Genomic DNA, 121,896 nt, shown 5'->3' with positions numbered 1-121,896 from the left:
CGGTCGGTAACGAGACGATAACGTAACACGTTGAGGAGCCCCGTCACTTCACAAGACACGGAAAACCTCTGTTGGTCTGGAGGAGCTGCAGCATTTATTTCTGCACAAACGTCCACTCTACATTCACTAGATATTCTCAGAGCTAAACTAACTCTTCTGCAGTGTGGAGTGAGCGCGCGTTCACGTCTAGAGGTGGAGCGAGACAGCGAGGACGCGCGCGCCGTCTGAGTGAAGGAGAGCAGGCAGCGTAGACGAGGCTCCGGCCACACTCGAGCGCGCATATGCGAACGCGCATGTGTGCCGACCCGCTACATTTATACGCTTAAAAAGTTACAAACAGTCCCTTTAATCCCTAATCTTTTTTTATGATTAAGTTCAGTCACACTTGTCGGTGCCCACTGCTCCTAATGCAGGATGGGTTAAATACAGAGGCTAAATTTCACAACATTGTGCTGTGCTGTGCACGACTATTCATCCAAGCGTATCCGCTTTCACCATCACTAAACATAAGCATGTATATTTAGCATGACAAATTTGAACATTAATGAAAGTATGAATTGTATGAATTATACTTGAAGAAGAGAATGATGAATGCCGCTGCAGTGATTTTGCGCTTGTCAGTGAGTTCAAGTGATTATCTCTGTGAATAAGTTACCACTTGTATCATCTTGTGATCACAATGTACTTCTGTTTTGTACAAGCTTATGCAAGCATGAAATCATGGTGTGCTTGCCCACTTATCTGATTGTTTCTAGGGGGGTTGTCCCATGCAGCCAGGAGGACAGTATAAAGCTGAGCCAGTGTTGGAGAAACAGCAGTGCGCAGGCCTCTGACACTCCTACATACTCAAGAAGACAAAGCTACAGCCATGGACACCATCACATATCAACAGAACAATACCCCAGGTATTTGATTCTAACAGTTATGCACAATATCACTTCATATGAATTATTTTCTTGATTCGTAATCTCTTGTTTTATATGTAGAAAATGTGACAATGTTTTTTTTTTTTTTTTTGCTGACTTTTGTTTTCCATAGCACTGAAAAATTCCAAGTCCAGGATGAACATCAACCACTTCACAGACGTGCACGGTCTGCCCTGCATTGAGAAGATTGTGAGCTCAGTGGAGGAGACCCCCGAGCCCATCAGCACCAACATCACTGGGAAAATCCCAGAATGGATCAACGGAAGCTTCTTGAGAAACGGGCCCGGGAAGTTCGAGATCGGAAACCATAGGTGAGTATAACAACACATAAAGTGTTGATACATCATTGGAAGCAACTCCATCACAAAGCTGACTCCTTTTGCCCTGCGTCTTCCCCATTATCATCAGGTTCAACCACTGGTTTGATGGCATGGCTCTCCTGCACCAGTTCAAAATATCCAACGGACAGGTGACGTACAAAAGCCGCTTCCTGTCCAGTGACAACTACAAAGCCATCAAGGAGCAAAACCGCATCGCAGTGTCAGAGTTTGGCACTATCACCATGCCAGACCCCTGTAAAAACTTCTTCCAGCGCTTCCTGTCAAGATTTGAATTACCAAGTGAGTATTTTATCAAACTGCATGAACAGGAACAAGACTATAATGCAGAAAAATGTAATTTTAATGCAAAGTGCCTTACACAGTTTCATTCACTTCCATATACCGAGAAGTGAAAAGAGAATAGTGAATTATTGTTGTGGTTGTACCTGTGTTGTGTTGTTAACTTTGGCATTTTCCTTTTCCCCTCTAGAGCCCACAGATAATGCCAATGTGAGCTTTGTGACCTACAAAGGTGATTACTATGTCAGCACAGAAACCAACCTCATGCACAAGGTGGACCCCGAGACACTAGAGACGACTAAAAAGGTAACATGATGTTGAATGTAGTTCTAAGTGCAGTTGTAGCTGATGATTCTGTAGAGACATATTTGTGCACAGCAGTTTCGTTTTATTGACCGACTGCGTTACACATGATAGCTAAGGCAAGTCATAAACAAGTACAATATTATTGTGAATATTAAGCAGGCTTGCAGGCTACTGTTGGATAAAAACATAAAATAGGAATAAAGTCTTAACCCCCTGAGTGTCGCGGGCGATCCCGACTGACTTTACTGTCTTTCAGAGGCTCTAGTAGGTTCAGTTTTAGGGCTAGAGTGAAGCTACAGATATCATATGAAACTAAAAAAACATAAGGAATCCATTGCTACCATGTTGGGAAGGAGGTTAAATAACGCTCCAATGTTGGGCTAAATTTTAGCGAGGAAAAACTGGCATGGCCATTTTCAAAGGGGTCCCATGACCTCTGACCTCAAGATATGTGAATGAAAATGTGTTCTATGGGTACTCACGAGTCTCCCCTTTACAGACATGCCCACATTATGATAATCACATGCAGTTTAGGTTAAAATACATGCAGTTTTATGAATGCAATAGAAATTTGTTTTTTTTGCCTATTCTAAAATTATGTATTTTTAATATTTCTGCATACTGGGGTCTCTAAACAGTCTTGGAATTACATAAATTAGGTATCACGGTAAAGTGGAGACTTGTGGATCCAATGAGCCTAAAGCCTGGAGCACACTGCCCGCTTCATGCTCGCGTGACGGCAGCGTTGCGTGTTGTTTTTTATTTCGGCGTCCATGTTAACAGGTTAGAGTGGACACACTGCCCGCATGAGACGCACGTCTGACGCACGTCAGACGCGCGTCTATTTTATAGAATAGAAGGCTCGCCTATTTTACACGCGAGCATCTCGCGTCTCAGCTGCGTGTCCCAGCAGCAACAGACAGTGAAGGTGATCTATTGACAGTATATGAACATCATACCAGCAAGATTACTACAGTTTCCATGTCTAGACATCTGTAGAATATGTCACAGACAGTGAAAGTGATCTAGTGACTGTATATTAACTTCATACCAGCAAGACTTTACTACAGTTTCGAGGTTTATCTGTAGAATATGTTATGGAGATGAAAAAAAAGTAAAGTTAAGTAAACTTGTTTTTAAATCAACACTTCCTGCTTTCATTTCAAAATAAAAGCCCTCAGGCGTTTTTTCTATAGACAGAATCCCTTCATTTGTTAACACGAGGCTTTTATTCTGAAATATGAGCAGTCAGTGCTGTGGAAACACGCAGTCACTTTGGGGGCTCCAAAAATGTATAAAGTTTGGGGTTTAAATCAACACTTCCTGCTTTCATTTCGAAATAAAAGCCCTAAAGCGGGTTTTCTTTAAACATAATTCCTTCATTTGTTAACACGAGGCTTTTATTCTGAAATATGTGCCGGACAGTGATGTGGAACAAGCAGAGAGTTGGAAAGCATCATAAATGAATACAGTACGGAGTTTTAATTGTGGATTATTACTATTATTTACTAATTACCACACGTTTCTGAACCTTTCTCTGTCTAAAATAAATATAAATTATATTTATCATGAAGTTAAATGGCCATTAAAAGGCAAACTCTATGTAGAAAGAAAGGGCTGACAGCAGCATCAGAAACACGGCTGACAGGTAGCTGACACGCTCCCGAGAGGCAGCTAACTCGCGTCTAGTGTGAACACCCTAGGTGGGCATCACGCGGCCACGATGTGACGCTGCCGTCAGGCGAGCCTGAAGCGGGCAGTGTGCCCCAGGCTTAACTGTATTCATGTGTGATGATGTTAGTTCCCAAAGTAGCCATTTCATTGTAGTGAGACCATTTTTTTTTCTTAAACTTGACCTCACTGTATAAAATGACCTGTGGTGACCTCTAGGATAATCACAGCCTCATGAAACTTTACAGCCACAGAATAAAGACCTAGAGCATTCAGAGGTTGGATGGCTTTCCTAGCTAGATCGACAATAAGGGGGGTTCTGAGCAGTTTTTACAAATGCGCTCGCCATCCAATTGTCGAAAAATGCAATTTTCAAAATCACAGCATGGCTTTTTCTATGGTGTTCCTCAAGGTCTTGGTGTCTTAATGTGGTATTTTGGAGGGTTTATTGATCTTTTTTTATCAATTCTCGAATGGAAAAAAGGTTTAAATTTAGCACCAAATCTGTTTAACAAATGGTATCAACCGAAAAATTGCTGCAACAACTTATGAGACATAATAGAGCATGGGGATGGACATTATATACTTTGATCATAATGCTCTAAATCCTTATTCACTTTTACAATTAATTTTAAATAATTAATTCATTCATGTTTATTTCTGATTTATGACTAGAACAACTTGACACACAGTGCTGTGCTGTATCTCAAATTAATCTTCAGTTTCCCAATTTTCAGATGATGTACACCACTTCTATGTGACATCTACTGCTGACCTGCTATCTCCCCCTAAAGATTGTGGGTCTCAGAGGGTTAAAGTCTTTGCACTCATGTATGTTTACCTATTAGGTGGACTGGAGCAAATTCATCGCTGTGAACGGAGCGACCGCACACCCTCACACTGACCCTGATGGAACAACTTACAACATGGGGAACTCATACACCCCTAAAGGTACTTTAGGAAACACCAAATCAGTTTCTTCACACTGGAGTCATCATAGGAGCCTGTATATTGTATCAACACTGCTCGCCACGTGTTTGATGACCTTTAGTGAGAAACTAATTGTATCTATGCTGACAGGAGCGACCTACAACATCATCCGAGTGCCACCGACCAAGAAAACAGCTGGGGACACCCTGGAGGGAGCCACGGTGCTGTGCTCTATTCCCTCAGTGGACAAGAGCAAACCATCGTACTACCACAGCTTTGGTGAGAAAAAGTTCTCAAATCAACTTACTCATTGCTTTCACCTGTGAGCCTCGACTATAGAGCCATTTAAAGGAGTTACATTCAATCTCGATGTGTATTCTACCAAGATTTCCTGTAAGGATGCACTGATCCAATATGACGGATCGGTACTGACCTTTATATAACTAACTTAAATAAAAATGATCCAGAGTTGCAACTAATTATTTCATTATAAATTAATCTGACAATTATTTATTGAATTAAACCTGCAGTAGGCAGAATATTTTTGGCATCATTGGGCAAAAATTCCATAATAACCTTTCAGCATATTGTAATTCAAGTGTACTGAGAGAAAACTAGACTTCTGCACCTCCTCATGGCTCTGTTTTCAGGCTTTAAAAAAATCTAGGCCATGACGGGAGACTTTGACCAATCACAGATCATTTCAGAGAGAGCGAGACGGTTTCTATTGAGTGTTCCCATTGGCTGTGCTCCAGCCGGTGGGCGGTGCTTGGTATTTTTTCAACTGTTCTCAATATGGCTGCCGGGTCACAAACTTTCTCATTTTACAGTTAAACAAGATGTTTCTGAAAACATTTGAGGAGAGAAATAGGCATTACAGTAACAGAATATTGATTCATATTTGATCAGCGCTGCCTAGTTTGACCGTTTGAACGGAGCTCGCGAGTGATTGACAGCTGGCTCTCATAGACGGCAGCTGGATGGCAGACTCCAGATCAGCTCTGACTGGTTGTTTTCCTCCGGTCTGTGAAATCTTGCAGATTAAAAATAGTTACAAAAATATAGTAAAAAACAAAAATCCTGTCACAATCCCCAGAACCGCAGGTGGCATCTTCATATTCTTCTTTTGTCTGACCAAAAGTCCAAAACAAAAGTATTCAGTTTACTATAAAATATAAGAGAAACAGCAAATCCTCCTATTTGAGAAGCTGCAATTATCAGAATAGTTGTTGATTTAGATTTTTCTGTCATTGTCTAATCCATTAATCAACTAATCATTTCAGCTCTAGAATGATCCCAATGAGTTCCACACAGAGAGGTTCACAGATTTTAATTTTGGGAATAAGAGAGCACTGTTATCTGATCAGGACTAGGTATTGGTTCCAATTCTGATACCTCAACTCTTTGTCAACTACAACTGAATCCTCCTTTGAGAAGTTTGAATAGAAACTAATATAATCTTTTCATTCCATCGTAGCGATGTCTGAGAACTACGTGGTGTTCATTGAGCAGCCCATCAAGATGGACCTGTTGAAGATTGTGACGGGCAAGCTGAGAGGGAAAAGCATCAGTGACGCCTTTTTCTGGGACCCGAAACTCAACACCATCTTCCACCTGATTCACAAGCAGACAGGAGAGGTAGGGCTCTAACACGGACCCCTGCAGTCTACAATCACTACGCTTGTGCTGTATATTAAACAAATTATGGGCTGCTTTCATTCTTCTGTTCAATCCTGTGTTTCAGCTAAGCTCCATCAAGTACCTCGCCAAGCCGCTGTCAACTTTCCACCAGATAAACGCATACGAGGAGGACGGCTTCTTGATCATAGATATGTGTGCTTCAGATGATGGCCAGGCGATCACTAACTACAACGTCCAGAACCTGCGCAAGTCTGGAGAAGACCTTGATGAGGTAAAGCAGGTTAAAGGTCCCATATTATGCTCATTTTCAGGTTCATACTTGTATTTTGTGTTTCTACTAGAACATGTCTACTCGCTGTAATGTTAAAAAAAACTTTATTTTCCTCATACTGTTGGCCTGAATATGCCTGTATTTACCCTCTGTCTGAAATGCTCCGTTTTGAGGCATTTTGACGGAATTGCAACAGAATTGCGTTGCTAGGCAACAGCTTGGGTCCATGTGTACTTCCTGTCAGCTGATGACATTCACATACACTGCAACCAGGAATAAACTGGGACACATTTAGAATGTTTACGTTTAAAATTGTGTCAAGGGTCTAAATATTGTATATTCGTGACATCACAAATGGGCAGAAATCCTGACAGATTGTTTCAAATGCAGAGTTTCTGAATACGGGCTGCGTGTATTTCCCTGTGGATTGAGTGTTTCGATTTATATATGACTTAACCTTGCTTTATAATAAAAAAAACATGAAAATCTCACTTTTCTATATTATGGGACCTTTAAGTAAAGGTCTATACCCGACAAGTTGTACGTTCCTTTGCTTCCACATTTGTCCAAACAGGTTTTATTTAAGTGGATGCGCTTTGGTTGCTTTTGGTTCAATGAACAATAGTTGGTTTGTTGAGGCTCAAAAGATCTTCCTATTTTCCCACCAGGTGTACAACACTTTGTGTCGAGTCTTCCCGCGGCGCTTTGTTCTACCTCTCAATGTTGACCATGATACACCCTACGGCCAGAACTTGAACCCGCCCAACAGCACAGCCACCTCTATAAGATTGGCCAAGAACAAGGTAAGCAGCCGATGATCTACATGTATCAACACGTAGGAGATTGTGAACATTTTTTGGGTTAAGCCTGTCTTTGACAAGTGTAACAAACCTTGGCGTTGTTCAGACATGTTTGATACCCACAAACAAGAAACCAATTTCTTCTCTCTTCTATTTCTTTCTTCTTTTTTGATCTTATTTTAAAGACTTTTTTTTAGGGTGGATACCTTTAATTTAATTTTACCACAGTTCATTTTGTGAAATGAACTGTAGTATTGTAACTGCCAATGCTCCCTGAGTCTCATTAACCACGTTGCTTTTTTTTCTTTTTTCCAGGTGTTCTGTACACATGAGGACCTTCACGGAGAAGATCTTCATCAATATGGAGGTCTGGAGTTCCCTCAGATCAACTATGGCGAGTACAACACCCGCCCCTACCGCTACTTCTACGGCTGTGGCTTCAGGCATCTTGTAGGTGACACACTGATCAAGATGGACCTCCAGGGGAAACACATGAAGGTGAGTTGAGTTAGATTCTCTGTTTCCAGCTGTAGCAGCATGGCAATAATTACTTATTTTAGTGTTGTGCAGTTTCAATAACATTCCTTAAAATCTGAAGAATGTAAAAAAAGAGTAAAATATCATACTGCAGAAAACTTGAACTGTAACTCCTCTAATTTCCTTCACAGGTGTGGGAACAACCTGGTCTGTATCCCTCTGAACCAGTTTTCGTACCCTCCCCTAATGCCACAGAGGAGGACGATGGTGTTGTCATGTCTGTGGTCATCACACCCAATAAGGTCAGTCAGGTTTAGTCAAAGCTTTTGGAAAAGGGACTGTACCTATACCCTTAGAGATACACTTGATGATACACTTGATGATTTTGTTTGAGGGTCCAAATACCCAAATTTCCTCCCAGCTCACTGTTGGTTCGACACAATCACACAAACACATGTGGATTCTCAAAACAACAGCAGTGAGGTGGGAGGAAATTGTGGGATTTTTGGAGGCACTATACCAAAACCAAGGAGTGTATATTTAAAGAGAATCTGTTAATGCTCATTTCAGGTGCATGCTAGTATTTTGGGTGTCTACTAGAACATGTTTACATGCTTTAATGTTCAAAAAAACACTTCTGAAAAAAACACGGCTGTGCTGCAGCACTTCTTTTCACCCTCTGTCTGAAACGCTCTATTTGAGCGATGGATGTATTAAGAGAACTAAATACAGTGTTGGAGGCGGGGCCCCGTTCATTGCTTTGATCGCATGATGCCTAAATGGCATCCCAGAAGTACCTAGATCTTCCGGCGATCTTCCGCATCCATTGGACCCATGGAGCAGGCGCAGTAGTGTCCGCTTGGTCACATGGCTCGGTAACTCCGTCGCCTCCGCCTCCCAGCCCTCGCTCCAGCCTCAGTCTGGGTCTCATTCACATGAACGGAGGAAGAGAAATAACTCTGGATTCGGCTATTAGTGCATTTTACAACTTTTAGGACCTAATGATTTAAATAAGGGCTATTCAAGTGTTCATACTGGGAAGTTGAATTAACTCAAAATAAATTATCCGCTGAGTTACAGTTGTCTCTTTCCCAATGTAAGTCTATAGAAAAAAGTATTTTTGGGCCCAATGGCATCACGTGACAAACACGGAAGTTGTAGTACCGCCGTTTGGCCACTACGGAAATTGGCATCAACAACCGGCGCTCTCCCTGGGAGCTTGGTTTGAGCTCCTCCCGAAAAGCCCACTCTGTTTTGATTGATCAACCAAACCAAACTCTTAGGACTCCGCTCCAGCTCCGCTCTAACTTTGTTTCAGGACATGCCAAACTAGCCGCTAGGCAGGTATTATGCTAAATGTGTTACTTAGTGACATCACCACTTTTACGGAAGAAAAGGCAGGACTTCAAGCAAGGCGCTTCAGGCAGTTCAGGAGAGTAACTCCCTTTGGCGAGGACTTTGTGCTTTGTAATTTAGCAGACCTTTCATAAGCACAAAAAACACCCTATATAACACAAAAACACAAATGCATAATAGGTCCTCTTTAAGTATGCCAAAGCACATTTTGGTGCTTAAAAATATCAAGTGTTATGTAAAATTTCAATTGAAACGCACATGTTCAGTAAACGTCTGATTCCTGTTACTCTGAAAAGCTTTAACAATAACTTCCCCCCTCCCCCATGTCTTAATTCTTTCCAGGACAAGAGCACATTCCTCCTGGTTTTAGACGCCAGAACGTTTGAGGAGCTGGGCAGAGCTGCGGTGCCGGTCAACATCCCCTACGGCTTCCACGGGACATTCAATTCCACGGCATAGAGTCGTAAATAAACGATGAACGTACCTCTGACCTCTCATGGATGGATAGAGGTCACGGCAGAAGTTATAAACTATGTAAATATTGCCTGTGATGTTTGTCTCGAAGCTGTTGTTTGTCTCATCATACACGTGAATTTAGAGGTCGCTACACTGATATGAATGTATAGTTTGCTTTGACAAAAAATGAAAAAGTCCTACTCATGTTTATTCATATTGTAGCTGTACTATTTAAGTTGTGCTGTGTTATAAATCTTTTGAAAAGATGTCTTCTTGTAAGTACGTTGTTCTTTCTATACTTTGAACCATTGTTTTAGAATAATTTAATCCAAATACATATTCAGATAAGGGCTGCAGGTGGCTGAAATATACGGGGCAAAATGAGGAACATTGCAGGACTGCAATAAAATATTTTTACAACTACAGAATATGTTCAGGTTCAGTTCAAGTTCAGCAAAGTTTTATGGCATCCTCTTTTGTAACCAGGAACTGATAAGTAAATGTATGCTTTGGCATCGTGCCCAAATGTTAAAGAAAGATATGTTCATTCAATAAATGATTAGTATGACTTACATACATGATGAATAAAGAAACATGTACTTAAACATCCAGTCTGTGTGCATTCATTCATTCCTCCTTGTAGTTATAATTGTTAAAAAAAAACCCAATTTGCTTGCTTACTTCCCAACTGAAGGTCAACTTTATATTACATAATAACATCTGTAATTGGAATACTATGTGTAGTAACTTCATTCTATGGGAACCATACATTTCAATCACTGATATATTAAAATATTTACTGAACACTACCCCAATATTATGAGTTATACATATTTCTAAGTAATTATTACAGTTTTTCTCATTAGCTTTGGCTCAATTCTCAAATGAGAATTATTTTTTTCAAAACAATCTCAGCTCAAATCTCTGAACAATTAGCGTGTTGTTCACAACAGAATATAATTTCTCATTCATTCAAGCAAATTGCAGGTGTTTTGGCACATGTTGTGTGTGCAAAGAGGAAGTACAATAACCACTTGCTGATCAAAACTGATGAGTTGATTCTCAGTGAAATTATCGTCCTCTTCACAACTTCTAAACATTCTTTCATCGTTTGAGCCGTCACATGCAAAATGATCCATTCAGTTATCAAAATCTGTCAGACATACATGTATATTCCATAAATATCTGTTTTAATATTGGTGGCATTGGTCAACTTACTGACACAATAAATAGGTTTTGGAGCATGAATGAAGTGTTGTGGGTGAGTTACTACCTTTGCAAACATGCAATATTGTACTCACAGTTTAGATAATGTTAAGATTGTTTAAAAAAAAAATAGCCAAAGCGAATGAGAAAAACTGTAATGTCAATTTTTAAAGCTGTAACTGAGTGTAGCACACTTGCACCCTCTGCTGGCCGGCCATTTGCCTAAATACTGCTTATGGAACCATTTTTTGTATGTGTGTGTAAATTGGGGGAGAGGACACTTCCCTAAATTCCTCTTATTCGCTTTCAACAATGACAATATACAAAGATCTTACTTGATTGCCACTTTATTTTTATTACATACATTTCTGCATGCTGAACTTTCTTTTAGTATTCTTTCAAAAATAATGACAGTCAGTTTACATTTAGGCTATATCACAAAATCTACACCTAGTATGAAGTGTCAAAAAATGAAATTGTGATACGTGTTCAGGAAAAATATCCTACTCAAAATGAGTTTTTACTAAAACTCATAACTCAATAAACTCACAACAGTTAACATATATTAGTTTATGTTATAATCAAAGTAATGCCAGTGTTAGTTAATATGACTACACATTTACTACTACAATACATAACCAAAGCTATTGATAAAAGAGAAACTTTCTTCAGTAAAGTAAACAGCTTCATTATGTAGGTGACAGTCCGAGCAGCAGAATCAACCCTGCAGTTTATCAGAAATTAGAGCCAATGTTTGCCTCAGATGCCTTTTCTTCTCTTTAAGGTAGGACTCGAGGTTCTGAGCTTCTGTCAAAATGCCCTCCAGCTCCTTCATCTGGGAGGTATCTGCTGCAGCTCTCTCACTGCGACAAACCATAAATACTGACATTAAAGAAGTGTCACTGTTCCGATATGAGTTAAGAAGCAAGTGTGTGTGTCAAAGTTCAATTGATGACTATTAAGGCTGGGACGATTCACCTGTCTCCCGATTCGATGCTATCACAATACTTGGGTGCCGATTTGATATGTATTGTGATTTTTAAGTATTGTTATCATTTATTGCGATTTTTGTTCACTTTTTAAACACTAGTTCACTGGTTTGTTGGTAAGGCAATGCAAGGCAAGGCAGCTTTATTTGTATAGCACATTTCAACAGGGCAATTCAAAGTGCTTTACATAAACATTCAAGAACATTGCGACAAAGTGCAAAAGAACATTAAGACATAATTAAAACAGTTATAAAAACATCAAAACATTAAAACATTAAAGATTAGAAAATAAAAACAAGCTAAAAATAAAAACTAGGATAGAAGTTAAAATAGAATAAAACACAAAAGAGTAAAAGCTCTAGTGCAGTATCAGATCATTATCTGGTATAATTAAGGGCAGCAGCAAACAGGAAAGTTTTAAGCTTTGTTTTATGTTTGTTTTTCTGTCTGTCTGTCTGTCTGTCTGTTAGCAGGATTACTCCAGTAAGTTCGCGATGTATTTGAATGAAATTTTGGATTTTTAGAAGGGTGGAGTGTGGCACAATGAACAATCCATTCGATTTTGGTGCCAATCCAAGTCATGATCTGGATTCAGGAATTTTTTTAAGAATTCCAATCAGCCTGAGCATTAAGACACAGGGTATATCTTTTTACATCTTTTTCTTCTTCAGGATAAAAACTGATATACTGAACTTAAAATAAAATGAGTGCATTGGAGTTATGAGTGTGTGGCTTTTACCTTCTATCTTTGATGTCTACCTTTGGTATACGCACAATTTGTATGTTTTTTATATTTACGATTAATCAATTGATTGTTACCTATGATCGATTAAGGAAAGTGCTTACAATTTGCATCCCTAATCACACCTTTGTAAATCTAATCTAGTTGTTGAAATATGACCTACCTTAACACTTCAGCAAATGTTGAAAACAGCATGCTGACCTCTCTACTTGCGCCTGTAACAGAGAGCAAAACAACAGGAGGGATGCTGCAAATTTCACACAATGGCCGAACATTTCTTAACTTGACAATCAAACTGAATATGAATTATTTTTCCATTATTCTATTTATGGGAATGGTGTTGAAGCATCCACTGGGCTGGAAACCAGGCCAAATCACACAGGCAAACAGAGATCAGTTCCACTTCACAGAATGTGAATTATCCTGTTTCTTTTTCACACCTCTCATAAGCAACTTAGTAGATGGGTCACTTCATTGTAACTTGCTGTGAGCTCATGTTGCTAGCAGTGTGAAAGCACAGTTTGGTGCTGTTTTCATTTGTTTTGAAATAAAAAAACAAACAAACAGTAACAGTCATCAGAAGAAATGACGCATGAACACAGCCTTATAGGCCTTTATTTGTAGGCTGAAATGTAATTTTCCAAAACAACAATATTGTGTGTGACTGACAGTATAGTACGACATTGCACATACCTGCAGTTGTAGCCTCAAATTGATTTGCTGATTCCAAAGTGGATGGTGTAGAGGGAGGTTTTTTCTTTTTTGGTGGAGATTTGTCTTGATTTGCAGGTGTACGTTCCGTCTATTGCAATGGGGAAAAAATGCACGAAAACATTATTTCTAGAATCTATCTATCTACCTACCTCCAGCAGTATAAATGCTGAAGCATTTTCAGCACAAACATTACTTCAATTATTAGTATTTTTTATTAATTAGAGGGACTCTGGCACACATTTAGCAGGTCATTTGCTCTTTGACCCCATTTTAGACTCAAATTCAAATTCAAATTCAAATTCAAATAAGCTTTATTGGCATGAATGTTCAGGTTACATTATTGCCAAAGCAAAACTACAAATTAATGAATAATTACATTTCACAAGAAATAATCACAAAATAATCACAATCACAATATACCAAATACATTTTAAATATACATTCTTTTACAGACTCAGTATCTATTAGAATACTTTATTTTCTGAGCTGTGTCATTGACTCAAGATGACCTTTATTTACCACTTAGATACGAATGTGAATTGTCTTTAAATCAATGCTCTTTTCCTCAGGAAAACCTCCTTCTTACCTCTTTGGGTGTTGTCTGTTTTGGTCCTTTATTGCTGTTCACTGCCCTCTTGTTTAATGTTGGTGGGATCAGTTTTCCTGCTGTTGGTGTTGCTTCTTTCATTGTGACGCTGCAAATGTGGAATTGAATTAGACATTTGAAATACTGGTAGTTTGTTAATCAAAGAGGTCTGATAGTCTCTTAATACCATCACAGAGTTCAACAGTAAGGTATAGTGTGTGCTAAGATAAGCCTATATAAATCATGTAGGTCTTTGAATTATGGTTTCTTGTATTCTTCATCTTATTCTTCACAGCTAAAATACTTTTAAACCCTGGTTTGGTAACAAACGGACCAACATTACACTGCTCAAGTTGCTGGATAGCAGGGTGCATGATAATATTTATGTCTGGTTAGTTTAGTGGAGCGGATAGTGGAAAAATCATGCAAATAGTGATACAAGCACCAAATTTGGCATGATGATGATTCCAGAGGGGACACTGAGCAAATATAAACGATTGGCCACTTGAAAATCCAAGATGGCAGCCATTTTTCACGATGGCCGCCAAAGTGACCTAATGGTTTCTCTCATAGAAATTCATCCAGTTGGTCGATTTTAATGATTTTGGTGTCAAATTATGTGTTTTCTAGTATGCTGGATCTAATTTTGATTGTTTTAACATTTTTTAACGGCAATATGGCGGCCATTTTGTGTCTGTTTAGTGTCTGCTTCTTCATGAGAGCATGGGGGTCACAGCATCCATGGACTTCCTATTGTTGCTGATGGCTTTGTCTCCTTGTGTTGCAATGACTGTGCAAGATATTTCAGCTTCACACACACTTTCTCGGCGGGAAAATTAAACAGCTGGGTCTTGATGCTTGATTCCCTGGACGCCATATTGCAGTTAAAAATTATCAAATCTATGAAATTTAATCCAGCATGCTAGAAAACATATAATTTGACACCAAGATCACTCAAATCGACCAACTGGATGAATTTCTGTGAGAGAAATCATTATCAGCAGGTCAATTTGGTGGCCATCTTGAAAAATGGCTGCCATATTGGATTTTCAAGTGGCCAATCGTTTATATTTGCTCAGTGTCCCCTCTGGAATCATCATCATGCCAAATTTGGAGCTTATATCACTATTTGCATGATTTTTCCACTATCCGCTCCACTAAACTAACCAGACATAAATATTATCATGCACCCTGCTATCCAGCAACTTGAGCAGTGTAATGTTGGTCCGTTTCTTACCAAACCAGGGTTTAAAAGTATTTTGGCTGTGAAGAATAAGATGAAAAATACAAGAAACCATAATTCAAAGACCTACATGATTTATAAAGGCTTGTCTTAAAGGGACTATTTGTAACTTTCAGAAATGCTTGTTAACAGCGACACCTGTGGCCTTGAAATCAACGAAAGTCAGCGTCGGGCTGTGCTTGCTCGCTCTAAATATACCTGCACAAGCATCGCTCAAAACAGTGAGGCGACACACGTCAGCTAAAACCACAATATCACTCTATATTTCAGCTTCTTGGCAGTAATGTTAGCTGACCAGACGAAGGTCTCTCCATGAACATGATTTAGATCTGATCCTAGTGTTGGCTTTTCCTGCCTAAGTGCAGGCTGAGGCAGCGGGGCTCTCCAGCGTGTCTCCTCTGCTCTCTCCGCCCGCAGCCGGAGAGAGCAGAGGAGACACCGGCACCCGGTCGGTAACGAGAAGACAACTCTGTAGAGCTCTGTCACTTCACAAGACACGGAAAACCTCTGTTGGTCTGGAGGAGCTGCAGCAGTTATTTCTGCACAAACGTCCCCTGTACATTCACTAGATATTCTCAGAGCTAAACTAACTCTTCTGCAGTGTGTAGTGAGCGCGCGTTCACGTCTAGAGGTGGAGCGAGCTGAGCTGTCTGAGTGAAGGCGAGCAGGCAGAGGAGGAGGGTACAGCGGCTACACGCGAACGCGCATATGCGAGCGCGTATGTGTGACGACCCGCTACATTTAACACACACTATATGTTACTGTAGAACTCTGTGATGGTGATTTGCACGATTTGACTGAAACATGTGATGTTATCCGCTCCACTAGTTAGTTACGATAGCTTGACATCTGTTTTAACGTTAGATGTGTCTTCTGGTGCAGTTCAGGTTAGCATGCTAATGACTTAGCTCGCTGTTAGCTGTGCCAGGTCACAGGTGTTGCATAGCTAAGTAGCTATAGCTGTGTCATTTTATCAAACTGTTTTACCTCGTTCAGTTAGTTAACTTGACATTGGGCTAACTAGCTAACATAAAGTTAAATGTTAAGTTAGCCGATAAGCTAGCTAGCTAACCTACTTGCTAATCTATTAGCTAATATAGCTAACAGCTAGCTAGTTAGCTAACGTTAGCTAGCTGCTTAGCAACAGTTTCTATGGATACCGCTTGGCTGTTAATGACAGGATGCTTAAAGCAACAATAGCTCTCCTCTATATACTTACAAGGCATACAAGGTCTGAGTGGAAGAGTTGAAATGATGTTTAATATAATAATTGAACAGATTAACAGTTAGCTGTCATTGCTAGTTATGTATATCGATTATAACCGTCAGGTCAATATAACGGTCCGTGGGAAATGCTGCGTTCAAGGTCCCTCGTTTATTCAGGCGGCAAGATAATTCTGTTGACAAATAAAACAGTATTGAAGATTAACTGTATTTTCTCTGAAGGATTTAGGATTACAAAACACATTAATGTAACTTTTATAAGAATACTCATTTCATTCATTCATTCTCACTGTGCAATATCATTTTCCACTTGTGCAATTTTGTTAATAGTTTGTTTATTGTCAGTACTGTATATACTGCTCCTATTTTTATACTTCCTTCTATTTAAATGGTTCATATTTTTTACTGTGTTAGCTGATGCATCTTGTTTTTTAAACTATCCCCTTTGCTGCTGTACACTGCAAATTTCCCCACTGTGGGACTAATAAAGGAATATCTTATCTTATCTTATAGACTAAGCCAGACAATTTCCATTGGGGTGGCTGCAGGCTGTGGCCAGTGCTCACTTTGGGGTGGCACAGAAATTAGTACAGTATAGAGGTTAGATTATGATGTTTGCTTATGGGCAAAATGCATGTATCTAAACAGCTCCTGATAGATGAAGCAATGAGAGAGTAAACGGTGCCATTTTATTTATTTGCTATTAGTATTAATATTGTTTTAATTGATAATATTATTAGCAGCTTTCAGTACTTTTAGTAGACCCATCCAGAGGAAACTAATTGGGCCATGCTTTTTTTCTTTCCAATTAAAGATAGGCTATTCATTCATTCACTCAACGTTATTTTAAAGCTATACCATTAAAGCGCTCTTTTCAAAGCTATCAACCCATTATTTCCCTCCTGAGCAGCTCTGAAAGTGACAGATCCATTCCCACATGTGGATTAAGATGTTTTTTTGCGCATGAAAAATGTCTCTTTTAATAAGAATAACACAAACTGTCTGTCATGGACCTGCGGTGTCTTCAAATCCCTTCATGTAGCCTGGGTGGATTACATCAATGGGATTATATAAAGGAAGATTAGACTGTGAGTAAAGTGGATATCGGATGAAGCTGCTAAGGTGGTGGGTTTAACTGCAGATCAATGCTGCTGGCCGATGGTAGCAAAGTGGATTATTTCAGGGTGTCAAATAAAACCATAAAGCAGGAACATAAGCAGAAGAAAGTGAATTTACAAGTGATCAAGCGTATGTAATCCAAGTGTTTGGAAAAATAATAAAATAGACAGAAAGCCATGGTATCTTCACAGACACAATTCAAATTAAAGTTTCAGAAAATGATCATGTCGTTCATCGTGGAAGTTTAGAAATACAAACAACTTAATATCACGTGTTGTACGCCACATTAAATAAACCACAACAGAAAATTTGAAAGCGGTGTCTTAAAATAAATAGATCTTGAACAGTAGGCCTATATACAAGTGTCACACTGTTAAGTTGTTTCAGTATCTATTGAACATATTTAAAGGTGCTCTATACGATACCCAGAGCAGTAATATAGCATCAAACAACTATTTGCTGTGTAAAGATATAGTGGAGTAATGTCTACCTGAGCAGAGAATGAAGTCACTCTCCCTCTGTGTGTGTTATAAACTGAGCTTCTCTTTGCTTTGTTGACATCGCCGGGCCGGTCGTGTGTGCTTTTAGTGTTTATGTTTGTGCCTGTGAGCGTGCCCCACCGGCTAGCTCACAGCTCTGCACTGCACTCATGTGGCGGTTACAGCTGATATAACGCTATCCCGAACATAGCACCCAGCCTCTGGTTCACCCTTAGGTTAACACTGTCAGCACCGTTAGCTACAAGCCGTCGGCTCAGCTGTCGCCATGTTGACAGCTTGCGAGATGGCGCAATGTTGTTTTTACACTGGACATACTGTATGACCTGCTATCCGGATAGCATTAGCAGATGCTAAAGTTTGTTGTGTTTCCAGCTGTTGGATAGCATATAGGTCAAGTAAAAAGCTGGCCACCTGCTCTCATTAGCAGGAGTCAAGCTGTTGCCATACATTCTTACACTCATAGGTCAGCTGTCATGTTAGCTTGGTAACAGAAGCGAAGAGAAAAGATTGAGAGCATTTCCAGGTTATCTTAATCAGTCAGGCTGTATGTCATCATTAAAAAGTATAATTTGCACAGTATGTGCAATATTGCTCCTATAGACAACTGAACCTATTTGGATTACAGTTTTTCTCAATTGTTTACACACAAATACTGGTACTTGACAGACAATGACCACAACATGTAACTCATGCACCAACCCCCTGAACCAATTCTGCTAAACTACAAGCACAATTCCTGCTTTACACTCAAATTGCAGTTCTAAAACACACTTTTTTCAAAACACTACACACAATTCTCTGCATTTGGCACAATTTTCATGAAGAAAATCTCGTTTTCACAAGGAACACACTGTCATTCAAAATTCTAAAGTCAATTGCCCTACTATGCACACTGACTCATCACATGGGCAAACACCTGTCACACAGTGTTACAATTAGCAATCAGTTGATGCTTTTCATGGCTGGATTTGACATGCTAAGCGATATTTCCCCCGCTGCTTGGCCAGGGCAAACATTGCTTGTGATGTGGATGAGGTGCTGTGGCCAAACCGAAACAGAAGAGAGGATGCAGCATAGTTTTTTTTACTGTAACTGTATACAGTAAATTCTTCTGTTGTTTTGTATGTAGACCACTGTATGTGCAACTCTGTGTTGGTTGGGATGTTCACTGTGTACATTGTTTTTGTGGGGAAAATAAAATATATTTGTTACCGTGTATTTGTGTGTTCTGAGTATAAAAACAATATTCTAAAATATTTTACAACACACTTATGTATGTACTGTCTGTAGTAAGTGTAACACTGAACAAAAAAAAGGCCTAAGTCATCATGATGAATGGAGAAGAAGTGTTTCCATTCATCATAGTGTTTTACATTGAGCACATCAGTGTTCAACTGGTTCTTATAAATGTCTATTCATATGATGGTTTGTGTGTGTCATTTGAAAACAAAATACCATTTTGAGAAGAAATAACATTGTTTTGAATGTAAAGTTTCATTTTGCAGGAGAATTGAGGGGTTTTGCCCATTGTGTGTGTGTTTTTGGATTTGTGTGTAGAGTTCTGAGAGTATGAGGCATGCTTTCAGAAAATGTGTGTAAACAATCGAGAAAAACTGTAATACCACCGAAACTCAGTGTACATCAACAAAATCTCAGAGGAAAGCTGTGGTATTTCACAAAATCCAAACGAAATACTACTTTTTTTATATATTAATGAAGTTTAGCAGCTAGTTAGTTTCAAATATATTTCTATATGTTAGTATATAAAACATATAATGATATAGACACTTCAAGGTGCACACATTTCCCCCCATGAACATGGTTCTCCACTTTGAGCCTGTCTTGTCCTGAATCTTATGAACACTGGCAAACAGGAATATCTACACCATACAGACTGTACTGTATACTGTCCAGCAGATAAACTAAATATACAGAGTGCATATACAGTATACAATATATTCAATGGTCAGATAGGAAATAATATGGACTTAAGAGAAATGGAGAGTAATTTTGTGTAATGCAATGACTTTAATAATGATGTGACGATCATCTTGATTCACTAGAAACAAATGTTAAATGGATTTGCACTTATATAGTGGTTTTTCTAGTCTTCCAACCTTTATACTACATGTCAGCATTCACCTATTCATTCATACACTGATGGCAGAGCAAGGGGCCAACCTACCCATCAGGATCTAATCTAAAAACCCATTCACCCACTGATGGCTCAGCCTTCTGCAGCAATTTGGGGTTAAGTATCTTGCTCAAGGACACTTCGACACAGGCGACCAGAGGAGCCGGGGATCAAACCACCGACCTCCAGATTGGTGGACGACCTGCTCTACCTCTGAGCCATAGCCGCCCCAAACAAACCACAAAGATAATCCATACTAGTCTTGAATGAGGTCACTCCAGTTTCTAAACTGCATAGTTCAGAGCTAAACCAAATTTATTCAATTCAATTCAATTCAAACAACTTTATTAATCCCTCTAGGGGCAATTGGTTTTGAGCAGCTTGTACATAAAAAACGTAGATAAAACATAATGACACACAAGAACAACAACAACAATATATGTAAGCTAAATAAATATATAAAACAGGACCCAAAACGATTACTGATGTAAATTAGACTAACTAATAAATAAACAGACTGAACAAGAGCAACAGAAGGATCAGTGTAATAAAGGATAAAATGATCTGTGATGGTAAAGGATAAAAGTCCATAAGAAATATAAAATCTAAGGAGCATTCAATAATCTGATTTAGGAGCCAATATGAATTTGTCAACGGTAAGAGATTTTACCATACTGTTTATATACCAATAATAATAATCATAACAACAATACAGTAATAATAATAATAAGTGAATTAAATGTGCATGCCTGCACTTCAAATGCTCTGTTGTAGTTAGATCCTTGTAATAAAAAAGATGTGTTATCATAACTGAGGAACTTTGTGTAAGATACACGAATTTAATTAATTTGCTTATAGTAATCATCCTGAGAGGTGGCTATAATTTCCCAGTTTTTCATATACCAATGTCAATAATTCGTATTAAAATAAGTATTTAGTATTCCTTTTCATATTCTGTTTTATTTTTTATTCGTGTTTATTTTCGTGGTCATTTTTATTTTATTTATTTATTTATTTTGCACAATTTAAGACTATACAACATAACAAAAAAATAAATGAATAATATAAAGTGCAGGAAGAGGCGAAAAACCCACTGGTCTTAGCTGAAGCCTCAACCTAGAGACAAGATTAATATAAAGAAATAATATGACTACATAATGACACAAGAGAATCACACATGACTGTGTGATTCTCTTGTTCTTTTGTCTCAATAAAAAAAAAAAGCCATAGTGTGGAGGAGCATTGGGGGACTTGTTAACTGCCTTTGTGTGTTAGTAGAAGCAGTCTCGACATTCCCACGGCTTGTGAATGCAGCACCAGAGGACATCATCACCGCCAGTAGAAGGAGCTCTTCTCTTCAGTCTCTACCGAACAGCTAACACACCAACCAGCCAAACATACACAAACATGGCGATAGCACCAGCAGGCAAGATGCAGTCCTCTCGTCGGTGCTCGCTATATCTTATATTAGTCCTCTGGCTTGCTGGAACTAATGCGTCGAGCCTGCCTCGTCTGCACACGGAGCAGCAGCAGCGCTACATGCTGCCGCAAAACAGAGGCTTTTTCACAATAAACAAGGATTTAGCAGCCGGAGACGGAGATGGAGGAGGAGGTGGAGGAGGAGCAGGGGGCTCCAGCGCCGCCGCGGCTCCAGCGCTGCCTCTGGCCGCTCGCAGTGCCTCTGAAGGCGGGTCGGACTCCGGCGCCTATCCGCAACACCGGAGCCGCCGGAGCCCCGGTGAATCCGCCATGCCGAAGGTGTACGGCCAGGTAAATGTTGTGCATCTCTCTTAAATCTGCAGTACATGTGCATCACATCACCTCAGACTGCCCTTATAGCTGGCAAGGATGTCTTTAAGATATTACGCAAGCCCCCAGTCACTGTTGTTTTTCTAAGTCACATCATCTTCTTGCACCTTATGCAGTAAGTCCCGGTTGTGTTGCATGTGTTATATGGAGAGAAAAGGTGCCCTGTTTAACCTCAGAGCGATATAATAATCTACCTAGTGAACACAACAAGACAGTGGTGTTTGTCGAGTAGCTACATACCGTTACAGCTCACTAAACATGCACAGAGATGAATGTCAACTCATGGCAACCTGTCTGTGGCAGCTCCTGAAGTAGATATAGGGCCTACGTGAATGACAGGAAAAGTATAAGCATTGTAGGTATTACCCAGATTACATGTATGCCGAAGTTACAAGGAAAGCCTTGATATTCTGAAAACCTACTTGTGTTGGTGCTACCAGGCGTGTCTGTAAACCGAATTATATTTTTGTATTTATTGTCCTTTATTTAACCAGGTTAGTCCCATTGAGATCAAAGATCTCCTTTACAAGGGAGACCTGGCCAAGATAGCAGCAAGACAGTTATAGTGAAACATAAATGAACAACATTAAAACTTGCTCATACAAAACACTTGCACCCAGACAACCTGGACTGCAGCCATTTCACCAGAGCTTTAAACTCATTCAAGGTAACTAAGTTTTGAAGTTGAAGATCAGATTGTAAATTATTCCAAGCATTAGGTGCTGAAAACCTAAAAGCTCTGTTTCCCAATTCAGTTCGTACTTTGGGAACAACAAATTGCAAAATGTCCATAGAACGAAGATTATGACTTCCAGTTTTCCTTTTTAAAAGAGAAGACAAGTAGGAAGGAACTAAACCCAGAATGCTTTTGTAGATAAACACATACCAATGACTGAGGCGACGAGCACATAAGGATGACCAATTCATAGTTGTTCTCAATATAAAGGAGTGGTGCTGATGTTAGGTGAGGAACTATAATGGTTCAAGCGGATGTTGTTGTCCTTTAACTGGTGTCTCAACAGGATGTTGATGCTGAAATTACATTGAAAAGTTGATGTTAAGATAGCAGTTTCTCAGACGAGGAGCACAGAGTTCAACCAAACTTCATTTAAAAATTAGGCAATTTAGTTGTTTCTTGTCAGATAATGTTACACACCTGGTGGAAAATGACTAGAGACATTAGCAGTGTTAATTTAGCCGTATGTAATAGCCTAGAGCTTTATGTATTAGAGGGACAACTATAGTTGTCAAATCAACAATTTAGATTTATTAAGTGGAAGTTGAATTTAGCAAAAGATATTTCATTTTTAGAAAAGTATATATTAAGTATCAAACGTTTCGATAATGCAAGGCCACATTTCTTTTTAAAGGTCCCATATTATGCTCATTTTCAGGATCATACTTGCATTTTGTGTTTCTACTAGAACATGTTCACATGCTGTAATGTTCAAAAAAACCTTTATTTTCCTCATACTGTCGGCCCGAACATGCCTGCATTTACCCTCTGACTGAAACGCTCCGCTTTAGCACATTTCGACGGAATTGCGACGAAACTGCAACAGAATTGCGTTGCTGGGCAACAGCTTGGGTCCATGTGTACTTCCTGTCAGCTGATGACATTCACATTCACTGCAACCAGGAATAAACTTGGACACATTTAGAATGTTTACGTTTAAATCTGTGTAAAAGGTCTAAATATTGTATATTTGTGACATCACAGATGGACAGAAATCCTGACAGCTTGTTTCAAATACAGAGTTTCTGAATACGGGCTGTGTGTATTTCCCTGTGGATTGAGCGTTTTGATACTTTGACAGTATTTATATATGACTTAACGCTGCTTTATAATAAGAAAACATGAAAATCTCACTTTTTTATAATAAGGGACCTTTAAATAAGGTTAGGTGTAGAGGTTATAACCTATTAGTGCTAGCTCCAGGTCACTAACCCCATTCTAAGCAAACATTTTTCTCCTGATTTGTACCAGTCTAGCAGCCGCTGCCATTGTTTATCACCCTAAACTGGCTGTATTTGAACATATTCAACTCTCAGGAAAAAAGCCCTTTGTTGAATTTAATTGCATTTCTTTTTTTTTTGGGAAATCCATGCTTGGTAGCACAGTTCTCCTCATCCCCCTTGTCCTTGTTCAGTATGACGCAGTACTGTTTTGCTGAGGAACAGTCAAGAGTCCAGTGTTGGTTGAGCACTGGTGTATGATTATCGGCTGTGGTGCAGACATTACTGCTGGTAGAGCGTTGTCATTCATTACAAAGACAGCTCATCCAGTAGTCTTGACATCTCGCGCTGGACTGTTGTGCTCTCCTTGCCTTCCGGCATTATGAAGCTGTTGAACACTCTCAAGACAACACCATGCTAGAAGAAGTGTAATGAAGCGTCTCTGAACAAACTGCAGCAGTCTCAATGAAACCTGATTGCCTGGGAAAATATGTTACCACCTCCAAGTGGAGAAAAGAAAGTCAGAGTTAGGGCAGCGTCATTGTGAAACTTTCAGAGGGCTGAACTGGTCTGGCAACCTGTACACCACACAACACAGATTGGCCAGAATTGTAAAGGGGAAATGGATCTGTGCCTCAAAAGTTAGAGCTTTTCTGCAATGGATAGAAGGAGGGCTGAAACGATTAGCTGATTCTCAGACAATTTTTGAAATTACTTATCATTAATTGATTGTTTTAAAGCTTTGGTAGGCAAAATGTTTTTGGCATCATTGGGCAAAAATTCCATAATAACCTTTCAGCATATTGCAATTCAATTGTTCTGAGAGAAAACTAGACTTCTGGCTTTTCAGGCTTTAGAAAATCTAGCCTGTGACGGGAGACTATGGGTGTTAATAATTAACCGTTAACCGACATTAAGCATTTTAACCGATTAACTATCGGTTAAAAGAAATGTTAATAATTAATTAAAAAGCTGAGAAAAACCCGTCACTTTAAGGAGAAAAGCTGGTCCACCTTAAGAGCCCACCTTAAGACAGTCTGAGCCGGAGAGATACAAGAAGTTGGCTCCCGTCTATCGCTCGCTTGAGCGGAGCAAGTTGTAGCCTCGTAGCATTTATTCACCGACAAATAACACACACTGTCTGCTGCAGTACACTACAAGATGTTTCTGAAAACAATTGAGGCGGGAAATAGTCATTAACGTAACATCATATTGATTCATATTTGATCAGCGCTGCCTAGTCTGACCGTTTGATCGGAGTTGGTGAGTGATTGACAGCTGCTCAGCGACGGCAGGGCTCCAGCTCAGCTCTGATTGGTTGTTTTCCTCCGGTCTGTGGAATCTTGCAGATGCCATTAGGAGCATCGGAGGACACAGAGGTACATGAATTTTTTAAGATTACCTGTCTCATGCACTACTGTCAGGATATAGAGACCTTTTTATGTCACATTTGCTCCAATTCCAAGTATTTTTCTAAGCAAAAAATTCCCCAAATTCACTGCTTCCAGCTTCTCAAATGTGGACATCTGTAGTAGTATAACAAGGTAGTAAACTGAATATCTTAAAGGTTTGGTAAAACAAGCTATACTCTATGAATATGAAAAAAATAAAATAAAAACAGTGTGGGTGCTTGTTGTTATGTGTGTGGATGTCTGTGGTTGACAAACTCAGAATGAGCTTCGTATAGAGGACAAGAAGTGAAATGAGGAAGTGTTTCTCACCGTCATTGGTCTGCTGCCTCACGCTGACTGCTGCTTCCTTGTCTGGTGACACCCACAGTCCAAACACAGCTAACAGGGCAAAGAGCCTCCAGAGACTCAGATCAGGATCAGGTTTCGTTGCTTGTGAAAGATGCGACCGGCAGAGGTTGTTATTAATCGTTTGCTCGTCCCGTGTTTGTTCCCCGGCTTGTTCTCCCTGTTGGCTTGAGTAGTTATGACTGGACTTGTTAAGAAGCTTGAGCAGGCGTCATAATTAAAGATAATGGCTTGTTGTGAGTGTGGTACAGTTTGCATACTTAATCATGCATCCATTGACCTAATTTGTGGGTAACTGGCCTGGAATGAGGTTTGATAGTGGCTCTTATAAGACTGGAATAGTCAGGACTAGGATGTTTAAAAGACAGGTAGGGACTGTGGTGGTAGATGTACTTTGGGAGGCTTTTTTTGTAGTTTTTGGTTGAATCTATGCAAGGCTTGTTCCTGATTTGATCCCTATACCACCTTCTCTTTCACTGTCAAGTGTCAGTCTATGTTGTATTTGCAGCTTCGAAACGCCCTTACCCAGGTGGTGGCATAAATGTACAGTGGACACAGTAGCAGCCATCACCAAGGCAACCAATGCATGTCCTTTTCACACATACACACACAGCTTTAAACAATTGGCTGTTTACCGTCTTACATGAACAGTGGACATTTTTGAGATACTTGATGATTGTTGCTTCAGAACAAAAATTACCAAAAGTTTAGAGCAACAGTTTTAACTTGAAAGTTATCATTGAGATACATGTCAATAATAACATACTCCATATCATTTATTTTTTTTGGCATTTGGACTGCAGCTAACAATAATTCTTTCATTATCAACTAATCTGTTGATTAGAGTGCCATAAAATGGTGAGGAAACACCCATCAGAGTTCCCCAGGGCCTGTGTTTGGCATTTTTTGCTTGATAATTTACCTAAAGGGGCGCTCCAGCTATTTAGAATTTCCCTTTTATTAAGTTGGAAGACTCGCCTAGACAGTAGAGGGGTCAAAATTGATGCAGCAGAAGATAAGATATCCTGATTTTTAGTGCCCAGTATGGTTCAAGCTCCAAAAACAGATAATCCTACAATTCCCATAATGCAACTCCATATTTCGTTACACCATCTGTGCCTGGTAAATGCCCACATCTTTCAAACTCCTTAACAGGTGCTAACTGGCTAAATTTTGGTAGCAGTTGTTGAACTAGCTTGCTTAACAGCCTAATTTTTTTTTTTTTATTATTGTTACAGTCGATTTGACAGGGAGTACGTGATTAGTTTGAAAGGGTGGTGAGTGACAACACCAATGCCATCAAATGTGACGGTATGAAATAAAATGTGTCATTCTGAAAAGTGGCAAATTGTTGGTTCATTTATATATTTTACACAATTTAGACAAATGATTATTTTAGGGCTGTCAATCTAATTAAAATATTGAATCGCATGATTGTCCATAGTTGATCGAGATTAATCACAAATGAATTGCACATTATTTATCTGTTAAAAATGTACCTTTTAAGGGAGATTTGGGAGTGGGAACATGGGAGTGGACAAATATGCTTGCGTTATGCATGTATGTATGTATTTATTATTGGAAGTCAATTAACAACACAAAACAATGACAAATATTGTCCAGAAACCCTCACAGGTACTACATTTAGCATAAAAAATATGCTCAAATCATAACATGGCAAACTCAAAACAGTTTTTCCTCACCAAAATTTAAAGTTAATAAAAGTTCTGAGTGTTATTTAGCCTCCTTTACGACATGCTATTATGACATGGTTGGTACCAATGGATTCCTTACACCTCTGACTGAGTCAGCAAAAACTGAGGGAAACTTTGTGAAGATGGAACCTATTGTAGGGTTGTTGTGTCATGTGGAACACTGTGTGTAGTTGATGTAAAACCTTTGTCTTCCTGACCTAAGGTATAACACGCTTGGTTGTGTTGAATTAATCGGCCTTTTAGTTCCTAAGCTGTATTTCTGTCTCTCTGTGTTAACATCTCACAGAGCCGTTTAGAAAATAAGACTGGTTCGGGGGTTCAGCTTGCTGAGCTCACTACAGGAGAGGAGCATCCTAATGACAAGTCAAACCGCTTTAAATCCTCATATCTGCTGTTCTCTCACCAGCTGTTGTTGTTGTTGTTGTTCAGAGACAGTGTCACTGCTATTTCTGGCCTCCTGTTGTTACAATTACCCCTCTTAATCATCATGTGCTCACTCTACTGTGGAGTGTAAATAAACAGTAAGAAGCCACTACATGAGTATGCACAAATTTGTGCTGTATGTTGTGGTATGTCAAGAGATATTTCTATTTTTATCACCATCTCCAGGAACATTTCATTCCAAAAACGCAATTTCACTCGAAATCCCCAAAGCTTACATTAAAATGAATCTTCTTATTACCCATTAAATCTGAATTTGTATTTGATATCACGGAGAGTGATTCAACCTGTGGCCCCTTCATTAAAGCATCCATGCAGCTTTTAAAGACATGGAGTCTGATAGTTCTTTGCTTGCAAAAAGTGGGAGGAACTGGGTCAGGCAACAACAAGGAAGTTCATATCAGACTGCAGCAGCACAATTTCTGTCCAGTGTCCAAACGTTAGCTTCTAATTCCCGGAAGTATGGAATGCATAAAAGCATATTGATGACAAACATTCGAGAGAGCTGAACACATTCTGAGCGATGCTCTGCAAGTCAACATTTGAGAGCACACAGGCACGGGTACTCGGCGCGGAGCAGAATTAGATTTGAGCGTGCGATCTCGATAATGCGTATATGCTCGTATATCTGATTCTGTTCTCTCAAGTTTCTCCAGCTGTTTTGGCAGCTTCTGTGCACTTGAGATCACATGAGGTCACTAACCGAGTTAAAGTCCGCACAAGAAAAAAAAGGAGAGTGTAGCCACAGCCCAATAATCTGTGCCTTTGTGCTCTCGAAGGTTGCAGAGTTGCAGACTGTGTGGCGATCAAATTTTTTCAAATCTTCTGACGTCGATATTAGGGATGGTAAACTGACAATAAGAAATTTGACCGATCAGTTAAACTGTTGAAAAACAGTATTTAAAAAAGAACCTTAAAGGTCACATGAGCCGAAGTTGATGCTAACTTCGGGGCTAACCCCCTTCACTTTAATCAGCAGATGGAAAGCAAGACACAGGAACTTGTCTTGAGCATAGACTGTATATAAGAAGTGAGCGTAGTCACTGTGACGTCACCCAATGGTTTGTGGACTGCAGTTTTGAAGCCTTGAGTTCGCCATCATTGTATTTGGCCGTCGCCATGTTAGTTTTTTGCATCCAGAAGTGACACGAGAGGGTGGAGCTAAGTACAATCTAACGCTGAATAAGACATTTTAAGACAACTAATTTCTTTCCCAAACTGAAAACACACTGTGAAAGGGTTAAAGTTGTAAGACGAGAACACAGACAACTCTCAAACCGAACACCGCTGTGGTAGTGACCTGTCAATCACAAGGTAACCACGCCCTAAAGCATCCCCTACTTTATGGTCTATTTGACTCTAAATGGGACCATAATTTACAGCATGAACATCATGCTGTATTGAAGAAGACTTGAAACTAGCAATTGAGACCATAAACTCATGTTTTGAGTGGTTGGAGGACTAGAAAGGCGTTATATAAATGCACAAGTCCATTTACCTTTTAAATACAAAGAAACTCAAACAACCTGCACTCATGGTGCCTGGTATCTCCTTGGCAGCTGTAGCCTGTGTAGTTACATAGCAACAGCAGCTACGCACAGAAGCTATGCTGTAACCCCTTTACAGGGAGCTTTAGTTCACCAGCTCATCACCAAATAGTCTGCCTGCAGTTTGGTGCTGCGCAGGTAGCATACTGTTCTGTTGTCTGACGACAGTTTAAGAGCGTTTTCTGCTGAAAACAGCTGCCTGCTGCGGCTGTAAACGGCACTGTCAGAGCAGTGAGGCTGAACCAAAACAAATCAACATCAGTTTAAGTGTACGCTATATTTAGAATATTTCTGTCGCTTTAGTATGTCGTCAGACAGCCCTTTCTGATGGGGAATTGAACTGAAAGTGAAACTTATCTATGTTCTCTTCAAAGTCACAAGACTCCGTACACAGTATAGATAGATATTGAAATATAGAGTACACTTATACTGATATTGTTATTTTTAGGTGAGACTTTCTTTTAGGTGGCTAAAATACGTTTTGATGCTTCCCCCATCCACAGCAGTATCTCCCTTGCTTGCACAACCGCCATCTACTGTAGGTAATACACTGACTATTAGGGGTGGACAAATCGATTCACCTATGCATTGTGATTTTGAAATAGTTTTTTTAATGCCAGAATCGATATATTTGCGTCATTTGAGTCTATGCAGAGGTAGAAGGAAGTTACCACTTTTATTGCTGTAGTCTGAGTAACGTGATGTCATATCCGTTCCGTATCCGTCACCAAAACAAACCACAGCGAGCCGAAACAACAAAGCAGAAAACGGCGGAGGGTCTGCGTGGATACGACCTCACATATTAAATCCAAAGTGGTAAACACTACCCATCCAGTAAAGTATGGAAACACTTTGGGTTTCACACATTGTCAAGAAAAGCAGAGCTAGACATCATGGCTAAATCTGCATGCTAACTCTGTCACGGACAGGAAACGTTATCGTATCGGGGTAACGTGCAGTCAAGCCGGCCGTCACTCTCATCTCCGTGGTCAAATGGGCCGACGCTACAACTGTAGAGCACCCATATACTGATATTTATGTTAAATGCATTCAAACGGCCCCGATGGAGCTGACCATGGATGTATAAAGAGAACGGAGCTGACGGGAGAGCTAGAGATGACCTTGGCGAAGTTAGCGGAAGTATACATGTCTGACTACTTCTGGTTTTCAAAATAACAAAGGGAACTGTATATACAAAATACATATGGAAATAAGATTGATTATATTCACCAGAAGTATAAAACATTACATGTCCCTTGTAAATTAAGAATTAAAAAGTAAATACCACTAATTTGTGGGGAAAATGTCTTTATTCTTTGATTTTTGGGTTACTGGAAAAAGTGTAATAAATAATGCCTGATATATTTGACTTCAGGACATCTCTGACTACATACATACTAAAAATCAAACATCTTTACTGTATCAATTTAGATATTTTCCAAAGTAAAAGTCCCTAGAAGTGTTTGATTCTACTTTTTCCCATGGCCGCAATAAATCGTAATATCGGATTGCAATGCTTTAAAATTAAAATCGCGATACGTAAAAATTGCGATACACATCGAATCCGCACCCAAGTATTGTGATAGCATCGAATCGGGGGATAGGTGTATCATCCCTGCCCTACTGTCTTATGGATAAATACCTCATACGACCCCACCTCTAAACACCTGAACTATCCCTTTTAATGCTTGCGTGCCGTTTCTGATTCTCAAAGCCTTCTTAAAATTCATCACTGACTCTCACCCTAAAATCCCTGAGCTCGGGCTGGAGGCACAACAGCCGACTGACTGTGTGTGTGTGTGTGTGTGTGGGCCGTAACGCAGCACTTAGCTCAAGTATGAAAACATCTTCATCAGTTTTTGTCTGGTTGAGTTTGTGCAGCTGCTGTCAAGCCGTTTCCAGCAGAGCTTTCTTGGTGTGGAACAACCTTAGCCCACTTCTCATTCAGCCTTCAAGAAGAGAACTTGAATAATAATACTCATCATTTCTTATTGAGGGCCTCCATTCCGCGCTATAACATGCCTCGCATTAGAGTTTTGTAAACATTCAGTTTACACCTTGCTTTCCGTCAGTAAAAAAAACTTGAAAAGCACCCAAATGGGGATGTCCGCTGTCACGTTGTGGCTCAGTTGTGCTTCCTGCCTGTAGCCACAAAAATACACTGGTCACTAACAGCACAGCCCAACTTACACACGCAAACTGGAGAGTGCTCAGTGCCTGGTGAGCGAGCCTTCATTGCCTGCCAGTCCTGCAGAGATGATGTCATTGTTTGAGACTGGCTCTGCCGCCGATGCTCTCCTCTGGCCACGATGACCCCCCCTAACCCCCCCCCCCGTCTCCCCACATCCACAGTTGAATAATGGAGAGCTCAGAGCCGAGGAGAGGGGAGGATGGAGGGAGGGGGGGAGAGTGTAGGCTAAATCCCCAAGCGTATTGTTGCTCTGTTCCGCTCCTTGGTAGTACCAGACACAGAGCCCAACTCCTTCACGCTACCAATAGGATATCAAAGTGCCAGAAGGGTGGGAAGGAAGGAAAGGAGAGGAATGCAGCAGATAGCAATAAAATGGTTTCTGTGTCTGCTGTAAAGCATGTGCTACAAAAAGATACTTTCAATTCAAACCAAAAAGTGTCATTTCCCTGACGCTAATGCAGAAAGATTCTTGTTTTCAGACAATTCTGAAAGGACAAGAGAACCTGCCTGACAACAGGTTAACCCTCTGAGACCCACAATAGATGCATTTTTGTCTTTTTTAGGGGGGTACAGGGGGGCTTTAGGGGGAGATAGCAGGTCAACAGTAGATGTCACACAGAAGTGGTGTACATCATCTGAAAGATGAGAACCTGAAAAATAAAATAAAATATGTAAAATGATTTGTAAAAGTGTATAAGGGTTTAGAACATTATGATCGAAGTATATGACTTCCAGCCCCATGCTCTATTGTGTCTCATAAGTTGTTGCAGCAATGTTTGGGTTGATACCATTTGTTACACAGATTTGGTGCTAAATGTAACCATTTTTTTCCACTCGAGAATTGATCAAAATGACCAATAATCCCTCCAAAATACCACATTAAGACACCAAGACATTGAGGGACACCATAGAAAAAGCCATGCTGTGATTTGGTATCAAAAACCTTAGACATTTTTTAGATATCTGCAAGAATTTAATTTTTTGGCGATTGGATGACGAGCACTTCTGTTTCGTAAACTGCTCAGAAACCCCCTTATTGTCAATCTACCTAGGAAAGCCATCCATCCTCTGAATGCTCTAGGTCTCTAGTTTGTGGTTGTAAAGTTTCAAGAGGCTGTGATTATCCTAGAGGTCACCATAGGTCATATTATACAGTGAGGTCAAATTTCAAAAAATGGTCTCACTACAATGAAATGGCTACTATGGGAACTAACATCATCACACATGAAAACAACACTCACGCAACGTATTCCTTAGGTTTCCTAGTTTCATATGATATGTGTCTTCACTCTAGCCCCCTACTGAACCTACTAGAGCCTCTGAAAGACAGTAAAGTCAGTCTCAGGGGGTTAATGATCTCAACTTTGCTGGCAGATTTGTTTTGGTTGATGAAGAATACGATTTTAAGGCTGAATAAAAATGTACGGAACGACTCCAACACAGTGAGCTACTCTTCCAGGGAGATGATGGGAAATAACACAGACTGTAGTGTACATGTACTACACTTACCTTGGGAAGGGCTTTCGATCTCATTGTAATCTATTGGGCGAACAGCATTGTCTAGAGTCTGTTTAACTGTGTTGGTGGGGTTCAAGTTTCACTTGCGTTGCTAATCCTCTGAGGAGATAGGTCTGGTCTGCACTTGTCTGGTCTGGATCACTAACGCTGCGAGAGGGTGGTTTGCCGTATCACGTCTAGCCGTGATCGTGCTGTTCATGAACATTTGCCCGTGGCGATTAATATGCTTTGTGCATACTAAAACGCTGCAATTGAACATGTCTAAATGCCAAATCCCAAAATATTCAATATGCATTGATGAGGCTTTGCATAACCAGCAAAGATGCTTTTTAACTGTTGTCAGACAGCCAATTGAAGCCCTGCAGCTAGACTAGACCAGAGGCTTTTTATTTGGATCCAAGCTCAAATAAGGAATGCAGCCAGTTTCTCAGTTGCATGTAATGGCTTGTTAGTGAAAGGAAAAGCCTCGCTCTCCTGCTTGGGATGTGACACAGATAAAGCATGTAATAGGGTATGCACAATTATGGCCAAAATGATAATCACTCAATTATTTTGATCAATATTGAGATCACCATTATTTATCACGATTATCATAGATTTTTAGGGAAAAAATATTTTTTATTACATCTCATTCACACATCAATGGCACAGCCTTAGGGAGCAATTTGGGGTTAAGTGTGTTGCTCAAGGACATTTTGTAGGGTTGTAGTAGGGCTGTGTCGATACAGTAACTTTTCTTTTTGCCAAAAATTCAATCGGTGTGATTGCGAAATAAATAGCTGGATACTGGACAGAGCAGGTCAGGACTCCTCAAAGTTTTTCTTGTAAGGTAATCAGGGATAAATGAATTATGGATATTTAACAAGTAAACAGTAATGGCAAATACATACACCTTTTATTTGAAAATAATAAAAAGTGCAACCTCAGGACCTGGTGATTCAGTTCTCAAGATACAAGGCAGTGCACAAATAAAATAAACCAACTTCTATTCAAGTTAAATGAACAGTGGTTTAACCTATATACGCCCCCCGTGAAGGACTGAAGATTTTTATTAATGTACCAATTTAAGTAACTTTTTGTATTGTATTTAGGATGAGCCAGTGCAGATGTAAATCTCGCTCCCCTCATACCACAGAGGAGGGAACTATTAAGCTGGTGATAAACTCACTGTTCCAGTCTGCCGGCGCTCAAGGTCTGACTGAGGAGCAACCCATCATAAAAATAGAGAAATCATTCCCCTCTGCTGCACTCTCTGACTCGTTTGCTGCCGGGTTTACTGAATCCTGTCTGTTCTGTCGGGTATGACGGGTTTGCACGAGATAGCTTTTGGGAGAGACTGCCTGCATTCTGCGTGTGAGCATGAGAGAGACTGACAGAAACCATGGCGGTACAGTAGCCTTGTTGGCTGCCTGCGATGCGCTTGACTTCCACCTCCTCCCTCTAACCCCCCCCCAAATCCCCAAGTGACCACAAAGCTGTCGCAGAGATTGATGGATGGGAGCAGATGAGGAACACCTCTCTGCCACTTATAGAGCCACCTCTGGACTACCCGCCATGTTGTCGTGTGTGAGGGGGGGAAAAAAGGAAAGGAAACAAACAGCACAGGCAATATGCTGAATAAGAAGTATACCATGACCAATACTGAATTCTTATAAGCTGTGCATTATTGTCGAACAAATGCACAGCTCTGACATCATCAGTGTCCTAAATTGATATACATAGATGGGAGGTGTTTCTTTTCAGCTGTTAAGGCTACACCTTCTTAAAATAGTGATGCAATGTTGGACACAGGTTGACAAAGATAGCGTGTAGAGCATGCTGGTCAATGCATGATTAAACAGTACAGTACTTTGTAGCAGTGAGATAATCAACCCTGACTCGCAAAAAAGATTTTCTGATGTTCATCCTTTAACCCCCTGAGACCCGTGGGATCATGGGCGATCCCAATCGACTTTACTGTCTTTCAGAGGCTGTAGCAGGTTCAGTTTTAGAGCTAGAGTGAAGGTCCAGATATCATATTAAACTAAGAAACCTTAGGAATCCATTGGTATTGTCACGCTAGCTTGTCGGGAAGGAGGCTAAGTAGCGCTCCAACGTTAGGCCAAATCTTGGGGCTAGGAAAAACCGGGATGGCCATTTTCAAAGGGGTCCCTTGACCTCCGACTTCAAGATATGTGAATGAAAATGGGTTCTATGGGTACCCACGAGTCTCTCCTTTACAGACATATGATAATCCCATGCAGTTTTGGGCAAAAAAACATGCATTTTTTTTGCATGAATTACAAATCAGTACAAATGTGTTATTTTCACCTATTCTAAAATATTATTAATAATATGTTTAAATATTTCTGCATACTGGGGTCCCTAAACAGTCTTGTAATTACATAAATTAGGTATCACTGTAAAGCTGAGACTCTTGTGGATCCAATGAGCCCAACTGTATTCATGTGTGACGATGTTAGTCCCCATAGTAGCCATTTCAAACTGGAGACCTAGAGCATTCAGAGGATGGATGGCTGTCCTAGGTAGACTGAACTGAACTGAACAGAACAGAACAGTTCGTCAAGGTCTTGGTGTCTTAATGTGGTATTTTGTAGGGATTATTGATCATTTTTATCAGTGGTGCGATTTTGAACAGAACTTTGGGAGTTGCAGTGTAAAACACGCCATTGCCATCAGTCAAGACAGGTGTCATCAAATCTGCCAGGAATGAGGATTAGAACTTTATAAAACCCGTCTGGATGTGCACCTTGGAGTGCAGACTGCCACAATGGTGCATCGTGTGCAGTCATACATTGGAGAAATTCTTTCCCAAATGAGCAGTCATCCAGAGAATTCAGCACTGTTTTGCAGCCCATTTTACTGAGTTAAGTAATTCAGAGTATTTAAGTATTCAATGTTGGATCTCCTGTTCCAGAGTCAGACCCACAGATGAATTCTCAACCGACAGTAAACACTGCAGCTGTAAATGTGTGCGGTGTCAGTAATGATGTACTTGCATACACAGTGCGTTGTGCATTTGAAATCTTAAATGGACCACAAAAATGTTGTAAAGTGGAGCTCCCTGTCTTGGTCTAAATCTAAGGAAAATGACTGCTGTTGGTCTAATGTGCAACTGTAATGCCTTGGTGTGGCCTTGTGTGCTCCTGTGAGGAAGGTCAGTTTAGTGAGAAAGAGAGCTGTGAGACTATAGTTGTGAGCCAAACCACAGAGTCTGTTCTCTGCAGGCTCAGAGTAGCAGTTTATGGAGCTTATCACAAAGATGCTGTGTTGCATAAGAGGATAACAGGGAGCTTTTTATGGTATACAAATGTACCTCATTATGTTGGAGATAGCCCGTGTTTAGTGGTGCCGTCTCGAGCCGCTACTGCACCTGTGAACAGGACAGTGATCATCTATGGATGAGCCCTTGCAGCGTTGACTCTCATCATGCTACAATTTGCTACAACCAGGCAAATTGTTTCCATCTTCACAGTCATCATCATTCTCTAGATTCAGCTGTGTCAGTCCGCGGAGCCGCTGGCACCCTTTTGGCCCGCGCGCACCGCGGCCATCGAGGCCTAAAATGCGGAGATTTACTGCTGCAACACCTCGGCCTGAGAGACAGCCCTAGCTTTTACTGAGGCGGCCCTGAGGGAGGGAGGCAGACTGAGGGAGATGGAGGGGGACAGGAGGAGGAGGAGGAGGAGAAGGAGCGGGAGGCTGATGACTAAAGCAAGAGCTGGAAAAGAAAGTTGTGTATCAGTGAAGCTGGCTTCACGACAGCGTCTGATAATCGTTCCTTTGTTAGAAGCTACATGAGGAAAAAGGTTAAATTTCTGGCAACATATGGTCTAGTCCTGCATGGTGTCGGCTTTGCTGTTGACTGACTACGACTTCAACATCATGCTAAAAGGAAACATCCACACTTAAAGCTTCAGTAGGCAGTATGTTTTTTGTCATCATCGGGCAAAAATTTCATAATAACCTTTCAGCATATTGTAATTGAAGTGTTCTGAGAGAAAACTAGACTTCTGCACCTCCTCATGGCTCTGTTTTCAGGCTTTAGAAAATTTTGCCAATCACAGGTCATTTCAGAGAGAGAGCGTTCCTATTGAGTGATCCTATTGGCTGTGCTCCGGCTGGTGGGCAGTGCTTGGTATTTCTTCAACAGATCTCAACATGGGTGCCGGGTCACAAAGTTTCTCATTTTACAGCTAAACAGTACACTACAAGATGTTTCTGAAAACATTTGAGGAGAGAAATAGGCATTACAGTAACAGAATATTGATTCATATTTGATCAGCGCTGCCTAGTTTGACCGTTTGGTTTGCGAGTGATTGACAGCCGGCTCTCATAGACGGCAGATGGACAGCAGACTTCAGATCAGCTCTGACTGGTTGTTTTCCTCCTGTCTGTGAAATCTTGAAGATGCCATTAGGAGCACCAGAGGACACCGGAGGACACAGAGGCACATGATTTTCAGATTAACTTTCTCATCCACTATTGTCAGGATATAGCGACCGTTTTATAAAAAGAACATTTTTTAATCACATTTGCTCCATTTCTACCCACTGCAGCTTTAAGTCGTCTTCGTCTTTCACTTATATATCATCAATCTCTGATGTTTGATGCTTTCCAGGAGCTTTTTTCGAGATCAAGTGTTGTTATTTTCCAGAATCCCCACTAACACGCCCGTTGTTAACAACCAAAACACAATATGTGTTGGTGCTGCTGTATTGCTTTATAGATTTTGGAGGCCTCTGTGGGTGGTGATATTAGTGTCTCCGCCTTTTTCTTCGATGCACTTCTTGCCTTGTAAGATTATTGTCTAATGTTGGTGCAGGATGGTTAATCCAAACCCTGATGTTAACAACATTACAGGCTGCACTGCCAGCAGCTGTTTGAAACGTTTCAGGCTGAATATTTGATCACTCCTGTTCCTCATGCCATCGCACTGCCCAACGTTTCAGCACTGTCATCCGCAGCATTGTTGTGATAGCAGAAAATACAAACCAGAACTGGGTCGAGGGTTGCGTCGGATCACAGCTGACAGGGGGGTGGGGAGGGGGGGAGTAAACTTGATGTTTACTCCACAGTGTGAGTCGGTAGGAAAGTGCAGAAAAAGCCTTTGAAGCAAAAAAAAAAAAAAGAGCTCTTTCAGAAGAAGCCTGCCCCCTCGCAGAATCATCAATAAAAGATAAGGAAGGGAAAGCAGCAGGGAGATGAGATGGGGATGCAGTGACAATGAAAAAGATGAAATGGCCTATTCATTTTCATTGATCTATGTGCCTGACAGGAGGCGCACTGAGTGGGGAATTACAGTAGTATGTGTCAAGTCATTGTTTTACCCACCCTTTACATGAAAATAAGACAAGCTGTACCTACACATATACTGTTAGAGCTGGATTAGCCAGGTGTTTATGTGGTTAAAGGAAAAGTCAGTCCATGTTATTATATTTATATTGTAATTATATTTTTCTTATTGTCAGCTAATCTTATTAAAAGACCAAAACCAACAATGAATTGAACCATAATGAATACATATTGACGTGTGCTGTCTCAGCTGTTGCTATGGAGAGCCGCCGCTCCCTCTGCAGCAGCGGCGGCTCTCCGCTCTGATCTGAACTCATCAGCCGCTTCTGAGTCACTTCCAACATCCCCCCCCATCCCCTCCGTGTTCTACCAGCCCCCCCGCCTACCACCACCACCTCTTTCTGAAATAGTGGCAGAAGTAGGTATTACAGTAACAGAATATTGATTCATATTTGAGCAGTGCTGCCTAGTTTGACCGTTTTATTGGAGTTCGCGAGTGATTGACAGCTAGCTCAGAGACGGCAAGGCCCCGGCTCGGCTCTGATTGTTTGTTTTCCTCCGGTCTGTGAAATCTTGCAGATGCCATTCGGAACACCAGAGGACACAGAGGCACATGATTTTTTTTTCAGATTACCTGTCTCATGCACTACTGTCAGGATATAGTGACCTTTTTATATCACATTTGCTCTAATTCCAAGTACTTTTCTAAGCAAAAATGCCCAAAATTCACAGCTTCCAGCTTCTCAAATGTGGACATCTGTAAGTTGTCTTAGTAAATATATAATAAGGTTGTAAACTGACTATCTTTGAGGTTGGGTAAAACAAGCTATTTGTTTTTAACTGCTCTGACACATACAAGCTCTACAGCGTGACGTTATCTCAGGTCACAGCCTTGTGTGTTTGCATACCGTAACCATCAAGCCTTGAGGTCGGGTTCAGGTGCTGTTGATCTTTATCTTTTTACAACGGCTGGGTCGTTGAAGGAAGAACGTTAGGGCGTCTTTATTTTCAGAAATGAGAATAAGTGAAATGTGCTTGACTTGGTGCCTGGGTCTAAATCAGTACAGATTGCCAAGCTTTATTGCTGAGGTTTTACTGTGAAGACACAAGTCACTGCTGTCTGCCGTAGCCTCAGATTCAAGCCATATGTTTAGCTGATGAGATGTCTACATCAATTCTTGTGACTGTCAGCAGATCAGGTTGATTTGTAATACTCATCCTTCTTCCCGAGTGTGAAACATTTTCACAGCACAGTTAGCATTAGTCTGCAGAGAGTTCCTGAGTCTGCTTGCCTTTTTCCCTGAGGTGCATCTTCAGTTCAACCTGTTTTGTCCTGCAGGCCAACCTGAACGACTCTCACAACCAGATGGTGGTCCACTGGGCGGGAGAGAAGAGCAATGTCATCGTGGCCTTGGCTCGAGACAGCGCAGGAGCCACTGGGCCCAAAACCAGCTCTGTAAGTACACCTGAACACATCCATGCATAATATATATATATAGGAAAACTAAAACTAGCACATAGCCATGGCCTTTTTATATGCTGTTATAACCTCACATGGTGTTGATGGTATCCCATCAGTATTACCCCCCCTTTTCTGTTTAATCTTAGTCACTCATTTGCTTCAATAAAGCAGCAGTGCAGCAGAAGGTGTGTGTGTTCACACTTGTCTAACATGTTTCTCATGTTTCTGGTGTTGCTATGATTGTTGAGCCACAGATTAAGTCCACCATCTGCTACATTAACACACACACATATACACACACACACACTTCAAAAAAGCTGAAACATAGCATGTCTCTTTGCCTGTGTCTGTTTCGACCCACACGGGCTGCTGTGCAACTCATCAGCTTTCAGAGCTTGCCTGAAAAACAGGAAAATAAGAGACATAAACTCAGGTTCCATAAACAAAAAATACAAAAAATACAAGATTTGATCAAAAATAGTTGGGCTTTCAATATTTAATCGTGGTTAATGGCATGATTATCCATAGTTAATTGCACATTTTTTATCTGTTCAAAATGTACCTTGAAGGGAGATTTGTCAAGTATTTAATACTCTTATCAACATGGGAGTGGACAAATATGCTGATTTATGCAAATATATGTATAAATGTATTATTGGAAATCAATTAACAACACAAAAAAATTACAAATATTGTCCAGAAACCCTCACAGGTACATCCCCAAAAGGAGATGTGGTCATGCGAGCCTACTCTGGATGACGTATTGCCGGTCTGATGTGTAGAATTTAGCACCTTTAATTACAGTAGCAACAGCTGAGAAAATTATACATGTGACATTAGAGCAGGTGAAATCAGCGGTTGCCCACTTAAATTTTCATTTGCTAAGCTTGTTAGGACGCAGTTAATTATGTAATTAAAACGGAGGTGCTTGTGATTTGAAAAATGCACTCTTCAAATCACAATTTTGACATAAAAACGAATAATCGTTCAGCCCCAATCTACATGCCATAATCCAGAGCCATGTTTTTTTGTACAGTTATCACAGACCACGAGGTGCAGTCGTCGATTACTCCCTATTCTCCTCTTTGTCTCCAGGTCTACGTATCCTACGACTACGGGACCACTTTCACACTCGTCTCAGAGAAGTTCCAGCTCTCAGGGGTTAAGGCCAAGGAAGGCAGCAAGCAGGTCATCTCCCAGTTCTACCACAGCCCTGCAGACAACAGGAGGGTAAGTAACTGCTCCCGGGCAATGAGTAACTACACCGCTGAAGGTGAAGTTATGAAAATGAGGTGAAACGCACAGCAGAGGAGTCTCTGTAGACAAGACGGGAATCATGTCAACTGCATGGTACATCACTGCTAAACTTAAAGGTCCCATATGCTCATGTTCAGGTTCAGACTTGTATTTTGTGTTTCTAATAGAACATGTTTACCTGGTTTAATGTTAAAAAAATACATATTTTTCCTCATACTGTCTGCCTGAATATACCTGTATTTACCCTCTGTCTGAAACACTCCATTTTAGTGCATTTCAATGGAATTGCAACGGAATTGCGTTGCTAGGCAACAGTTTGGGTCCATGTTTACTTTCTGTCAGCTGATGTTATTTACATCCACTGCAACAGGAAATAAACTGGGAAACACATTTAGAATGTTTATGTTTAAAAACGTGTAATGGTCTAAATAGTGTATATTTGTGACATCACAAATGGACAGAAATCTTAACGGCTTGTTTCAAACGTACAATTTCTGAATACAGGCTGTGTGTATTTCTCCGTATATCGAGCGTTTTGATGGTTTAATAGTATTTATAAAGCACTTAAACCTGCTTTATAATATAAAAGATATATAATATATAATATTATATATACATAATATGAGACCTTTAAAGAAAAGGTGGCCCGATGCCTTCCAGTGAACCTCATGGGCAATTAATGGGCTGTGTTTCATTATTTTGCTGCATCATCATTACCTACTAGGGGTGTAAGAAAACATTGAATATCGTGATATTACGTTTTGTGATACTATATCGATTCTCAACAAGCCCCATTACCTGCAGGATTTCATATTTCACCAATTGGTTGCTGTGTGCCAGAACAGCAGAGAAAACAGCAGTGAACATAAAAAGCTAAGTCCCTGTCTGTGGAGAATGCACATGGTTTCACAGGGCTGACAATGTGTCAGGGGTCATTTGTCTGGCTCAGGTGGGTTCAGCATGAGATGGAGCGCAGCAAAGGAGGGTGAGGGAGCGGATAAGAGGAAGTAAACAGAGACGAAGTGGATGGTGCTGTGCAAATATAGGTTAGGTCAATATAGGTTAGGCAGACAGAACAAAGAGTGGGATCTTTTCCGTGTTTCTGCATAATATCAGAAAGCACCAGGAGTCCCATAATCAAGTGAACGGAGCTTCACTATGTCTGCTGGTAGACACAAAACTCTGAGTAAAGAGTCAGAGGTTATTGACACCTTTGCAATCCAGACTTTTAGAAGAATGTAACAAGCTGTATCATCTTTTAATCACTTCTAAATCAAACTTACTTTAATTAAAAGTGTATTTCTTCCCCCCTTATTTTCATCTTGTGCTGCATCTTATCTTATCTTCTAAAGTGTTTTTTTTTTTTTTTTCTGTGATGTGTCCCAATGCGTATGAAACTAGATGTACACAGATACCTGTACTTGTTTGGAGGCCAGTGCCGGTCTAACATACACGTTCTTTGTATCAGTTTAAGTGAGTCAGAGTCAAGAGATATGGCCTGAAATGCGTCTAGTCACACAATAGTTTCAAAACTAATCAGATATAACTCTGGTTCTCTTTGTATTGAACATTTTCCTCATCCATAATGTAACTTTGTCAGCATATGTCAAGATGAGGATGTAACGTTAATAGGGCTGTCAATCAATTCAAATATTAATCACGATTAATCACACATTTTTTATCCTTTCAAAATGTACCTTAAAGGGAAGATTTGTCAAGTATTAAATACTCTTATCAACATGGGAGTGGGCAACTATGCTTGCTGTATGCAAATGTATGTATATATTTATTATTATAAATCAATTAACAACACAAAACAATGACAAATATTGTCCAGAAACCCTCACAGGTACTGCATTTAGCATAAAAAAACATGCTCAAATCATAACATGGCAAACTGCAGCCCAACAGGCAACAACAGCTGTCAGTGTGTCAGTGTGCTGACTTGACTATGACTTGCCCCAAACTGCATGTGATTATCATAAAGTGGGCATGTCTGTAAAGGTGAGTCTCGTGGGTACCCATAGAACCCATTTTCATTCAAATATCTTAAGGTCAGAGATCAAGGGACCCCTTTAAAAATGACCAAGCCAGTTTTCCCTCGCCAAAATTTAGCCTACAATAGGAGCGTTATTTAGCCTTCTTCCCGACAGACTACCATGACATGGTTGCTACCAATTCCTTAAATGTTCTAGTTTCACATGATATCTGTACCTTCATTCTAGCTTGAACCTGCTATACAGCCTCTGAAAGACAGTAAAGTCAGTGCGGGTTTCAGAGGGGTTAAAGAATGCTAAACGTATTCAGTGGAGAGTTTTACTTTAATGTCAGTAATCATTTGTGGATAACGGGCTACAAAATCCTCCAAGTGGGTGTAATAATTTTTAAGGCAGTGTCTTTATTTCTTCTCTTAGTGTATCATGTGTCATTAGTGCAGCAATACTGCTCCCTGCTCACACAGAATTGAGTGGTTATTGGGAATACAGTGACACAGCACATGAAAGCGAGCTGAGAATAGTGGGATTAGCACAGTACCATTACATAATCAAACTTTGTAAGTGGGCTGGGGAAAAGCATGTGTTGACGGAGCACTTAATATGTAAGACTCTTTGCATTTCTGAATTAGAATTTGTCTAAATTAGCTTAGATGTCATATTTCTGTCTCAAATAACGTCTAGCTTTTGTGCTGAAATGTCTATTTTCTTCTTCTTCTTCAGTACCTTTTTGTGGACTCCACCAACAACTACCTGTGGAACACCTATGACTTCTGTAAGAGCGTCGAGGGCTTCTCCCTGCCCTTCAAACCGACAGACCTGCTGCTCCACAGCAGAAGATCCAACCTGGTGCTCGGCTACGACAACTCTCACCCAAACAAACAGGTAAAGACTCCACCTGCAGCGCCAGTTTTATCTTCACGGGATGCAGTGACAATCACTGTTGTCTAATCATTATCGTCGTTTTATGATCCAGTCTCAAGAAAGACAAAGGCATAAAAAACGATTTGAAGAGTGACTGCGTGAAAGCTGCGCTGCCTTTTTGCTTTTTAGTCACTTCTTGTAGATAGAGAGGCTCCGTACATAAAATCATGGTGTTAGTATGGTGGAATATGTTAGTTCCAGTTCATATTCAGGTTTCCATTGACTTAATTTCCTTTTGATCAGTAGAAAAAGACTTCAGTTAAAGATTTGTTGCTCCTATCAAATGATCAGCACTTGTGTTATATAGTACTTCATCTACAGTATGTGGTAAGAGAAGAAACTATTGGTTGATTGTGATTTTCCATGGAAGCTTTTTTTTAGGTTTCCTTGTCTTTAGTTCAAGCACAATAGCGGCAAATGCCTCTCCAGTGTTCTCCTTGTGACATGTGTATGAGCCAAAACGAAGGAATGAGCCTGACCTACATTTTTACAGTACACCATCCCCCTCTTCTTCTTCTTCTCCTCCTCCTCCTCCTCCTCCTCCTCCTCCTCCTCCTCTCTCCCCTCCTGTAGCTGTGGAAATCAGACGACTTTGGGGAGACATGGGTGTTGATCCAAGAGCATGTGAAGACCTACTTTTGGTAAGACAACCGTTGTCTCAGCTCACGACAAGCATATACTGTATGTGGAAAAATGTACCTATACTCTGTGCTGCCTTCAGTGATCCAGTATATGGAGGAAAGAGTAAATACAACCTTCCAGAAAATACCAGTTTACTCAGTATCACTAAAGAAATATGATTCTAGTGAGCTTTTAATTACTATCAAAATACTGTTTCATATAAGCTTCAGTGTGGTAAATTCTGTGATGCTTTATTAATTTATGGCTGCATGGTCATTACATTAGGATCATAGATGACACTGAGCTGGTTGCTAAATATCTGGAGCACAGGGAGTTTCACTTTTACAACAATTCAGCAGGTCAGAGATGCTTACCTCCCTGTTAATATCCACGTTAAGAATAATTCCTGGTCCAAAAAGTATATATATATATATATATATATATCGGTATATATATATATATATACACACACCGATCAGCCATAACATTAAGACCACTGACAGGTGAAGTGAATGTATACTGTATATGTCTGTGACTATATATATATATAAAATGTAAAATACAACCTTGAAAATACATACCAGGGCATAATTATTTGCTTTATTTTTGTTGGTGGCGTATAGATTAAAGTGGCAGTAGGCAGTATATTTTTGTCATTATTGGGCAAAAATTCCATAATAACCTTTCATCATATTGTAATTCAAGTGTTCTGAGAAAAATGGCTCTGTATTCAGCCTTAAAAAAATCTAGACTAGACTTTGACCAATCGCAGGTCATTTCAGAGAGAGAGAGCGTTCCTATTGCTGTGGTCCGGAACTTGGCGTTCCTTCAACAGATTTCACAATGGCTGCCGCGTCACAAACTCTCATTTTATAGCTAAACATTACACTACAGGAGAACATTTGAGGAGAGAAATAGGCATTACAGTAACAGAATATTGATTCATATTCGATCAGCGCTGCCTAGTTTGACCGTTTGTTGGAGTTCACGAGTGTTTGACAGCCGGCTCTCATAGACAGCAGACCTCCAATCAGCTCTGACTGCTTGTTTTCCTGGGGTCTGTGAAATCTTGCAGAGGCCATTAGGAGCACCGGAGGACACCGGAGGACTCAGAGTTACATGATCTTTTTCAGATTACCTGTCTCATTTTCTGCTGTCACGATATAGCAACTGTTATATAAAAATAACTTTTTTAAATCACATCTTCAGCTCCAATCTCGCCTACTGCTGCTTTAATGTACTGGCAGCAGTGTGGTGATCATCTTTACAGTGCTGATAGACTGTGTTTATCTTTTGGGAAGGGCAAGTGAATTGGAACAGGACCAGACTTGAGGGCTGAAGTGGTTCATGTTTACTTTCACTTTGTCAGGTTCTTTCTAGCCCCTTTCACACATCCTGTTCAAAGCAGGACTGTTACGCCATTATTCCACCTCGCCTTTATTTACAGTATAAAAGGTACGGAGATGAACACAGAATCTCTGTGTAAAAGGGCTCCAGTGTGTGTATGTGGGGGTGTATGAGCTGTTAACAGTGGCCCTACTACTACTTCTCATGGCACCGAAAACTGAAGTATCAACAAATGATCATGTATTTGAATTATCTGAATGTCTGCGTGTCTCAACACAAAGGACAGTAACTTAGCAACAGGAGGATGAGTTGGACAAGTTCAGTTAAGTCAGGGTTTATTTCACAACAATGACCCGCTAGCTGTACATTATCCCACTTATTACACGGCTACCTACATAAGAAATCAATAATTTGACACAAAAACGGTCCGCCAGAGTCCGACATCAGAACTGCGCCCATAGTAACGGTCTGCTATAAAGAAATAACAGACCATAGAACGCTGTGATTGACAAATCAGAATCGAGTATTCAACAAAGCCGTGTAAAAAACAAAACAGTAGAGTTCAGTAAAGAAAGGATGTTATTTGCTTTATTTTAGCCTAGGGGTGGGCGATATGGCCAAGATCTTCTATCACATCATCATTATCATATGTAATTTTATATCACGGTAACGTTATGTATCACAATGCAGTGATTGTTCTGTAAATTCAATGAAGAAATGGTTCAAATGGTGAACTGGTAAAAGTCACGCAAATTTGTATTTAAGATTATACCAAAAGAACTTTTGACTTTTCCTGCTAGATTCGCTCGTCTATCATTTAAAAAAGCTGACAAAACCAAACAAAACAAACCACAGTGTGCAGAAGTCTGGTAAACATGTAACCAGAGTTGTTCTTCCTCATCATGTAACCAGAGTTGTTCTTCCTCATCTTGGGTAAGGATGCCTCCTCCTGCTCTGTATTTACAACTTTATTGTCAATCTACCTTGGAAAGACATCCATCCTCTGAATGCTGTAGGTCTCTAGTTTGTGGCTGTAAAGCTTCATGAGGCCGTGATTATCCTAGAGGTCACCACAGGTCATTTTATACAGTGAGTCTTACAGTCTCAATACAATGAAATGGCTAGTATGGGGACTAACATCATCACACATGAATACAATTGGGCTCATTGGATCCACAAGAGTCTCAGCTTTACAGTGATACTAATTCATGTAATTCCAAGACTATTTAGGGACCCCAGTATGCAGAAATATTCAAACACACCATTTTAGAATAGGCGAAAATAACACATTTATACTGCCAAAATATACTAAATAAATACTATAATAAATAAATATACCAAAAATTGCATGGTTTTTGCCCAAAACTGCATGGGATTAGCATACAAATGTCTGTAAAGGGGAGACTTATGGGTACCAATAGACCCCCTTTTCATTCAAATAACTTGAGGTCAAAGGTCAAGGGACCCATTTGGAAATGGCCATGCCAGTTTGGAGCGTTATTTGACCTCCTTGCTTACAAGCTAGCATGACATGGTTGTTACCAATGGATTAGGTTTTCTAGTTTCATATATCTGTAGCTTCACTCTTCACTAGCTCTAAAACTGAACCTGCTACAGCCTCTGAAAGACGGTAAAGTCGGTCGGGATCGTCTGTGATCCAGCGGGTCTCAGGGGGTTAAAGTCTTTTCGACTGCACTGTTGCCACCAGCCAGACAATGAATTTAGTGATTGCATATCCCTTTTCCGTGCCAAGTGCTGTTACTTTAAATTTAAATGAAAGCAGTTGGCAGTGCTTAGGACTCTAGAAAACAAGGGCTGAGGGAAAATGAGGAAGCGGCACTGAGCAACACCATCAGACAACCACTCCGGTGTCTGCTAGCTGCTAAATGAGTATTCAGATGAATAAATGTCTCCAACCACCTCCTTTTCTATGCATCTCCTGCTGTCTGAGTGGGCGCTAGATGGAGACACCTTTAGACAGATCACATGTAGCTGGGTTGGTTGCCCTCACCGCTGCTCCTTGGTGAGGCTAAATTACTCTTTCGTCTGTGAACGGGATTCTGTCACTGATGAAAAGATAACACACGCACATTGTGCCTGCACACACCCACCGTCAAACTTCACCTAGATCATGTTCACTTTATTTGCAGAGCTGAAAGGCACTTGAATACTAATACAGTGGAAATACAGGAAGCATTTTTTTTTTAAATATGATAACATCGACAACAACAACACTTCCTCATTCTTTGAAAACAAAGCTTATCAAAATGTATCCAGGGCAAACGTTTTGGACTGAAATTCATATTCAGATGTTTATATGTGTGTTGGTAATGAAAAACAGATCAGGTAAATGGACTAAAACGTCCTAAATGAGAGTTTCAGATACATTTTAATCACTTAAAGCAGCAATAGGCGAGATTGTAGCAAGTACGATTAAAAAAAAAAAAAAGTTATTTTTATAAAACGGTCACTATATTCTGAGAGTAGCACATGAGACAGGTAATCTGAAAAAAATCACTCGTCACAGAATTTTTAGTTTTGTCATCCTACGTTCATAGATTTCCTAACTATTTAACCATTGATGGCATTAAGCAGTCAGACAATAAGATCTGATAAAGTCTGTTAAACCTACACCACTGCAGTGGTACACCAGCCAAGAGTAACTGCAAATTATCTGAGGACAAAGGCAGCACAAGTAAAGATTGATCCTAAACTCCCCCCCCCTGTGGCTCCATCCAATTTGGGTCTAATCCTGTTTGTTCTGGCTTTAACAAAGGGGGTTTGGTTGTGCTGCAGATCAGTCTTAAGGCATTGAAAGCCAAAAAGACTAGAGTTTGACTCTAAGCCTGCTGCTGGATGCGTTTAAAACCAACCCAATCTGATGGGTCGGTCACCCAACCAACTCCTAATCCTCTGATCTCACTGCTAGGAGACAGACTGAGTAAAATCCTCTGTGCATACACTGAGAAGTACAATCTCTATATCCATAAGGATTACAGACACTGCTACAAATCCTGCAGACAGAGAGATTTTAAATGCATTGAGAGAAACAAAGGGAACATGGGGGAAAAAAGATGAGGCAGAGGGGGAAGGTTATCAAGAAAACATGAACTGCTCAGGAAAGGGGAAAAAGCAAATATCCCTGTCTTGTGAAGGCTTTTTTGTTTTGTAAAACAGACCAATTGACATGTTGACTATAAGGGCTGCTGCTTTTGATTAAAAACCCTCAAACTACCATACAAATGTGTGTGTGTGTGTGGGGGGGGGAAATCTGTCTGTAATGATATGATCATATTCAATCAAATAAATCTGCAGTTTATTGGCTGAATCTTGTCACTGTGATCTATTGGGTGCCCTGTTGCCCTATAAGTAAACTAGCCTTAAAGGTAAGGCTATTTGCTGACTTTGTAAAATGAAACCTTACTTACTAAGTTACCGTGTGACGTTACCTTGTGACGTTACCGTGTGACGTTACCGTGTGACGTTACCGTGTGACGTTACCGTGTGACGTTACCGTGTGACGTTACCTTGTGACTTGGGCTGTTACCTTGTGGCGTTACCTTGTGGCGTTACCTTGTGACGTTACCTTGTGACGTTACCTTGTGACGTTACCTTGTGACGTTACCTTGTGACGTTACCTTGTGACGTTACCTTGTGACTTGGGCTGTTACCTTGTGGCGTTACCTTGTGGCGTTACCTTGTGGCGTTACCTTGTGACGTTACCTTGTGACGTTACCTTGTGACTTGGGCTGTTACCTTGTGGCGTTACCTTGTGGCGTTACCTTGTGGCGTTACCTTCTGGCGTTACCTTGTGACGTTACCTTGTGACTTGGGCTGTTACCTCGTGACTTGGGCTGTTACCTTGTGGCGTTACCTTGTGACGTTACCTTGTGGCGTTAGCTTGTGACGTTACCTTGTGACGTTAGCTTGTGACGTTACCTTGTGACGTTACCTTGTGACTTGGGCTGTTACCTTGTGGCGTTAGCTTGTGGCGTTACCCTGTGGCGTTACATTGTCATGTTACCTTTTCACTTCAGTGGGGCAACATGGGCTCTGTGAAGGAACCAAACAACATTAATTTTACAATGTAGTTTAGGAATACACTGTGTGGGTTGCGTTTAAAATAATTAGTATTATGTATTTGTTAAATCAAATTTGAACAGTAACAGCCTTATTGACTAACTACTATATGAATATTTAATAGGGCCTGAAGTGTTCACCTCAACTATTATGCCTCGTTTCATTATACATTTCTGTGTCATTGCATTTGAGTAGCAATGAAAGTTTGGCCCGAAAATAGTCACATTTATTAAAACCGTCGCTGTTGACAGTTCAATCTAAAAAGAGTGGTATTTTCCTTCAAAAACATTTCTGGGAAACTCCAGTCGAATGACAAACAGAACTGGCAGAAAATGAGAAACTGCCAAAACAAGGGAGGAAGGGTGTTTAGGAAGGGTTTAGAAGGGGCAGAGATCCATTCAAAGGAAGGGACAGAGACAGACCGCGAATAGCCCTCCATGCACTCTCAGCCCAGACAGTGTCCATCAGTTGAACAGGGACCTTTGAAAGAATGCCACAGAGGCAGAGCCGAGCCGAGACACTGCTCTCTCTGTTTAGCTCTCGAGACCCCGGAGGAAAACACACTGATTTGGAAGGCAGACGATAAGACCCAGTGAACCTCCTTCATTCATTCTGGCTGACTCTTCGTGCCACGGTTTCGGAACACCCTTGGTGTTCACAAATAGTTTGACCGTGCTGATATTTTCCGTTTGAACATGCTGACAGTCTGTATTTAGTGCTGACATTTATTATCTTGAAATGTTGCCATTGTTTATAGCAAAAAAAAAAAAGGATTATTTGTGCGAAAAGCCTCAGAAACAGCTCAGTCAATGCCAGAATAAGTCAGTCATTTTAGGTGATGAACTTGAGATGTTTTTCAGAGATGGTGAGTAAAGTTCTCCACGCTGGATTGATAATCGTAAATGAGACATCTAAAGGAAATCACCCTGGATAGCAGGATATGCTGGATACCATTGCATGGCAAACCTAGATAAAGATATTTTCCTCTGTGTGCAGTTTAAGTTCACATTCCCTTCATGTCTGGGAACTGTGAGGGGAAAAAAAACACTCTTGAGGAAAACTTACCACAGGGGGTACGTGCAAACTTCTCACAGAAGGAACAGGAGTGCGATTCAACCCCTGAGCCGTCTTGCTGTGAAGTGACGGTGCTAACCACTGAACCACTTTGTGGCCCTTTGGGAAATATCAATAACAGTGTTGGAAATAAACTTCTTTTACCCATTAGCCAAAGTGACTTTGGCAAAGTCGGTGGCAGTGTGCACCTTTTAAAGTTGGTTTGCAAATGTGATCTGCCAATAAACACAAAGAAGAAGAAGAAGAACCTTCCTCTGATTGGTCGAGAAGATACAGGAGGAGACATAGCTAACTTTTAGCTAACTTTTAGCTGACAGCATCCGCATCAAGCCCCCAGGAAGAGCGCCGGGTTTTGAAGCAAGTTTTACATAGTGGCCAAACGGTGGCACTACAACTTCCGTGTCCGTCACGCAATGCCATTGGGCCCAAAAAGACTTTTTCCCATAGACTTACATTTGGAAAAAGAGCTGTCTGTAAATCAGTAACTTTGACAGCCCAAGTATAAATACATCTTTTGAATAAACTGTGTGAACATATTGTCTTTCAAAGCAGTATTGAATTATCGTCCAGCCGTAACCTCAATAAAAAGACAAAATAAACAGCAATATTTATCATTAATTGGCAGCTACAGAGAAACCCTTTTGTGATGAGACATATAAAATGTTCATAAAATGCAGGCCCACAAAGACGGAACAGGAATCCCCCATTTTGACGTTGAGAAGTAGGTTTCAGTAGATGGGATGCGTGGAGGAGGGGGGTGCTGAAATTTGGATGTAGGCCTACTGCACTGACTTAAGTGTGTATAATATATATAAGTTATGTTTTGCCATCCATAAAGACTATATACAGTATGTTATTTCAGGAAGAACTGGATAACAAAATGCTTCTCCCATTTTCATCCTTCCTCCCTCACATGCCCACCCCTCTGGACTTCCTTCCCTCCAATCTACCCCTCCAATCCACCCTCTGTCCCCCTCCTGGTTCCTTTCCTCCCGCTCTTTTCTACCCCATCACAGGGGCGTGGAGCCTTACGACCCCCCCACCACAGTGCTGGTCCAGAGACACGAGCCCCAGGGTGTCTCCACTATACTCAGCAGCACAGACTTCTTCCAGAGCGAACAGAACCGCACGGTGATCCTGGAGCAGGTCGATAGCTTCCAGCTCCGAGACAAGTACCTGTTCGCCACCACCACACGGGTAAGAGAGCTGGGGGAGGGGCAGCTGACTCAACGGTTTGAACATGTCTGGTTAATGAACTCATTTTGGTTAATCTTGGCAGGGTGAGGTGTCTGGCCATTGTGTTACCTTTGAGCTCAAAACATGGAACTTTTTTCTAGCACATAAAAGTTGTATTGCCTAAAGGTGGTAAATGTGAGCTCAAACAATTAGCTGATTTATTGATTACTCAACAGACAGATTATTACTTTTAAATACTCATGTTTTTTCCAGTTTTGTATCATTGTAAATGGAGTAAATTTGGCTTTATGGACTGTTTGGAGCTGCATTTTGAGATTCGGGAGTATGTATATTACTCATTTTGGCGGGCAAGCCAAATATATATACTGTATATATACGTACATATTCCATATTCCATATTACTCTTCTAATCTGGACTGCAGCATCAACATTCAGGAAAGTTTCTCAGAGGCTGCCGCTGCAGTGTGAGCAGGCAGCAGCTTGACAGCTCTTCAAAAGTCGAAGCCAAAACGTCTGGATCGCCCCCTGGTGGCTTGCTGTTTAGGAAGTGCCTGATTTGATATGCAGCAGAGTTTTCTATGAGCGTATATTAACCTCTTCCACTCTTTGATGACGCCAGCGTCCTCGGCCGGCTTTACTGTCTTAATGGTATCTCATGAAACTAGAAAAACCTAACAAACCGGTACCAACCACGTCATGCTAGCATGTTGGGAAGGAGGCAAAATATCGCACCGCAGAGGAGGAAAAACTGGCATGGCGATTTTCAAAGGGGTCCTTTGACCTCTGACCTCAAGATAGCTGAATGAAAATGGATTCTCTGTGTCCCCCTGAGTCTCCCCTTTACAGACATGCCCACTTTATAATAATCACATGCGATTTGGGGCTAAAACAATGCAGTTGTTTGCATGCAGTATAAATGTGTTACTTTTGCCTATTCTAAAAATGGTTTCTTCATACTGGGGTCCTTAAACAGTCTTGGATTTACATAAATTAGGTATCACTGTAAAGATGAGACTCTTACTCTTAATCGTATTCACTGTTACTGATGGAACGAGGTTGGTCCAGTGGGGTGTTTGTCAGAGAAGAGAAGAACTACATTCCTCATGTTGTCTGTAGTTTCCCCATGGTTAAATAAATATCACTCCCCACTAAACGTCTTTATTTAAACTGTGCCAGACATCAATAGACAGAAATATAATATAACAGATGCCAATAGCCATTTCCTACTGTGCACCTGCACACATTTTTAAAAGCCTACATTGTATTATAGTTAAAAGCACTGTAGTGAGCAGCCAGTTTCCCACCTCAGCATAATGTGCTGAGTATAACAGACGTTAGATAGATCAATATTTGGCTGGCGGCAATGTGAAGCGCTGTACGCTTGTCATTGTAAGTCTCCAGTGTTTGTGTAGAAGAAGCCTCAGTTAGGCAGCAGACAAACAGACAGCAGAGCAGATGGTGAATATGATTTGGATCTCATGTCCTCCCTTGTTTCACAGGCTGCCACGGACACATTTTGCTTTCCACCGCATCACGTGTCGGCGTGGGCCGACGGCAGCCTCTCGCTGCAGTGTTTTAGAAACAGTTCATTGTAAAGAGAGGTCGGCTGTGAAGGATCCGTCTGATATGATAATTGATATCACACGGTTCATCATACGAAGTTAATGCATCTAGCTGTGCTTCAAATCTCGATGCTGTGACTACTCATCTCCGCTTCAGCTGAAGATTGATATTTCTCCACATAATAATTTTCAGTGCAATCCGATGCTAAATATGCAATGATCTGAATGACTGAATCTGCTATGACTGTGTCGCTATCTCAGGGCCCAATCGGGCAAGTGATAAAACAGAATTAAACTGGGGCTGTCAAAGTTGGCGCAATAATAACGCGTTAACGCAAATTTGTTTTAACGCCACTAATTTCTTTAACGCTTTAACGCAACTTGCGATTTTTAGGTTGTAGCGGCCTCAGTTTTAAAGCTATACTGCCATACTAAAGCTTGTCAGGAAGGAGGTTAAATTGCGCTCCAAACTTACGCTAAATTTTGGCGAGGGAAAACTGGCTTGGCCATTTTCAAAGGGGTCTTTTGACCTCTGACCTCAAGATAAGTGAATGAAAGTGGGTTCTATGGGTACCCACGAGTCTCCCCTTTACAGACATGCTCACTTTATGATAATCACATGCAGTTTTGGGGCAAGTCATAGTCAAGTCAGCACACTGACACACTGACAGCTGTTGTTGCCTGTTGGGCTGCAGTTTGTCATGTTATGATTTGAGCATATTGAGCCTATGCTAATCTTTGTAAATCTACACATATATAACTACAGTATAATATGTTGTCATAGAAGGGTTAATGTCGAATCATTCGGACAGTGATAGTGATCTGGCCTCTAGAAAGTGCAGGAACAGTCAGCACGACTTTAGACTTTGATACTGAGATATCTCGTTTCTATTTGTATTAGACCAGAACAGGCCAGATCGGGGAATTACGGGAAAAACCTGTCAGAAGGGGATTAATCATTACCTCAATTAAGGGTGTGTGTTATGCTGTTTTGATACACTGATGCACTCGAAAATATGAATCAGTTCTTGTGTTAACTGCAGAGACCCAAGGCTCAGATCGTTAATGTACATAAAGGGTCTTTTGCATCTCCACCAACTTCTTTCTCCTCTGAATCTGATTTTTCACCTACAGCAGTACCTGTGAGGGTTTCTGGACAATATTTGTCATTGTTTTGTGTTGTTATTTTATTTCCAATAATAAATATATAAATACATTTTCATAAAGCAGCATATTTGCACAGATGTAGCTGCTGAAAAGTAAAAAATAGTGCTGTAGTGGGTTTTTAACTGACTGTCCAATGCAGGAAGTTGAAAAGTTGTGCATCAGCTTAAGTAACAACTTTTCACAACAGAATATTGTTGCACACTAAATAAACATGTTAATACAGCTTCTTCTTTTGGCACTGGTTTCATTTAATGATGCAGTCAAAGTTCACCACTGTTGTTTGAAGTGATTAGGACATCATCAAAACTGTGCACATTGTCTGAGAAAGACATTCAGATTATAGATCCGATTGGAAGCTATGAAAAAGGTAGCGTTGACCTTGAGTTCAGATTATTTGGTGAAACTATCTACAAGGTTAAGAATGAACCTTTTACACTCAATACAGATCTTAATTTGCACTCAATGTAGCAATATCTCCCCAGAACCTCTGTGCTAAATCCCAAAATGTCTGTAGATTGGAGAACAAAACCTTCTCAAATTAGTCTGTGACCTCGTACTGATCCATCTGGGGCTTGCTGACATGGAAAAGACAGAGAGGCTTTGAGCACAAGAGGGCAAAATAACACTGCCGACACTTGGCCTGTTTGTTTGGGTTTTCTTTCTGCAGTGTTTCCTCAGAGACGGCCGTTTCATCAGTGGTGCATGTGATGAAGGAAGTCAGCGGGGAACACTTACCATTACTTATATTCAGATAAGCTCTGACAGTTTAATGTTGCAGTTCAAGATGAGAGATGGTTATTGATAAGTGCCTGCGTGCTGTCTGTTAAAGCTGCGGTAGGTAGAAATGGAGCAATTAGGATGAACAAAAGTTATTTTTAGAAAACGGTTACTATATGCTCCTAATGGCATCTGCAAGAATTCACAGACCGGAGGTAAACAACCAGTTGGAGCTGATCTAGAGTCTGCCATCCAGTCGCCGTCTGTGAGCAGCTGTCGATCACTCGCGAACTCCGACCAAACGGTCAAACTAGGCAGCGCTGATCAAATATTAATCAATATTCTGTTACTGTAATGCCTATTTCTCACCTCAAATGTTTTCAGAATCATCTTGTAGTGTACTGTTTAGCTGTAAAATAACAAAGTTTGTGACCCGGCAGCCATGTTGAAAACAGTTGAAGAAATACCAAGCACCGCCCACTAGCCGGAGCACAGCCAATAGGAACGCTCTCTCTCTGGAACGACCTTTGATTGTCCAAAGTCTTTCGTCATTGGCTAGATTTTTTAAGCCTGAAAACAGAGCCATGAGGAGGTGCCGAAGTCTATTATGAGTCCATTCCACATACACCGTCCTGCTGCTGTAAATACTCAGTTAAGAACCAAGTGTGTGTTAATCCACAGTTGAAAATAGCCTCCAACAAATGCATAATCCCCCCAAAAAAACATGGCCTTATACAGATCAATTATGAGATTGCTTCTTGAACAGATTTCACGATCAGCAGATGGATTTATTAGCGGTTTAGCTTTCAAAATCATGCTAAAATCACATATCTGCTATTATAAAATCCTGTGGATGATTAATTTGCTTTCACACCACAAACGAACTGCAGCAGCGTCCGCTTGATAGTGGACTGAGACCACGGTCTCGGTTTGGTTGTTTTGGTCCGCACCAGGGTTCAATTGACAGCTTTCACACCAGCCCAAACGAACCATACTAACCAGGCAAACGGACCTGAGTTTGTTTTAGCCGAACCAAACAGGTAAGGTGTGAAAGCACCCTGACGTAGTCTGCTTCCAGACCTCTGACTCACCACCTTTAATCTATGATTTTTGTTCAGCACTTTAAATAGGTCTGGTGGTTGTACCCATTTCAGCTAGTTGGAAAAACAGTTGACCAATCAGAACTTTGTTGGCAGGATTAAGAGTAGTCTTCTTTTTCCTATTGGCTGTGCTGCGGCTGGTGGGCGGTGCTCGGTATTTCCTCGACAGATCTCAACATGGCTGCCGCGTCACAAACTTTCACATTTTACAGCTAAACAGTACACTACAAGATGTTTCTGAAAACAATTGAGGAGAGAAATAGGCATTACAGTAACAGAATATTGATTCATATTTGATCAGCGCGGCCTAGTTTGACCATTTGATGGAGTTAGCGAGTGATTGACAGCCGGCTCTCATAGACGGCAGATGGACGGCAGACTCCAGATCAGCTCTGACTGGTTGTTTTCCTCCGGTCTGTGAAATCTTGCAGATGTCATTAGGAGCATCGGAGGACACAGAGGAACATGATTTTTTTCAGATTACCTGTCTCATGTTTTATAAATATATTGTTTTCTAATCATATTTGCTCCAATCTCACCTACTGCTGCTTTAATGGGATTTCATGGAACAGTAATCTATATTGCCTGCCTTGTCCTTTTAAAACGCATATAGAGAGCTTCCCAGTGTTAAACAACAGGGTTTGCTTACAGTGGTTGTCTCTGACCTCCCTACTCCCTGAATATTACCTCCAGAGCTGAACAGAGCTGAACAGAGCTGATGAGACCAGTCAGACAGACCAGTACAGCCCTCAGCACAGCCACTGCCTGTGGGGCTTGTTATGGAAATGGTTTGTGTGCGGAGAGGAATGGAACAGATACAGACTGACGTGTCACAAAGCATCGGCTTTATTAGCCACTCAACGCTCGCAAGTAACTACTGCTAGCAGAGCTATCTGTATTTTCTACGATGCTCATTAGCTATTAAAAGAATGAATCTTCTGTCTAGTGTCAGTTACTTTCTCTCCTCTTCTGTCTTTTGGCTTGCACTAATAGGATTAGATTAATGGAATATCACAAGTGCTTTTGGCAGTGCCAAGCTGCTTAAGCTAATTAAATAGCCAGAAATGGAGAGTTTTTATCTAACAACAGGGATCCTGAGGAATAGAGTGCTAATCAGACCATAAAGAGCCCAGCCTTTGGTCCCATCGAGGAGACCCGGGGAAGATAACAGGCTTAGTAGATGTAATGGGGAAGTCGATAAGGCCCATTCCTTCGCTTCAGTCCTTCTCATTTAGATCACAGATTCTCTCCAAAGAACGTCTGGGACAGATGGAGAAGAAAACAGGAAGTGGAGATTGGAGAAGGAAAGATTCCTCTCATCAAAGTGCAGCATACTTTCTAGTGGTTTCTGAAGCTCTTACTTACTTTCAGTTCCTTAAACAATTCAGTTTAGTAAATACCTCAGACTGCTGGAAATTCCCGGCTGCACTGTCCTCTACTGTGTTTTGGTATTTTACAGGACATTCCAAGAATAGGTACGCTGTTGTTTAGCGTTACATATTTCCACATTGACAGTTGCTGTTGTTGCTATTCTATTGTTTCTCAATAGAGAAAGTAGTGGTATTATTTATTCCCTCATTCTAAACCAGTCAGAAGGGTAGTATTGTTTACTTTATGCAAATGAATCACACATGTTTTATCTGTTCAAAAAGTACCTTTTAAAGGGAGATTTGTCAGGTATTTAATACTCTTAACAACATGGGAGTGGGCAAATATGTTTGCTTTATGCAAATATATATAATTCGAAATTAATTAACAACACAAAACAATGACAAATATTGTCCAGAAACCCTCACAGATACTGCATTTAGCATATAGAAATATGCTCAAATCATAACATGGCAAACTGCAGCCCAACAGGCAACAACAGCTGTCAGTGTGTCAGTGGGATGACTTGCAGTTTGGGGGCAAGTCATAGTCATGTGATTATCATAAAGTGAGCATGTCTGTAAAGGGGAGACTCGTGGGTACCCATAGAACCCATTTTTATTCACATATCTTGAGGTCAGAGGTCAAGGGACCCCTTTGAAAATGGCCATGCCAATTCTTCCTCCCCAAAATGTACCATAACTTTGGAGCGTTATTTAGCCTCCTTCCCGACAAGCTAGTATGCCATACAAAAGAAAATGTGATTAATTTTCAACTAATTTGCATAATTCACACAACCTGTTGTCCTGCTGGAAGTTTTTTAAATCTGCCAACTTCAAGGGCAAGGACAACGAGCTGAAAGATGATATGCTCCGTAGAGCTGTGGGAAACTGCAGAGTTGGCTGATAAATCGTTGTGGGTGTGATCACATTATACAAAATTTCATTCATCGTATTACAAGCCCCAAATATTATTTAGAGCAGCTTTAAGTATCAAGTTACTGTCACTGAAACTGAATGTGTTTGTAAGTAGGATTAGTGCATTAATAACAGCTGTATACAATTATCATGATTAACACGCTAACCAATTTCATTATAATGGTGTTACTTGCCACTTTGATATAAATATATATATGCAGGAAAAAGTAGTCACATGATTTTGCCTGTTTTATTGGTCAAAGAAGTCCTGACTCACTCGTGCCCCCCAATTTCTGATACCAAACCTTCAGCATTAGGTGGAACAGTAATATCATTGAGTGTGCTGGTTGTCACATGCACATTTCTAGACATCTTAAGTATTAGGTGATATTAGACTGACTTCATTTTGACGTTTTATTTTCAAACTGTGGTAGACTCCTGAAAACTCATCATGTCCCTGAATAAGACTTCTTGAATCTAAATGTAGTTCAGCCCCAAATTTGGGATTAAGCCTGAGAGCAGAGCCACAAATCAGATTTATACACAGCGTTAGTTAGACAGGGTAGAGGGGAAAAGTAAGTGGTATAGTAAAAAATGCACAATATCTTTCAACCATTCTCTCTTAAATTTACCACCATGCTAGACTCCAGGAGGGAAGGAAACATCTTAAAGCTGCAGTGGGTAGAAATGGAGCAAATATGATTTAAAATTGGTTATTTTTTTATAAATCGGTCACTATATCCTGACAGTAGTGCAGGAGACAGGTAATCTGAAAAAAATCATGTGCCTCGGTGTTCTCCGGTGTTCCTAATGGCATCTGCTCAACGACACCAGAAGCACACGCCCCCTCACCGCAGTTATGTTTACGGTGCTCGCCAACGGGTGAAAGCCAACTCCAGATTCACTCGTTTTTGGAACAAGCTTTATCCGCTTGGTATTTCTCTCTCTCTCTCTCTCTCTCTCTCTCGCTCTGTCCCTCTCTTTCTCTCTCTCTCTCTCTCTCTTTTTCTCTCTCTCTCGTATATTCCTCTTGGATGCCTGTTTACGATCTGGCACCTGGTCACTATGTTTTTATAGACGCCCAGAAACGTCCTGAACACGGCAAATGAAGGCAGAGGGCAGGACGTCCTCAGATACAGACACTGCCCCCCACTTCTAGTGATGATTGAGAGGGATTATTTTTGTCTATACATTTTTTTTTCAGGAAAATCCTACCAATTCTGCCTTTTAAAGAACGACAATAGACGGAAACACTTAACATAAACCATTTACATAAGCACCCGAGAGCCTCTTGACCAGAGAAATTGCAGATATGAGAGAAAAGACGTGTCGGCTTTACGCTGTATTACAAGCCCATCTGAATAACAGCATTCACACATGATGATCTGATAGGATTCAACTGGACAGCAGTTGGGTGAAACACGCAGAAGGCGCTTTTCTCTCAGAGGGTCTGGCTCGTGACATTCACAGCTTGTTTCGGCGTCAATGCCGGTACCTTTCGTTATAATAAAATGTCAACCTTAAAAAAAGCACATGCGCTCTTCCTCTGGGCCAGTCATTAACAACTGTCCCCTTGTGGCTGTTTACTGTGTGGGAGGCTTTGTGGGTAACAGGAACATATTAAGCATGTACTTGTGTGTTAGTGGAGGGAGGTTTATAGAAATTCTTAAAAGCATATGTTTGTGAATAGCTTAAATGCCAAATACTACAGCGTGGGAGAGAAACTGGCCTTATTTATGTGTGAAGAACTGGCTGTGACCGAGTGTAGGATTTGACCATGCGTAGACTGCTATGACATGCAAGGCGAGGGGTCACGTGATGGATGAAAACAGCCGAAGGTGTCAGTTGGCTACTTTATGGTAGCGTTGCTATAGCAGAAGAAGAAGAAGAAGAAATACTTTATTGATCACATTAAACACACAGGCCAGACACACAGGATCTATACACATGCATTAATGGAGAGATGTCAGAGCCAAGTCCCTAAGGACTGAGCTACCGCCGCCACTAGCTTGTCCACTTCTACCGTAAGAAGATGCTGTGATGAGAAAAATGCTGCTCTACAGCAGAGGGCAAAACACAGCGAAGCCTGTAATCAACCTGAGGCCTGTATTACTGTACGAAGCGAGTTCAACATACCCAGGTTATCTTCTCATTATCTGGCTTTAAAAAAAATCTAGCCCGTGACTGAAGATTTGACCAATCACAGGTCAATTCAGAGAGAGAAAGCGTTCCCATTGGCTGTGCTCCAGCTGGTGGGCGGTGCTTGGTATTTCTTCAACTGATCTCAACATGGCTGTCGGGTCACAAGCTTTCTCATATTACAGCTTAACAGGACACTACAAGATTATTCTGAAAACATTTGAGGCGAGAAATAGACATTACAGTAACAGAATATTGATTCATATTTGATCAGCGCTGCCTAGTTTGACGAGTGATTAACAGTGCTTCTGGCTCAGCTGAATGAGAATGTGTTGCTGTAGTATGCTAGACCATTAAATTAGCAAAATCAAAGAACAAAAATCGTCTAAAAAATTGTCCCAAAAAAACCCAACCGCCCAACACTATCAAATACCAATCCTCACACGTGTTTTGCGATAAAGTTAAGATGTCCCTGATGGTTTTCTCAACTTTCAGCATTTTTTTTTATGAATGCTGTGGAAAACTTTGTATTAGAAAAAACAGTTTTTCAAGAAATCTCAGAGATGAGAGGTTCATCCCATTTTTGTCCTTTTAAAAAGATTAAATTCTGAAGCATGAAGGTCTAACATCAGTTGCAAACATTTCATATAGTTTTACTCTGACTTTATATTTCATAGTTCATTCTCAGGGTACGGTATTGCATACAGAAGAATACTGTATTACATTCAGTACTATTGTGATTGTGTCTGTTTGCCACCCGGGCTGAGTTGATCTGAGGCCCAAGAACCACAACTCATTTCAGGGATTTGAGAGTTTAGAGAGGATCAGTTTGAGAGAACATGAGCACAGTGTGGAATGTGTGGCTCACTCACAGTTACCATTGCAATGCAGTCTGTGGTTTCAGTGGAAAAAATATATAATCGCTACGCCACTTACATGTGAAAATACATAGTTGACATTCTCCTGTCCAATTTTCCATACTTGACTCACAAAGTAAACTGACCTGAAAACCTTGATTAAAGTATAACGGGGTGAAGGAACAAAACTCAAAACCCACAATTAACACAAAATCTGATTTCTGAGTCACAGTGGAATAGTTTCTTATAATTGACCACTGTGTTATTTTTTGAAATTCTTCTTCAGTCTAATAGACAATTTTCTCTACATATCAAAAGCAAAAAAGGTACATCTGCTTGTATTTTACATTATTTGATACAATATCGACCTTTTACGTCTATTTGTCCCTCTCTCCGTCCCCTCCATTAGTCTCAGAGTAGTTGCTGCTTTGCTTTCACATCACATCACACAGTCGATGTGGGCACTACGCTAGATAAATCAATAGACTGAATGGAAAAGGCTGAAATGCTCTGCTGGAGACTGGGGGTGCTAAGGCAGGATGGACACAAATCCTTCCAAGGGACACACACACACACACACACACACACACACACACACACACACACACACACACACACACAAACACACACATACCAGCACTACTTAGAATGGAGGTTGCTGACATTGTGAATTTTAGCTTCTACCAAAAACTCCAGAAACTCCAGATCAGCTCTGATTGGTTGTTTTCCTCCGGTCTGTGAAGTCTTGCAGATGCCATTAGAAGCACCGGAGGACACATATTTAAGCATAATTGTCTTTTAATTATACATTTAACTTGCTGGTTGTGAACAATTAGGATCTGCAATCGGTTTGTAAAACACATACACATCTTTTCTGTCTAAAGAAATTCTCATATGATTTTTTCAACTAATCGATTCGTTGATTTAATGGACAAATCTGTGAAACTGAGTTTCTCCCTAAAGAATCACACAAAAGCACCACTTTAAATGTTTTGTACCAGAGATGTGCTCATAAGTTTCTTGGGTATAAATCATTCAGCATGAAAAAAGCATAAAAAAAAATGACTAATCAACGAAAGAAATCTTAGTCGACTAAGACCAATATGACTGATTGGTTGACTAATTGACTAAGAGTGGGCAGCCCTAGTAGAATGCTCCCTTTCAAAAACAGAGTTGCTCTGTACCTAATGAAGAGCTAACCTGGACTCGAAACATTGAACTCTTGCTAAATGATTTAAACTCTTTTTGAAAGGGAGCATTCTACAGTGTAGTGAGTCTTTGTGAAACAGATAACATTCATCAGGATATCACCAAAACCTGTAGTGCTCCTGCTTTCTCAGACAACAAAGGATGATTACAGATCCATTCATCCATCCATCCATTTTCTTCTGCTTATCCGGGGCCGGGTCGTGGGGGCAGCAGGCTAAGCAGGGAATTCCAGACATCCCTCTCTCCTTTCCAGCTCTTCCTGGGGGACCCCGAGGTGTTCCCAGGCCAGCCGAGATATATAATCTTCTCCAGAGTGTTCTGGGTCTACCCCGGGGCCTCTTCCCAGTTGGACGTGCCTGGAAAACCTCCAAAGGGAGGCTTCCAGGAGGCATCCTGATCAGATGCCCGAACCACCTCAGGTGGCCCCTTTCGATGCCAAGGAGCAGCAGCTCTACTCCAAGCTCCCTCCGGATGTCTGAGCTCCTCACCCTAGCTCTAAGGCTGAGCCCAGCCACCCTACGGAGGAAGCTCATTTCGGCGATCTCATCCTTTCAGTCATTACCCAAAGCTCATGACCATAGGTGAGGGTTGGAACGTAGACGAACCGGTAAATCGAGAGCTTTGCCTTCCGGCTCAGCTCCCTCTTCACCACAACGGTCCGGTACAGCAATCCGCATAACCACAGACGCTGCACCGAATCGCCTGTCCATCTCCCGCTCCATTTTCCCCCTCACTCGTGAACAGATCTAAACTGAATATTCAGTTTTCGTCATTTATAATTTTGGTTACTTGGATAAGGTTAAAAGCTTAACCTAATTAGGTTCAATAAGGGATTCGATACTGAATTCAGATAGAATTAAATGCTATCAAACCCCAACCTCATCTATCAGAGGCACTGACGCGATGGCTGATTATTAATCATAGTCCAGTATTGTTTCTTTATAATAATCTAATCCTAACATCCCAGACAGAATGATTAGTGAATGTACAGAGTTCTGGTCTGACTTCTTTGTTCCACTTCCAATTTATAGCTTTCTAAAGCTGCTTTCCCGCTGGCTCCTCTCCTCTGATCTTTCTGCTTAACTCCCCGACGGCCTTTTTCTGTCTCTCTTCTTCAATTTTCTCACTCTTTTTCTTTTTTAAATCTTTCTCTCTCTAGAGTTTGTTGCTGTTAAAGCCTCGAACAGTGTGGTCCAAACTAATCCAAAGTAAAATAATGAAGCTGTTCTCGGCTGTCTTGTTAGTTTGAACTGAGCCACAATCACAAAATAAATTTACAGCTGGGAGAGCGAGGGATGAGACGGAAATGGAAAGGGTAGAGAGAGCAAGTTAAGACAATGTAATTAGGAATACAGAGTAGAGTCTTAATAAGCACAGAGGGCTGGTTTTATTCACCGAGGGGAAGGCAGACACCTTTTCTTCTGTTGCCATGACTATAAATTAGAATAACAGGGAGGTAAAAACAGTATTTAATTTAATTTATTTTCACTTTAAAGATCTAGTACAGAGGAGGCACAGACAGAGGTAGACAGAACAACCGTAGACACACAGGAATAAGAAAGTTGAGATGGTTAAATTACCCATTTGGCAATCTGAAGTGAAAGTGTGAGATGAGAACAAGAATCTTCCAAAATTTGAGCCTTCATGACCCAGAAATCATGTAACATGATGTCAGTGAACTGCACACCCTCTGAACTAAATTAGGTCTTTGTGGATGATAAAGGCATGAAAGTGTTTCAGTTTCAGCCACCAGGGAGTTGAAAAAGGAGCACTTCTTTGATTGAAAGGAGTATTTCTCTGATTGATTTTGAGGAAACCCTTCCCTTCCTCCGTTCATGTGACTGAGACCCAGACCGAGGCTGGAGCGCAAGCCTTGACGACGGCGTGACGTTGGGACCCCGTGACTGAGTCATGTGAACGAGCGGACGCTACTGTGCATGTTCCATTTACCTAATATCCGGGTACTTTTTCAGACAGAAGTCGAGCCATTTAGGCTTCATGCACCACTGAGCAACTTCCATATGAATGAATGGGGCCCCGCCACCAACGCTGTATCCAGTTCTCTTAATACATCCATGCTCCTGACGCCCAGGGTTACTGTTGGCCGATTCCTCTTGCGCGGCTAATGCAGTCGCATCCTCTGCCTCTCTCCGCTGCATTTCTTTGGCCGTATACTCCGGCTCGAATAAATACATCTGAATATCTGAGCCAGCCTAAACACTATAAAATGTATCCTCGTCCATAACATCCTCTGCACTCATATTTTGGGATGCCATTGTCAGTGTTGTAAACGTAGCTAGTTAGCATCTAGAGCGCCCCCCCCCCAAGCTGAAATAGCATGTAGTTCTTCCTTGAATCCAACTATGTCACTGTCACATCATGACACCACTGGTTGCAGGAAGAGCAACAGATTTTGTAGCTGCTAACTCAGCTTTCCTGGTCAATATGATACGCACTGAGAAATTAGTGCTTCAGTCGACTACATTTACCACCAACACTGTTTGGACATCAACATAAAGAAGTGTTGAATTTTCCCTTTTAAGTTCTTTGAAACACATACCGTTTAGAAACGGCACAAAATCACATTTATCCATTGTATCGCTCTACATACAGTACATGCATCATGTCTTCGCTGTGCTTATGTATGGTGGGTAATTCATTCGTCAGAGTTCAAATGAATATCTGAGTCACTTATACAGAAAGCTGGAGTATATCCCCTGGACTCTGATCAGAAGATGTCTCTGTTTCTTCGTCACTCGCTCGCTCTCTCTCTCACACACACATACCCACACAGAAATGAGATATGCTCAAGTCCTCCACTCTGTCTGGTGTCTGCATGCTTATAATTCATAAAAGATCAGAGCTCGGCTCCTTCCAGCAGCCAGCTTCCTAATGCATTTGTAATGACAATGAGGACGTGCCTTTGCAGTTTCTCTTCACACACAGAAAGAGATTTTTGTACCCCACTGGGAGTCTTTTTAAGTCTGGACGTTTAATGTTTTCCGACTCAGCTGTCGAGCTCTGTACGGCTGGGATATTAAGACAGTAAAAAAACATCATCAGGACAGTCCAGATAACCAAAGTCTTTTTGTCCTATTTCACAACCTCACTGCCCTGGGGACAGCGCTGTCCAGCTTTACTCCACATGTGTGACAAAAGTACCTTTTAAAGTTTAAAGGAGCAGTGTGAAGGATCTGGTGGTATCTAGCGGTGACGTTGCAGATTAAAACTTCTCTTGTCTCAAGCGTGTAGTATTGCTGCGGTGGCCAATGCGAAAATGCAAATGGCCCTCTCTAGAGCCAGTTGTTGTAAGAATAGAGTGCGTAGAGTGTGTGTTTGTGTACGTTGGAAGTGAGTAGTGAAGCAAGAGAGAGAAAGTGGCGGCGTCGGGAACGAGTAATGTCTTTGACTCCGGCCCACTGTTGTAGGGTATGGGTAATAAAGCTCAAGCTTCCTGTTTTCCTCTCTCTGTTGTGTGTAAATTTGCCTCGTATAGCTGTAATTTCAAAATGCTGATGCATTTATTTTACCTGTTTGCCCTCCAGTGTTCTTGAGCCAAGTGAACGAAAACATGTACAGAGATTTTTTAACAATATACGGAAGAAATTAATCGGCAATACATATTCTTAGCCATGTTCAGGCTGGGATTACCACAAATTACACCTGTGTTCTAAAAGGATATGGTGTTTTTATTCAAGTAAACCACTGCTCCTTAATTTGTAGTTGTATCAGCGACTGTGGTACATTAAGCAAAATATCATTAAAGATCCAGAGTGTAGGATCTGGCGGTATTTAGTGGTGAGATGAGGAGATTGCAACCAAATGAAGCCTCTCCTGTGTGCCAAGCGTGTTGGAGAGCTACGGTGGCTGACATGAAAACGTGAATGGCCCTCTCTAGAGCCAGTGTGTACAGTGAGTGAGTCAGTGCAGAGGGTGAGTGGTGAAGCAAGAGAGAGAGTGGCGGTGATGGGAACTAGTAACGTTATCGACTCCGGCCCAAGCAGGAAAATCTAACAGAGTTTGGTTTGTCCGTTCTGCCAATATATCCCCCTAATTGTTACACACTGGTCCTTTTAGGACTTCCAGAGAGTCACAAGATTCAACTTGTGGTGTCTTCCAACAGTGAACAAAGTATCATAAGATGCTTGAATAAACATTTCACATTTTTTGGGGGGGGGATTTTGGCCATAAACATTTGTGCTCACCCGTGGAACTCCTTCTGCAGTGACAGATGAAGCCTGTGTGTCCGTCTCAAGTCTGAGCTGCTGAGCAACAAAAAATCCCAGCATGCTACTGCTGTACGTTGGCTGCCTCTGAGATGTTCAAAGGTTTCTCATCATTTATTTACTAGTTGAATAAACTCTGCTGTCTCTGTGTCCTCTGCATTTCCAGAAACTGTTTGGCAGCCATGAACCTTCATCTGTTCAACTCTGGGTGTCCTACAACCGCCAGCCAATGAAAGCTGCCCAGTTTATGACCAGACATCCAATCACAGTGAGTCTCTTTTACATGTAATTCAGAAATGAAGAATTTCTATGAATATTCTAAATGAGGAATTGATGTTGGACTTGGGCTGGGTATCGACCCTCTTTTTCATTTATTCTTTAATTACATAGTCTCTGAATTCAAGCTAAATTTGTTTTCAAATTTTCAGTTAGCCATGTTATGATTTGCGCATCTTTTTTTATGCTAAATGCAGTACCTGTGAGGGTTTCTGGACAATATTTGTCATTGTTTTGTGTTGTTAATTGATTTCCAATAATAAATATATACATGCATTTGTATAAAGCAGCATATTTGCCCACTCCCATGTTGATAAGAGTACTAAATACTTGATAAATCTCCTTTAAAGTACATTTGGAACGGATAAAAAATGTGTGATTAAACGCGGTTAAATATTTTAATCGATTGACAGCCCCACTGAAAATATGTGACACAATCGACATCCTGATTCAGATGGAAGAACCACCTACACTACACAGTATACAAGTCCATGATTACACTGCGATATCCAGTCGTATATATTGCATCCTCAGTCTAATCAGACAGTAGGTTGGTGAACTAAAGATGACCCCCCCATCTCTCTCCTTCTTTTCTCTAACAGGAGTATTACATAGCAGATGCGTCAGAGGACCAAGTGTTTGTGTGTGTGAACCACATGAACAACGTCACACACCTCTACATCTCAGACACACAGGGCCTGTCCTTCTCTCTGTCACTGGAGAATGTTCTGTACTACAGTCCTGAGGGCTCCGGCAGCAACACACTGATCAGGTACTGCACACAAACACGTTATCTAACATTTATCAAAAACCTGTTAGGCAGGTCGGAAAACAAATGTTTAGTGAGAACTTCCCATTAGTATCACTAAAAGTGCATAACACACTTTGAATAAAAACCTTTGTCAGGGATACTAAATCAGCATAGTAGTCCACCGACAAACCAAACTCTGTTAACTTTTCCATGCTTGGGTCGATAACGTTACTAGCTCCCATCGCCGCCGCTCTCTCTCTCTCTCTCGCTTCACCACTCACTTTCATATACACACACACTCTACGCACTGGCTCTGCTCCAAATGACCTACGCTACTCTTACAACAACTGGCTCTAGAGAGGGCCATTCGCGTTTTTGCGTCGGCCACCGTAGCTCTCCAACACGCTCGGCACACAGGAGAGGGTTCAGTTGTTTGCAATCTCCTCACCTCACCGCTAGATATTGCCAGATCCAACACACTGGACCTTTAATATGTATATAGTTGGATGAATATCAGAAGTTAAAGCTGGGGTCGGCAACACTGGAGAAACCAGCAAGAGTATATGCTAGATTTTGAAATTATCCAACCGAAAAAACCCAGCCCAGTGTTGCCAACTCTTTTTCCAATGAAAGTAGCTAGCAGCTACTATAAAAAAATCAAAATAACCCTAGCATCAATATGCTCCTTTTGCCTTCATATAAGAAATGAATCATACCAGCATATAAAAATGAACCTTTTGTGTACCTACAGTACAAATTAATCACAATCTGCAAGCTTGCCAGTAATTGAGTAGTTCCCATAGCAACCTCAGGAACTGACAGGAAGACCTTTAGTTACCCTTACAAATGCCTGATAACACTGATAAAGCAAAGGCTTTGCAAACACGGACGAGTAATACTTCTTTATCTAATAAAAGACAATCTATTGATCTGATGCCACAACTCTGTCTGACCTCTGAGCTCTGTATTCATTGTTTTCCTGCTCTGTCTTCTCCATAATCAAATCAGGAAGTGTGTTGTTTTGGCAGAGGCAGTCACATTGTTGGCTCAGGTGTTCACCTGCCAATGATGATTCTTTTCTGTGTATCTGACGCCGTGTATTGTGTTAATGAAATGAGCTGTGGATCCCTGTGCCTTCTGGTTATGTGCTTAGACAGGTTGGTGAAAGCGTGCGTGTTGTATACATGCATGCATGCAGTTTTCTTGCATCATTTCTGGGTAATGAAGTCCAAGCTTCCTGTTTTCCTCTCTCCGTTGTGTGGAAAGTTGCCACGTATAGCTGTAATTTAAAAAATGCTGATGCATTTATTTTACCTGTTTGCCCTCCGGTGTTCTTGAGCCAATTGAACAAGAACTTGTACAGCGTTTCTTTTAAAATCTACGGGAAAAAAAATGAATCAGCAAAACATTTCCTAAGCCATGTTAAGACTGGGATTGCAACAAATTACACCTCTGTTCTAAAAGGTGTTTTATTGCAAGTAAAGCATGTAGATAGGCACATATTTTTTGAAATTGGTGCTACATGACCAGAGAAAAAGGGCTTACGTTATTGCGTTTTGCTCAAAAGGTAGAAAACCTACAACAACCAGAATGCACTGGGTTTCCTGCGCCGCTATCATCACCGGCCGGCAGTGCTTGACTCTGTGTGGCGACGTCTTCTTCCTCCGTACACCGTAATTCCTCTGCACTGTATTTTGGCTCATATAAGTAGCCCTGAATGTCCGATTCCAGCATTACACTATTAAAATCAGCGGAAATATAATCTGTAGTTCGAGCCTTAGAGATGGCTAAAGTCCAGCGGATGACGCAAGACTGAGCGAGCGGGGAATTGTGGGTGCTGGCGAAATGGAGGGAGGTTAACATTGTTCATTTGTATACTAACAACATTGTAATGATACAAAGCTGGTTGGAAATCGGCAAAATTTCCCTTTAAGTTCTCCTTCCTGACCCTGATGATGACGTATGGCCTCTGTGTTTCAGGTACTTTGCCAATGAGCCTTTTGCAGACCTGCACCGCGTGGAAGGGCTGCGAGGAGTCTTCATCGCCACGCTCATCAACGGCTCGGTCAGCGAGGACAACATGCGGTCCGTCATCACTTTCGACAAGGGGGGGACGTGGGAGCTGCTTCAGCCGCCAACTGCTGACAGCCTGGGAGGAACTGTGGACTGCCAGGTACACCAGCACACCCGAGTCTTTGATGATTCGAGATGTTGTGTTTGCCGACATCAGAAATCGGTTCCTTGTTGTCATCCACGATTATTATGGTGGATATGATTCTGATCTTCTCTGTAGCACAGTGTTTTGCACAGATGCTGATGTTTTCACCCGGCTGTGCCACCGCAGAGACCAAACAATGTGTACTTGCTGTAGAAGAAAACCTTCTATTTCTAGCACTTGCTTTCTTTAGTAGCTGACATAAGTTTCATGATGTAAGTGGGTGGTAAGGCAGAGAGAAGAGTACTGGAACCAGCTAAACAACAGCATCTGACTTTCCTCTCCTCTCCTCTTCTCTCCCCTTCAGCTCGGTAAAGGTTGCTCTCTCCACCTGGCCCAGCGCTGGAGCCAGCTGTTCAACATCCAGCTGAGGAGGATGCCGATTTTATCCAAGGACTCTGCACCGGGACTCATCATTGCCACAGGTGGGACAACAAGCGTCAACATCAGTGATAAAGGACAGGAACCGAGAAGCCGCACCGCCGCACGCCGGCCATAGCACACCGCGGACGGATAGACATGTGCCCGAGCTCCACCGTTTGAAATGTAGTCTCAGGACGTTTTGGAGGTGCTAACCTCGCCTCAGCTTCCAGCACCGACACCAGGCTGCACTGCGATTCGTTTATTGAGCTGAAAGTTGTGTGCTCCCCGTCGGCCGGACCTGATAAGGCCGGAAAACATTGGCAGAGTTTGACATTTACGCTGGGGGGGGGGGGGCAAACATTTTTTAACTGACGTCAGAGAGCCCCTTTAATGTGAGCGCCAAGAGGCTGTCAAATTTTTGGCCAATAATTTTAATACTAATACAGTTTCTGTGTTACAAAAGCGTAAGTATTTACTCAAGCGAAACTCTCGCTGTCCGAGTGCAAGTGAATGCAGCAAGACATGTCACTCCCAGCTGCTGCTCCGTTTTCTACCAGCCACGGCAGCTTTCTGTGCTGCTTCTCTTGGTACCGGCTACACAAAACAACTTTTTTCCTGCTAAATGTGTGTATAGGGTTGACAACTTCCACTAGCAAGAATACAGAACGGCTGCAGATGGATAGTGGCGGGTTGATTGCACCAGTTTCTCAGCATATACAAATGCCATTTTAAAATAAACCCACTAAATGAAAACCCCTCAGTTAGCTAGTGCAACAAGCTAGCTAACTACACCTAACTTGGTTTGCCGCTGCTCAGACGCAAACGAGCAGCGCGCCTGCGCAAAGCTTGGAGGATGACGTTGAATTAGTTGAATTTCAGGGTTTGGATCACAGATTGTGCCTTTTTAAACTTTTTAACTTGTAATTGCATTTAACCCACAGTCTAATCTCATTCTTTCACTACTCGATTAGACTAGAAATCTCTGGAATCTGTGTGATGGATCATTTCTAAAAAGGTTTCAGTCATTTTGGCAGGAGTGTCTGTACGAGTATATGTTAATCAAGACAGATGAAGAGACTCTGTGTGCCATCTGTTGGAGGAGGATGGTCTCACTGACAGACCAGTCGCCAGGCAAGCTTGTGTTAGTTTTACAGCAACTTCCTCTTGTTCTGATAACACAGATAAGTTTGTCGTACACAGGAAACAAGCTATACAAAACTTTGAGTCTTCCTCTGTGCCTTCCTGTATTACCCAAAGCACAGGAAGTACACACTCTGTGGTGACAGTGCTAGAAGCTGCTTGTTTAGTGCGTCAGTGTTTTTGAAATGTGTTGTATCTCTCAAAACTTCCGCTGAAAATCATAAGTCATAAGTAATGTGAGAACTGTTTAATCATATTGCGCGAAGGGCTTCTCTGCCTCGCTGTCTGTAGCGTGAAGCCTCTTTGCCTCTCCACAGCAGGTGGAAAGCATTGATTTGTTGATACTCTCCAGTGCTTCCCCTTGCACCCAGTCCCTCTAATTAAATTCTTATTAGATAATGGGCATAGAGAGAGAGAGAGAGAGAGAGAGAGAGAGAGAGAGAACCGGCTCCATTCGCGTCGTTATCGCTCTCAAACAGATGGGCTAATTACTGCTGCAGCACCCAGCGGGCACTCGACGGGTCAAACACACTCATGAATACAGACGGGCGTATATATATACACAAACGGCACACACATGTTTACATAAACAACAGCCTGAATAAACTGCTCATATATCCCTCTGCACGTTCGACCGGCATGTCGTTTTGATGTCTGGCCATTTGCGGTGCCCTAAGCGTAATTGCTTTGTGGTGCAAACAATTATGTATGCTTACTATTATTCAAACCTGATATGATTAGCAAAACTTTATATTTTATTATTATTATTATTGTTGTATTTTACATTTACATTCATGCAGTACGACCACGACTAAGCTACGACTTCATCGAGACTTTAAATTCCTTGATCTACATGAAACTTAAAATAGTTCAGAAAAGACATTTCAATTGTCTTCTACTACTACTATTAAAAAAAAATCAAAGTAACGGAAACCAAATGTGCAGTTGCAGTCAACAACAACTATGTACACAAACACTGTAAGTAAGGGATAATGTACAGCGAGTCGGTCATTGTAGCCAAAAAAAGACCGGCTAGCTGTACATTATCCCGCTTATTACACGGCTTCTTACTGAAGAAATCAATATTTTGACACAAAAACGGTCCGCCAGAGTCCGAGAGCTGCGCCCATAGCAACGGTCTGCTATACATAGCAACGGTCTGTTAAAGAGAAGTTACAGACCGCAGAACGCTGTGATTGACCAATCAGAATCGAGTATTCATCATAGCTGTGTAATAAATAGCTGTAATAGAGCAGAAGCCTAATATAGCAGCGGACTATATGGATTTTAAAATGATGCAGATGGAATCCAGCTATGAAATGAAAGTTCAGTTTATTATACATCTGCATGAATGATGTTATTATACAGTATATATATAAATACACACACACACACCAAAGCACGAACGCAGCAGCCCACCGGTGACCGTGATTTTTACTTTGTTTTTCCCGATTGCCCAGTAAATGCCTCAAAGAATTAACATTGTGGCCATTTATTCCAAAATTGTCCCGGCAGCGTTGCCAAGGCCAGGCTGTTTTGGTGGTGGTTTGATCAAATTCATAGGCATGCGAGTATTTTTTAACGATATATTATTATCTCATTTCTCTTCTTTCTGTCATTATTATTACCGTCTTGGTCATCTTACATTTAAAGATAATGTTCCTACTCTCATCCAAAAATCCTTGAAGAAGCACTGACTCATGCTGCATGACGTTCCACAATTTTAAAGGTACTGTGTTTTACTATCAGCACTTGCGGTCCAAAAATATAATTATCTGTCTTTAAAGGTTCTCTGTACGGAATTTAAAGCAAATTTATGATTGAGGGATTGCCTCTCACACAGCTCTCAGGAAAAGGAAGAAAACCTGTATCCTACGGTGTAGTTGGGCTACGAAAGACCACCGGAGTAGAGACGTCGGGTCCTTAAAAGGACTGACAGCAGTGCCAGGAGAAGAGGATTAGCGTACCATTACCATGGAAAAAGTCAGTTGCGGTTCAGTGACACGACGCGCTGGAAGTTGCGCCCATAATTCCCGCAAGGCATCATGGGGGGGCTAGGAATAAAGTGGATAAATAGCGATAAGGATAGAACTCTAGTAAGCACACATACACAGTGATTGCATGTGTTTTGTGCCAGTTTCATATCTGCACAGAGAGTCCTCTTAGGAACGTTTGTTTATTGTCTCTCGTGTGATGATATTTAATGAGAGTCATTAGCCTGTTTTACACCGAGACGGAGCGTAATTCATTTCAGAGGCACTGTTAACAATACTCGACAGAGACGCAACAACCGTGTTACTCTCATTCTAATCAGCACGTCTTGAAGTCCATTACCAGGATTGATGTCTGCAGGTGTCTGTCTGTACTTATGTGTCAAAGGCGGACACTGCCGGTATTAATCATCCAGTCCATAAATGTTCTTGATGGATGGAAGGATGGACGCATGTCGTTGTGTGTGTTTGTAGGGTTGTCGCGCGCGGTGAAGGAATGTCAATAGCATTATTAGCGTTTTCAGTCCCGATAGCGATACCTGGGCTTTGGTTATCAGCCGATACCAACTACCGATCCGATGCTTGGGGCTGTGTATCCATGTCAGCATTTAATCTCCAGCCTTCCTCTCAAACATTCATCTTCAGCCTCTCTGTCTTTTGTTCCCCTCTTTACTTTACTTGGCTAAATCAACTTCACTTCTAAACTCTTTATCTTCAACATCTCTTTTCCATACTCACTCGCCCAGTAGTTGTTTCTCCTGTTCCTTTTTGTTAAAGCCTCCAATGAAAAGTAAGTCTCAACAAATATTGGATGGACTGTCATGAAACTTCGTACAGGCATTCCTGAATCCTACTGACTTCGGTGATCGCCTGACTTTGCCTCTAGCTCACCAGCAAGACAAAATCTTTATTTATCCAGCGCAACATCCACTGGATGCATACTCACATATTCATGTTCCCCATAGGACGATTTTTAATAACTTTGGCGATGGTATCATTAAATCTCACAAGAGCCCTGCACCATCCAATACCGCCAAACAAATATCGTAACGCTTTCATGCTCGCAACATGACAAACCCACTTGATGAAGGTTACCACAGACCTTTACTACCACCCACTTACACAACCACTTACTTCACCGTGACTGCAAAGGATCAAAAGCAAACTTTGGACCTGGTCTTTTGTATATGATCCATGATCATTACAGTCATGGCTGTAGACTCTTAGTCCTACTAGTTTTCTGAAAAATCATTCCTGGTGATCTGCTTTATTATACAACAACATCCTGTCAAAGGAAAGTATTTGTCAGTGCATACAAAGGCCCCATGCTTGAAAAGATACAGAATGCTATGGTTTGAGTTCTTGGGTTACAGATTTTCCATATGTGAAAGCAAAAGCAGTGGTCACATCAAGTCTGCAATATTCAGGGAAAACCCCTGTAATGTGTGTGTGTGTGTGTCTGTGTGTGTGTGTGAGTGTGAGAGTAAAATGCCTTTTTGTCCTCTGATTGCAGGATCTGTAGGCAGGAACTTGGCCAACAAGCCCAATGTGTATGTATCCAGCAGCGCCGGAGCTCGCTGGAGAGAGGTCAGTATAAAATCTGACACAGATGACAAGAAAAGTACAGCTTGTAAAACTGAGTCACACTGAGAGTTTTCAACATGTCACAATGAATTTCATTTCAGTGCCTGTATACTGTATGTACCCAGGCATTATGGAGCTTCTGCACTTTTTACATGGTCTGACTTTTTCTAGAGTTGTTGAAAATACATCTCGATATAGCTAATAGCTAACAGAGCATCAGTTTAGACATTAAATTGCTTGTGTTTCATGGATACGCTGTATTATTAATACCGAGTACCGATCCGATGCCAGTGTTTAATTAACGAGCTGTATGGCTCACTGTGTGGAAGTGACTGGGATCATTCCTGTATGTGTGAGGCAACATCAGGCTTGGCTTAAACATTGATTTCTTAACTTTATAAAAATAATAAATCGTACACCAGCAACTTGGTAAAACATTTTTTCAGAACTAACAGGAATTAAAATTCAAGTGGAAACCTTGTTAGTGCAGCAACAAATTGGTCAAAACTTAATTAACAGTAATTAAAATTTCAGCATATAATGTATATAGTATATAAACCTTGAACTGAATTGAATAGATCGGCCCCAATGTCACCAATATCCGATCCAATATCGGTATCGGTGCATCCTTATTTTAAACCTTGAAGATTCATAGACTGGTCGTTTTTGGGGGAGGGGGTCTTTAAACAGACGTGACTCAACGTCTTGCTCTGTTCAGATGCTCATAATACTGAAAAAATACGTTGTAATTAGATGCCTATGTCTTATTGGGCAAAGAGCTTTGTCCTGCAGATATCTTTACTACACATCAAACCTTGTTTATCAGCTGAATGTTCTGAATTTGAGAGTTTCAGGCAGCTTCGCCCACACGTTCTCATTTACAAATAACCAGCGCCACAGTTTGCCTGGAAGTTGTTCTGCTCTAAACTAAAGATGGAAATGCCAGAGAGTTTGTATTTTGCAAAGAGACCCAAATGAAATAGGCCCCTTTTTTTTTTTTTAAATGCAATCCTTCCCTTTTGACCCTCCTATCTAATCAAACACGTTTTCATTAGAATGATTCACAATTGAGAAAGAATCACCACCTTGTTCTGTCCCAGTCCAACATCCTGTTTCAAAATCAAGGAAGTAAAGTTGCAATTTCATGAGGTCATTAAGGTCTTTAGATCTCCTCCTCCAGATAATTTTAAAGCTCCTATTTACTCAAGTGCTCAATTACCTTTTATGGCCTATTGTGTATATTATGTTGCAATAGTTCACCAAAAATGTGTTCTGTTGTCCAGGCACTGGCAGGACCTCATTTCTACACATGGGGTGACCATGGTGGTCTCTTGATGGCTATCGCACAAGGAGGCGCCACCACACACCTCAAGTAAGTCATGCCTAGGGCAGTGTATTGGGAAGAATCTGGCGATACGATACGTATCATGATACAGGGGTTACCATTCAATATATTGCGATACTGTCAGAAAGGTGATGTATTGCGATTTTGTAATCAAATTTGAGGAAAACTGTCATAATATAAAGAACACACCTCCATATGCATAAAATCTGAGTAAAAAGTTTACTTTTTTTTATGCAATCAGAACAATGGGATCATCACTTGCATTCATCACAGTCCCTGTAGCACCCAACATCATAGCACTACTTTGAGAGGGCGCATACTGTACACTTATATGGCACATCTCTTTGCAAATGAAATAAAGTATTGACTGAGCTAATCTTTGCATGTAAACTATTTATCAAAAATCAATAGTTTTTTAAGAATCAATACAGTATCCCAAAACATAATATCGCGATATTTGATATTTCCTTGCACCCCTAGTCATGCCTTGTTCAAATATTCCTCCAGGACAAGAAGAAAAAAACATCTGATTTGAGCTCAGAAGCAAAATCTGTCATTTAGTTGTTTCTCCATAAACCAAAAAGTTTGGAACATAAAACCCTGAGAGGCTGCTTTGTGACTGGAAGACTTCCATTTGAAATCCCCCAAACAGCTTGAGGAGATCTGGGGAGTGAAGCACATAAACGGCACCTGCCCCAGTGGATGTGCTCATTAGTCAGCGGGAGCAGATTGCGTGAATGTGAAGCAGCTTGTTGTTCGAGGAAAAGGCAAATAAACCATCCCTCAGTAAACAGAGGTGTAATTTACTGTAACACCTCTTTGCCAACCGCAGCATTGCGGCGTGCTATTCATATTCATGTACAGGTGATACAGTATATCGATGTGAAAACAGATGACCTCGTTTACGTGCTGTAAACCGTACTGTGGTTACTCAGTAACCTGGTTTTGCCTTCATACAAATGTCAATATAACTGGGCTAAATCTCCCAATTAAAATGCCTGATATGCTCCTATATTACCCCCCATATTTCTGTTCTTGCTGTTGTTTCATCAAAGAATGCGTGGGTAGGCTGCAGTTGAAAGGAAATTCTGGATTTATTCAAAAGAACAGTGTACGGGAGCTCATGGGAAACAGCTGAAAAATCATTGTTGCTTAATAAAATAATGAGTTTAATATTGCCCCCATTAGGTTCAGTACCAACGAAGGCGAGACGTGGATCGACTTTCAGTTCTCAGACAGGGAGGTGTATGTTTACCAGCTGTTGACTGAGCCCGGGGAGAAGAGCACCATCTTCACCATCTTCGGTTCCTACGCCGACCAGAGGCACAGCTGGCTCATCCTGCAGGTCAACACCTCCGACGTTCTGGGTAGGTTGGAGAGCAAGAAGGAGGTTCAGAGGGAGCGAGAGGATGAAGAAGAGCTTTTATGTTAGAGCTAGAGGAGAAGGGAATAGAAGAGTGATTGACCACCAGGAATAATTAGCAAGTAACTCCACGTCAGTGTGAAACATCCATAGTTTTTCTTCTCTGTTTTTTTTTTTCTCCAGGTGTGCCGTGTTCCGACGCTGACTACAAGCGCTGGTCTCCCTCCGACGAGAAAGGTAACGAGTGTCTGTTGGGCAGAGAGGTAACGTTTAAGAGACGAGCTCCCCACGCTACGTGTTTCAACGGAGAGGACTTCGACCGCCCCATCGCCGTCTCTAACTGCTCCTGCACACGCCAGGACTACGAATGGTTAGGAAACCCACACATGCACAGAAAAAAAATCATATTCGTCAATGTTTGAATTCTGAGTCCCATTAGTGTCTGAGATTGAAACAGTGGTGTGTTTATACATATACAGTAAAGGAAGCACATGTTGGACTGCTACTAAGAAACACACACACACACACTGTATTTTGGCAACAAAGCTGACAATAGAATGAGCTAAGCACATGCTGTTTTGTCAACAGCTCATAATAAAGGAAATGCAGAAATACCTCACTAATATAGCGTGTATAGTACACAGTATTATGTGTTCTTCTGCTGTGAAATTACAGATAAAGCTCAGGTGTGGGAGCAACATTTCACCGCTACAACTGGATTCATACAATATAGATTCATCAGTTAGGGCTGGGCGATAGGGCCAAAATCAAGACATACTGTAGGTCATTTCATATCTCGATAACGATATATGTCACAATATAGCATGTTTTCTGGTAATTCAATAAATAAATAGTCTATATTAAGTAACCACATGGTAAAGCTTATTTTTGTATACTCCTGTGAGAATTACATACTTGACAAATGTAACGTACTGAGTAATTTAATCATTTTAAGAACTTGAGTTAAAATGTCAAAATGAACATAACAGTTTTAAGTGAAATTATAGAGAACAAATAAATAAATACAGGCCCAGCCTATATCGCAGTAGAAACAAAATTGGAAAAATATATACAATAGTCATTTATATATCATATTGACGATATATAACGTCATATTGCCCAGCTCTATCTTCAGTTATATATATATATTAAAAGCCAACTAGATTAGATTAGTTCCTTTATTGTAATTGTACAGGTACAACGAAATTGAGTTTGTTTTCTCTCCCAACCTATCTCCCTCCTCCTTCTCCTCCTCCTCCTCCTCCTCCTCCTCCTCCTCCTTCCAGTGACTACGGCTTCAAGCTGAGTGAAGACTTGTCCCTGCAGGTGTGTGTGCCTGACCCCGAGTTCTCAGGTGACCTCTATGCTCCTCCAGTGCCGTGTCCTGTCGGTACCACCTACCGCCGCAGCAAAGGGTAAGCCGCCATTCTCTGACTGCAGAAATGTGCAGCCTGGGATTCTTTTGTGTGGTTTATTAGCATAATGTTGGCATCTGCAGCACTAGTGGATTCACATTTACATGAGTTTTCATATGGTAAGCTGTTTTCCTTTGAGTCTTTCTGACCTTGACCTTTTTCAAGTCATGGACCTTCTCTTAACTGCCATCCCTTGAGGCCCCATGGACTCTAAATTTGATCAAATCTAGAACCATGAACAAAATGAAACCTGAGCTTGAAGTGAAAAATCTAACTACCTTGTTTGATAAATCTCAATTATCTGCTCCGTGTTTTTTTCTGTCTGCCTTTGCGGTTTATCTGGTCGCATTGTGCTCAGTGCACATGAGCTCAAATTTGAACCCTTTCTTGGGTCTTATTACGTAATAATCAGGAGCCACAGTCATCACCTTTTTATACTTTTCATGCATTTTCATTACCTGAGAATTCCCCAGAGTGCAAACCAGCCTCTTTGTTCTCTTTGGTTGTATTGCTGCTATGGAGAGAAACTGATGTCGCTGTCATTAGATGTGTTTGGTGAGAGCACCACCAAGTGTCGAACTGAGGAAAAGTCTTTCTGTTCCTGCTGCAGCTACAGGAGGGTACCAGGCGACAGCTGTAGTGGGGGAGATGTGCAGTCCAGGCTGGACGGAGAGATGCTGCCTTGTCCTGTCGGAGGTAAACCTGCACGTCATCATACATTTGATTAGTCACGTGATCACTTGAGAGCTGTTCTTAAATGTTACTCCCACACTTCACTGTAAGTAGGAGTAAGTACCTTGATAAACGTGTGGTATTCGTCACTGTCAGAAAATCCATAAGCTCCATAAGTTAAGAACCTTATAGCTATCTAAACTTCACCTCTGCTATTGAGATGTTTGGGAGGATGAAGATTGGATGACTGTCTGGTTGAGTTAGAGTAAATCTTAGAATCAGTCTGAAAATAAGACATAAAATTATCTGGAAGATTTTCCTCTCTGAATTATATCCACTATATAGAAATACATATTTGAAAACATGAACATCATAAATTAAAACTAGGGCTGTCAATCAATTAAAAATGTTAATCGCTATTAATCGCACATTTTTATCTGTTTAAAATGTACCTTAAAGGGAGATTTGTCAAGTATTTAATAATCTTTTCAACATGGGAGTGGGCAAATATGCTGCTTTATGCAAATGTATGTATATATTTATTGTTGGGAATCTATTAACAACACAAAACAATGACAAATATTGTCCAGAAACCCTCACAGGTACTGCATTTAGCATAAAAACATAGGCTCAAAACATAACATGGCAAACTGCAACCCATCAGGCAATAACAGCTGTCAGTGTGTCAGTGTGCTGACTTGACTATGACTTGCCCCAAACTGCATGTGATTATCATAAAGTGGGCATGTCTGTAAAGGGGAGACTCGTGGGTACCCAGAGAACCCATTTTCATTAACATATCTTGAGGTCAGAGGTCAAAGGAACCCCTTTGAAAATGTCCCTGTCAGTTTGGAGCGTTATTTAACCTCCTTGCCGACAAGCTAGTACGACATGGTTGGTACTAATAGATTCCTTAGATTTACTAGTTTCATATAATACCAGTATCTTCAATCGCAAGATGCATTAATGTGTTAAAGAAATTAGTGGCGTTAAAACGAATTTGCGTTAACGCGTTATTATCGTGTTAACTTTGACAGCCCTAGTTACTACACAGGTTAATTCAGACTCATTGTCATGTCAGTACTTTCCCAGCAAACAGCATCATGTGATTAGTATGTGTAAGTGTCTTTTCCCATCAGTCATGTCTCCTGTTCTCTTGCAGAGAGTAACGAGTTCATCCTGTATGCGGTGAGGAACTCCATCCATCGCTACGACCTGGCCACAGGCACAGATCAGGCCCTGCCTCTGGCCGGCCTCAGGGAGGCCGTGGCTCTGGACTTCGACTATGACAGGAACTGCCTGTACTGGGCCGACATCTCACTGGACACCATACAGGTAAGTGAGGAATACAAGAGTGTGTTTACAGTCCACACACAAGTGATGCAGGCCTTGTTGATAGGAGTGCTGTGACTAGTGAGGAGCTCGTTCATTAGATACTGTTTTGTTAAAAAGCTTTTTCTCGTAATCTCGTAATCGAATCGTCACAGTGGCGGTAAAATGTGGTTATGAAACAAAGGATCATTCCATTCTGGCTATATGGAGGTGCTGAATGTCTGATTTTACATAAAATTGCTTGGTTTTTCCCAATAAAATCATTATATATAGCTTATGTTGTTATAAATGTCAGCCCGTTAATAATACTGTTAATAAAAATAACTCACGTCTTTCAGTTAATTCTCCTTAGTGTATGTGAATAAATCTGCATTGTAGACTAAGTTGCACTATCCAGATCTGCGGGACCATCTGCGCAGCATCTTGGTGACAGCCTCAGACAGGTTAAATAACAGCGACATAAGGTCACCGTTTCATAATCAAACATAACATTTATAATCAGAGCACTCACACAAGAACGGAGCACGATCAGAGTGCTAAATAATTTTCATGCCTCCACACCAGCAACAGTCGTAACCGGAGTCATTATATTTTCGGGTTGTCCGTCTAGACTCGAGGATGAACCCATTAAAATTTGGTGGTCAAAGGTCAAGGTAACCGTGACCTCGCAAAACACATTTTTGACCATAACTCAAGAATACATATGCTAATTATGACAAGTTCACACAAATGTCTAAAAGGGTAATTCTAGTTTGAATTTATGTTGTTATGCTTTGTTGTGGCTTGCCGCTCTCTCTCTCTCTCTCTCTCTCTCTTTCTCTCTCTCTCTCTCTCTCTCTCTCTCTCTCTCTCAACAACGAAAGTAAGCAGGCTAAGAAACCGTGCCATGATCTGTCTGTATATCGATCTCTTCCACTCTGTTTCAGTACACTGGACATTGCTGCACCTAAACACAACAAACAGCACTCTTCCACACTCTTTTTTTTTAACTATTTATTCCTCTAGGTGCAACAACAACAGCTCCGAGTTGAAAATGTAACACATAACAGGGAGTTCCTGTTGTTAGAGGCGACCCCTCCTCCCCCAAGTTTCCCATCAACCCGCGTCTCGCGCTCTCATTGGCTGTAGCTCGTGGCCAGAGTCCCCGACAGGTCCAGATATTTAGAATGCTAGATATCTAGAATGTATCTGCGAGGCATCGGCAAGCGTTCGATGTTCGAGCGTCGATGTGTGAGCTGCGGGCCGTCACCGATTTGCCTCTGATCTGGGCCTTTTGTCGGGGAGCGGGAAGTCAGGGCTCAAGTGTGAACTAGCCATAAGCAATAGTCACATGTATCTCGACCAATAATTTTGTTGTTTTTGCAAATTTTCTATAGATACATAAAGCTTCAACAGAGAGGTTTCAATGAACAAAAAAAAACATAATTATGTTATCAGTTGACAATAGGCAAGACTTGACCGATCAGATTTGACTGTGTAAATTCTTAGTCCATTAACGTTAACCTTCAGCTGTCTTTCTCCTCTCTCCTGCAGCGTCTGTGTCTCAATGGCAGTACAGGTCAGGAGGTTGTAGTGAGGAAAGATCTGCAGAACGTGGAGGCTCTGACCTTTGACCCCGTCAGTAGACTGCTGTACTGGGTTGACGCCGGAGCGCAGAAGATTGAGGTATAGAAGTGTGTGTTGAATACGTGTGTGTGTGTAACCTTCAGTTAACGTTAGCGGCTGTAGCAACACTAATTCAGCCGGCAAAACCCAGTGCCGGGGATCTGATACCGGATCGCCCCGACTCCCCGCAGGATCAGCAAACTCTGTGTTGCTGCCTTTACACAGGTTAGACCCAGCGTTCCCTGCTGGCTACCAGCCCATTGTGGTCCCCAGTGCTAACCTCAGCAACCTGAATTAGAGTTGCTACAGCCGTATTTCGTGGAGACGGACCTTCCTTTCTGCCACTGTGGATTCAGGATTCAATCAATAAACAAACTACCAAAATGTAGGCTACACGAACCGGGAGCTCTGTGAATCTGCACACAAATCTGAATCAAATTATCAAGCTCAACAATAAAAAATTCTAATTCTGTTTTTTAATGCAATTATTCAAGTTGAGCAATTCAAACTCAAATGTAAATTATTCAAATTAAGTTTTTTAGTGACACATATTTCTGCCCATACATCTGGGCCCTGTTCTTTAAATGTGGTTTTAGTTAATCCAGACTTGCATGTTGTTAAATTTGGTTCTTTGAACACAGTTAGTTAATCGACTTGTTAATCATAGATAATATGGAGCTAAAATCCTCTTCCGGCTTTGAGTCAGACCCCCACACACACACAGTTTAGAGAACTGCATTTACATTGACAGTTGGTTCTGTAACGAACACTATCGCACATTCACACATCACGTTTTCTGTCGGGGCCACACTCAAAACATTCAGGGCTTCAGACCTGGCAACGCCGACTTAGAAGAAGGTTTGAACCCGGCTTTGAAGAACTGAAAAATCCAGGCTTGTGTCAAATCATCAACAAACAAATCAACCAAACCTAGTATAAAGAACAGGCTCCTGCATTGTTGCACTGCTAAATGCAAGAACCATCGTAAATACTATCAGACCTGTGTGCGTGTGTCTTAATGGGAGTTGTACATAGACATCTCACTTTAAAATGTACTAAAATACTGCTTGTTCTAAAAATGTAGGATTCCTGATCTACAGCTTTACTCGCAAATCCTGATAACATTTCTTTGATTATTTGATTTTGTTCCGCCATCCAAAGGTTAACTTAGTTAAAAGTTTTGCTGTTGTTGTGTTTGAAGGTGTCTAACCCTGACGGCGACCTGCGTCACACTCTGCTCAACTCTTCTATCCTGGAACACCCCAGAGCTCTGGTTCTGCTTCCTGGAGAGAGGTACACACACACACTTAACATAAAGGCAAAATCTGTAATTTAAATATGTACTTTATACACGGCATCACCAGAAACCAAAACACCGGATTGAAACCTGCTCTCGTTCTAAAGCTGACTGACGGATCTTTTATTGAAGAAACCAACATAAGAACGTTAATAGATTTAAGTAAATGATTTCTGAGGATAATAGAGGTTTTTTTTTTCACATGCATATCTTTTGTAAAAATGTAATTATGACAGTTAGAAAAAATACAAAATGCGGATTTTTTTAAAGTCAAACAACAAGTAAAACTTCAATTATAATTCACATTTTTTGTGGTCAGAAAGTTCAGGATTGAGGCTTTAATCTCACCCCAACCTTTACCTATAGTTGACCTCAACCCTCAAACAGCCCTTTGAGGAAGGGATGACCAGACAAAATGTCCCCACTTACCAAAAATGTCGTCACACTCGATATCTGAAACTCACACACTCACTCACTTGCACCATAACAAAGAGTTGGTTCCTCTTCTGCAAATGTACTTCTGCTTTTATTTAAGACAAGTTCAGCTGATTGTCAAGGTTACCAAACTGTGGTTTTAATTGTTTTTATTTGCCTTTATTTTATTATTTCCCTATTATTCTTTTGCTTATTCCCTTTTTTCATTAGTGGGAAATTGAACTTAGCTTTGCCTCACTGCCCTCACTTCCTCTTTCTCTCATGTCTGGTTATTATTATTATTATGGTTATTATTAGGAGCAAATAAGGGCATTTTTGTAGCCCTTCACTCTTGTATTTGTAAGGAAGGAGACCAGGTAGAGTGTAATTATCTGACATTCTACAGCCTTTGATCAAATATTTGATGAATATCCATGATAATATATTACATAAATGACCGTATTCCTATAACTAGGGCTGGGACGATTCACCTATCTCCCAATTCAATGCTATAACGATACCTTGGTGCCAATTCGATAGGTATTTTAATTTTTAAGTATTGCGATTCTACAAGTATTGTGATTCGATATCGCGATTTATTGCGATTTTTGTTAACTTTTTTGACACCGGACCATGGGAAAAAGTTTAATCATACACTTCAAGAGACCTTTACTGTGGAAAATATCTAAATTGATAGAGTAAAAATGTTTGATTTTCAGCATGTATGTGGTCAGAAATGTCCTGAAGTCAAATGTATCAGTTATTGTCAAGAATTATTTATTACATTTTTTCCAGCAACCCAAAAATCAAAGAATAAAAAAAAAAAAAATGTAATAGTATTTTGTCTTTAATTTATCAGGGACATGTAATGTTTTATACTTCTGCTGAATATAATCCAATCCATCTTATTTCCATATATGTATTTTTATATATAGTTCCCTTTGTTAACACCTTATTTCGAAAACCGGACGTAGTCACACGTGTATACTTCCTCCAACTTCTCCAAGGTCATCTCTAGCTCTCCCGTCAGCTCCGTTCTCTTTATACATCCATGGTCAGCTCCATCGGGGCCGTTTGAATACATATGATGTTTTTTTTCCCCACCCCTACCTATTACCTCTTGTAGGAAGTGTTTTTTGTTTTCGACCTGTGTCACACAGTGAAACCTTGGAAACTTTTTCTTACAATAGTGACAATTAAACATTACACCATTTTTCGATCAAGTCTGAATTCAGTGAAACATTCCAGTTAAATTCATACTGTTTTCGTCCCACAGTCTGATGTTCTGGACTGACTGGGGAGACAAGGCGCCCGGTGTTTACCGCAGCTACATGGATGGAACCAATGTGTCCCGCGTCGTGTCAGAGGGCGTCCGCTGGCCCAACGGGATCACAGCTGACGACCACTGGCTGTACTGGACCGAAGCCTACAGCGACCGCATCGAGAGAGCCGACTTCACCGGGGGCCAGAGGAGCGTTCTCATGCGGGGGCTGCCCCACCCGTATGCCATCGCTGTCTTCAAGGTGAGACTTTATATACAACCAGGGTCTGAAATGAACTTTTTCCACTGCCTGCCACTGTGACAGGCAAGACTTTTTTTTGTCTGCACTCAGAAATTGTATCTGCCACTTTTGAAAGCTATGTGCTAATTGAAGGAATAACATTTTAGATCTGAAGTCATTCAATGTTTGATATATTTTACACAAAAAACATTATATACACCTGGTAAATTACAGAGTTGGAATTACTCCGCAGCTTCTGGGGAGCCCTTTTTTGGGGGGTGGGAGGGTACTGTCAACAGTACTATACTGTACTTTGTTATTGTCATCTATACTGGTTATTTGCATAGAAATACACAATTCAAATGATTATGATTATATAAATATTTGCTTTGGTTTAAAAAAAATCTTGGCAAACTGTTAGAATGTTAAACAGGGCATAATTCCCTCTGTAATATCTATTTTATATTGCTGTGAAAACATCTCCTTCAAACAACTGGATTTATTCAAGTTTTTCGCCATAAAAAATAATCTCACACCTCACAATAACGTTTTAATTTACCTTAGCCCAATAGTCATTTTTACTGAGCGTAGCTTGAGCGCCTCATAATTGTAACTCAATGGCACCTCCGTTAACGTTAATAGCTCCGTTATTTAGCCAAGCAGGACTGTGCTGCCCACCGGCTGCTAACAGGTAACATTACTAACACTCATCCTGTTGATTTCAACACAGACTTGTTGTTCACAGTGTGGCATTATCAGGGAAAAAATCGGGTGCATCCCCTCAGATTTAGCAGTTGTAACGCCATGCTTTTGAGCGATTTTTTTCTCTCCACTGTGGCTCCGGTCCCAAAGAAACTGAAACATGATACAGCGTGTGTATGTGTCATTGTGCACGTGGAACAGTCGGAAAGCATCAATAAGAGGAGTCGGTAGTCACAGAGGTATGAGATGCCAAGGAATCAGACAACTAGGAACACCTTTTTAACGGGAACCGGTTCTCTATTCCCATCTCTAGCATTTTCCCTGTCTGCCAAATTGGCAGAAGGCCTGACGATTTTACCCCACACTGTCAACAATTTACCCACATTTGGCTGTTGGCGGGTGCTAATTTCAGACCCTATATACAACAGATGTACAATCTAAAAAAAAAAAAAACACCTTCTTCAGACTTTTTTCCAGTCTGAGTGTCAGAAAAGTGTTGAAGATGTAAGTCCTCACTAAGAATACGTTTTCATAAGTTTGTGTTGGATGCTGTTTTCAGAATGACCTGTACTGGGATGACTGGTCCAGAATGGGGATCTTCAAAGCTCCAAAAGCTGGTTCACAGAGCAATGAGCTGATTGTTGGCAGACTAACCGGAGTTATGGACCTCAAGATCTTCTACAAGGGGAAGAACAGAGGTGAGGAACAGAGAGTGGAGTCATGTCCAGAAAGTTTTGAAAGCTTCGCAGAAATGGCGAGAAGTGAATCAATGACATATTATTTGAAGCAACTGGGTCTTTTTCAGACTTTAACAACACACACCGACACACACAAGACTGAACGTGATTGACAGGTATCGTGTTGATTAACATTAGCAACATTAGCCAGCTAAAACCACAATATCACTCTATATTTCACATGCTTGTAAGTAATGGTAGCTGACCAGATGAAGGCCTGGCCGATGTTGATCCTAGTGTTAACTTTTCCTGCTTCAGCCTACCGACCGTGGTCAGGAGGAACAGGGGAGACACCGTAGTTTTGGTCTCCTGAGCCGGAGTCGATAACATCCCTCGCTCCGGAGTCAACCCCTATCTCTGGAGTTAACTCAGCAGCAGGGAAACAAGATGCGGGAAACCTCTGTTGGTCTTGAGGAGGCTGCAGCATTTATTTCTATCCAAACTGCAACTTCCACTGAACATTCACTGATATTCTTAAAGCTAAACCAACTGTCTTCTGCTCTGCTACTCGCTCGTTTTCTCACACACTCGCTGACGCTCTCTCTCTCTCTCTCTCGCTCTCTCTCTTGCTTCACCACTCACTTCCCACGTGCACATACAATCTTCTCACTGGCTCTGCTATTCTCCCACAACACTAGTTTTCGCCCGACGTCGGTCACATTCCTGTTTTGCATGACGAGCTTTACCAGATATAACTTTATTTTTTTTGTGCTTCTGTGGAGTTTGCGTTGGAGTCTGAGTTGTGGTGGAGGCCAGTCGTTTGTTGGCGTTAGCAGACTCCATTTCTAACCGAACGTTAGCTACGTCTAAGGCACTCGTGAGCGCGCATGACGTCACATACGTTGGATTTTCCCGGAAAAACGGGCCCGGGTTCTTCACATTAAAAGCAGTCAACAGGCTGATAGAGGAAACCCAGGAAGTCACGAAAGGGTCTAATTTTTTAGGGTAGGCTACAACCTGTTCACACATTGGCATTCAAAAAGAAGTTACATACAGTTAAAGCAAATAGTAGATAACAGGATACATACACAGAGTTAGCGAATTGCTGCTTGGAGAGTTTCAAAACTGATTTAAACAACCCTGTGTTAGTGCTCAAACTGATGTCTGGATCTCTTGTCCACCAGGCCACAATGCCTGCGCCGACCAGCCGTGCAGCCTGCTGTGTCTGCCTCAGCCCGGCCACCGACACACCTGTGTCTGCCCAGACGGTGCCCCGACTGTAACCATGCCCAACGGAGAAGTGCAGTGCCAGTGTCCCACGGGCTACCTGCTCCAAAACAACACCTGCGTCAAGACTGGTGAGACGAAAGCGCATACTGCAGGATCATTGATGATATTTGGCTGTAAGATATACAATCTTGCGTCCGTTGGAAATGAGGCCTCACTTTCATGGAGGGCTTACTGATTTGTTAGTGGTTGCATGTGATCCTTTCTTTTTCCTCCAATCAGAGCACAGCTGTTTGCCCAACCAGTACCGCTGCTCTAACGGCCGCTGCATCAGTAGCATCTGGAAGTGTGACAGCGACAACGACTGCGGAGACATGAGTGATGAGCAGGAGTGTCGTAAGTATTCAGCCACATCGCTTTTCTCGTTATGTAGATAAAAGCAAAATACCTTTTCTGCATAAAGAACCAAACATATTTATTTTTTCCACTTTTAGCCACTACGACCTGTGACCCGTCCAACCAGTTCCGCTGCATGGCCTCAGGTTCCTGCATCCCCCTGGCCTTCAAATGTGACCATGAAGACGACTGTGGAGACAACAGTGATGAGGAGCACTGTGGTAAGATGTGTTTTTTTCACATTGTACAGATGAAAATGAGCAACAAAATGAAGAGAAAAGGTATACATATATAGCATTATAAAATATGGAAGCCCTGAGAGGCAAGTGAGAAAAAAACAATCTGGTAATCCATTTTCTAAGTCTGATCTGATTTTCTCACCAGTTAATATATATAAATATATATATTAGGGCTGTCAAAGTTAACGCCATAATAATGCGTTAACACAAATCTGTTTTAACGCCACTAATTCTTTAACGCATTAACACAACTTGTGATTTTTATGCTCTAGCGGGCCCTTTTCAAAGGGGTCCCTTGACCTCTGACCTCAAGATATGTGAATGAAAATGGGTTCTATGGGTACCCACGAGTCTCCCCTTTACAGACATGCCCACTTTATGATAATCACATGCAGTTTGGGGCAAGTCATAGTCAAGTCAGCACACTGACACACTGACAGCTGTTGTTGCCTGTTGGGCTGCAGTTTGCCATGTTATGAGTTGAGCCTATTTTTTTATACTAAATGCAGTACCTGTGAGGGTTTCTGTACAATATTTATCATTGTTTTGTGTTTTCAATTGATTTCCATTAATAAATATATACATACATTTCTATAAAGCAGCATATTTTCCCACTCCCATGTTGATAAGACTATTAAATACTGGACAAATCTCCCTTTATGGTACATTTTGAACAGATAAAAAAAAAAAGTGTGATTAATTTGTGATTAACTATGGACAATCATGCAATTAATCCTGATTAAATATTTAATCTTGCCTGCCGTGTAGCTGCTGACAGGCTACACTTCCTCCCAGTTGCCAGGGCGGGAGCAGTTTGGGCTAGACATGGGTCACATGCATCATCTCCTTATTTTAGTACACCTCTGAACAACTGGAGACGGGAACTTCCAGAATGCCTTTTCCATAGTGCCCTGTGTTCAAAGCTTTCATTCTCTCAAAACATCTAAACTGCAGACAGCATAAGCGCACAATGCACATGTTTTTTGGTTTCTCTGCACCACAGATGGAAATGGAAATGCATAATTTTTGCAAGTACTAACTGTATTGTTGATGCAATTCTCAGAGTCTCACCAGTGTGGCCCAGGAGAGTTTACATGTGCCCGAGGTGTCTGTATCCGCGAGGCATGGCGCTGTGATGGAGACAATGACTGCAGAGACTGGTCGGATGAGGCCAACTGCACAGGTGAGGACTGTGTTATTGACTACATGATACATCATTAAAAAAAAAGACATTGGAATAATGCTTCTTTGGGGTACAACACATGCGCAGTAAAATCTGGTTCTGAACTCGCCGAAATTGAGCCAATCGCAATGCATGACCACAGCTTCAGTTACACTGCGCATGTGTCATACCCCATACCCAAAGACCCGTGTCCGCCTGTGTCCCAGCCTCCTTCAATAGGCCTTGGCAAGATACAGGAAGTTGCCTCGGGTCTTGACCTGAAGAGTTGTAGCATTTATTCACCGACAAATAAACTGTGCACACACTGCTACAGCTACGTTCACAGCTATAACGCCACCGACAATCCCACACTCACCACCATCACCACACACACACGGTCTGTTGGACTCTCGCTAACGTTACGCCGCGCTGACAGACCGTATGTGACAGCTGACAACCTCGCAGCTACAGTAAACTAAATGGTGCGGTGGAGACTTCATGGGAAAGTGGCTGCATGTGTCCTTGACAATACACGCAGCACCGTGGCTGCTAACTGTCCCTGACAGGTGAACTGGGGACTCAGTTGTCTGTTTTGCACATACACTGCAACACCGCTGCATGCAACACACTAATCTTGTCGGTTAACGGTCAATAATCGGTTAACGAGGGTTGGTGATCGGTTTAAAAAAAATTCAAAATTAGCATCTCTAGTGCAAAACCGTGGTACCGCTAGCTGCCGTCTGACTTCCTTTGCTCCTAAAGTAGTGTTATTATGGTAAGGATGGCTTCTGAGCGAGGCGAACGGCTTCACCACGGATTTGCACTCAGCGGCTCACGTTACCACAGTCTTGGAAAGGGAGGAGTGAGCGGAGGGGTACTCAGCTGGTTGCAATCTGCAACCACACCACTAGATGCTGCAAAATCCTACACACTGTGCCTTTAAATGCCACTGCCCTGTATATATTTGCAATGGTAAAGATGAATATTTATTAAAGCTTTACATTAATACATAATCAAGGTGTGTGTTGCAGTTAGAATCATAACATTTCAGATTAAAGTGTATTAATGTGGTCGTCTGTGAAGCACCTTTCTGTCTTCCCAGCGCCTCCAAGCCTTTAACCTCTCCCTGTTTGTCCTCAGTGGGCCACCATACATGTGAGGCTAGTAGCTTCCAGTGTCACACGGGTCACTGTATACCACAGCGCTGGATGTGTGACGGTGATGACGACTGCCAGGACGACTCAGACGAAGACCCGCGATATTGCAGTAAGTTGAGTCACACACACATACTGAACAGTGTCACTGTGTCACACTTTACTAGCCACATACTTAAAAATGTGATTGTTGTGCTGTTAATTAAAATCCATCAGTATGGACTGACAGTATATATCTGTAGAGCTCATCATGTCATTTTAGAATAAACTAACCATTTAACTTGCCTTATTGTTGAACCCTGGATATGAATGCAGGTTTGAAAGGCTTCACTTGGCCTTGTATCAATATTGGACACGGTGGTGTGCACGCTGTTATCATCATTCTTTTACATCAAAGGTGGTGATTTCACAAACGTGGGTTAATAAGAAAATAAAAAAAAGAATAGGTCTGTCGGTACTTAACCTAATCAAAAAATATGCAGACACTATGGAGCCACAGAATGGACTGCCAGTATTATGGGTTGTTGGCCATAACAAGGCTGTGGAATGGCCAGTTATATAGTGAATAATCATCTCTGAGTATCACCTTTTGAAAGCTTCAGTCAACAACGGTTTTATTAGCCATCAAAAAGCTGCATTTTTTTCACGCCTCGTCACACGCATGAAGACATAGACCCACACGCTGAATAACAATACTGCACACTGTAGCAGTCATGAACCGCTACAGCTAAGGAACAGTCATGAAAGCAATGGTTCTCTGTCAGCAATGATACCATATTTTATTGACATTATAACATTTGTGTTTCCAGAGGGAACTCGGTGTAACGGCTTCCTCTGCTCCAACAACACCTGCCTGCGAGCCTGGGCGCACTGCAACGGCATAGAGGAGTGTTCGGATGGAGCTGACGAGCACAACTGTGGTGAGTGATCCCATTTGTTTAGCAGAATGCACAGTAGTCGTCATAATCCAAATGAATTATGCTGATCTGGTTATGGTATTGAATATTAGCCCCAAAAAACAACTTTCAGTCCAACACGATAGTTAAACAGAACATCAGTCTTTGCTTCTTTAGTACCACAAAGGTTGTGCATATGCAACACCTCTCATGTCAAAAAATGTGTATGGAACATTTTATCGGACACTAAAATACATGGCAAAGCCTGTAGTTTAATTATAAAGTTGGAAAAAGTCATAGTGTGTTGTTGAGACATTTTGCATGTTGGTTTCTGTCTTTCACCCACAGACCCGCTGTGTACCCGCTACATGGAGTTTGTATGCAAGAACCGAGCCCAGTGCCTGTTTCCGTCCCTGGTTTGTGACGGGCTCAAACACTGCGAAGACGGATCTGACGAGGACGCCGACTATGCTGGATGTGGTGTGTGTCTTATCCTTTAATAATCCCTGCCTGTAACACTTTACGATTCTTAAAACACTACAGAAAGAAATATTTCTATAAGCAGGTCCGCACAGAAGTGTGACGTCATGTGTTTTTGGCAAAAGGGCGTTGGACATGTATCTAAGTGCATATTCTTCCCATGATTCATTACCTTAAAGTGATGGACAGGATCAAAATTGGCAGTATTTCGAAAACCCGGAGTAGTTTTGTGTTTCAGCCGAGCGTGATTGTTCGGATCTGTTCACACAGCAACAATCTGTAACAACTGCTCTGTCCGTCACTTCTTTTCTTGGGTGCAAAAGTAGTTCTGTAGTATCAGTTTGTCTGATCTCCTACAGTATCTGTCCTTCCTTCTGTTCCTCTGTTAAACTTAATGCTACTGGATTCTAATACGAACCATAACTTAAAGGTGCAATGTGTACGATCTGGCAACATGCTCCAAACAAATAGGGGTCAGCATTATCTCCCCTACTACTGGTTCCATACAATCTAAATTCACAGTCATCAGTTTAAAAAAAAAAAAAAAAAGCCAACTACTAACTAACTAACAGCAGGGCAAGAATACGCAAAATTCGACCAAACTGCTGAAACTCTGATTCACGGTCAAAATAACACTATCTTACAACACAATACATAGACGTCTTTAACATCACATCAAAACTGGTACTACTTCATTTTTTGAATAGTTTAAACTAAAATTCTGGCCAAATCTTACACATTGCACCTTTAAACTTTGCCAATACAAAAGTCATGTAGTTAATGACCTGTGTTTATGATAGAGGGAAAAAATGGACACACATTTTCACTACTGTTGTACAAAAGCTCATCAACTGTTTTTTTTTTCTTAAAACCCCTTTGCATTCCTACATTTCCATCCAACATTGTCCCAATTTTAATTTGCTTCATACCCTCAATGTTATGTAATATCTACATATTCATTTTTTTTTCTGTCTCGCTTTGTTGAAACAAACTCATTTGTGTGTAACCTACTAATGTACCTGTGTGTTCTCAGGTACAGCCACGCCGTCTGAGTTCGGCAAAGTGTGTGATGCCTACACCTTCCAGTGCTCCAACGGAGTTTGTGTGAGCCTGGAGTGGAAGTGTGACGGCATGGACGACTGTGGGGATTACTCTGATGAAGCCAACTGTGGTGAGGAGGAAGAGTTTATGCAGATATAAACAGGAACACACACACACACACACACACACAGCACAACTAGTGTTTATTATTAAACCATGTGGGATACACTGTATACACATATGGAATAGATAACAATACAACAGATTCACAGTACAGTGATGCTGAAGCAACGGTATCAGATGCTAACTTTTGCTCTGTGTTGCAGCTGCGCCCACTGAGGTCCCGGGCTGCTCCAGATATTTCCAGTATGAGTGTAAAAATGGACGCTGTATTCCAACGTGGTGGAAGTGTGATGGAGAGAACGACTGCGGGGACTGGTCTGATGAGGCCCAGTGTACAGGTACACAGTTAGGCTGTGATAAGGCTACTTGGTTGTTAAAAGCAACAGAACACTTACGTTGACGTGTTATCATAAGTGGCATTAAACCTTATTAATTAACAGTGACAAACTCCCTCATGTGATCTGCTACAACACACCATTTAAACACAATGTCCCTGGACTGATTTTGCATGTGTTAAAGGCCTCAATTAAAGGGATACACCTGGACACATTTCTACCGCTGCACGGTATATACCGTCATATCGCCCAACCCTAATGCATATTTATATTGTTTATATATTTCACTTTTGACCGCAGAGGGCCAACCCTACAAACACAAAAGTCTCTCACTGAGTGACTGACTGAAGTTACAGGATTGGTCGGCCGTGTGTTGAAGTTTCCTCATTGGCTGTTTCTTCTTTCAAAATGAAAAGGCGGGAACGAGGCACTAGGCACCTGATTGGACGAACGCAAAGAGTATCAATATAATTTGCATCGTGGGCTGCTGCTCCCGGCTTTCAAATCGGAAGCAACATGGCGGCTCCTTTAGAAACTTTCTTTTCTTATGTCTTGAAAATAGTTCACCGAAATGTGTTTCTGAAAACATTTTATTCTGGAAATAAGCCATATAGTTGCTGAATCTATCTTTATTTTGGATCGATAACAGTTAGTTTAGAAGTTTCTAGGGAGTTTCCAGAGGCGGCGAGTCGCGCCAGCAGGTGACTGGAGAAGACAGCCTGTATGTGGCTGTAACCACGAAGTCTCTTTGTCGAATACATTTTTTGCAAGCAATACAGAATGCCTGAGCGCCTTGCTGAATTATATTCCATTATATTTAGAATTTTCACCTATTATCTGATTTGTTTTGTTTTCCTTTACATAAATAAGGACATTTCCACTATAAATTGGTGCATAAAAAAAAACACCAGAATGCAGAAAATGAAGTGGTTGACAGTCAAAATCCCCTGCACATATTGCGTCATCCCCACAGCGGCTGCTTACATAGACAACGAATGGGAAGCGTGGAAAGGACTGGAGGCTGTGGACACGTACCATTAGTGGATTTAACATTGTAGACATGACCACTAACTGTTTGTGTAGCAATTTAGCCACAAATTCACAGACTGACCATACGCACTCCAGACATATACTCTGGTTTTGACCGAGTCTTTGTTGATTTGTGTTTGATAGACCCTCTTGTGCATGCTTCGCTTTCTATGGTAATTCTTTTATGCTTGAATATCCCAAACCCAGTCATTAAACTTGAATCTCCAACCTTGCAGGAGGTGGTACTCCTCACACTGTAGCCCCTGGTCCCTCTTCTTGTGCCCCCAACCGCTTCCACTGTGGCTCCGGAGCTTGCATCATCAACACCTGGGTGTGTGACGGCTACGCCGACTGTCCTGATGGCAGCGATGAGCTGGGATGTCCCACAGGTAGTACCACCTTTATCTGTTCATCCGTTGAGTTTTTTTGTAGAGGAGGAGTAGTGGTTCATATCTTATATGCATGTTTGCATGTCATGTTCATATGTTGCTGTTTTTTTCGGGGTTTTTTTTATAAATTGAATAAACCTAAATAAAATACAGTATATAGTACAGTTAAACAGAAAAGAAGAATAACGAACCAATAAATAATACAAAGATTAACTTTGTATTTCCCAAACAGCAGCTAATGGCTCTGTGACGGTGGCTCCGGTCCCCACCCAGGCCGCGCCCTCCCCTACACGTTGCAATCGGGGTCAGTTCCTGTGTCGCCGACCCCCCCGCTGCATCCCAGACTGGCAGCGCTGTGACGGCCACCTCCACTGCCAGGACGGCTCTGATGAAGCCCACTGTCGTGAGTCCCCTGCATGCTGCACATCTGTGATACCATCACACACACACACACAGAAACAGAATGAAAACCGAGAAGAAAATCTTTTGTGAGATGGTAAAATGTTTTGGATTTAACGGTGAACAGTGGATTCAAATTCAGAAGATAAATTAAAACTGTTGAATTTGAGATATGTTTTGGTTTTGTTTGCTAAAAGGCCAAATTACTACAATGCTGAAAAGTTGAAAACCTTAACATGAGATCTGAGCAGCATATAATGTGCTATAGAATTTAGATCCCGTATTTTCTGCTCACACATTTAGGTCCTGATGAAACAAGAGGTACATTATTGAGCACACCCAATTTTCATTCATTGTAATTCTAATTTATCTAAAATGTTACGAGTACTGCACAGAAAACATGATACCGTACAGGTCTTAGACTAGCAATCGAAATAGTTGAATCCCTTTTCATCACTGCACATAGAAATAATGGCAGTGAGGCATATTTATGAATGAATAGTTTTATTTCGGTCATACATCAAAAAGAATAAAACTTTACAATCTGTGTGAATATAAACCAACACTGTATCCATTTTCACACAACAACGTTCATATAATCAATGACCGAAAAAGGAATAGGCTCAAGCCCCAAGACCTATTTTTGCCTATCCTATACAATCCATAAAATAACCCAGAATATCAGCATTACACTCATCACTGAGCCTGTTCCATAATTTGACTTCCAAAACTGAGACACATCTATATTTTACACGGGTTCTCACTTTACCTGTTTCAAAAATACACAACCCTCTTAAATTATGATGTCCTTCTCTTAATTAACTTTTTTTTTTTTAAATACTAACAGGAAGGCTTTTATTCCTAACTCGAAAAAGTATTTGTAATGTCTTCACATGCACAATAGCCAAATATTTTAAGATACCTGACTTTATGAATAATGGATTTGTAGTTTCACAGTAAGAAGCTTTATGTATTATTCTAATAGCTCTTTTCTGGAGTTTCATTATAGGGTCTATATTTGATTTTTATACATTTCCCCAAACACAATATGACATATGTGGCATTATAAGTGAGCAATGCAATATATACAAACACTTCTTATTCAACAGATCCTTTGTTCTGTAAAGAATAGCGATGGATTTGGATAATTTCCATTTGATGTATATTCTATATGTGGCTTCCAACAAAGTTTCTGATCTATAATCACTCCCAGGAATTTTGTTTGATAAACTCTTTCAATATCAACTGCATTTAGATTCAATTTTATTCACAATTAACCCTGCCACCACCAAAACACCATAGATTTTGTTTTATTTTCATTTAGGGATAATGTATTAATATCAAACCATTTTTTTTACAGTGGACACAGGTTATCCAATAACAAGAACAGTAATATGTAAAGCCTTCCTCTCTCTCTAGCCACTCTTGGGACTCTGTTCTGCGTTAACGGGACTCGTTGTACTGACGGCGAAGCCTGTGTGCCGGACAGTGAGCGGTGTGATGGCTTCCTGGACTGCTCCGACCACAGCGACGAGGACAACTGCACCTGTAGGTCCCAAATACTCTCACCATGACCGACCAAGTGTGTTCAGATTACATACGAGTTGTTAGAATTGGATAGATTTATAATATTAGCCTTTAAAAGAAGCTCACATGTGAACCACTCAATGTCCGGTCCATTGTAAATGCCAGTACGTCTACTTTAGTACTTTACTGTACTTAAAGGGATAGTACAGGGTTTTTTTGAAGTGGGGTTGTATGAGCTACTACTACTACGTACTACCTACAGTAGATGGCAGTCTCCACGCCCCCAGTTTGGAGAAACAGACAGCAGTAACCAGCACAGGAGCAAAGCAAAATGTATATTAGACACCTTAAAGAAAGCAGTGCAATGCTGCCACTTTCTGACTGTCTGTGTTTATTTCAGGCTTTGTGTTAAAATTCAACTGAGCCGTTCCGAATATTATAATCCATAAGGAATCTCTCCCTCTTTCTTCCAGTGGACACCCTGGCCTATAAAGTCCAGAACCTCCAGTGGACACCAGACTTCTTGGGTGCCATCACCCTGACATGGTCTCGCCCCAAAAACCTTCCTCTGGACTCCTGTTACTTCCTCGTATACTACAGGTGAGCTTTAGTAACCTGCAACCTTAACGGCAGCTGAACGTTGTTGGAGTCGTGTTTTGTTATGTCATGTCTACTGTAGTCGATATGATTATTGTCCTTAACCTCTTTTACCCGACAAACCCTGTACCGGGTTTCTAAAAGACGAGGCCTTAACGCTACTAAAACAACACTCCAAGTTTATTTTGTCCGAACAATGTTTGTTGGGCAATGATTTCAATATTTTAGTTGAAAAATCAACGCACGAGAAATAGCATTTTGACTTTATAATATTTTTGGCTGTTTTTATATTCAATGTACATACTTGACTTTACTACTTACTACTTGATTCTTTTTTTGTTATCTTATTTACATTGATATTGATCTCATTTCTTATTATCTAAGTTTTACATGATCATATTTCATTATTATAATAAAACTACCCCTATTTGTGTGAGCAAAAATTATACAATTTAGTTGTTTTTTTATGCATTTTATACTGTTGCACGATGGTAGAATGTGATGATGCACAGGGTAAACGTCATGGCCAAAGGCTCCATTGTGTGCACATAGCCTCCTGTAGTGGATATCAGTAGTATTTTATATTCAGATTCCCTTTCAAGAGGTAGAAAACCCATTTGGCACACTTTGGGTAGTCTGCCTGGTCCTATCCTTACTAAAAACCTTTGTAGAATCTATATGTGCTTTGTGTTATTTATATCTGCTTTGGCACAGTTGTAGTCAAGGAGTTGCTGAATGAGTTCAGTGGCATCTCTGTGCATGGCATCATTGCTATTATGGTGTTATCCACTGTCTAATCTAGAAAACAGTTAAGGCAAGGATAAAAATGTAATTTTTTTATTTGGTTCATCACAATTTACTCATGCATAGTAACAGTAACAATGTTACTGACACTGGAGATGAATTTTCTGAGGTCTTACCTATCCATAGAGACCAAGATCATGCATATAGACCTGGTAGTTGTGGAGCTATTCTTGATTTATTGTGGGTATGTCTGTCTACGCGGACCACACCTTCCATCACCCTAGGGCTTAAGAGGTTAAAATTGTTGTTGCTATTCCACACTGCAGAGAATATAATACTGCGTAAAACACAAACACTTCTGTATCACTGTGTTGTGTTTTTATCCTCAGACTTGTGGGCACCCAGCAGTGGACCATTATGGACACTCACAGCAACAAGACCAGCTACAAACTGACCGTGCTGAAACCAGACACCACCTACCACGTCAAGGTGCTCACTCAGTGTCTCAGCAAGCTGCATAAGACCAACGAGGTGATCACAGTCAGGACACCAGAGGGCTGTGAGTATCATATGATCGATTTACAGAGTACTGTGCACTTTCATACTAACATAGCACTGTGGGCGACTTTAAAAGCGTTTCAGAATGTGTTTGCTATTGTCACTGACTAGTTGAACTATTAGTTGTGCCTCATTTAAAAAACACATGAAGTTTTTTTTCCATCCGGTCTTTTCATTTTGGATGATGAATGTGTGTGCGTGTGTTTGTGTCCTGCAGTGCCCGACCCACCCAGGAACCTGCAGCTGTCTTGTGATAACGGTGAAGATGGGAAGGTGGAAGTTTCCTGGAGCCCTCCTGACAAAGGACACGGCCTCATCAGAGAGTACATTGTGAGTCCTCTTCCCCTGCATTAAACTGATTCATATGTTAATTTTTAGTCCGTATAATTACCAAAACAAACAAGACCATTAGTAAGGAGACTCCACCAACATGCCAGCATCTACAGTTTATACTGTATTTGAAGTGATTGGCCTCCTGGTTGCTTTTGTGGTGGGATAGACTGAGCTTTCACACTTTCTTTTGTGCCTTTGCCTTAACATACCTTAACTCCCTGAGACCCACAATAGACCCATTTTTGTGTTAGTTTACCACTCGAGAATCCATAAAAATGATCAATAATCCCTCCAAAATACCACATTAAGACACCAAGACCTCGAGGAACACCATAGAAAAAGCCATGCTGTGATTTGGTATCAAAACCTTTTGACATTTTGACATTTCTGCATTAGATGGCGAGCACTTCTGTTCTGGAAACTGCACAGAAACCTTGTTATTGTCAATCTACCTAGGAAAGCCATCCATCCTCCGAATGCTCTAGGTGTCTAGTTTGTGGCTGTAAAGTTTCATGAGGCTGTGATTATCCTAGATTATAATAAAGTGGGCATGTCTTTGAAGGGGAGACTCGTGAGTACTCATAGAACCCATTTTCATTCACATATCTTGAGGTCAGAGATCAAGGGACCCCTTTTGAAAGTTTTTACTAAATTTAGCCAATGGATTCCTCTGGTTTTCTAGTTTCATGTGATACCAGTATCTTCACTCTAGCTCTAAAACTGAACCTGTTCTCAATATGTGTGTGTGTGTGATTGCTGTCAGGTTGAGTACAATGAGCAAAGTGCTCTTGATTGGATGTCACAGAGAAGCACCACAACCAAAACTGAGGTGAAGGAGCTGCAGCCAGACACTATGTACAGCTTCAGGGTAAGAGACACACTCATGCACATCCACTATGATAATATTAATAATGTTGTGATAATATTAAGTACAGTATGTTTAAATGTTGGCGTTGGTGTGATGACATAGGTGGCAGCAGTGACCAGCCGAGGCGTGGGCAACTGGTCCGAGGTTAAAGCCATCACCCCGAAGAAAGGTACGTTTTTCCCCTCCCAACGGTGTTACACTCACTCTGGCTTGAAAACCTTTCCAACACTTCTACCTACTGGTGTCTACGGGTATTGCAGGTTGTGCAGATGCTCGAAATTACACCAGAGATTGTAAATTCACTTGTAATGTGAATGCTGCAAATGGAACTGTTTGCCATCTCCTGCCTCTGCCTCTGCCTGTTCTCAAGGGAGTGCAGATGTTTGTCCCAGTCATCAGAAATAGCCTGACCACACAACTTGAAAACCACTTGCCACTTCCTTGTAGGAACCACCAACCACGTTTAAAGGGCGGGTCCATTATTTTATTTTATTTTATTTGGGTTTTTTTACATCGGTCTGGAGCTTCCCAGTGGTGTTTCGTATGTATTCAAATCCGAACATTCAAATTTTGGTCAATGTACTTATGTTTTAACATCAAAATGCTATTTTCCCTTCAAGCTCTTCTGAAAACGTTTTCACACATAAGATAGGCTCCCTTCCACAGCCGCTTTACCTCGCCGTCAGACAGCTCTTTCCAACGGGGAACTGAAGCCGTTATATCGCTCTCTTCAAAGCCACCAGACTACATTCACAAAAACAATAATTTTATCTCACAGAACGCGGGAGTATACATACACCCCCACTTAAAAATCCGGACTAACTCTACAGCCGGGGCGGCTGTAGCTCAGGGGCTAGAATGGTAGTCCGGCCGGTGTCAACCTCATTGATTAGATTACTTTGGTAACCTATTTCACTGATTTTTTGATAACAGCTGAGTGGCCGTTTCCATTTGAAAAAAAAAATAAACTGAAAACGACGCAGATACACTTCCACTGTAGTACTTTAAAACTATAAGCAATAAACATTTAAGCCTAGGTTCTCAGTAGCAGGAAGTTGCATTTATAAATTATCAAAATAAAGCTAATAATTACAGTTTCCAGGTAATTCAATATAATGTACAAGATGAATCCATCAGTTCAGCAACACGGTCGTGCCATACTCATCCCTCTGTTGCTCTTTAACATAAATACTGTTTTCATTCATTCAGATTCTACTTTGTTTTTCACAACGTTAAAAACAAACGTCGAGCTTTTAATTTGAAACACATAGAGGAAGTGCTGGGTTTTCATTAGCAGCAAAATTAAATCAAATTCAAATGTCTCGAGGAAATAAAGGAGCCATCATTTAGACTGAAGATGCAACCAGATCACACACACATTTTCTTGTCAGCCATCTGAAATAAAAAAATAAATAAACAGATAATATCCGTTTCCTGCTCTTCCTGTGCTGCAGCTCTGCCTCCACCCTCTGTGATCGCTGACAGCATCACCGCCGACTCCATGAGCCTTTCATTCAGCTTCAACTCCCAGTACGAGGTAAGAGCTTCTCTCTTCAGTTTGTTATCTCGAAAGCTTGTGTTCTGTCTGTGTCAGTGTAAGCGTGACTGATGGAACTTTTTACTGTTTCTTTAAGGTGAAAAAGTACATAGTGATTCTGTCCTGGCAGTTTGACACTCACGTCAAGGAGAGCAGGAACTACACAGTCACAGAGCGGATCCTTAAAGGTACCGTTGTGTGTGTACGAGTCTTTATCTTTGTTATTTATCTGAAATTGTCAATGCTTACTTACATTTTCATGTTTCCAGCCACAAACCTGACAGCAGGGACGGTGTATGAGGTGGCTGTGTGGGCTAACACCAGTATAGGAGACAGTCCCACCGCCCTGTCCCATCATCAGACCGCCGGCGTCCAGCCAGAACGGCCCCTCCTCAAAGCCCGGGCCCTCAACCAGACAGCTGTGGACTGCAGCTGGTCCATCAGCAAACCACCTGCTCAGGTACAACAGATAGCGGATTCAGACCTGATATAAATAGCAACGCAGTTGCACCTAGTAAACAAATCAATCAATATCTCACGATGCATGCAACAATAGATTTGCAAAAAGAGGTTAGACGGCCACAGGACCAAAACACCACAAAACGACCTCTTTGCTTCTTACAACACAAACATAAAAATGATATTTCACCATTCCGCTTATGCATCTTTAACGCAAATTTGTTTTAATGCCACTTATTTCTTTAACGCATTAATGCAACTTGTGATTTTTAGGTTGTAGCGGGCTCAGTTTTATAAGTAGGGTGAATGTATAGTAAAGTATGAAACTAGAAAACCTAAGAAATCCATTGGTCCACTATGTCGTACTAGCTTGTGGCGAAGGAGGCTGAATAACGCTCCAAACTTACGCTAAATTTTGGAGAGAAAAACTGGCATGTCCATTTTTGAAGGGGTCCCTTGCGTTCTTCCTAAAATCCACAACCATCTCCACTGTCATTAGAGAATTGAGCTCCAAGTTGTTCTGTCCGCACAAGGTCACCAGATGGTGGATCTCCCTCCTGTAGGCGGACTTATCCCACTAGAGATGACAGATGTTGGTGTACAGGGAGAGGAGCAGAGGGGAAAGGATGCAGCCTTGAGGGGATAATTAACAGAATGATTAACTGAATGAAAAAGAAACATAATAGCACGACACAAAATCTTTTCTCTGGCTTTTTTGTTTGTTGAAAATGGATGTTTTTAACTCTTCAGGACTTTAAAAAGATACTAAAATCAAACCACCTGAAAAAGGAAAATCAGTTTTTGGTTAAACAGTTCACAACTGATAGACAATCTTAAGCCCGGACCACACAGGGAACATCAGCAACGCATGGTGGCTGTGGAACCTTTTGTTTTTTATTTTGTCGTCCATGTTAACATGGCATGACATAGCAGCGTCTCTTCCAGAGATTCGAGGTCTCGCCTATTTTTACCGCGAGCCGCGTACGGAAAATTACCTTTTGACAGTATATTGACATCATACCAGCTACATTACTACAGTTTTAATGTCTAGATATCTGTAGAATATGCCACAGACATGATATAAGGAAAGAGATTTATTTTTAAATCAACACTTCCTGCTTCAGTTTCAAAATAAAAGCCATCAAGCGTTTTTTTCTGTGGACAGAATTCCTTCATTTGTCAACACGAGGCTTTTATTCTGAAATATTTACAGGACAGTGTTGTAGAAAATGCAGTGACTTGCAGGGCTCCATGAATGAATATAGTACCAGGTTTTAATTGTGGATTATTACTATTATTTATAAATGAGCACACACTTCTTAACCTTTTTCTGTGTTAAATAAATATAAATGACGTTTATAATGAAATGAAATGGCCATTATGAAAGGCAAACTCTATGTAGAAAGAAAGGGCTGACAGTAGCAGCAGAAACGCTGTCGGTGTGGACACCACACGCATGAGACACGCATTAGTTCAGCGAGGCTGCCGTCACGCGCTGCTCATGCGTGCAGCATGTCCCCGCCGTTAGAATGGATTGCAAATAGACATTGCTTTATTTCAAGAGGTTATACGCCTGAAAGGTTCGGAACCACTGCTCTACAGGAATTCTTCCACATAAAGTGGAACCAAAAATGGTTCACAGGTTCCGCATGTGGAAATGAAACTTTGATGTGGTTTTATCAAGGACAACTCACTCACCAAAGAACCATTTACTGAACCACTTTACTGAGAAGACTCTTTTACTTTGTTTTATTTGTGGTGTGTGTGTGTGTTTGTGTGTAGGTTTATGGTGTGTTTTACGCCACCTCCTTCCTGGACCTGTACCGCAGTCCTCGTCTGGTCTGCACCACTTCTCTCAGCCTGACAGTCACAGTAGACAGTGATGAACAGTATCTCTTCCTGGTGAGTCTTCTCAACATCCTACCAACTTCCTCTAAGCTCTTTACCAACTATTCCATATAACTGAATACTCAGTTTTGTGCAATAAAGCTCAAATCCAATGTTAATTCAGGAGAGATGTGACACTACTCACATTTTTCAGGTAATCCCTGAAAGAAATGTTTACACACTTGAAAAGTTAGTGTTGGCTAACGGAGCAGGGAGGAATCTAGCAGTAAAGTTGTCAAGTGGTAGTAAATACACAGTATGTTTTCGTGAAGTGAAGTAGGCATATTTCAGCAAAAAATGTGCTAATAAAAAGATTGTATAATCAACATAAATCATTTAATCCATAAAACGTCAGTTCCCACAGCTCAAGTGACCTTTTAAAAATGCTTGATATTTAATGTTTAATGTTATGTTAGGAGTGAAAGTTGATATCATATTTGTCAATAATGGCTGGGTTATATCTATATATATATATATATATATACATATATATATATATATACAGTATATACTGTATATTGTAATGTTGTAATGTCCATCACTTCCGTGACTTGATACAGAGGCATCGTGACATAATTTTTGTGGTCTGCCTTCAGGTGCGTGCTGTCTCTCCCTTCCTGGGTCCTCCCTCCGACTACGCTGTGGTTAAAATGATTCCCACCGAGAGGCTGCCACCCAGGAACCTCCATCGTGTGCGAGTAGACAAGTCACAGGCCACGCTGAAGTGGCAGCCACCCTACGACGCCCCAAACTCACCTCTGGTACGTACAACACTGTCTCATGTTACTGTGATGGTGATATGTGATGATAAGCAGGAATGGGATCAGGAACCCTCCTGGATCAGGATCTGATCTCCAAAAGCAAAAAATTCTGCATTCACATTCAGAATCTGTAGGCAACGGGACAAGATTTTGGTGCCGGAAGCATTCTGGTTTCTGACTGGGACAAAACACAAAGACCTGTGTTTTGTCCCAGTCAGATTAAAGCTGAACAAATATATTTAAAATGTAATGTAGACTACAGTCTAATACACAGACAGATTCCACCACTTTATCATTCATTAAGGAAATGTTAGTCTGGTAAACGATGAATTAATGGACAACACTGAATAAAACATCATGGTATTATTGACACAGTTCCCAACTCTGTCTTTTTTTTATCAGACAAATATGCACAGTCCGCGTATACATGCATTAATATCTCCACATCCACTGGATTAACATGGAGTCTCTGCCTTTTATTTACCTGTTGCCATGGTGAATCGTAGTAGCTTTTTATGTTCAGGAAAACTTTTTTTCCCACTTTAGGATTAGTCAACTCAGAGTTTCAGTCTTAGGATCAGAGTTTGTTAAACGGGGCCTTGTCCACTCTCTGAATGTCTGTGTATCTGTAGACATATGCAATCCACGTGCGGGACGTGATCCGCAAGGACGAGCGTGACTACAAGTTGACCACCCAGAACAACACAGTGGAGTACGTGCTGAAAGGCCTGGAGCCCGGTGGACGATACAGCGTCTCTGTCCGCCTGCGCAACATGAGCAAGGAGGCCAGCTTCACTCTCAGCACGGGTAAACTGGCAGCACTTACATGTAGAAGGATAAATGCTAATTCATATTATATATCTTTATTTATTTCATTTTTGAACTAACCATCATACAGTCTGGTATCATGCATCACAAGTTACATGTCTTTCAGTGCTAAGAGATTAAGCTCCCACCAAAAAGTATGACCAGTCACTTTCTTGTAAGCTAAACATGTCTTTACAAAGAAATGCATTGCTTAAAGAAACATTCTCCCTCTGCTGCAGTTCCTCTTCAGGCTCCGGAAGCCCTGAAAATTTTGACAGAGAAAGACCACGTGTTCCTCTTCTGGAAGAGTTTGGCTGTCAGAGAGATGGGCTTCAATGAGAGCAGGGTGAGACACCAGTGACCAATATCTTGTTTTTTTTTCACCGTATAACTTTTTCTTCCATCCTACATAAAAGGTTTTCTTGTGTTCTACAACCCTCTTATTCCACCTTCTAACTTTGCATAGAGGGTTGGAGTACTGTACTTGTCTACGTATAAGACTTATATTTAATTGTATACTTCTAAAGATCAATTATCTTCTAACCAAGTCCAACAGTTGTAATTATTTGAAGTTCCATGGTTTTGGGCTATTAATACCCTACATAATAACATGTATATGCTGTTTACAGGGTTATGAAGTGCATGTGTATGACAGTGTGACGAACCAAACTTCCTACCTGGGAAACACCACGGAGACATATTTCCGCATCAACACCCTGCTGTTGGGACACAACTACACGTTCTCTGTGCAGGCCCGCTGCCTGCTCAGCAGTCAGCTGTGTGGGGAACCTGCACTACTGCTCTATAACCAGCTGGCAGCAGGTAGGGGAACATGCACGTACATACACACACAAAACAAAGTGTAGTAAGATGAATGTGAACATGAATTTACTATACTGCACATGTTGCTTTCCCACCTGTCCAGGGGCCAGTGATGCCTCCCGCGCTGAGGGCCACACAGGAGATATGGCAGCAGTAGTGGTCCCGGTCCTCTTCCTGCTGCTGCTGGGAGTGTGCGGCGGCTTAGTGGCGCTCTACCTCCGACACCGCCGACTGCAGAACAATTTTACCGCCTTCGCAAACTCCCATTACAACTCCCGCCTGGGCTCTGCCATCTTCTCCTCCGGGGACGAACTGGGTGAGACAATTAATATATTATTTTTGTAGCTGTGTACGCCTTTGGAGCAATCCAGGTACTGGAGAGCAGACACTCACCTCACACTGCATAGATCATTAGAGTTCAGTAACTGAGTGTGGTACTTTGACTTGACTGGACGCTTCAAAGAGTGCAATTTACAAGATTGATGAGTGTGAGCCTGCTGGGCGGATAATGTCTTCACTGCATTGGCCACTCCCAGTGGTTGGTAAGGGTGCCTGTAAAGTGGAATGTAACTAAGTACATTTCTACATTCAGTAGACACAAGAAACATTAGCATTCATTTGGAGTTGCGTTTATGTCAGCCCAATGAATCCAAGTATAAATTCACTGTCTTTTTAGCTTTGTTTTAGTCTCCAACAACTCTGCTAGATGTTAGCTGTCGGCTGCTTCACTATGTTCACGAGCTAGTTGCTAAAATGTTTGGCTAACTGGGGGTTCGTCACTGCGAATGACCCATTTACGATGTACATAGTCACTGTGATCCCTTATTATTATAAAAGAAATATTGATTAATGCTGCTTTAACTCTTACAGCAAAGATATTTTCTTAAACATTCTTCTCTCTTCTTTTTCTTCCCCCTCTTCCTCCCAAGGTGATGATGACGAAGATGCTCCCATGATCAGCGGCTTCTCAGACGACGTTCCCATGGTCATCGCGTAGCAAGACGTCCCCCGATTACCTATTTCTCTCTTCCCTTCTCCCCTTCTCTTCTTCCACCCCCACTCCCCTTTTACTCCCCCATCACTCCCCATCAGTGGCGCAAAGAGGAGTAATGAGGCGTAAACTTTGCCATCCCAAATCCGTCGATGGGGAAACCACCCCTATTAGCAGGAAATATGAAGAAAAATGGAAAAGTGTAAAGAGAGAAAGAGATATTTTTCAAATATACAATGCACTTTTTTTGGATGCGCAATAACTTATTTTTTATAATATTAAATATATATATATGGGGTCAAAAAAAAGGACTGAGGAAGAGGTGGACACTGAAGCAAACTGTGAAGGATTTGAGTTTGTCGAGCACGCCAGGGAAAGAGAGACCCTATTTGTAATGCAAACTCACTATCCATAGGAGCGGTTCATTGCTTAAAGCCAAAATAAGCATCCAGAGACTGGAATATAGAATGCAAAAAAACACACTCATAGGAAAAAAATAAGATATATAGACAAATGCTGTATACAATATGTATAGAAAATATCGGAGCAGTAATGGTTACATATTTTGGTAAAAGTACAGTGTGTACTATAGCAGTATATGTAACATTGGTGCCCTGTGTGAGGCAGTCGGAAGAGCAAACTGTGGATCATGTTTCATCATTTACAGAATCTGAATTGTATTTGAATGATCTCCAGTTTGGAAACTGTTGATTTTTGTAAACTCATTAACAAAGTCTTTGACAGCTCAGTGATTGGATTGACCAATGGCACCATGTAGAGACCTCATAGATACACCTTTATTTTCCACCACCAGCACACTGTTGTATGTCTGTATGTAGAGGCAACACATGTACCATGTTACGAGAATATTCCTTGGGGGGGGGGGAGAATCCCTCGCAGCATTGTCGAGATCATCAGACTTATTTGTAAATATTGGCTTTTAATATGTCCTCTCCTTGTAATGCTGCACCATATCATTCTGTAAAAATGTGTTTTTTTTTTATCATTCAGGACCACAAATTATCATCCCCAGCATTTTGCCAATAGCTGTAGTCGTAGAGGAAGTGGGTTCTCAGGGAACTGTGTCGGAGCGGACACCAGCGCAGCACCACCATCACCACCATGGCTTAGGCAGCACTGTCCATCTACTGTTGAATAGGTACAGAAACCTCTGAAGAGGTACTGGATCAGCTGTGGTTGGAATGACTGGCAGACACAGATTATTGTCAGTGGTTGTGATGAAGAGTCAGGTTCAGGCTCACCATCTGGTTTAGAAAAAGATTTAAAGGGTTGATTCAAACAAAATTTGAAAAATGTTTGAACTTATCCATAGTAGTATCTAGTAATGCAGATGGTTTTGGTTATATTATCCTAATTTTTTTAGATAGGTCTCTGCAGCAAAATGTCTTTCCAGAAACAGTTTGCTTGCTACTCGAGATCGATTTTCATTGAAATACTTTCTGATGAGAAACTAGAACCTGCAATTTGTCAGTGATGTAAATTTGCGTGTTAAAGCTCACCAAAAATGCTACGCAGCAGCTCATTGCGGATTTCAGGGGCTGCAAATAACAATTATTTTCATTATCGAATCAGCTGTTGATTTTTTTTTTTTTCAATTAACAGTGTTTGAATTTTCCACAGTGCAATGTTGCGTCTCAAGTTGCTTGTTTTGTCCAACAAACGGTCCAAAACTCAGAGATAGTCTGTTAACAATCATACAAAGCAAAGAAAAGCAGTAAGTACTGTGAATGTTTGGCATTTTTGCTAAATACATGACTTTAATTATTAATCAAAATAAAATCCCTTCATGAGCGAATCCACTGATTGCGGTGATTCCATTAAAAAAAAGAATTAATTTTGGCCCCGAAAAAGAGCTGTTATAAATGTTGATGTGACTGGGCCCTAACAGGGACACTGTTTCTGGAAAAATATATTTCTGTTGAATTTTTAAAGTGTCGTCATTTCATTATGTTAGCACCACAAATTCCATTTTTACTCGCCTGCATTTTATTTGCGTGGAGGCTGAGAGCCAGATCTCAAAACCTGGTCAGGTGAAACCAAAATTTAGCGCATGGCTAGACACTACTAGTGATATGTGGCAAAACATATTTTTTTTGTAATTTGGATGGTCTCTTTAAGTACCAGTAAGTAGTACAGTTTTATATACAGACTTAAACTGTTGCACGTAAATGTATCAACACAAAAAAACATTTTTTTGGGAATCATCGTCTTTGTTCTGCTCCTGCCCCCCTCACCTGACTCTGTACTGTAGTCCATTAACTGATATTTGTGTTTTGCCTCTCGGCTTGAGCCATTTGACCTGATGGTGTTCTGCTTTCTATTGACCTTGTTCTTGTTTTGTTTGTAAAGATGTCTTCATGAATGTATTTTATATCTGTACTTTTTAAGGTACTGTCCCAGCTCATTATGCTACTATCACCACCTGTGAAGTTAATGCACACAAATCTGGTTTCACCCTTGCTACAGTGAATTTGTAACCCATACCACTGTGGACAACATACTTTTTTTGTTGTTACTCTGCATTGACTGGCTTCTGCAGCCACATTTTAGTTGTTACAACCCAAAGCCCAATTCACAAACCCAGAGCAACAAACCATTTTTTTTGTCAGAAATATTGCCTGCATCACATTTCGTTCACCATCTCATTTCTCCCCGGATCATTGAACAGTGTCTGTATTGACATTTAAGGTTTCCTCAAGACTAACGCTTGATTTCACGCAGCTCTTCACCTTGTTCATGACGTACTTTGTTCTGTTTTCTTGGCCTTAAAAACAGATTTTCTGGCATTAATGCTGTTTTTGCTCTGTGGAGTTTCTGTTATCTGATTTTCTGTTTTGCCACATAATGCCTTATTAGAACACATTGGGTTTCTATGTAATGTACTGTTTGTATGATAGAACACAAGTGCACACGCATGCATACACAGTCACACACACACACACACACACTCAACCCCGTACACAAGGCTAAGGAGGCTGAAGAGGAGGTTACCTGTTGGGGCATTTGGTTAATTTTGTCAGATCACTGCTCCTTTCTGTGTCAGCTGCTGTAAGCCAGCCACTTAGTCTATTTTTAGTCAGGTTTTACACATGTACAAAGTATAATTATTGGTTATTATGTGACCGTTTGCTCCCCACTTGTCTTAATGTTGACTCTTGTCAAATAGTTTGCTTCAAAAATGTTGTTTGGCACAGTTTGATCATGTTGGACTTGGCCATGTTTGAAGATATTAATGTCTTGCTTGCTTATCTCAGAGGTTGCAAGAACAATGAGATGTTTGGAGAAACAGTGTGAGGTGTTTTAAAAACCACTTATACTGAAATAAACTTGCTGAAAATCACACTCTGTCCCTTTCAACAACATTCTTTCTTGACTCCCCCTGCTATATACTCTCTTACACTTAGTTTCAACTTATCTGGACAGAATATTTATAATATTTGAAATATACATATATATATATATATCTGCATATGGAGAGTGAAGGCAGGTATTTTAGCAAATACTGAGAAGCCAGATAATATCTAGTAAACAGCTCCCTCAAGTGGATAAAAGTTGTCATTTAAACCTAAATACAGCATAAGAAAAAAGGATGGAAAGAGTTTCATTTGAGTGTAGGCATTGTGTTTTACACCACTGTACTGCACAACACAAAACATTACACTGGGAAAATGCCTTAGAAACCTAAATTAACAAAAATGAAAGTAAAACAAATTTAAATTGTGCCAACAAATCAAGCCAGTCTCTTGTTTCAACAAAAGTGAGAGACTTGATAACTTCAAATATTAATCTGAGATTCATTGCAATGCCAGAAAGTTCTCTGTACTTGTGTTCTTTAGTTGGGGAATGAAGGAAAAACAATTTTCAGTTTTCTTTTTCTTTTGTACTGTAAAATCTCACAATAACTTAGATTAAATACACTTTTCTTAGTGTAGTTAGAACAGTTTGTGAAATTCAAATTGTTTTTCACTTATTATCATAAGGTTTCAGTTGACAAAATGTCCAATGGATCGTTTACTAACTCATCAAATTAAGTAATTCAGAAAAATCAACTAATTAGTATGTGCTTCCCAGCATGCATTGCATTAAAGTGATAGTTCCATTTTCTCAGATTTTTTTTAAAGTGGTGTCGCACGGAACAAAAGCAATGTACTGCTGTGGACGAAGATAGCAGCAAAACGTATTAAAGCCCAGCAACTCCCGTGTTCTGCGAGGTAAATATTACTGTTTTTGTCAAAGGAGTCTGGTGGCTTTGAAAATATATAGATATAGATATAAAGATATAGATATTTTTAGGTGTCTAAAATACATTTTGCTGCTGCCCCCGACCCCGCTTCGGGCGTGCCGACCGCCATCTACTGTAGGTCATACACTGACTATGGATAAGTATGTCATACCTCCCCACTTGAAAGAATCTTAACTGTCCAGAAATCCTTCTTGTCTGTGTCTTATGTGTCTCAGAGGAACATGGTCTTCTCTCTGAAAATTCTCTGCACCCTTACTGTGTAAAACACTTGAGTTGTGGGGATCAAATGGAGGGAAAGGGGATTTTGTGAGTTTGTATATATGACTGAGTTACTTTAACTTAGAGTAAATTAACAGAAGTAAAAAGTCGAAGTTGGATAAGCTCAAAGCCAGAAATTAAAACTAAAACAATGAGCTGAAAGACACTAAACAGCCCTGCAGAGCTGAAGGGAACTGCAGTCAGATGATAAATCTCTGTGTGTTCATCACTACAAATGACCCCGGTCACATAACACACAGTGGTTTGTTCCATAGTTCGTATCAAGTTATCGATTAGTGCAGTCAGTTTTTATGGCTGGAAACATGACTAACAGGGGCCTGAGAGGATTATTGAACAACACAAGTGACTCAGTGATGACTTGGTTAGTTATGGGCTCTCAACACTAAGTTTCCAGTCCACACTCTGTTTTAGAACAAAGAGTTGTCTGTAGTCATGCTCATCATTGAAAAGACAGTAACACATGTCTTTCCAAAATATTCACATCTGACAAGCCTATCACTTGGGATCGGTTAACCTTTTAGTCAGAGTTCAGGCGGGTTAAGTGTGCAATGTTGAACACAGACCAAGGAGTCGCTTTCTCCCTATATTATATTAGCCTTTCTCATTTTAAATGAGGACGTCTACAGTATGAAGAGGATGACTTTAGGGAACATCTGAGCTGATCCTCAGGGCTGAACAGAGGGTGACCTTTGGTTGTCAAAGTAAAAAGAAGGGTTTTGTGCCTCAGGGACTTCAGACTGTACTGCATTTTGACTTCAGCCTTTTGTCCTGCAATAACTTGACATCCTGTCCAAGCCCGAAGATTAAAAATTATATTTAAAAAAATGTGTGACGTTGTATATTACACAACCGTTTTCCAGTGGACGAAAAGAATGCAGAAATATTAAAAATACGTCATTTTAGTATTGGGTAAAATAACACATTCATACTGCATGAAATAAAGCTGCATGTGATTGTCATAAAGTGGGCATGTCTGCAAAGGGGAGACTCGTGGGTACCCATAGAACCCATTTTCATTCACATATCTTGAGGTCAGAGGTCAAGGGACCCCTTTGAAAATTAAATGAAAAAAGTCAGTCTGGATCGCGGGCCTCAGGGGGTTAAACATTTTTCTTAAGTAAAAGTACAAAAGTAGCAGCAAGAATACTTAAAATATTAAAAGTAAAAGTATTTCAGGAAGAATGGTCCCATTCAGAGGTTTGAATTATTATTATTATATCATTAGAATATCATTGCTGATGCATTAACACGCAAGTATCATTCAAATGTTGTAACTGGTCAAGCTTGGACTAATTTTATACTTTATGTAGTCTTTTTCTTCACCTATAACAATGCATCATATTTTATATGCATATACTATCTATATTTTGTATGAAAATGTTTAATATGTAAAATAACTGGAAACTACAGATGTAACATAAATGGACAGTGGTATAATATTAGCCTCTGAAATGTAGTGAAATAAAAGTAGCATCAAATGGAAATATTCAGGTTGAGTGTCCCTTTAATATTGACCTATATTGAGGACGTGGGCTTATGTTTAAAAGTTATGTATATTAGGTTTGATTAGAATGATCAAATATTCATTTGAATATCATACAGTGTGAGGATAATATATATATGTATGTGTGAGAAGAATATAAGTATCTCAGTTTAAATATGCTAGTAAAAATCGGTATGAATCTCAGACACAGGATCAACGAATAATGATCTCTGTCACTCACAGTGTGATTGGTCACACTGATGGAACATAATAATCATGTAAATTATATGTTATTAATAATAATAATAATAATAATAATAATACATTTTATTTATAGGCACCTTTCAAGACACCCAAGGACACCTTACAAACAAGATTAGATAGTCTATACAAGATTACATTATGTAAGGTGTACATTATCATCTACTCTATTCAACATTTAAATCACCAAACACATTATTACTGGATCAGACTGTGAGTTTACAATCATGTCTCTATGTTTAAATATATTTTTAAATCTTCAACTATATTTTTCATCTTCAGTTGCTGCTCCTGTGTTTAGTCTCCATCAGAGCTGAACAAATATATTGTAGATGTAATTAAGGCTACAGTCTAATACACAGTGAAATTCCACCACTTTATCATTAAGGAAATGTAAGTCTGGTAAAAGATGAATTAATGGACCACAAATGAATACAACTTTATTATATTATTGACACTTTTTACCCGCTCTGACTTTTTTATAGATAATGTGCACAGTCAGCATATACTGTATGTACATGTACTACAATCTCTATGTTGACTGGATTAAAACGGAGGCTCTGCCTCTTATTTACCTATCGCCATGTGAATCGTATTATCAAAGCTCTATTGATGACGGCTTTTTATATTCAGGTTCAAACTACTCAGAGTTGATTGAACTGACCCTGATCAGCTGTTCTGGAACCGAAAACCTTGAGGCTGCGGTCCAAAAGTCCAAAAATGACTTCCTAACGTCTTTTCCTAACCATTTTTCCTTGACCTCGATGGAAAACATCATGAGGTCAAGGAAAGATGTGAAGGAGAATTCATAAGGACTTAGGAAAACACAACCGTGGTGTTAGGAGAATCTGACTGCACTGAAACTAGGCTCCGTAATTATGATGTGACAGCGGCGAATGTTAGTGATGCGGGTCTGCTGTGGTGAAACTACAATTTTCCGAAGATGGACTACAAAAGGAAAATATATGTATGTGTTGAAAAGTAAAGAATATATGTATGTGAAAGGAGAATGTATGTATGTGTGAGTGAAAATATATGTACAGTATATGTTGAAAAGTAAAGTATATATGTATGTGAAAGGAGAATATATGTATGTCGGCCCCTCATAGAGTTTGGAGGTGGAGGTCAGGGGGCCGTAGACAAACAGTCTTATCTTGTCCTGGTCAGGAAGTGAATCTTACTGAACTCACACAGAGCACAGACAGTGGTGGATAAAATCAACAAACCTAAAAATAGTTCTCTCCTTTGTAGGGAAGTCTGGTCAACATGGAAGTCATCGGTGAGATTTGTGTCACTGCTGGACATCGTCGAAGCTGAAAGCAGGCTGTGTTGGGCTCGCGGGGCCCCTCAGATGGGCCTCAGGTTGCAGAGGAACAAGGATCCACTTTGGACAACAGCATCCACTGAGCTCTGTGTCAGCCTGAACACAGCTGTGTCTGTGTCAGAGACAGCCACCAGGTGGCAGGAGTGACTCTGCAGCAGTCATATCAGGTGATGTTTTATTAAAGATGCAGTTCAGTCAGTCTGCTGGATCTGTGTCATTTTACTATTACTACAGCTCAGGGTTTATGGTTTAGAAGAGAGATGAGCATGTTTCAGATTTTCAATAAAGCTTACAGAAAAAACATTAAATGGACTGTAATTGTGAATCAGCACATCTGTATGTATATATACACACATACAGATGTGCAGATTCACCCTTGTGTTAGGAAAGTAAGTATTTTGGCTACATTTGTGTCCATATAAGTTTTGACAGTATGCAAAAACATCACACTGTCATCAGGTCAACATTTTAGTTTGTCCAATACTTTTGGTTAGTTGTACCTCCTAAAACTTTCCAAAATGAAGCATTCTGGGAAGATAAAATAAGTCATCTACTCACAATTCAGAGATATGAGTCATATGCCAAAAATGTTAAGAAACAATGTCCTAAAGGAATGATAAAAAATGTGGAAATTAACACAGTATAAACTGAAAGAACTACTAACCTGCGATGCCAAAACAGATACATTGACAAATATACAACCTTATGCAACCTGTCGATACCTTTAAATACCTTGGTATACATCCAAATTAAAGTTTTAACCTGACAATACTAATTGTATTTAAAATAACAAATGTTTGCAGTGTCTTTATATAGTCCAGAGGGTAAATTGCTTTGATGCTTGCTAGATTATTAGGCGGACTGTTTCTAAGTCAAAAGCGGTGCGCAAATGTACAAATTATAATTTTGACCTCAATAAAAAGTCAGTTATAGGATACGTCTGGGAGCCATGAATGTCTGTGTATTTTTTTTTCCAATGCATCCAGTTGATGTTAAAAAATTTCACTGGATATATGAAAACTTTGAATTGCTGGTGGAGCTAGGTGAAATGTCAAGTGATCAACAAAGTCATAAAGATTCATCCATTGGGGACCATGAATGGACACACACACACACACACACACACACACACACGGAAAGAACATTTAAATGAGACTCAGCAGGGAGCTGCTGGTTGCTCTCTAATGCAGCCACTAGTCAAAGGTCAGAAAGGGTCAGGCTGCAGCACAAACACAGACACACCACAACAACAACACACAGCTCGTCTCACTCTCCACAGGTCAAGAGGTGGTCAAGAGGTTTCCTGACTGTTTCCGATTGGCCCGGGTCAAAGGTCAACAAGACCGGAGGCAGACAGTACGAGGTCAAGAACAGGTGGAAGCTTGTGAGAGAGAAACAAGAACAACAGAGAGGAATCGGAGCAGAGCAGAAGAACAAAGCAGAGAGTGCTCAGCCTGACAGTCCTCAGACCGTTGCTTTACCATCATGCTCCACTGAAGGACAATTATCATCACAGTAAAGGAGGATTACACTGGTTTGAACAGGAGTTCAGCCAGGACATGTGCTTTTTCTAAAACTCAGCTGATATGGAGACCCTACGGAGTGATAGACCTGGAGGATTTCCTTCCCATTACCAAACAGACAGTGTAACATAAAACAGGGATGGAAACTTTACCACCACATTCTTCATACCTGGCAATTGTATCAACTTCTTGTGTGTGTGTGTGCAAACCTTTGAACTTTCCTAATGTTGAATTTTCATGGATTTGTTGTTATTCATTAGACCTGTTACAAGCTGGTTATTGTTCTCTGTAACATTCGAAATCTTAAAACATTCTGAACAAAAATGTTCTTTTTGCAAATTACGTGATCATAAGAAATTATACAGGAATATCAAGGGAAGATTTCCAGTTTTATGATTTTTCTGACCTAACTAATCTTTGCACTTTTTAACATGCAATGGATACAAACTGTTGATACACATATGGATACTTAAACTTAAAAAAAAATAAATAGATAAATCAGTTTCCTTCGCCAACATTCCTGTTGGTAGGAATAACAACGTAAAAGTGCTCAATTTGAAATTCAGAGCATATCTATGATTGAGGGATTGCCTCCACACGGCTCTCAACATGGCAACAACTGATCCAGCGGCTACCATGGATGTATAAAGAGAACTGGATACAGTGTTGTAGGGCAGGCCCATTTCTATGAGTTGCTCAGTGGCGCATGAAGCCAACATGGCCCGACTGACCGAGGGATAAAGTACCTGGATCATACAACCATCTTCCGCATCCATTGGGCCCATAGAGCAGGCACAGTAGCGTTTCCTTTAACTCCGCCTCCTGTCTTATTCACATGAACGAAGGAAGAGAAATAACTCTGGATTCAGCTATTAGTGCATTTTACAACTTTTACGACCTAATGATTCAAATAAGGGCTATTCAAGTGTTCTTACTTGGAAGTTGATTTACCTAAAAAAAATGTTTCCGCTGAGTTACAAACGTCTCTTTCCCAATGTAAGTCTATGGGGAAAAGTCTTTTTGGGCCCGATGGCATCACGTGACGGACACGGAAATTGTAGTACCACCATTTGGCCACTAACAAAATTTGCATCAAATCCCGGCGCACTTCCTGGAAGCTTGGCGGCTAACAGCGCTAACAGCACAAACAGTTCAAACTATGGCAACAGAGCCAACAGTGTTTACCTGAGGGGAAATCGGAGGGTGGGCGCTACGCTTCCGCAACAATGCCGTCGCTCGGGACATCGTTATCAGCTGTAATCGCTGTATGAGTGCAGTGCAGAGCAGCAGCGATTAGCTACCCAGTGGGGCATGCTCACATGTACTAACACACACTAAATGGCATGCACGGCCGGACCGGCTACGTAAACAAAGCACAGAGAAGCTTGGATTACACATACACACAGAGAAAAATGTCATTCTCTGCTCAGGTAGACATTACTCCACTATATCTTTACATAGCAAATAGTTGTTTGATGCTACGTTAATGCTTTGTATTTCGATTATTGCACCTTTAACAACCCTGTCTCCTAGAAATTATGTTTATACACAACTAATTTGAAACAGCAAATACATTTGGACAGCAATGTAATGCCACCTGAAATACATTCATCACCATGACAAGGACATGTTTTTAAAGTATATGTAAAAGTCACAACAGAACGTGTCTGCTAAACGTTCAGTGACAAAGTATTTCAATGTTCCTTTAAAACATGAATTTGGAACATTTTGTCCATTTAAACATTTCAGTAATTTACATAATAGCATTTATGTCGTCATATCTCAACCCCAAAGGCAGCCGACTTAGTCAATTTCTAGTACGATATTATTCCCTGTGGATATTTTCCAGACCAATATGCCATGGTAAAACTGAGCTTAATCGGCTAGTTTCATAAGCATTTAATTAATGCAACCAGCCTTTTATTCAATTCAATTATTGAACTAAATCTCAATACATATAATTTACTGTAATCAGAAAGTATAATGGTATTACTGTACCATTTGAAAAATGTTCCTGCTCACAATGACACTTACATTGTATGTACTAACAGGTGTAAATGCAAGAACGGAGGCTTTGTTTTAAACAAATCTCCTGGTGGCTTTCCTGAAGGTCCAGTGGGGGAATTGCTTAGCAAGAAAATGAGAGTTGAGGGAAAGGTTGTGGTGATGTGGGTGTATGTCGGTTTATCTATTTACTAGATTTTAACCTTTATTTAACAAGGCAGTTTGCACTGAGATTAGAATCTCTTTTTGAAGAAAGACCCAAGACAGAAGCATTACCATACATGTCGTTGCGGATACTACTACACTGAGGGACACCCAACAATAGCAATAACAAGTTAAAGCCAAGCTGACTACAGCTGCTACAAACATTAGCCACATCACCAGGTGAATTTATTTCACTGGAGTATTTCTTTTCTTGACCATTATTAGCCAATATCTTCATCCTGATCTTGTTGTGTTGCACCAGACACATTTATGCCGCATTTCTACTGCATGGTGCGGCACGGCTCTACTCAACTCAACTCACTCTTTTTTGGTTTTCCATTAGAAAAAGGATACTACCTAGTACTTTTTTTGCTACGACCTCGGTCAAGGTTCCAAGCGAGCTGATACTACTGAGAACCGTCACTAGCACGACACAGGACATCCTGCAAAAACCCACCATTTTTAAATAGCCAAGCTACCTTCAACAGCAACTGCAATGTTTTCATTAACTCGACCCTGACTTAAAAAAAAAATGGCAGCACCGTGGTCGTGCAGACATACCTCAATTTGGTTGCCGATGAAAGGATTTAACGAGTGTCACGTTGAAGATGATGTCGCAGTAGTTTCACGCGGAGTCACTATGGCGATCAGCTGAGAATCCTGCGATGAGGGGATAGTATCTGCATTGGAAAATGAAATAGAGAAAAGCACCAGGTACCAAATGTGACTTGAGTTGAGTCGAGTCGAGCTGAACCGAACCATGCGGTGGCAATGAGGCATTAGTTGACCAAAACCATGTGTGCTTTCTATTCCCGACCTTACGCTTTCACACAGTTTCAGAACCTGTGGTCATAAACGGTAATATTGGATACGTTGTACCATTGAAGACTCTGAAACTGTTCGGTCTCAGGAATATACTGGTGCCAAAGTTGTGATTCATATCGTTTTGGGCTCTTAAGTTCATACTCTCCTCTGTCTGCTTGAGGAATCACTGCTCTGACCTTGTCAGACACACAGACAGAGGTAAGAGGAAGCCCCTCTGGGATCTGTGACTTTGCTTTTTTGCCCTTTAGAAAGATTTAGAAGACTTCAAAGTTTCTAGAGTTTGATGGCTATTGCGACATGGATATACTTCTGGAGATGAGCAGAAAGCAATCCGTTATTTTGTTATATTTTAGATTTAGATTCATCTTCTTTTTACCTTTATTTTAAGATAAACTCCCATGAGAGATGTAGATCACATTATATTGAAATAATGTATGTAAGGTATGAAAGATCACATTTTTCTATTTGGATTGAAGTTTCAATGTTTTCTATTGTTGTCTACAAATCCAAGTATTCACTGCTGAGATTTGACTTCTCATGTCATGACACCACCCTGCTACATGCCAGCTACAACAACGCCCATTCTATGCATGCCTACTATTGGGAGAACACACTTAAGAAGCATTGAGGACGCATTGAGATTTGATCTTTCACCACATTCAGAGGTAATCTTGGCCACATATGGCCACCTTGTTTTAGCAGTGTGTACGCAAATGTCACAACGTCTGCTGTATTAGCCATGTGTTTAATGCATGTTATTTTACATATAGAGCGGGGAAGTGAGATCGGATCACAAGTGGCCACTCAAGACGCATGTGGAGACGCATTCTAATGCCAGGTGTGAACAGACGTACTTAGAGCTGTCCACTTATGATCCGATCACTGACGACGCATCTTAATACCAGGTCTGAACAGGGCCTAAATGGTCCGTAGGTGTGAATGTGAGCATGAATGGTTGTCCTTCTC

The 121,896-nt window shown here is 40.9% G+C and overlaps 2 protein-coding genes across 3 annotated transcripts; both read left to right on the top strand.

Annotated features, from left to right (window-relative positions):
- The first annotated feature begins 770 nt into the window (after window positions 1–770).
- Window positions 771–10,246, top strand: bco2b (beta-carotene oxygenase 2b). Its single transcript, XM_037774582.1, has 12 exons — window positions 771–905; window positions 1,039–1,237; window positions 1,335–1,546; window positions 1,737–1,852; window positions 4,372–4,474; window positions 4,604–4,732; window positions 5,931–6,091; window positions 6,198–6,365; window positions 7,034–7,168; window positions 7,481–7,663; window positions 7,834–7,944; window positions 9,341–10,246. The coding sequence occupies exons 1-12, from the start codon at window positions 869–871 to the stop codon at window positions 9,455–9,457; spliced, it is 1,671 nt and encodes a 556-aa protein (XP_037630510.1). The 5' UTR covers window positions 771–868; the 3' UTR covers window positions 9,458–10,246.
- Window positions 10,247–21,169: 10,923 nt separating this feature from the next.
- Window positions 21,170–112,126, top strand: sorl1 (sortilin-related receptor, L(DLR class) A repeats containing). 2 transcript variants are annotated; one of them, XM_037774900.1, is made up of 48 exons: window positions 21,170–21,681; window positions 39,480–39,596; window positions 40,698–40,832; window positions 43,577–43,738; window positions 44,351–44,418; window positions 51,916–52,096; window positions 67,525–67,626; window positions 68,237–68,406; window positions 70,366–70,558; window positions 70,908–71,025; window positions 75,608–75,681; window positions 76,962–77,050; window positions 78,212–78,390; window positions 78,570–78,756; window positions 79,673–79,801; window positions 80,412–80,497; window positions 81,636–81,808; window positions 83,339–83,470; window positions 84,612–84,703; window positions 86,398–86,644; window positions 87,885–88,023; window positions 89,187–89,360; window positions 89,512–89,625; window positions 89,724–89,846; window positions 90,928–91,047; window positions 92,167–92,292; window positions 92,990–93,100; window positions 93,425–93,556; window positions 94,590–94,727; window positions 94,924–95,058; window positions 96,321–96,473; window positions 96,709–96,876; window positions 98,292–98,420; window positions 98,873–98,999; window positions 100,130–100,299; window positions 100,516–100,628; window positions 101,395–101,499; window positions 101,602–101,668; window positions 102,954–103,036; window positions 103,134–103,224; window positions 103,306–103,496; window positions 105,278–105,397; window positions 105,979–106,143; window positions 106,776–106,950; window positions 107,190–107,296; window positions 107,580–107,772; window positions 107,876–108,088; window positions 108,702–112,126. In XM_037774900.1, the coding sequence occupies exons 1-48, from the start codon at window positions 21,220–21,222 to the stop codon at window positions 108,767–108,769; spliced, it is 6,846 nt and encodes a 2,281-aa protein (XP_037630828.1). In that variant the 5' UTR covers window positions 21,170–21,219; the 3' UTR covers window positions 108,770–112,126. The 2 variants fall into 2 exon arrangements, with proteins under 2 accessions (XP_037630828.1, XP_037630827.1); XM_037774899.1 differs by having other exon boundaries at window positions 21,171–21,681; window positions 96,706–96,876.
- The last annotated feature ends 9,770 nt before the right edge of the window (window positions 112,127–121,896 follow it).

This window comes from Sebastes umbrosus, chromosome 7, assembly GCF_015220745.1.
Source record: "Sebastes umbrosus isolate fSebUmb1 chromosome 7, fSebUmb1.pri, whole genome shotgun sequence".
Taxonomy (NCBI): Eukaryota; Metazoa; Chordata; class Actinopteri; order Perciformes; family Sebastidae; genus Sebastes; species Sebastes umbrosus.
This window is presented reverse-complemented; position numbering and strand designations above follow the sequence as displayed.

Excerpts from the sequence above, each read along its gene's own strand:
- sorl1 (XM_037774899.1), top strand. The coding sequence starts at position 21,220 with ATGCAGCACCAGAGGACATCATCACCGCCAGTAGAAGGAGCTCTTCTC. Across the intron at positions 89,361-89,511 it reads CAACACCTGCGTCAAGACTG|AGCACAGCTGTTTGCCCAAC; the intron begins GTGAGACGAAAG and ends TCCTCCAATCAG. Across the intron at positions 106,951-107,189 it reads CAGCTTCACTCTCAGCACGG|TTCCTCTTCAGGCTCCGGAA; the intron begins GTAAACTGGCAG and ends CCTCTGCTGCAG.
- bco2b (XM_037774582.1), top strand. The coding sequence starts at position 869 with ATGGACACCATCACATATCAACAGAACAATACCCCAG. Across the intron at positions 906-1,038 it reads TCAACAGAACAATACCCCAG|CACTGAAAAATTCCAAGTCC; the intron begins GTATTTGATTCT and ends TGTTTTCCATAG. Across the intron at positions 1,238-1,334 it reads TTCGAGATCGGAAACCATAG|GTTCAACCACTGGTTTGATG; the intron begins GTGAGTATAACA and ends CATTATCATCAG.